The sequence below is a fragment of the Prinia subflava genome, chromosome 1 (assembly GCF_021018805.1).
Source record: "Prinia subflava isolate CZ2003 ecotype Zambia chromosome 1, Cam_Psub_1.2, whole genome shotgun sequence".
NCBI classification, from domain to species: Eukaryota; Metazoa; Chordata; class Aves; order Passeriformes; family Cisticolidae; genus Prinia; species Prinia subflava.
The window spans coordinates 60,747,212-60,889,786 of NC_086247.1; the positions used below are offsets into that span (position 1 = coordinate 60,747,212).

Below are 142,575 nucleotides of genomic sequence, written 5' to 3' on the forward strand. Positions count from 1 at the left end.
GGATGAAGAAGAGATTATGTCCAGTCCCAGCCAATTAGAGCTTCACAGTGCCTTTCCATACAGGAATTTGCCTCAGAGGTTCTGACAGAATCAGGTGATTTCAGCCTGGTACAGCTATGTTCAGTAAACATCAGATGGAGTTTGCTATGTGAATATGTGACCTTTCCCTCTAACCTTTTTTTTTTTGTTATAATTTTTGTCAGGAATGACATCTTCGAATCTATCTTTATCTTAACACTGCCGCTGGTCTAGCAGATCTGCCAAAGAAATTTTGCAAAGAGCAGCCTTAAAAAGTCAACTGACTTTTTTTTTAATCTGTCTTTTACTAAGAAGCTTTCAGCTGCAGCATATTACATTTTTTAGGAATTGTCTTGGTTTGAAAGACAGATATCTGCTAGGAAGGGGCAGGACCTCCCTAGAGATGGAGAATTCAAATCCCCTCCCTCCAAATTATTCAAACTAAAAGGAAAATTAAAGGAGCTTTCAGACAGAGGTATGGGGGTAGGAATAACAGTTCTTTACTAGCATATATGACAAAACGACAAACAAACAACAACTACAGCATCAATAATAAACAGAATCAAGAACCTTGAGGGCTTTCTTTTACAAAAGCCCAGAGCAGTTTGATCTGGGTGCCCCTGCAGGACTCCGAGAGGCCGAACTGGAAGGGAGGAAAGTCCCGGGCTGGTGGATGAGATCAGATGCACTGCGCTGGCAGCTGGAGCAGCAGGGGTGTCCCGGCAGGGCTGGGCAGTGCAGGGCTACAGAGCAGCAGGAGAGCCTCAAAGCTCCGAAGAAGCAGCGGCGGTGGGGGGAGAGGCTGGAGAAAGCGAGTTCAGGATTCCCGGGTACACAGCAGATGACGGTAGATTTCCCAGGACGAGACAGAGGCAGAGGGGGCAGCCTGACCGTCCTCCTCAGTGCTGAGAGCAAGAGTGCCTCCCCCTCCCCCAGATCTGTCTTTTTTGCCTTTCCCAAAGCTCATCATCTCTCCCCTCTGAGGGACACTCCCAGGGACTCAAAAACAATAGGTGTAGCCTCGTGCTGCTATATCCCTCAAGCACTCTTTTTGTTCTAACTAAGTAGTCATCAAGGCTTCTTGGAAACTTATGGGAAAAAATTCTGTGAGAAGAGAGAAAAAAAAAAACCAAATCTAACCCCCAACAGGAATTCAAGTCAGTAAGCAAACAGACAAGATTTGTTTATTGCATGACTCTCATGGCTAGGACAGTTTCTTATTATTTTCTTTATTAGCAGGTGAGACCACAAACCACCACTTCTGAAAGGGCTTGACTTGCTAGCTAGACATAGTGCCTTACAAGTTGCCTAAAGCTGCAATTCAGGAATATTGGGGGTTGTTTATTTAAGGTGACATTTAGTCACTTCCCAAGTGGAAGTTCTCACTAAATTATATTCTCATGAAGACTCTAGTTGCTCCTTGCAGTTAATTGGATTCCATGCAAAGCTAAAAACCTCTCTGTGCTCCTTGGTAAGGGAGTGAGCCAGTGGGGGCAAAATTCATACTCTCTTACCCTGTTACCAGACCCTAGACTTCAGCTGCCAGGAAATAAAGACAGTAGATGGCATTCAGATAAGTTCAATTGATCATTTCAGGCTAATGCCTGAAAGAGATTAAAGCCAGTTTGTGATTGAGAAGAATGGCAGAAAGGTTCCACAGGCAGGATTCTCTGTTCACTGAGTAAGTTAGATAAGCACTTCAAAGGAAGATGTGATTATATCTTCATGACAGCATTTTTCTCCAGAAGACATAAACCTCAAAAATTAACACTCATTTTCTTTCCAGATCTGGTCAGCTTAACTACTGCAAAAAAGTTACTCCAGTGTCATAGTGTGCTTCAGTATTCATAGTTCCACACAGAAAAAGTGCTTGGGAAGATAAAGATGACTCCATCTGCATAAATTATTTGATAGCATTGGACTAATTAGAAGATGTATGCTGCAATTGCCAACTTCCAATTATGCTTCAGTTTCCTGTAGAATTAGGACCAGCAACAATGGTAGAAGAGAACCAGGCAGACCCTTGCACACCCTAGGCCTGTGATCAGCAGTACTGCCTTTAAATGAAAATATTTTTAAAGTATTTGCAGTAATCATTCTAACATCATGAGTAGCTCCTATCTGCAGAGCAGCACATTGTAAACAAAGTTTTGAAGCTGTGTGGAAGCAGAAGGACCTACTTCTGGACACTGGGAGGGGATGATACGTGTTTCTCTGCTGCAATGAACGACACTTGGGAAATGTTATTGTTTTTCCTGTTTTTCTCCTTGGTAAAGAACAGAAAACCAAGAATCAAAGCAGTTGAAAGGGAGGTAAAGATCATTAAATTCAGCAGATTCATATAAAGAATAAATAAAGTTTAATATTTTTATATTTCATGGGAAATGTTGAATCCGGCGAGTCATGTAGTTAAAGCATACTTTGGATGCAGAATAAGGAGCATGATCCTCTCTCTTCCCTCCTTCCAATCCTAAACTCATCTCTGGCAACAAAACTCACCTTTCCCATCCTTGTAAAGCACTGCTGCTTTTAATCCCAAATGAGGTGTAATTTGGAAAAAGGACAAATGATCTCATAACCCACCTTACTCCCTCACTTGTGATGCTCAGAGTTTGGCTGCTGGGATTGTGGTATCCCAGCAGCTTTGGTTCCTGAAGTATTTTCACACTGATACATGTCAAAGCATAACTGGTTACATAATGTTCACCAGTAAAGCCAAATGGGATAATTTTCAGCTGACACAAGAGCACAGGTACTCTGAAGCCAGAGTACCTGTGTGCAGACAGCTCGGGGACCTCCAGCCACTCCCCCTGGCACACCTCTCTGGATAAGTAGTGGGAGCTGCAACAGCAAGTGCTCATCCTTATGCTTGCTTTTGAGCTCTGCATGTAGCTCTGCAGGTGCCATTCCCTCAACTACTGCTCTGGTCTCCCCTCTTCAAGTGTTTTGTAGTAAAGTCACACAAGCGATTTCCTCAAATCATCCTTGGTAGAAAAGAAGCATCAAGTTCCTCAGCCTTGAGAACAACTCTCCCCTTTCTCTGCTCTTTCTCCTCTTAAATGCACATACATCTCTTGTAGGCCGGAAGGCAAAAGCTCTTAAAAGGAAAGGAAAAGAAGATATTTCACTGCCACAAGGGATGAAACAATGGAAAACCATTGGAGCAGCTGGTCTCTGGTCCTGGAGCATCCATTACTGCTGTGGCTGGTGGCACTATTCTTCTCGTTCCCCTCTAGGTAGCTCCTGCACTAGGGCAATGGATGTTCCCTGGCATTGTTCTCTGAGTTTGATGAAGTAGAAACCGTCTTCGCTGTGGCAGGAACACTGCTTGCTACAAGCAAAACAATAGTTGTCACCCTCCCTCTTCCCCTCTTTGTGCTATGCTTCATTTTGGTTTACATTTAAAGAAACCAAAACCAGTCTGTCGTTTCAGCTGTTCCCCCAAGCCCTTCGGATGTGCTATTTGTAACTCTTGCAAGTTCAATTGAGGTTGTAGAGTTAGAAAAATAGCTCCTTGGATGTGAGTTTGGGGTATTTTTTCCTCTCAGAGCATGCAGATGACTTGTTAATACTGATGAGGCATGCAGCAAGACAGAGGGAAGCCCCTTGCAAGCTGAGAGCCAGCATTGCAGGAATGTGAGTCTGGCACATATGGCAGCAATTTTTATTGATCTGGTAAATAAAAAGCTGTGAAAAGAGGAAAATACGCATATTTTTTTAGAATCCCTACACTGTGCCTTCCCTGCCCAGTTTAGGACAAGAAACAAGAGTATTTGGTGAAGTGCTGCATGCAGGAAGGGGCTGGGTGACAGAAAATGTGCCCCCCACCCCATTCCACATGCATCTGGAAACAAGGCTGCAAGAAAGGGCTGAGAGATGGGCACGCAGGAAGAAACAGTGATTTAAAAGCTCTGCAGGTCAGCAACAGGGTAAAGTAACCACAGATTACTAAAACAGATGAAGATTTATAGAAATTGTCAGAGGAATGCTGTGCCCTTGGCAAGCGATGAGAAAAAAAAAAACAACCAACTCTGAAAGGTGGCTGAGCAAAAGCAGTTAAATTAAAACCATCTTTGTGACCGAGGCTGAGGAGGAAAACAGCTGGCAGGGGCTGCAGCGCCTCGTGCAAGCCGGGCTGGGGGGCCTGGGAGCACCCCCAGTGCTGCAGATCCTGCTGGTGCACGGAGCAGGAGTCACTGCTCGGTGCAGCACAGCACGGGCAGGGAAAGGGAGGCAAGAGAAAAAGGAATTCTCTCAAGCTGTCCCCGTCGTGCCTCAGCTCTGCTCTGGAGGAAAGGGACCAAAGCTGCAACCGATTTGGAAATGGGGAAAAGTGGATCTTAGAGAATTTACAAGAATGGACTGAATTGGATTTCAGGGAAGCTTGATTGAGAAGCATTCACTTTTAATAAATTATTATGTGCTGTTAAGAAATAATATTGATAAATCATCCATAATTTATAAATACTTATGTAATATTCTATTTTTCTACTAACAAAAGAATACAGCCAGTTTCTCATGCTGTGACTACCTATTTTAGCCTAACTAATAAGCTTTCCAGAAACCAATCATTTCTCAGATCAGAGTGGGTTAAAGGTGTCTACACTGACCTATGTAGGATGGATACAGGATGGATATTTAACTCAGACTGAGGAAAAAACAGCAGAAATCAGATTTTGCTGAAGTAATTTGAAAGGAACCTTTGCTAGCAGTAGCCTCTTTGGAGGTATAAAAAGCATATTTCCTCATATTAGTGTATTCACCTTGTTTCTATTGTAAGTGTTTCATGCAAGGTTGAAAAACTGGGAAGGAATGGAACAGCCAAAAAGCAGCTTTTCTTACAGGTGAATTTAAAAAAAAACAGAGGCAATAATCTACCATTTCTAAATTCTTGTAGGATAGAAGAAATAGAAAAAATATTAGCTCTGCTCCTCAAATAAAGTAATTTTTGTCCTCAATATACCTGTTAACTTCAAAGACAGGGTAGATGAGAAAAAGAGGATTGTCTATTCATGTGGTAGTGGAAATATGAACAGGATTTGCAATGGCTGGGGAAAGGAGAGTGGAAATCCCTTTAGCTCTGCTGGTAAATAAACCCCTGTGTTATGCTTTGAAATATATATCTTCATTCTTTATTACTTCATACAGCTTACCAGCTTTTATCTCACCCAAATATATATATATATATTTAACTCATTGTCATTGCATTCTCATTCTGGTTACACACAACTCAGAAGGCATTATTAGTTTGAAGAGTCTATTAATATAAAAGAGATGGTAATGAAACACTTGCGCTCGCTGAAGCATAAAGTAAATACAAGCAACTTTAATCTGTACTTCTCAAATGGGCATCACAAATACAAGTACCAAATTTAAGACTAAAATTGTTTGCTGGTTTCTGCCTATTGAGAACTTTGTTTCTTAAAAAAAAACCACAAAAGAACCCAACAAAAAACAAAACAAAACAGAAAAAACAACACCCAAACAAACAAAAAACCCCCAAAAACCCCAAACCCCAAAAGCAGATCAAAGAAATTGAAAAAAAAATTTCAAAAAACTGGACTGAAGACCAGTCCTTCAGCTACTGATTAACTTCATGCCAGTGAACAGGCCTTGTTGCTGCAGATGTGGAAGCAGTAAACCATACAGGTCCAGCTGCTGGATTTCAAGATCCATCTTTACATTGAAACAGCCCGACAGGGCTGTTCAGCCTCTGAGCACCCCGGGGATGCTGTATCTCCACAGCTTGGCCTTGGCCATCACAGCAGGAAAGCAAAGCTGCTGCATTGCTCACGCTAAGATGAAAAGAGGAAAAGATCAAGTTCATACAAACATTTCCTTTCTCAGCTCTCTAGACTTTATTTTTCCAGTTTAACTTACAGCAAGCCTTCCAAACACAGTGCAAGCCCAGAACATGTGGCAAATGTTCATTTCAGGTCCATTTTGCAATAAGATGGAGCTGGTTTGTATTTGGGGCATGTGCTTTGATCCTCTTACTTGGAGTCACGTGAAAAGTCAACTCAGTTCTTGTTTTTTGCCCCTAAATTCCTGGGTATTCCCATCCCTGCCATTGACACCTGCCCAGCAAGCCTGGAGAAGAGATGGGTGCCTGGTAATGTCTGCCAGGACTTTGTGCTGCTTGCTTAGATGGGCAGACGGTCCTAGGAGAAGTCGAGCAGCAGAGAACTGGCTGCACAGGTCTGTGCCGTGTCCTGAGCCTCTGTACGTCACGACTCGATGTTTTGGGCAGGATTGTGTAGGAAAAAAAGTACCACTTTCAAAGGCTCTCAGTGACTAAAAGATGCTGACTGAAGGAAAAAGGTCTGTTAAAATTAAAAAGATCCTTGGCAGAAGACGTAAAGAAGTGAAGTTCCTTCGAGATTCTCAAATTAATAACCTACCTAATTAGTAAGAGCTGCTAGCAGAGGGAGGCAGTGCACCGATTTATTTCAAGGAGGGCGTGGTGGAAACTCCCCTTCCAAACTTGCTGATCTGTGGTCTCAAATTAATGACTCGCAGCACTTTTCAGATCCCAACCCTCTCTCACGAACAATCAGCGCTGTCCGGAAAAGTTTGTGCGGGTCTCTTCGGTGGCGCACAAGGCGCTGGGGGCACCCGGGGAGCCGCGGGTGCGCTTCGTGCTCCGTGCGCGGCCGCAGCAGCGGGGCCCGCCGGCCGCCCGGGGCGCCGCTCCCCGCACCGGTCCCGGCCGCGCCGCAGCCCCGCCGGGAGCGCCGCTGCGCCGCGGCCGCCGAGGGGCGGGCCCGGCCTGTGTCGGGGGCATGTCCTGAGGGCGTGTCCCGGCCGTGTCGGGGGCGTGTCCCGGCTGTGTCGGGGGCGTGTCCTGAGGGAGTGTTCGGGCTTGCAGGGGCGTGTCCGGGGCGTGTCCCGGCGGCGCGAGGCGCCCGCCCGCCGCCGGAGCAGGCGGAGCGCGAGCCCCGCGCGGATCCCTGCGGCCGCCGCCGCTGCCGTTGGCGCGCGCGCGCCGGGAACAAAGTGGCCGCGGGAGCGGAGCGCGACGCGAGCGGGGCCGGCGGCTCGTGCGGGCGGCCCGGGGGCGCGCGGGAGGCGGCGGCGCGGGACGGGGAGAGGCAGCGGGGCCGGGAAGATGAACCGGAGTTTCAACAAATCTCAGACTCTGCGGTATCTGGAGTGCAGCGCGGTGGAAGTGAAGAGCAAGGTGAGCAGACCGCGGCGCGGCCTCGGCCGGGAGCGCCCCTGCCCCGCGGTGCTCCCGAAAATGAATGGAGCCCCCCGCGTCTTCCCTCCGCGCCCGGCGCGGCCGGAGCCGTGTCCCGGGCTCAGCCGCGGAGCGGTGACGGGCTGGCCGAGAGGCGGGATCACCGCTCCGGGCGCAGCTCCCGGCCAGCCGCCCCTGCCCGGCCGGAGGCGGCGGCGCGACCCTTCCCCGCCCGCCCCCGGCGCGGCGCCCGCCGCTCCTGCTCCTTCTTTTGTTCCGCCGCGGGGACTCCGGCGGTGACTTTGTGCGGCGGCTCGGGAAGCGCCGCCGGCCTCGCCCGCCGGCCGGGCTGGGGCTCGGCCCGAGGGCACCGGGAGGCGCGGCGGCGGTGCCGCTCCGCTCCAGCCCGGGACGCTTCAGCCCCCCCGGTGCTCTGACCGGCTCCCGGTGGGCGGGAAGGGTGCCCCGACGCGTTCTGCGGACCGGAGCGGAGCGGAGGACCGGGAGGGAGAAGAGCCGGGTCCCCCGCCGGTGCTGGCGGCGCCGCGGTCCTGCCGTAGGTCCGAGCCGAGGAGCCGGAGAGAGAGCTGCGGGAAGCTCTCCCTCCCGGGGCGGCTGTGCCGGGACACGGCATCGGCTTGTGCACGCTGCCGGTGCCGGGAAGGAGCCGAGACCGGCAGGGCTGCCGCAGCTGCCCGCCTCAAAGGACCGTGTCGGTGGCTGTGCCTGACGTGGGTCCTGCTCAGCTGTAATCAAGAGACTTTGGTCGCTCTTGGTTGAACCAGCGCATCAAAACCTTGCCTGTGTCTGTGAAGGCATAAATAAGTAGCATTTAAGCAAAACTGAGAAATCTCCCCGGAAGCCCGTGTGTTTTACACATATACCAGGCAAGGTGTAGGAAATGCATAAGTTGAAAAGAGTACGGATAACTTAAACCTTTGCGGGAGTCCCTGATCACATGCTGAGATGGTGTTGAAGGTGATGTCTTTGGGACTGTCTGCTTGGTGCTGCTCATTTTTGTCCTTTTTTGCTGTTAACATTTGCATTAAGATCAAATGGCCATGAGCAACACATAGAGCAGAGATGTCTTCAGTGGAACCTTGTGTTCAAGGGAGTCTCCAATCATTTCTAAACATGGCACCTGAAATGTGGGTTCAGCCCCGTATTTCCTAACCTCCTGTTGCCACTTGAAAGGGCTCAGCTGGCCTAGAAAGTTCCATTCTGCTTCCATAGCTGGAAAGTTTTGATTCGGCTTGTACTGGTTCTAAGATGTAACCCACCCACAACATTCCTTGTGGCTCCCAAACACTCCAGATCCTGTCTTCTGAATTATACCCCTTACATTCTATGTGTGTTAAGCTAAAGCCTTGACCACATACGAGAATTTTTAAGTTCATCCTCTCTCTTCTACTTCAATATTGCCATAGCTTGAGTTTGTTCTATTAACAATTAGAAAGCAACCTTATAGTAAAGAGCTCGTAGCTTCCCTTACAGCTGCAGGGATTCTGTGAATCCTGCCTGGCTCTATAGACACAGAGCAATGTATAGGGAGATTGTAGCCTAGGAATGATTGTGGATTTTTGGAGGGAAGGAAAATAAACTTGTGTGAGCGGGACGGGTTTATTGAAGGCCTTCTGTAGCTCAGGTTTGTCACTGCTCATGGCACAGAAGTTAGTATGGAGAACTCTACTGCATTGGAAGAAAACTTAGAAGAGAGGCTAAATTCAAAATACCCTGCTGAGGGTCTACACCCAGCGATGATCTGGGAACCTGCAGCATGTGTCAGTGGAAGCTGTGCTGTTGAATTTCCTGTTGCTGGTGAGCTTTACTGTTAGCATGACTTGGGCACAATAACAGCTGGGCTGTTGATGGAGCAGGCTGTTGGTGCTGACATTGCAAGATAGTTTTATTTTGCCTGCAAAGCTTATAGGTTTCTTCTCACTCTTTAGTGATCTGAAGGAGGTCCAGTGAAAAGCTCTGGCCAGTGGTACCTGGCAAAGTGCTGTGTAAAAACCTTATGCCTCCTACAAAAACACGGTGCTCTTGTAGGGGGGGTTGTGATGCTGGCAGCCTTGTCCCTGTGGGTCACGGTGTTGTTGTGATGTGATCATCTAGAAATGCAGAGTGTTGAGATTTTTTTTTCTTTGCGTGGACTGTGTGAGGCTGGGGAAACAAAAAGGTTCGGTAATGCTACTTTTGGTAGCCCTGTGTAGTCAAACTTTTAAACACTTAGTTGCTTGTGTTTTGTAAGTATGAGGCCTGTCTGGGCTCGCCTGAGAACTTGAAAGTTGAGTCTGAGAACTCATGATTTTGCAGCTATCGCCTGGGAGCGCAGGCTGCCAGGTGAGCGGAGGTGGGTGCAGCTCAGCCTCTGCGCCGGGGCATGCTGCTGGCCAGGGATCAAGGGATTCTTGGTGGCTTTTCAAAGGCTGGGGAAGTGGCAGTCCGTGGGCAGGTGGAATCCCTTTTAGCAGAGGAGCTGAGTGTGAGAGAGTGCTGCTTTTACACAATGGTGTGAAATAGCTTTTCTCATCTGAAGACTGAGTTTGATCAGTAGGAGCTCTGGAAAAAGTGGTGGTGGGGAGTTGGAAAGGAGATAGTTTGCAGATGCTGGGGTTTTGATATCCCTGTGTCTGTTATGATTACCAGGTGGTTCCTTCCTTAAGGATAAACCAGAATCCTGCTGGTGCCTTGCATTAGTCACAATTCAGAAATGGCTCCTGTGAAATCTGATTTTTCTGGATTTTCTGAATTTCTTTCCTTTACTCCAAAAAACAAATTATTGATAGTCAGTTTATGCCCTTGATTGGAGCAGGAGAGTTTGTCAGCACTAAGTACTACACTTCTCTGGAAATCCCCAAGTATCCTTTAGTTATAAGGTTTTTGATGTGTGCCAGAGGGTTGTTAAAAAAAAGAGTTTGTGTGTATCTATCTGTGTGTTGGAAGGGGGAGGAGGAGGAGAAGGAGGGAGCATCTTGATGGCTGAACTCATTCTAGTTTCCAACATCCTTCTTGTGCCAGAGGGCCAAAACCTGCAGGCGGTATTCCTCTTTTTTGTGCAGTAGACGTGTGAGGTTTGTGGATGATCGGATTTCAGTGGGTCTGAACCAGCCCGTACCTCTGCTGAACGTAGCCTGACCCATCACCCCTACTGGGAACATGCCTCAAAGCATGCTTGAGCTCATGATTCTTGTGTCTGTGCATTTGTCATGTCTGTGACAGTGGTGGGGACACTGGCAGTGATATATTCTCTGGCTATGCCATTACAGAAGGATGAGTTTTGTGGCACTGCGTTGTACCTTTTGGTGTATGTCAGGCCACTTTTTCTCTGGGTGACTATATGGTGCTACAAAAGCTTCCTGGATCTCTGTGCTGCAGCAAATAGGGAAGGGGAAAACCCTCTGCTATCTGTGCACACCTCTGTTTTCAGACAGGCAGTGGTGGAAATTGCTGCAGTCTTCTGCTTTAAGAAGTCCCCTTCTGTGCAGCCCCCTGCTTTCTCTCTTCCTCTGCCTCATCCTCATAGAGCTGGCCTTAAAGTCAAAACACTTGGAAGCTTATTGCTAGGTAGAAAAGAGGAAGGGTAAAGAAGTTGGCACATGTCATAAGAAAATATTAATTGAATTGTAATTACACCTCAGCCCTTCTCTCCTGTCTTTCATGACAAAATAGATTAACAGCTCAGTTCTTATCTAGGTGTTGTCTCTGTAGCTCAGGATTAATGTCTCAGCCCTTTTAGACAGGATCTGAAAACACATTATCTTGCTGCCTTAAAACAACTGTGTATTCTCACGTGTCTAGTACTCACTGGCTCCTTTCCTCTGTTGGGTGACAAGTGAAGGATCTGTCCCCTCTCAAGAAACTGCCTCTAATCTCTGAAAAAGGTTTCCAGATGACCCCTTTCTCTCTCCTTTTTTCCCTTTTGCCAAGAGCTCCAGTGCCTTCAATGCGTGGGGCTTTTTGTGTTTGTTTTGTTTGGGATCTTGTGGCCACAGGCAGAGTTCTTAACCTATTTTTCATTTTCCGTCTTTAGCTTTACAGAGAGGTTACAGGCTTCTTTGCCCATGAAGAACAAATTCTTTTAAAATACGAATTCCTGCATTTGTGATGGAACTTCTCCTGAATTATAACTCCATGCAGCCAATCTTCTTTTGTCTTGCTCTGAGTGAAAGGAGATTTAATTTTTTGTTCCCTTGAATATTATACACAGTTTTTTCAAACAGGAGAGTAACTATCAGCCCAAATGTGTATTTCTTTTCTAACTCTTAGATATTTTGGCATAGTAGAAGTATAAGATTGCCTCGGGACTTTAAATGATAGCACTTTGATTTGTTTGTGAAAGTGTGTGTTGGGTTTTTTTTTTTTCACTTTGATACTGACAGGACCGTGTTTCTGGCTTAAAAGCAGCAAAGTACTGTTTTTCTGTTACTACAATATGAACTCCTGTGAACTGTATGTACTAGTAAGAATTAATTTTCATGATTTCAAAGATGGCTAAATGTACTCATTGTTCCCTGATAAAAGTGCTTTGCAAAAGAACCCTTTGTTGCTGGTGAGCTCTCTCGGACAGTGGAACTTTGGATAGTGGCTGAGGATTGTACAAGCACAGCTACCTGACTCACGTGCTGACTGTCACATTTCTGCCTTATTAATAGTGTCGTGTTTTCTTGCATTGCAAACTGATTTACAAATTAACAAAAATGTGACTAACATCCTACTGCTATAAACAAACCCATTAAGATAAATAGAACCAGTTAATTATAACCATATCTTTTCCTACTCTCTTCTCCTATCCTGTTTTGACACTCATTAAATGTTGGTGTTTAGATGGGTGCTGCAAATGGATCGTTAATAAATTTTCAGTCATTTTCTGATGTGTCCTGAGTGGACATGATGCGGTGTTCAAAGACAAAAGGCGTGTTTGGGCTCAGCTGTGCTCCATGCTCCTACAAAGTCACTGGCAGCTGAAGGACTGTTTCGGTCTGAGGCACATGTAGCAGTCAGGGCTTTAGCAAGCCTGCCCAGCTGCCGTAGATGTAGCATTCAAACAGCTTGGGGGTGCTTTGTCCTGCTCACATGTTGCCCCCGCTTCTTAGAAGTGTGTCTGTGCTGTTACATAAAGATCAATGGTTTAAACCTTTTGCATCTTCTGCCCTGCCAAAGCTGCTGATATTGCATGTCTGCATGGCTGTTCAGCTGTGGCAGTGCATGTATACACACTGTATTTGAAAGTGCAACATCAAGCAGTGTTAAAAGTGCAGCAAGAGCAGTAAGAGCAAGCTTACTTTTAGGAGCCCCCTCTAAAGAGATTTTAAAGGAGTGGTTCTGCACCATCTGGTGTTAGCTGAGAGAGGTCTACAAATTGTGTTTTCCAGCCTTGTGTACTTCGATTTCACTCTAACCCTGAAGCTGTACAGGCCTTCTGAAGTTTTAAGAAAAGTTTTCCATGTGTAGCACACTTCAAAATAGATCAAAAAGCGGTGCTCTTTTTAAGCACTAGAGAATGTTAAAACAGACTTTAAGTCTGCTTAAAGTTTTTAAGCAGTACTTTAGGTTCTTCCAAGTTAAGGTCATACTTGTCATACCTGGCATAAAACTAAAATAAGTGCAGTAAAAAGCCCTGTAACCATCTGATTTAACTTCTGTTTTTGAGCTTGAAAACATATTTGATTATATGCAAACCAAATGTGGCACAGACTCAGAAAACCGCAGTGCTTCCCCCTCTCAAATGAAGACAGTGTGCCACAATAATAGCAACTTGAGACGGTCTGGATTGTTGCAAAACATGTCAAGAGAAAGAGACTGTAAACATTAATCTCTTCAGAGGTGTTGCCTCTGTTCCTTTCCCTCCCAGTTTGCTGGGCCTCTCACAGCAGGTATTGTGCTTATTCTGATGTGCTAAATATCACCTACTAAACTCCTGGTTCCTCTCTTATTACAAACAAATCTCTGTTTTTCATAGTAGAGTAGCTTTCTGAAGTGGTCATGCGTAGTAACCTTAAGCCTGTCTGCTAGGTGACATGAGAGAAAGTGACCACAGCTTTCAGCTGAGCCACAGCAGTGGGTCCTGTGCATGCCTGCTGCCCTCCACAGAAGAGAGGCCAAACCTTTCAGCTGCAAAGTGTGGCACAGACAAGTGTGTGAACAATTCCCTTCAGGTGACAGCGGCAATAAGCACCAGCACAGTGCAGCTCTCTTCTCTGACCTTGGCTCTGCCACTGTGGGAGCAGTGCTGCCTCTAGGAGATACAGGGAAGGCTGGAACATTGCTACCTGGTGTCACAGAGCATGGTGTGCTGGAGGATATGCTCTGGTGCTCAGGTTTGATGTAGTCTCAGGTCTGCCTTATCACAGAAAGATGGTAGTTCCTCCAGCAATGTTCCTGAAGCAACTATATGGGTATGGGCTTGGGTACCAGCTGTGCTAGCTGGAGGGTTGGCACTGACCAGAGGGCTGCTATCTTGTGTTCCAGTGTTCCCATGTATTCCCATTCTTGGTCCTGCCTCCAGCTTCTTTCTTGTTTGTTCTACTTCTTAGTCTAGTAACTTGGGAATTTCTGATTTGCTTAAAACTTCATCCAGCCAGTCTGTCTTATGTGAGCAGTCTTCTCAAATTTAGTCTCGCCACACTGAAACAGTCCTAAAGGACACTGAACAATGGACCTTTCAACTTTAAAGAGCACCTCAGAAAATTAAATATTGTTTACAGCCAAGTCAGAAAGGAATGTCTCCCGTGTGAGGTTAAAACACTTGTGGAGGCTCTGTGTAATAGGCTCCAGGACTAGCCACCTCCAAGGAGTTCTTGGGAGGTGCAGTTAATAGTGCCTTCCTCTGTAGTCCCTTATCATTCCCTTTGTGAGAGACTTTGTGTGCACCTAATCTGAGCTTTTAGGAACCAAGAAAGGTTTTCCAAGGATTCGCTGCTTGTCTCTAATTACCTTTACAATGGCAGGCCAGGAGTTAGAAGATGAAATGTACCTTGGGAGACATTGCCTCTCTCTAAGTGAAGGCAAAATCTCCCGGTACAGAGGTATTCCCGTTCCCATTGGAAATGCCTGAAGTTGGTTCAAGCAGAAATGTCTGGGGGGGCTGTGGTGCAGCAGCCCCTGGGCCACCCAGCCTTGTGCCATTCCTGCTGCTTCCGCCTGCACAGCTGCTCCCAGTCCCCCCTCAGGTCTGGCCAGGGGTGTGTGTGCATCTGCATCAAATTACTTCTCTGCAGCTGTTGCTGGCACTGAGCTCGTGGGGAAACCTCTGGCGGCAGCTAAAAGGGTCTTAAATAAGTTTGCAACCAGCCAGAGCCCTTACTGCTTACGGGTTTCTTGTATCCATGCAGATCCCTCTAAGTAAATGTTCCAAAAGGGGTTTGCTCTTGCTGGACACCTGCAGTAGGGCAGGGCTGCCTTTCTGCAGGAAGCTAGGCTCACGGGCTTGTCACAGTGTCGACCAGACCCGATTGCTTTGTCCCTCTGGGTGGCAAGGTGCTAAATCTTCTTTTTCTCCTTCGTGCTGATGACATGCCATGGATGTATGTATCCTGTGCTGTATTTGTGCTTAAGCTCTGTGGTCTGATAGTGTCTGTTGCATAAAAGTACAGGACCATCTCGGTGGACGCCATTTGGAAACAGACTTCGGTTTGTTCCCATAGATGCAGGGGTTTGGAATAAAGAAAGGAAGATATTTGCTTTTGGAAAGGTAGACTTGGCACTGAAATCACAGGTTTATTTTAAAAGCTTTGCTTTCCTGCAAAAAATTGTTTCTTGAAGGAGAACAACACTGGGTGTTTAAATATCAGGAGATGAGGCAGCACTGACAGAGATGGTAGGGAGAAAGCAGCTACATGGTGACATGATAGGAGAGGAGCTACTGGAGCAGGGCTGGCAAAGACAGGGGTGATGGTTCCAAACAAACAGGCTGATAAAACTGTTTTTGTAAATTACTATTTTCACAGACTGCCATGCGGTAGTGAGGCAGAATAAGCACTGTAGTGGTCTAGTTCCCAAAAATTGTGAAGTAAAGTAAATGAGGCAGGGGAAAGGCTGACCTTGGTTTAAGTTGCCCTTGAGCTGACAGCCAGGCTTCTGTGAAGAGATCTCTATGAGACTGAATGAGAGGTGCATCTCATGAGCAGAAGGTTATCTGAGAGTGATGGGAACAGAGAAAGAAGGATTCCTCTTCCAAGTAGGTGCAGAAGAGAGAAAAGTGTTGTCCAGAGCTGAGCCTTACAGATCCCTGGAGAGGGTTGAAGGAGTTAAAAAGGTTGTTCTTCAAAGGAAAAGCAGAGATGTGAAACATTGTGTCAAAGAAGAAGAAAAAGAAGGGCAACCACTGATTTTCTTTGGTAAGAGAAACTATTCCAAGCATTTAAGCTACTAAAGCATGGCTGTGTTTTCCTGGGAGAGTTAAAAGGAGCAACTAGAAGGAAGAAGGGTAGAAGCATGGCATGATGTCAATCGGGAAAAAAGTTTGCGGGACAAGGTAGTGAAATTGTGTCCCTGATGGGATTTCTATGAAGGGCAAATAGAAGAGAGGCTGTCTGCTCTTGTGACTCTCTCTCGGAAGAAATTGCAAGATGTGAGCAGGGGACTGAGCCGAACATGAAATCTCACACTCTCCACCAGCTCCATCATTTTAGTGAAGCAGAGCTGCTCTGGAGCAAGCCATTGAAGAGAGAACTTGTTGCAGAGAACACCTGCTTGCTTGGTGGCTTTTTGCCACTAGTGACAACCACTCTGAGACTGGGCACAGAGCCAGAGAATGCTGGGGAAGATGTAACTGAGGGAGAAAAAGGGAACAGAGAAACAGACATGAATGTGACAGCAGAGCGCTGAAGTCCCAGGTGAAGGCAGCAAGCACAAAATGTAAAAAAAATTTACATTGTCTTCCCTCTGCTCATTCTCACTGATAAAGCATCCCTGATTAGGTCTTCCCAGCTTTGAAAATCTCACATGTAAGCAGAAATTAAAGTCTATGCAAGGATGAAAGTGTTTAGTTTTCTTTCTGTGCTTGATTTTTTTTTACTTCATGAGAGAAGTAGGTGGCTAATGTAATTCATGTTTATTGCTAAATGTTGCTCTTTGGTGTCTTCTTATTACAATAGCCTGATTTCAAAGCCAGCAATAAACGAAAGAGATGGCACCTCATAAACATAGGGCTTAGTTTTTGGCCCTGTAAACATCTTGAAACTTAAAATTTAAAGAAAAAAAAAAAGAATTGCTCTCTTGTGCTTGCAAAGAGCTCCTTCATTTCACAAAATAACAGCTCTCTAAGTAAACAAACTTCAAAATCCTGCTCCCTCATCTCCTCTGACCTCTTATATCCTCTAGCCAGAAAAAAAAGCCACAGAAAGCAGTTGATTGCTCTTGATCAGCCTGTGTAAGTTTTGATCAACTAGCTGCGTCTTCCTTCTTCTTTAACACAACTTTTATCAGAGCAGTTTTCTGGTGATCTGTTTTTGTTCGGGATTCCTGCCTGATGTGTTGCATTTTGTTGTGTGCTTTTTGTCATCAAACCACAGGCAACATTACAGTGATTGGCTGACACTTTGAGGATCTTGGGATGGAGGTTTTTTTGTGAAACAAAATGTACAGTTCTTTCTAAGGCTTTTTTTTTTTTTAGTCATAATAAGCTCTGTCAGACACAATCCTTTTTTAAGTTCCCTGTGTTCCTCCTGTCCTCTGACTTCTGCAATACTGGATGCAGTATTTGCATTGGTTAAATAAGCCTGAGTAATTTACTTCATTATGGAAAACTAATCTGCTTGTTAAAACTGCTAGTTTATCCAACAGTGTAATACAGTATTGTTCCGGCAGAAACTTTGCTGGCAGACACCAGTCCTTGTGTGTCTTTCTGTGAAGGGATATGATAAGATGAACTTTGTGACTTAGAGAAGCAGATCAGTCATTTTGGCTATCGGAATTTGTAGTTTCTGTTGGTGGGTGTTATCTTTAACTCCTGGCTGAATACAATGCAGAGCCCCAGTCTCTAAGCTGAGTGGTACTGCAAACCCCATTATTACTGTGATACTCTCTATCAGCCTCATTAGGGATGATCAATGAGCTGAAGCAGTCTTTTCCCCTCTTCTGAAAAGACCTGCTGACAATGGTTCCTGCCTGTGTATATGCACAGCGTGAATAAATTAGCTAAACTATTACTACAGTAATACTAACCTTTGAACAAAAAGAAAGTCATTCTCATTATCTGCTTAAATCTCTTGACTCTTCCCTTCTCCTCTGCAGAATCACCTTCCAGCTCCCTTGCCTTAAAAAGCTGGGTCATGCAGAAAGCACAAGTGAAATCTTTTGCATTTGTTTACTGTTGTGCTGTTCCCAGGCGAATGAAATTGTCTCTTGGGCTTTCCTAAGGCTGAACATGTGAACAAGTCAATTTGCCTGTACAGCATTCCTGTCAGAGCTCAGCGCCCCAAGCCTGCAGTGGCATTCCCACATGTCAGGCTCCGCTGATCCAGTCGTTTCCAGTGCACCTGCAGGGGCTAGGGCAGCCTTGGCCCTTGTGCCAGCTCTCTTCTCATGTGGCAGCTTGAGCTGAGCTTTGGGTCATACCAGCCAAGTGCAAGTCACCATCCTTAGCTCTCTCCCCCTCCTTTTCCACGTCCCTCTCCTTCCTGCTGGGTGCACTGTCCCCGCACAGGACCTGAGCTCTGCCTCAGGTGTTGGGCAGAGCAGGCAGGGTGGGTGCCCTCAGCAGTCCAGGGGGGCCGGGGCCGTGTGGGGTGGGCATTGCCCTGCCTGGGTATGGCTGCACAGCAGCTGCTTCCCCCAAAGTACCACGGTGCTAATGCTCCTCAACAAGCTGTCCAGAGAACAAATGGGATTGGCCCAGAGTGCCCTGGCATTTTGGCTAAGGGTATCCCAAGGAATCCTATTCCTGTTCAGGTGTGCAGAGCAGTAGATGCAGCTCTAAGCAAAGACCTTGTTCCCGTGCCCCTTTGGTTTTGTCATGTAGATAGGTGTTAAACTTGACACTTGAAGATGGCTTTTTCTAGCTTGAATCTAAGAAAAAGAAAACTTTAGGATACTTTTAAATTAAAAAGACTCAAGCTTTTTCTTTTCGGTTTGAAGTGTGCCCACAGAAGTAAGTTGCCATTCGGATTTTTCTGGAGAGGAGCAGGGGGTAGAGGACAAAGGAGAAATGTTTTTCCTCCATTGGAACCAGCTGTGGTTTGTTTGCCTTTTGTGCATTTGGATGGGCACTCTGAAATCCAAACTGGAACTAGCAGTTAATATTGCAAACAAGCAGCATAATTTGACTAAACAAGCTTTCAGATGATCACAACTGGGCTTTGATGCTCAAGAGTGGGATTTTCATAACTGCGGAAGTAATTTGAGAACATGCTTGTGCCCAAAGCCAGTAGGGTTATGTTGGCTTCTTTTTATCCTTTTTGCTTGAAGATGATTATAGTGATGATTCATACTTTTAGTCTCAGCAAAAGAGTGGCTTGCATGTATAGTTGATTTAACAGCTGAGAACCTCTAAGCAAGTCATTCTCCATTTTGAGGAAGAATTTGTCTGGAGAAGATTCTCCCCCTTTTTTTTTCTTTTGTGTGCTTGTTAGTTTTGTGTCTTCAGTTTCTAGCCCTGGTACTGGCTGACTTTGCAAATAAGAACTTCCATGAGGTCCTAGTTACGGCCTTACTTGTTATTGGATCTGTAGTTCCATGTGTTCAAGAGTGAGTTAGGATAGTTTTAGACATTCAGTTGATGGACAGTAGTTTGCTCATACTATACAATCTGAAATATTTAATTAAATGTACCAGAAAGGTGATTAAAGCTGTTCAGTTTAATTAGATGCCTGTTTTCATTATTTTAATTTCCTGAAATAGAGGATCAAATTTTTCCCTCCTGTTCTTAACAGCATTTTTTTTTTCCAATATCAGAAATAAGGACCATTAAAATCTTCTCCTCAGTCACTTTGACTTACTTAAAACAGCTTCAGGGGTTTATAACATTTTCTATTGTCTTGTGCCAAATCACACCCTCCTACTCCTGCTTTTTTTTTTTTCTGGCAATCACTTAATGGTCTATAAAGTTTTAAAACTAAAAACTAGTGGAGTGACAGAAAAATTAAAGCCATGCAGACTAACTTTCCTTCTGCTGCGTGGATTGCCAGGAAATTCAGGGGTCATGTAGAGTGAGTGTGTTTTCTAATAACAAGCTGTGTGCTCACATGCCATGCTTCTTTAAAAGTCTTGTGGTTGGGATCCCAGTGGTATTGATGGTAAATGTGCAAAGAATTTTTATGAGGTTGTTTGAATAGCTGAGTGACTTCTTTTGAAAGCAGTAGAGTGAATGCTTCTGCTGTGGAGAAGAATGGTTCTATGGATACCTGAGATGATGATAATGAGTGATGGACCTTCAAAGTTAAGTCCTAGAAATGCAGTTATCCTCTAGAGGACTTAATGAAAGCTTAATATTTTGAAAATGTGATTTCTTTTAAGATGGAACACTTGAGTGTACCTGTGGTGTCTTGGTAGCCATGGTTATGTTCTGATGGGAGGACCTAAAAGGGGACATTAGTAGACTTGTAAGCACCAACATGTGACTGTATTCCCCACAGAATAGTTTGAATATAAGTTGGACTCGGTGGTCTCAGAAGTTTTTTCCAACCTGACTGATCCTGTAGCTCTCTAATTCTAGGAAATGAGAGGTGATGTATACCACGTTCAGGTGCCAAACTGGAGCATTGGCCTGTGGTGACATACCTGCTGATGCTCTGTTTGCTTTCTCTTGCAGTTTGGGGCAGAGTTCAGAAGGTTCTCTCTGGATCGCTACAAGCCAGGAAAGTTTGAAGACTTCTACAAACTAATTCTTCACATTCATCACATAGCCAACCTGGAAGTGATGATTGGATATGCTGATGTGCATGGAGACCTTCTCCCTATTAATAATGATGACAACTTCTTCAAGGCTGTTTCAAGTGCTCATCCTCTGCTCAGGGTTTTTATCCAAAGACAAGGTAAGATGCAGTTTCATTTCAGTGCCTCAAAGTGTGCTGTGGAAGAGTGGATTTATGGCACCCATTTAAAGGCTGAAATTATGTAAGAGGTGTCTAGGAGCCATCCTGCTCATCCTCACAGGCCCTTCATTGCAGCTGGCAGGAATGGAATGGCTTCATGGCAGGCAGAGGGACTGCACTACTGCCTGTAACATGTTTCAAGGATACCATGCCGAGAATCACCAGGAGCCCCTTTGTTGTCTGAGGCAAATGTACCTAGTGCTGCTGATACTGTGTCATCACCTGAGTGTGCCAAGTGCACCATTCCACTTGGTGGAGGGAGGGATCTTAGTACTACTGCTTCACATTTAGAAATCTTATCCATCCATCTTGACAGTGTCATACCCAAGTTATTCATGCCTGTGTGTGAATGCACACAGATGTGTAGTTCTGAAAGGAAAAAAAATTGTTGCAAATGACATCTTGTTTGACTATGTTAACCTGGCAAACAGGTAAATGATGATTTTTTTTCCCTCTGTTCTTATCCTGAGGAATGCTGATTCTTCCCATTTTGAACCATCAAGCGGACCTTGGGCAGAATTGCCTGAATGTCAAGATGAGATCAGTTTAAGAGGCTTGTGTGTTGTTCTCCTTAAGGACCATGTTTGGCATTTGCTTCAGAGGACAACTGGCTTTTATAACAAGGTGTCTTCTCATAGAGCTCCTTAAATCCCAGGGGAGCCTAATACTGTGTTAGCACTTCCTCCACAGGTTTTTTTTTTCCACCATGTAGTGATTTATAGCACAGGGCTTTTGGAATTAAAATCTCATCAGCAACAGATTCAGAAATAAGACTTGATGTGAGACTTGGAGCAGTCATGTAGCTTTTTTTGGCCTGGACTCTTGCTGTGTGCTGATAAGGATTTAGCAAGAGGCTCCAGCCTCCTCATTGGTGTGAGGTGGTGTAGTGCGTGGTTTGATTTGGTGCCATCAAATACACCCAGGGCTGTGTGGCTCCTGTCTGTTCAGAGCATATTGTCTGCCACCTTTAGATGTGATTTTAGATGCTCAAGGAGCCAACTGAGAGGGTTTGGAGCAGTTTTTTTAGTTGGTCTGTCTATTAGGTGAGTGGAAATGTCTGTGGGAGACAACTTGCTCCTCCTTCTTGTGCAGAAAGTGCAAATGTGGATCACAAATCCAATTAGGTCTTCTTGCAACGCCTGTTAGGGCTTGTGAATGTTCACGGTGGATCAAGTCATGAGAAATCCCTTGCATGACTTTGTCCTGCCTCCTTCAGTTTCAGTTTGTTCACATCTCTGGATCAGTCCTGTTCAGAACACCGTTGTCTGTGCTCTGGACAGATTGCTGAAACCACTGACATAACCCTGGCCTGGGAGGGATTTGCCACTGAAACGCTGATCACAGAAGTAGGCAAATCAGAGAACTGTTGCCTGTATATAGAAAAATTTCTCCCTCTTCTTCTAGAAGTGTGCTGGTTCTTAAGGTTTCTAACTTTTAACCTTAATGGAAAAGGGCATTATTTGCTTTTTAAAAAGCTTCTATTTGACCTGTTGCTCAGTGAGAAGAATCATGCTGACAAGTGAGGGAAGACAAGCGTGTTCTTCCTGATGTGTGGCAAAGCCTGAAATCTTTCCCAACTCACCTTCTCCCTCTGTAAAGCTGAAGGGAATAGCAAATTCTGGCCCATCCCTTTGCTTAGTGCTAACTTTCATAAGGGACTCCTGAGGTTAACATTTGAGATTCATACTTGTGGATGGTCCCTAACAGTCATGCTCATCTCCTTTGCTTAGACAAAGCCTTTAGAAATGTTTCCCTATAAGAATGAAGGTGAAATCTTCATCTCTTTTTCCTTTGCTCTGCTGGGGAAATAGAGCAGTGCTGATCCTCCTTCTGTTGGAGATCTGCACAAGACAACAAGGCGACTAGCACCAAGAAATCATTGTGCCATTCAGGGGAATGTGGTGTGCCTGCACCTGACATTCTGACTTCAGAGGCAGGAAATTAGCGTGACAGGGATGCTAGTAAAATATGTGAGCAGTGCTCTCTTGGGACTTTGAAGGAGACTGCAGAGCATGGGCTCTCTAGGCTGTTGGATCAGGGATCACTGCTTTTCAGTGGGAGTAGTCCTGGGAGCTGGCTGCCAGAGGTTGTTCCCGTGGTGCTGTAGAGTAGGGAGAGTTCCAGGGAACAGGGCAGAAGTATGCAGGCATAGAAGGACTGAAGAGTTGAAGGTCAGGTCTCTTTTTCTAACATAGCAAACTGTTTATCAACTGCATGATTAGTCATCCTGTCTGTTTTCCTAGTTTATAGCTGAGTTACCCTTTCTCTTGTCAGGTCAATTTCACAGTCATGTTAAAACATTTAAAACATTCTCAGAGTGGCAAAATAGGTAACTTAGTCTTTGAACAATAATCAAGCAACAATTTCCTAGTCTGATGTTTTTGTTTGCCTAGGTGTCTGAGCACAGTTTTGCGTTTTTTCAGTTCAAAAGCTTTTCTTTCACTTGTCCCCAGAGGCAAACATTGTGCTCATTGCTTGGACTCTTCATGCCAGGTTGGTGTCCAGATAGGGGATGGCTGTTTTATTCCCCTTTCTCGTCTTTTTTTCTTTTTTTTTTTTTGCTCAGATCTCCTGAACCCCAAATTTTTCAGGATCACGGTAATTCCACGCAGGGAATGTTAGTGCTTATTGGCCAGCCATTTTAATAAGGACTAGAACTGGTGTTCCCAGTGTGCTTGCAACAATTGCTGTTCATAGTTTTTGGGTCTTGAACTATCTGGGACATTTGCAGGTTATGTTTGAGTAAATTGAGCTATAGCAAGTTTTTATAGTTCATAGTGATTTGTCTGCTTAAAGTATATGGTGTTCTTTGTTTTGGTTTTTTTTTCTCCAATACCAAATTACAGTGTGGACAAAAATCCTAATTAGAGAACCAGGCTATAAAAAGAAAAAGCAGTTTTCCTTTGACTTGCTTTCCCAGGCAGCAAGTATGGGTCATGTCCTGTGTTATAAACTGACGTGGCTCTTTTGGCTTCGTTAGTACAGTAGTGATTTACATCCATTGACGCTTTGAGCAGGAGGATTTGTTCAGTCAGCTGTAACTGGTACCAGGCATACACAGAACTCCCTGTGGAAGGTGCCTGCTGCTGTGGAAGGGATAGATGTCTCAAAGACTTTAGAACAATGCAGGAACTTGAGGATATGTTTGACTTGCCCCATAATAACTTTTGCATTTTAGCCAAGACCTGCATCAAGGAAGAACTTATCTGATGATGCTGATCATGATTTTCAAGACTGTTTGGTCTGTGTCTGACTTTAACTAAGGAATTTGAAACAATCTCTTGTATACTGCAAAAATATTTAAGTGTAAGCTATGAATTCAAGCAGAAACATAAATCAGAAAAACTGAAAGGAGTTAGTATTACATACTGTGAATGCATTACATTATTACTTGTATGATTAAATGGAATGAAATTATTATCAAATCATTATCAAATCTTGCTTTAATGCCTGTCTCACACGGGCACAGTATGTGTTCAAACTGATCTGTATTGGAGCATCTTAAATAGAATGGAATATATAGCAGAATTTTAATGAATTCTTCATTGTAAACCTCCCTTAAATGAATCCTTTGTGGGTGTAAGGATGTAAGTGGAGGTCTACCAAGGGAAAGAGATTTGAGAATTTCTCCTCTTTTGCTCATGTTACCTGGTGGGGTGTGTTCAATCTAGAAAGTCCAGAAACTCAAGGAAATGTGGCAAAATGAACAAGCTGATCACCTGTAAGTACTCTGTGCAGTGCTATTTTTCCAAGGTTTCTTTTTTTCCTAGTGGTATGTCTAGGAGCAAGTACAGCAAGCAGAATGAACTGAGTGGTTAACTGAGCACACCACTGTAAATCCAGGCAAGGATTCTGATTCTGATACTGGGAGAACTGATGAAGGCTGCTGATGACCGACCAGACCTTCACTTCGTACCAGGGTCAGCAGGGTTTATGGTGTTTGCATGGGCAGTAACAGAAAATCTGCTCAAGTTGCAAAGGAGGTGGGAGAGGTGGTGCACAGCCTATCTGCTCTCATCCTGATGCCAGACTGAGGTCAAATGAACTCACCTGAGAAGCCTTTCTGTTTGGTCCACAACAGGAGGTATGTTCTGATTCTATAAAAATAACAACAAATTGATTAATGTAGAGGACTTTTGTCAATCCTAAAGCAATTTGTAGATCAAATTCACAATCTTTCCATCAGTAAAGTTAATTTTAAAGTTTTCTAAAGATTTAAATGGTTTCATCATAAGTGTCATGCAAGTAGGAGACAGATGAAGCACTGAAGTGTCAGGTGACAAATTTGTATTTCAGGTTAACTTTGTCAAGTGTTACTCTTCTTGCAGGAACATGAAGGGCAAAAAAAATCTGAACAAGCTGAAGAGCATTCTAATAGCCAATACACTAAACTACACTTCAGAGCAAAATGGAGCAGGGCCTTACATCATAAATTAGTAAATACCACAAATTAACTGCAGCTGTTAATTGACATGGATGGAAGTTAGAGAAGGCTGATGACTTCTGTTATCTGTGTTGTCTTGCATTTGGCAATCTGGAAAACTTGATAGGGTGTAAAAAGCCATCAAGCAAGTTACCTTCAGAAACTTGATGTGTCTTTTCTTTTGTAGTTATATTTTTAATAGTTACTGTTACAGTAAATCAGTACCGAACAGCAGTCATTGCTTTCCTCCTTGAGTGGTTAGAACTGCTGTCTACCGTCAGTTCTCACTTAAAGCTTGATCCAAAATCAACAGGGGAAAAATGTGCGTTTACCTGGTTGGGTTTTGGATTTGGCTTGTCTTAATGTAAAGGTTGGAAGATGCTGTTTTTCTCCAACTGCATACAGTGACTAAACTGCTGTGCCATGCAATATATTTGTGCATGTTCAGAAGCAGTTCGTAGCTCTGCAATTTGTTACTTACCTGGCAAAGTTTTGTGCAGCTGTAAGTACCAACATCTGTGCTTAGCTTTCTTTTATTATAAAATCAGAACAATCACACTCAGTTTTAAAATAAAAATGTGCTAATGGGAATCATGCCCAGGTCTGCCTGAAAAACCAGTGGTGGGTTGTTTTATTGTCTTTCATACTCTGAGCAGATAATCCCCAGGAATGGTTGTTGGCTGTCTAACCACATGTGTTAAACACAAAAACTGGCTTTGAGGCAGCAGCTATTTCCAGCTACCTAAAACTTTTAACTCTCTGCTCAGCCTTCTGGAGTGGGTACAGTTGCAAAAGTTTGGGTTCAATTCTTTCAAATCTTGTTTTTGGTTCTTCAGTAACTGTCCTGTTTGTTTTGCAGCACAGACATGACTGTGTTTTCTCAAAATATTGTATTTCTAAACAAGAACAATGTGATTTTACTGCTCTTGTCAAAAGTATTTGATATATAAAATAATACAGCAGGTTGCAGGACATATTAAGAGAAAATACTGAACTCCTTCTAGTCTTCCTTTTGGTTGAGCTGAGCAGATTTTCACAGTGGTCTTTTAGGAGTCTGAGGGAATAGAATCAATTTTATTAAAGTGCACAGAAGGGGATTTGAAGTCTTCAGTTTATCTGCTCCAAAGGACGTGGGAGGGTGAAGAGGAAACTGTGCTGACACTCGGTGTAGCTCACGGGTGCAGTGGAGGATGTGGCTCTGCTGTTGGCCTGACTGTGCCAAGGCTGCTTCCCTGTGTCCTGCCCTGCTCTGGCGCTAATGTGTCCCAGTGGCTGAGCTCCCTGGGCCAGCTCTTCAGCAGAAAACAGGAGCTAGCACGGGATAGGCTGATTTAAAGCAGCTGAACACTGCCATGAAGCCTCTGCTTCCTGGGTGGAAGAACTTGTCTGCTTCTAGCCTTTGGAAGTGTGCAATTCCACTGGATTTGGAAAGGAGGCAAAGCATCTTGTCTTAGCTTTGACAAGATTAGAGGATGGTGGTAAAATTTGTGCTAGTATATAGGAATTGCTGCTAGGCTTATATTAAATCCTTTCATGACTTTCTTCAGAAACATTTCTGGTTGTGAGCTGGAGGGGTCTTTGAAAGCTTGTGAAGCCAAGTAATCTTTGTCCTACTCAAGTACTTTGATATTTGAAGATAAGTAAAATGCAGCTGTTTGTTCCAGTGAGGTCTGGCAACAAATTACTGTAACTTCTCTGTTCCACCTTTCATGTGCAAATGATGAGACTGGGTAATCATTATCTTTCTACTGGTTTATTAAGCAACTTAAAAAAAAAAAGTTTTTAATCTGGCTTGTCAGACATAAACAAAAAATGGGCTTGGATTTTGTTGCTTGCATGGTTAGTGATACCTGGTGGCTGAGCAGAGCCAGTGTGAGGCTGCTTCTTTCCTCCTCCTCGAAAACGCCACTTCTAGAGTATGAGGATATTTGATTTTCATCATGAGTTAGTTCTGATTGCAGCCAGAACAGCTGCTAAGGAAGAATTTCAGTGAAAGAGGGATGGAAATAGCAGAGCCTGCAGCTAGGCTTTGTGGGGTCAGACGTTAGCTGATAGTGGGAACTGTTGCAGAAATATGTGCTGCATAAATATTTGTAGTTGCAGTGTACAGTGATCACAGAACAGAAGCCTGGCAAAACCAGCAAACAGTTATTGCACTTCCATGTTAAAGCTACGTGGCATTTGTTTTCAGCTTCAAAGTTTAATAACTTAATGATAACTACACATAACCAACTATATTAAGAATGAAAATAGACTTTCACAGTCTCAAAAATTGCATCAAGCTCATACCAGCACCACACACTGTGCTGAATTTAGGCTAAAGAAACTTGTTTACAGTGGGAACTCGTGCAGCCTTTAATAGGAACCTCTCCTCAACTCCATGCCTAGCTTCAGTTTCTAACCCACATAAGAATGAGAAAATAAACACTCTTCTGTCCTTCCAAACTTGTGTTTGTTGTCTTACAGTTGTGGATTGCTGCCCTAAAAAGTACTTAAAAAAAAAACAAGATACAAGAACTTCCCCATTATGTATACTGACAAATAATCTCAAGTAACACTATTTCTTGTTTCATTCCTTGGTTTGATGCTTTTTCTTTAAGATAATGAAGCTGCTCTGACAGGTGGCTTGGTAAGGAGGACTTGTGAAATGATCCACCTCTGTTATGGTCCCTGTATGAGGGGAATTTTCCACTATTTACCTTTTCTTACCTTAGTAGTCAAAACAAGAGATTCTGTTTCCTGCTCATGGCTCAGGTTTTTTCCTGTTGGGCCTAATTGTCATTTCCCTTCTGTGAGTGATGGAAACAAATATAATGTGCAGATAATAATGAGAGTGCACAGTCTCTTCTTTGACACTGGATTTTACCTGAGAAGACCTCACAAGCTTGAAGTAGCTTTCACATAGCACATGGAGGTAGATAGCACAGTGCAAATACAAACATTAACTTAAAATTCAGGCCTTCAGGAACAGGTTTTCTGCTGAAGTTCTGAAGTGTTCTAAACCCTTAAGTACATTGGATGTCTTAGGACAACTTAATTGGTAGACTCTTGCACTGAAAACTAGCATTCAGTGAAGGATATTTCTGCTAGGTGTTTGTAGTAGGCATTGAAAAATTAACTCCAAATATAGTTATGCAAATATAACTCTACTCAAATTACTTTTTAGAGTAATGAAACCTTCTCTTTTGTCTTCAATCTGCCTGTGTTGTTCCAAGTTTCAAATTAAAATGGGTCAGTATTAATACTGCGTTTGAACTCTGGGTATTTTTCAGCTCCAAGAGAGAAAGCAGTTTGGGGGAGGTTGAAAAAACCCTTTCTTGAACCTGCCCCGATGATGATCGCCTTGGATCTTATTTTTTCCTCTGCGCTATGTTTAGAGCAGTAAAGAATCCTGTGGGAATATTAAGGAAACTATTAACCTAGAAAACTTCACTGTTGTTCTTGCTCTTCAGGCCCCTGCTATATGCTGATATTAAGTAACCTCTACAAGCTCCACATGAATAACTTCCGTCCCACTTATCTCCCCTGCCACCCCCAACTTTCTTGTAGTTTTTCTCTTCTGCTTTTTCTCCCATGTTTTGCTTTTTCTTCCTCTCAGCTGTCAGCTTTCTACTCCTTGCCTCAGCTTTTTAATTGCTCTGCAATGCTTGTTACTCCTTGGGCAGCAAGGAGAATGTGTTAGGTAAAAGCACACAGGTGCTGGTGTTGCTTTATTCCCAGCACTAGAAAAGGCTTGGAGAGCAGTGACAGAAGTAGTATGGAAGTAACAGTGAGGAGAATTGGCATTTTGCTGTGTCTCTTAGACCAGTTAGTTTTCTTCTCTGATTATCCCTTTGCATTAGAAATAATAGATTACTTGAGAATTAAAAAAAATGAAGTTGTAAAGTTTTGAAGAAAAATAATTATGTAATTGGGATTGATACACAACTAAGAAATTCTGTACTGTCTGGTGTCTTTGGAAATCAGCTGGAATTCAGTAGAATGGTGGAAAAGCTTCTGCAAAAGTGTCTGCAAGGGCACTGCAAGGCTACCCAGCTGCTGGTAGTGGCGAGCTCTGAGCCGCCCTTCTGCCTCTTCAGCTGCTGTAGGTGAACACAACTGCTTCCTTTAAAGCTGGGTTACCAGCTGGGGTTTGAAAAGGGCTAAAGCTGTTTCCCTTAACCCTGGATGCCATGAAGGTGTCCTAAGAGGAGGCCTGTTTAATTATGGCCTCAGGATGGACACTGGTGGCAACCCATTTTTTTCACTTTATTAGCCTGGTTTATTTTATTGTGACTTTGTTTTCATTCTGCCAAGCAATTTGGTAGTTTTAGTAATATGATGCAGATATTTTGTATGCAAAATCATGTAATCTCTACATTTTTCCTTTTGTTTGCTTACTACGGTCTAGTTTGAAATGCAGCTATGTGATTAAAGGGGAGGAAAACCCATTGGATTAACAAAACACGTGTTAATCAGAAAACTGAAGTTTCTTGCAGTTTTCAGAAAAGGAGAAATTCTTTCTGTCTCTGAGTGAATAAATGAATGCTTTATAATAGAGCCCATAAATAACTCCTAGGATAGTGCCTTTGTGGCTAATAAAAATAAAAATGGAATTTCCTAAGCTTGTATTCCTTGAAGCAGCATGATTCTAACATGTCTTATCCTTTGCACGGGGGAAGAAGTATAAGACATTTGGAGTACAGTATGCAACAAGAAATGTTAAAAATTTTGTTTCAGAACAATTTTTAGCTGAGACAAAGAATCACAGTAGTGGGAGGAGTGTTTGTGTCTGCATTATTTTTCAGTCACTTAAAAGTGCACTGAACATTGGTTCGATGGACTCATTGCATTTTAAAATCCCTGCATGTTAGAGAGGAGAAGGTAGCATGTAGGGAATCAACATATTTGTGCATTAAATCTTGGTAAAGGTACTGCTTACAAAATGTGAGGTACTTGTTTCCAGAGTTAAATTGAACCTGGGTCATACAGTGCTATGGTTCAAAAGTTGCTTCTTCATCCATGAGCTTCTCTAATGAGGGAGTTACTTTTCTGTATGGCTAACCACACGATGTCTCCATTTATCAGCTTGTACCCAAAAGTATCCCAAATGTTTGCCCTGGGTAGAAAATAATAGAGGGCAAACAGTGCTGACAACGATCTGCCAGTGAGCTTAACGTGTGCATGGATGACTGAAAATGCTAATGCTGGTCGTGATTTTCGATAGATCTGGCTAACACTTCTTGTGTAAATACACCAAGCCCAGAGGCACATCAGATTACTTTTCTTTAGTTGATTTCAGTAGTTGTGTGGCTGGTGCCTTTCTGACCTCATCAAGGTATCTGTGCTTGTAATGGGCTGTAACTATGAAAAACAGGAAACTTTTTTATTTAACTTAGTCTCCTGTTCGGGTCTCTTTGCCTCTTGCAAAGGTGCTGTTTTTAGTATTACGGAATTTTCCCTTCCCTGTTTTTTGGCTGACTTCAAAAGCAATGTGACAGCATTACCTGGCAGCTTTTGTCACCCATGTGTAGGGTTAACATTTCTTGCCCTCAAAGAGGGGAATTGAATAGCTGTCTGCAGGCTGTCCTGAGGGTCCCAGCCTGTCCCCCAGAGGAACAGTAGTTCCCTGTGCTATATTTTGCTTAAAGTGGGATTTAACTTTTCCTTCCTTGATGTACTTGGCTACCATACCAAGTACCCCTGCAGTCATCCCCCCGCCACACGCAGTTTCCAGTGACCTGGTAGGTTATGATGAGTACCACAGGAGCGTGCTCCTGTGGGTGTCACAGAAGGTCTGTGTCAGAGGCTGCTCTTTGTACGCTGCTCTCTGTTGTACAGACTCTGCTGGGCACTCCGGGTGCAGGGAGGTTTTTAAGCTCATCTCACAGGCATACCATGCCATCCAGAAGGGATGGAGAGGAGAGGGGGAGCTCTGGGAGAAGCTGCAGACTGGATATCTGTTGTGATTTAACTTGTTGTGCTGTGGGCACAGTGGCTTGGCAGTACCTCAGAACCCTCTCCTGTCTCTGAAACATTCCCAGAAGCAGCTGGCCACAGGAGCCAGCTCGTGGGGTGCAGATCACAGGAAACAGCTTGCCACAACAAACTCGTCTTCCTTTGCTCAGATGACCCCTCAGCAAGGGTACGTGTCATCTGCATCAGCTCTGGCAAGTGCACAGGGCTGGTGAGCCAGAGAAAGGATATTGTTGGAGGTGTGTGCCAAGCCCTGTCTTACAGTGGACTTCACCAGTGTTGATCACCAGACCATGTGCAGAGCATCCCTGCAGCTAGTTTGTCCTGCCTCTGGATGCCTGGAATAATAGTTTCCCTGGGTGGATTTTTTTAGCACTGTACCTCATTCAGTCCCAGTTCAGCTGGTAAATGGCAGCAGTGTCCCACACCCTTCCTCTCACCAGTTGCATCCTGAGATCCCAGAGCTGTATTGCATCATGAGGAAGTACTGGAGCTGCAGAGTGTGGTCCAGGTGCCTTTGTACCATGATGGGTGTCATGCAGTGTGTGGGTAGCGCGCTCCTGAGTCCTGTTGGTCTGGTTTATGGGTGTGTGCTTATCTTGGAAAATAGGAGTCCCTAGCACCATCTGTCTTCAGAAGTGTTATTGCCTCTGTTTCAGACCCCTTCAGTTCCATGTAGATGTCCGAAGAGAGCTGAAAGAGATCAGTGTGAAGATGCTTATGTATGTGTATTGGCAGCAGCCATGAGAGGACCTGCTAGTGTAACCCAGGTTAGCCAGGCTGCTTGCCAGCATCTTGCTAAAGGGTACCTTGCCATGGTGGCTCTCACAACTGGTGTGAACAATTCCAGCAAACCAGGTCTGCCTTAGAGACCTCCTGGCACCAGGAGGTGCCAGGCACCTCAGTGTCAGTAACATAAATTGCTGGACAGCTGCTTGCACATGGAAGTAACAAGCAAGGTTGCATCCCTGCTCAGGAGGGAATGCTGCTGGAGGTATTTCAGGGTTTGTGCTGAGATCCAAAGATCTGAGAAGGTGGCTTGCTACAGTCCCATGTCTGTGAGGTGCACAAAGGCTGTGGCATGGCCCTGCTTCCCTCCGGCATGATAGGGCTGTGTCAACTCTGCCAGGCACTTATGGGGTCTCTGTCCCTGCTCACTGCAGGGGGGTTGGACCAGATGACCTTTAAAGCCACCTTCCAACCCAGACTCCTCTGTGATTACTCACATTTGGTTCCTGCTGTCTTGCTGAGACATTGTTCCCTGGCTCTTAGTGTTTGTACTGTTTCAAGGCAAACATAAGATTTGCTTATGTTATTAGCTTTCATGCAGCCTAAAATAAATCAGGAATGCTTGTTGTTATTGCATGCGGTGAACCCTGTCCTGTTGAACACGGTGTTTGGCTACAGCACACGTGGATGGGCTCTGGGAGCTGACCCAGAGGTTGGTGCACTTTGGTGCAGAGCATCAGGGCAGAGTTGAGGATCAAAGGGGAAGTCTTGTCCCTGTTCAGGTGCAGTTTGGGTCTCTTTGGGCTCACATGGCACCTAACTTCCAGCTGTGCACTTGGCTGCCTCATTAGCTTGCAGGAAGTCTGATGGTTCTGAGATTGCTGTCTTTATATCTCTGAGGTTTCCTCCAGAATCTACCTCCTACAAACACTAAGTTTTAGTAAAATTCAAAGTGCAGGGGAAGAGAGAATGCACAGGAGATAACTATGGGAAAGATGGGGGGAAGAAAACTGGAGGGAAAAAAAAGGCAAAACCCCATTGGTTTTAGAAAGAAAGACTTCAGTTCCAAAGTCACATATTTTATCTGCAAAACCTTGCTTCCTAGATCTTTTGCCTAAAGACTTTTTCTTAATGTAGTTAAAACATGAATAATTTTAAAACAAATAATCATCTTAACTCTACAGAACTTAGCATTCTCAACCAAGTGGCTTGAAACAGTAGCTGTTCTGAGCAGCAATTTGAGAGGCTTAAATAGCTGATATCCCACAATCTGGCTAGAATGGCTTTGGAGAAACCCTATCAGGGAGGACATCACAAGGAGGCTGGATGTGAATTTGGATAGTAAAGTACAATATACAGTTCAAGCGTTTTATCAGTGTCAGTGGCACTGGAAATATTGGCATTTGGAATGGACAGAGTGGTTGTAATATTTGTCTACACCTGTTGTTTTTTCTAAATCTCAACTCCATCTTTGGCAGCTTGAGTGTCAGTAAAATGAAGTTCTTTTGTAAGGAAGAGTAGAGCTCCTGAAACACAGCCCCTGAAGTTGCTTGCAGTGTAGAAGCTTCTGTAGAGAGCTTTGCTTTTCGCTCTTCAGAGTGGTGCTTCCTCTGGAAACCGAGGGTGGGCGACGGATGGTTGCCAGGCTGCCAGTTCACACGAGTGGTGTGTCTGCCAGGGTGGTGGCACAGTCACTGCCACCAGCCACTCCTGAATAATGTAATCATTTCCATGATAAAGCATATGAGCTTTTGCAACCTGCAGAATCCTCCTTTCCCAACAGCCGGAGGTGGGTATGCTTCTTTTTTTCCTCCTATGATGTGCAAGTTATATACCTCTTTGTCACCCCAGCAGGATCTGGATGAACAGCTTTTGCACTGGTTTGATAAAATTTTATTGAGGACAACAATCATCAGGTGTTTTTAAGACACTTAGGTCCCATGACACTTAGTTGTTTTTAATGATGGGGGAAAAAAACTAAGGAGTTTAGGTCTGTTGTTTAGTGCACCTTCAACTGGAAATCCACATCAGCTGGGAAGTAATTGCTAGCTAATAGTTTTAAAATGGTTATGATGAGCAATCTGCTCAGAACACATGTATACCTCGATTAAAAGAACTGTCAAATGCACAATTCCACAATTTCTAAAAAAGTTATTTCCTGACTCTCACTTTCTCAATGTCTCTCCAAAGACCAGCATGATACCACTGCTACACCCTGCTGCTCTTTATTTGTACTCTGATTCCCAGCCCTCCCAAGGGGCAATCTGAATTAACAATCTGAATAGGCAGCAGCCCAGGACCTTTGGAGGATGGTGAGGTTCAAAGCTGATGGGCCAGGTTCAATTAAAGCCCTATAAAGACTCCAAGGAGAAGAATTGTTCCTTCAGATTGGGTTAGAAGAGTCTGACTCTTCATATATGAAGGAGTACATATATTGTGTCTGACAGCTCAGAGGATCTGATGTGACCGATGCAAGACAAAATCTCTTATGTCTGTGGGAACTCTCTTGGCCAGCAGATGTGTAAATTGGGGGCTGTTAAACAGATTCTTCAGATGAGGCATGTTTATGTGTTTTCAAAGCAAAAGATGGAGTTTAAAGGGAACTCTACAACCACAGTCATCTTCCTCGTGGTCATCCCTGTGTGCATTCCTCTAGAAATGCTAAATATGGTATGATATGCCTGTAGTTTAAGTACATATTTACAGGAAGGAAGGGAGTTTTATTTCAACTGTTTTGAAACTGTGTGGTACAATCTTTTTTGTACTGAAATATCTTTACAAGAAGTTTTGGGCATATGTTACTCCCTGTGCTCTTCGTGTGGCAAAAATTGGAGAAAAGCATCACTTCATACATCCATTTTTCTGCCAGGCCCTCTTTGAAATGAGGAATTTTCATTATTTTCTGAAAAAACCAACCAAGCAAACCTAACAGTGGTTGGTTTTTTATTTTGTATGTTGAGTACCTTCTGCAAGTGCTGGGAGGTGTTACATGTCCAGTTTTATTATCTCTGCAGAAGTTGGGTAAACATCTCCTGTGCTAGCGTGACACATTTAAGGCAGTCAAAAGCTGCTTCAGAGCGTATCACTTCTGTAGGTAGAGAGAGGAGCTGTGCTGTGGGTGTGTTGTCTCGTGTACCTGTGTTATCTCTGAGAGGCAGGTGAGATACTGGCTCCTTAAATAACAACTCTGGTCTTAAGCAAGCATTTCATAATGAAGTTATTTGACTCATCAGCTACTGGGAATAGCCTAGGTCCGTTTTGCTCGTGGGGAAACAGGGCTCCATGGGAGAGGCTTTGTGAAGGCTTAGCACAATTCTCTGCCTGCAACTGCATTTAGTCTGTGTTTTCTCTTGTGGCTGGAATGCAGTGTGGTGGTAAATCGGTTAAGCTTGGGGCATCAGGTCCTCTCCTAGGCTGCTTGTGCAGCTCCATGGTTCTTTTGCAGAAAAAGGAGAAAGAGACCTTATTTTGGAGTGCTGCCACTGTGTCTGCTGAATCATGACCATGAAAACTGCTGAAGGGGGTCTGTGCTAAATAACAAGTGTTGTATGCCAATGGTTATTTTTGGTGGTTTCAATTACAATCCTCCTTTCTCCAAGAACCACACTGGTGTTTGTGTAAATGGATGCTGAACAGCAACAGCAAAGCCATTGAGTACCAGAGCCAAATCTGAAGAAGAGTGGACACGTTTGCAGCAATGTGCCTGCTCTTCTCAGCTGTTCCACCCTGTGACCCTCAGCCTCTTCCTTGTGTAAACATAGATGGAAACAGTCAGGGACATCTGTATCCAGGAGCAATATCAGGAGCTTAGCTGGGAAGAGGGAGCACAGAGGATGGAGCAGTTGTTAGGCTATTAAGGCCTTGTCTCAGTGGGAAAGTATGAATGCATTTAATACTGTATTTGCAGTCTTGGCTGGCTGGGACCCAGCACTGACCACGGTGCCTGCTGATGCTGCAGGGATTGCTTTGGATGGATGAAGGAAGAATACTTCAGGAGCTTATTAGTAGGTTGAGAAGAGCAACATTCTTTCTTTCCTTTCACTTTTCTCTTTTTGTTTTTCTTTCTTTTCCTGTTCTTTCAGCAAGACTCACTGTTTAGACATCTTATGAATAAATGGAGGAAACTTTTTGACTTCTGTTTTGAGGGGAAGCCAGGAGTGACTAACATTCCTTAATCTGATTTTATTGCACATTCTTGTCTTGGATATGTTTTCTCTTTTTTCCCTAACCAGAAGAAAAAAACAATCCCTGATGCAAGTGGCTTCTAAGCTCTGTCTTCCTGTAGCTCCACATGCAGCTCTCTGTATCCGTTTGGGAACTGACTTCACATATTGTTTTTCTTTTCATGCAAAAGATCTTTCTGCAAACTGTGGCTTGAATAAAAACAGGAGGGAGTTCAGATACTGGGAGTCCCTGGTGTCAGCTGAGGCAGGCAGCAGATAATCCCTGCACTGTGCTGTACATTCATTAGCATTCTAGAAATACCTGACGCGTCTGTTTCCTGATTAGGAGATCTCTAGTCAAATGCTTATTTTCTCACAGGAAACAAAGTATTCAGAATTTCTCTGGAAAAATTTAGGAATGCCTTTCCATGTACATAACTGGCTTTTTTTCATTTGCACGTGTTGCTGGCCCCTGCTTGTCAGGGACCTCTCTGCATCCTGGTAAAGTTTTTGACACACAAACAAGACACACCAACTTGCTCCCTGCACCCCCATTAATTTAAATTTCTGCTTCTTCCTTTAATTGGCAGATGTGGGAGATGGGCTTGACAGGAATTGAGAGAATTGAAAATGGTTTGAAGGGGAGGGTTATCTTAAAGAAACGTGATCAAAGCTGTTGCTATTGATGCTTGCTTACAGCTTAAGTCTTAGGTGTGTATACAGTTTCATTTTGTAGGCAGATGGCTTTTAAGTCAAATAACGAGTTCTCAGTGTGCTCTCCTAAAGTGAAACACTGTTTCCTTCCTTTCCATCTGCCTCCCCCCAATATGAAGTTTAGAGTCTTCAGCTTACCAGGAGTGCTCCATTCTACCAGAGACAAAATGTGTCCTGTTTGTTTAAAAAATAATCAGCTGGCTTTGATTTTTTTGGCTTAATTTAGTCCAAGTGCTTGGGGGTGGCTAGATGGGAATGTGGTGTAGGGGGTGGAGACTTCCAAGGAAAAATTCAAGTAGAAAATTAAAGTAGCAGACTATATCCTCCCTACAGACTGGGGAGGCAGCACTGCAGAGCATGCTGATGCTTGTAGTTTCAAAGAATGAAACAGTGACTTCCAAGAAAGTATGTTATAGTTAACATGCTCTTAGCTAGGTAAACTTCGGCTGCTTTATTTAGTTCTGACAGTACAGGGTGTTTTTATTTGCAAAGCCCTTACATTCTAGAGCCTGTGGTCAACTTCTGAGACACTTCTGAAAGTTGTCTATTTTTCATAGTTACCAAGGAAAAAAGAATTTGACCTGAAAACACAAGGACTACAAGTATCTAAGGGCATAGTGGTACAGGCAGCTGCATCTTGGCTGCTCTGCTTTCTTGGCTGGACATGACCTGGTTTTGCTCCAGAAGCCACATAGCTGGGTTAGTGTGGTGCCAAGCTCATACTGCTGTGCCTGGTGTCTGGAGTGGGCTGGGAGAGCAGCCATCCGCTGTGGACAGCAGAGCAATGCCCTTGGCCTCGGTCCTTTGTGGGTGAATTAACAGAACTATGGATATTTGTTTTATTTTTGCTGCACTGTGCACTCTTTCTGGGTGAGGAAGTGGAGGAGGGGAATTTACAATGTGTGGCTCACACTGGTTATTCCCTATACTATAAAGTGAGATTTTCTCTACTGCACCTCAATTTTTGTAGCGTAAGTGGTATGATCAGTTCTTTACCAGTGTTAAAGTCAGTACCTGTGCAGCCAAAAGGGTCACTGAATGACAGCAAACAAATGCATGCCCTCAGGGGCAGGTCTCTCCTGAAAAGTTTGTATGGTCTCTTATCACCATGCATTACAGGAAGAAAATTGGTGGTTTCCAGAGGCTAACCTCAGTCCTTTGATGGTGACTCACAGCAATGGGGACTAGAAGGAAAGGGGGCCTCAGTGAGGAGTGGCACTGAAGGAGGCTGCTGCTTGAGGGAAGAGAAGCAGACCCTCCTGAAAGCACAGGGGGTCTGGCTTTGCACTCACACTGGTTCCTAGCGTGATTTGAATCCCTCTTTGCCTGCACCGAGTCACCCTGGTCGTTGCTTTCTGAACCAGCTGGGGAGAGAGATGCAGACAAGCGCTGTCAGTCTGAGAGCATCAGTGAGTGCGGCGATGGAGGGAGGAATTAAATTCTCCAGTGTGTTGATGTAAAACTCCTTTGGAAGAGGAAGAAAACCTGATGCAGTTTTTCCACTTATACTCAGTTTTCTGCCATACAGCAGTTCTGGGCCTGGCAGTGTCTTTCAGATCGCTATTGCACAGAAGCTTGCAAGTCTTGGAATTATAGTATGCATACTAATAAGAATTTATTGGGGTTTTTCCCTTGAAATAAACAAAACCACTCCCACTTGGAGTGGTTTATCTCCTAGCTGGAGAAAAGCACACTGTTCCCCTTGTCCTCTTCCCTATCTCAAGCACTCTTTTGTGCTGTGAGAAGTTGCTGCAGATCTGCTGGATAGATCATGCAGCTTTGTTGCCTCAGCTGCCAGAAGTGTAACCCCATCCATCTTCATGCGGGCAACGGTGGATCTCTGGAAACGTGGGGAAGACATGCATGTGGTAAGAGGGAAAAGTGTATGGTCCTGTATTAAGCAATTAAGCTGAGACAGCAACTGGAAGTCTTGGGAGTGTTTTGAATATTGCTTGAAGCTCTTCAAGGCATGTAAGGGTGTGTGTATGCGTGTATTTGTGTGTAATTTGCCTCCTCTGCAAAAGCTTCCCACAAGTGACAGTCTCTTTTTAAAAGGGAGATTATTACATAGGACCAAGTTGTGCTTTCAGACTGCAGCCTAGCAAAGCATCCACCTTTTCTTGGCCCATGGCCCTGCACGGTGTTGCCCATAAGCCTGCTGCAGCTTGTGGCAATGCCCCTTTTCTGGGGAAGATTCCTCAGCCAAGGAGCTTTCAGCTTCACAGAGTGGCTGCTGCTACCCCTCCAACTCCACCAGTAGGTGCTTTCAGTTGGCCAGGGTCCTTGTCCTGGCTGCTGTTTCCCATCCCTTCCTGCTCCAGCAGCAGGCCTATGCAATGGACTTGTGAGTGCAGTGTCTTCTTCCTTCCTCACTGCTCCCAGCCTTGAGCCATTTTGTAAGCAATGCTGCAAGTGGTGGGAGAGCTCTTCAAAAACAGTTGTAAAAGCTGTTCCTTAAGTCAGTGGTTTCACCCAGCATTGTCAATGGCAGACATAAACAATGGTAGACATAGGGAACATGACATGAAAATGTGCTGCAAAGATTGCATTCATCAATAAAATCAGCACACTGGCAGCTGAGAAGCAATTTGGCATAGGGGGAACCTCTATTTAATATGCTTTGCCCTTTTTTACTATTAACCCTTCATCTTATGAAAGAAGGCTCCAGAGGTACGCAGCAAGAAGTCAAAGAGGCTTAGGAAACTTTTTTCCTTCTCTTGTTTCCCAAAGTGAGCAGATGAACTGCGATGGCAGAACAAGTGTATGATACTGGTATGGGGTAAAGGCATTGGAAGTTGGGTGTGCTTGCCTTTTATATTTTGATTTGGAAGAGGAAGGCACCTCTGAAATGAAGCTCTTGACTTCGCCCCTGTATTGCCCTGTGTGCTGGCTGGCATTGCTGAGTGGCATCAGGAGATGCAAGCTAGATTCCTTCTACCTAGAACAAAACCAGAGGCTGCATTCTCAAAGCCCACCTGGCTCTCCTGATGTGCTTGGGTGGGTGTTTGATCAGTGGCAGGAGACCTGGTATGAAATAAAAACCTCATAGACCTTTAATAATCAGGCTGTTGAGACCTTCTATATCATTGTTCTATAGGTTGCTTCAAGTGGGCTGAGCTATTTGGAACTGCAGCGCCAGCTCTAGTGTGGTGGTAAGGACAGACTGCCCAGAGGAGAGGCTAGAAATGGTGAATGTTGCTTGCTGTGGCTGCAGATTCCCTTATTCCACTGGAAATGCATGGCACACTTTTGTTCTTCCTTTCAATGGATTCGCATTTTTGGGTGGGTGGGTTTTTTTGTGTTTGTTTTTTTTTTGTTGTTGTATTGTTTTGTTTGGTTGTTTTTTTATAGCTGCCTTTCATGCTGTCATTGAAAGTTGTCAGAAGCCCTTTTTTTCATCATCTTGCTATTTTCCCCCTTGGGAAAGAATTGATTTTTGTCTTGCTGTAGAGAATTGCACTAAATGGGCTCTTGAGGAGCTTTCTCAGTCCCTGCATACCAAACAGGTGGTATGTGGTAGGAGTTTTCCTTGGCTGCTGTGTGCTCCTGCAGAGATGTTTAGAGATGCCTGTGTGCCTTTCACCACAAGCATATGATGTTGTTGCAGTATTAGCATATTTTGCCCACACTGAAATGATGGTCAGGAGATGAATAAGACAAAAATCAAACATAAAGCGGGGGAAGCAAACCCGTGCTTTTCCCCAGAACAGGGATACAAAAGGTGACATAAGAACGATTGGTCACACTAGAAGTGATGTGTCGACTTTCCTCAGAGGAAACACTGGAACAGATTGCTCAGAGAAGCTGGGGATGCCCCATCCCTGGAAGTATTTTAGGCCAAGTTGGATGGAGCTCTGAGCAACTTGTTCTAGTGCGAAGTGTCCCTGCCCATGGTATGGGGTTGGAACTGGATAATCCTTAAAGGTCTCTTCCAACCCAGGCCATTCTATGATTTTATGATTTTGCATCCTCTTCCTTCTTTCCCTCTCTTTTCCCCCCCCAGCATTTGAAGTTGCCTAAGATGGAAGAGGAGGGAACATTATTGACTGACATATATAGTAAATAAATAAAACCTAATCTGAATGAAGCATGCTGTGTCCTAAATGGCACACACCTTGCATAAGCTCATTCTGCTGCCTGTATAAATTTGGCCAGCTCAGGAAGCAATTCTAACCATTGACCATCATTAATTGCCCTGCAACTGGCTGGTTGGAACACACTCCTGACACAGCAGAGAGAGATGCATTAAAGGCTCTCCTGTTGTCTTGTTTTGAAGCTCCAAGGCAGGTATGTGTCAGTGTTCTTAAACCCTCATCAGTAACACGGAGCAGTTCCACAGCTTAGCAACTTGGTCCTTCACCAAGGAAGGGCTCTCCATTGCTGAATCTGTTGCTTGTGCTCTGTCTTGCCTCTTCTCAGGGAGCTTGCTGCTTGCTGTGACTTTTGGCCATGCTCTGCCCTGTTCAGGTGCACCAGATGCTTGCTGTAAGTAGCTGACTGTGAGAAAAGCCTCTGTCTTTGGTGGCTAGACTGGTTTTTGCCCTGACGATGACTTCATCTTTTGACTATGCAACTTGTCTCAGACTAGGTCTGCTGGAGACACACCTGAGTAACTTCAGTTGTGGAGATTATTAAAGAAAAATGTTCCCCCTCTAGTTATAATAAAACTTCTGCCATCCATTTCCTGAGTCTTAGTGCAAAGGCAGTCTCTGAGTGAACTATTATGTTAATTTTTTTTTTTAATAATTTCTCCCTTGTTGTTTGATCAGCATTCAATGCCAGCATTACTGGATCAAGTTAAGTTCAGAAGACCTAGTTTTGCTGCTTTTATATGAGGGAAGGAAATGGTATGCTACTATGTCCTAGAAAAGGAAATCCTCCCTGGATCAAGGCAGAAAAACTTAATTCCATTTAAACATGGCATGTTATAGCAGGAAAGGGCTGGAGTGTCTTGAACCTGCCTAGGTTTAGGCTTTTTACTGTCCAGCCCTGTTTCTGTTAACTTCTTAAAATGATCCCTGCTGGAATTCACATATGTTGGAAGCTGCTGTTCACCTCCTTGATCTTCCTATGTAAGCTGGCAATTGTAAGATGAAAGGAGTTCATAGCAGACTCTTGACTGCTTGGTCTTTTCTATTTAGTAAGTTGAAGAGACTTCAGTGATATACTATGAACCTCTGGACTCAGAATTCATTCAATCTATAATTAAGTTTGCATTACATTACAACCTTGTGGCCATCTGCACCGGCCTGTACCTAATTTATAGCATATGCTTCTGCTCCCATTTCTAAAGAAGCATTTCCTGCCTGCAGCCTCCATCTCAGGGCCTGTGAGATTTGCCATCAAACATTGTTTGTGTTCATTGGTGGGGATAGAAAAAAGGAAGGCGTGGAACTCCTCCTGCTTAACAGCATCTCTTTTTCTCCTCCTGAGCCAGAAGCTCTTACCTGTGGCCTTGGGTGCAAAGTCGTGTTCCAGCAGGTTGAATGGGAGGATTAGTAAGAGCCAGCTGTTGGCAGGAAGGCGTCTCACTGTCAGTGTCATGGCGTGAAATCGATTGGATCGCTACAGCTCCTGTGTCTTACTGGGGAACTTTGTAAAAATGCATTAATCACTGTGGGAAATCTGGAATCAAATACCAGACACTCCCCCCACCTCCTCCAGCCCTAAACTGAGGTGAAAACCCAGGAAATTCTTGATTTTGTTTTTGATGGCTACTGGATGGGATAAATAAGGACCTGGCCTTTATGCAGTGGGCTTCTGTCCTGCTGTGTCTTGACTAAAGCTTCCCAAAATTTCCTCTGTCAGACTCTGAAACAAAGTTGCAGGGTTAAAAGCAAGCACCTCATAAACGGCAAAATTTTGAAGAATCTGAGATGTCCCCAGGGAACTGCTTACAGTGAGAAAATTCACTCACTCCAAGTGTTGTGGGGTAGCTGCTGGCACATGTGGGGAGTTCTGCATTTCTCATGCCTGATAAAATCATATAGCATAGTGTTGCAGAACTCCTGACCTTAGCTAGTAGGCAACATGACTGCGATTCGTTTGGTACTGGCCAGTCTTCTCGAGATAAGAGATTAAAGGACTTTTAAGATAGTTCTTCAGATGCCATTTCAGTAGATGGTTGTTTAACCTGATGTTTTTAGACTATAAATTTGGCTTGGTGCCTTCCAGGGTAACTTGTTCTTAAGTCTGTGTGTGCTCTGTAAACCAAATATTTTTATATCTAGGTTTGAATAAGCTGATCAGTAAGATAGGAGTCTGGTGGAGGTAGTGGCTAAGGTGGAAAAGCAAAGGGTCATTAATGTGTGGGCTCTCTTTGAAAGAGTATATTGTTTTTCAGAGTTCTTCCATTGTGCACATCGGGTGTTTATCTTGGTGTGCAGTCATCAGTGATTTTCTCCTTAGATAAGTGACCAGTAGCTGAGCTGTCAGGCAAATGATTTCATGCCTGCACCACCCCGACTGGGCACCTAAATGAGAACCTAAAACGCAAACCTAGGGCTGCATATTGTGTGGCTGCTGCATTTCGTAACTGCTGTGAAACAATCACAGTGGGGCTTTTCCTTTCCAAAATGTCAAGACAATAGAGATATTTCTTCTAAAGAAAGAACAAATGGAGGAGGAAGGCTCTAATTGCCCTTTAAAAACAAAATCCCTATCTTGCTGTGCTGCTTCTGGTCTAAAATTAAAAAGTTAGATTAATCTTTGAAGCAATGCAAGAATCTCCAAGTGGTTTTCCTCTATCCAGCCAGCACATGCCTGGCTTTTCCATTTCATTTAGGAGCAGACCTCTCGTAGGGATGAGCTGAATTTTTTTTGTTGTTGCCATGAATAGTGAGATGGATTCAAAATTGAGGAGGCAAGAGGAGCAGCACACTGATCTCCCTTCTCATCCTCCAAAGCAAATAAGGGTTGGATTTTTATTAAAACCACAGTTAAGTTTTGTTTCTTAAATGAAAACACACGCTTTATTGACTTTTAAAATCAGGTCTAGCCCTTCCAGTCATGTTTTGTTATTAAATGTGCCCTTCTCTTAGTCTCTCTGAAATCACTTGCAAGTTGAGTTTAATAAAGAATATGTTTTGATGTTTCTTTAGTAAAGAGGGAGGAGATCAGGCTCTAGTTGATCTGCTAATGAGACTCTTCAAGGAAATCTATCTCCAGCGTTCATCTCTGTTTCTGTTACTTCTACAATGGCTGACCTTCCCCTGTGCCTTGCTTGAAGGGCATCTGCTTTGCCAGCAGGCAGGGGATGAGATGCTGAAGCTGTTCTCATGTTTGTCTTGCTGATTTTGGCAATACTGCTCCTTCCATCCTTTGCCTTCCTTCAGCAGCTGCCTCTGCTGAATGAGAAATGCGCTTTTCTCCTGTCCTGCTATGTCTGAAGGGAAAATTAATTTTTTTATCACCTTTCTTTCTTCACTGAAAATGCCATTGCTGTCTGACTGAGGAGAGGAAATGAACATGGTTTTGTGCTTGAAACATCCAAGATGAATGGTTTTCTACCCTTGCTGCAGGAGTTGGTTAAATCTTGTATATGGCTTTGAAAAACTGTTCTCTGAAACCTTGCTTGCTTGCAGGTCTGACTTAGAGCAGCAGGTGTTAACCACTGGTTCCCCTCCGACGCTAATGCCACTTTGCTGGTTTTGGCAACTGTTTCTGCTTGCCAGCATTCCACAGGTCTCCTCAGCATATGGAGCCAAGCTGTGACTTCACAAGATGCGTAGGTGGCCGTGCAGTGTGTTGCTAAAGCTGCTTTAATTTCTGCACAAATATGTCTGTGCTGGCAAGATTCAAGCTGACTGTCACAGTCACCATGGACGATTTCTTATCCCCTTGCTCCTGTGAAGAAAGGGACTTTTGCTGACTAGAAAGACCTCATTTGTTGGAATCTGGAGGAGGCGAGTAGCAGATATCAAGAAACGTCTTCTCCACACGACTTGCTGCAGAAGCAGCACTGCATTTTGCTGATGTGAAACTGGGACCTGGTTATTTTGTTTTTGTTTGTTTTTCTCTTTCATGCCTGGAAATATCAGGAGACCATCCGTGCTGGGAACCCACAGGAAGTGGGTGCCTGGAGGTGTCTCACTACCTTATGAAAACATGTCAGTTGTGTGATGTCTGCTCTTTCAGCAGGTGGTGCTTTTACAATGAATAGCCTTACATGGGGTGTGGGAGGGCACATTGAGTGAGGAGTTGTAATGCTGATTTGACATACTTGAAAATGCTCAAGCAATTTGTTGGAGTCTTTCTTGATCAGGTTTAGTGCCATACAGAATGTCAGGGGAGCCAAGGGGAGAGAAACAGATGTCAAAGTCTGGATTACACACATCCCCCCCCAAAAAAGGCAACATAACAAAGGACTTAATTATCTTCTGTTAACTCTGGTGAAAGTGAAGGATTAAGTTTAAATATAGGCAAAAACCATGAATATTTTCTCAAGAAATTTCTCATAAAACTCTGAGAATTGTGCTTTTTTTTTTTTTTTTCTCTTTCCTGGACATGCTCTCATGCTCCTATTTTCAAGCCCCAGCATGTCAAAACTAGCATGCCTATTCCTATTCTGTTCTTGTAAACTCTTGACTTTGTCATAGGTGAAATAATGGAGCAGCAGCTCTGAAATGCTTCTGCTTGCAGTCCAGGCCCTTGCAGGCAGATGTCTTCAGGTCATTCAGAGCCAGAAAGATAGAAACTGGGAGCCCATTAGATGGCAAAGACCTGGCTATACCAATCCAAAGGTCACTGCTCCTGGCCAGAGAATCATGTAAGGAGGAGTTTTATGGATGTCAACATATGATGCACTGATGGGTGAGACTGGGGAAGGGAAAGGAGGTGAAGAAGCTGAAGGCTTGTTTTGGCATGAGAATAAATGCTTGTGAACTGATAAAGTACACCTGTGCCACAGCTCAAATGGTCTCTAATCAATGGAGCATGTGATTTCAGAGAGCCTTCCTATGACACAAAATGAAAAAAGCATCTACCTGGCTTCAGGAGACCACTCTATGAAATTCAGTGTGATGGTGAGGGATTGGACACATGCTCTGTGAAATTCCTCCAGTCCTGAAAGCTCACAAATACCTTACTCTGTCCTTCTAGGGCTCTTGTTTCTTGGTTGAGGAGGAGCTGTATTTTGAGCGAGGCTTGTGCTGCTACTGAGTGTGCTGTGCTAGTCTGGAGAACTGTTAGAGAGCTAAATATTCAAACAGGAATGAACCATCAATGTAGTGATCCAGCAGCACTGGATACTGGCATACAGCTATAGCTGCATCGTGTTGGACTTAAAATCTATGTTAAAACCTGCTCTGATGAGGATGGAGCAATTTTGCCAGAAATTAGAGTTGGAGTGTCTACTCCTGGAGTAATGTGGCTGCACTGTACAGACACTTACTGCAGGAGAAGGGTCAGTCTGGTGGTGCTGGCTCAGGAAAGGCTTGGTGATAATCTTAAGTCATGACCATATTTATCATGTGACAAAGCTTTATAAATTGTGTGGCTTTTACAGTGAATTCTTTCAGCCTTTGGCTATGGCGACAGTGAGAGAGGAGTGAAATGGCTGGTTAATGCTAATCATCCAGCTGTTAAGGAGGTATATGCTCAGTTTTTCAAGTTATGCAGAAGAATTTTTAAGTGGGTTGAATCCAGTATCCAAACTTGAATGGGCATGTTTTCAGGCTAAGTGTTGGGTACAGTTGTACTGGAATCCTTATAGCAAAGGTAGGGTGGAAGACCTTTTGTTTTAATTACCTAAACAAGCTTAGGCTGGAATGTGTTTTCGCAAGGCGGTGTCATGTTTTGTGGGATTAAGTCTATAACCTGGTGTTATCCGGCTTGCTTTTTTTCCCCCCTAGGAAGCAAGCTGACCACCTCTTCTGGATTGCTAAAGTTGTGGACAAGCATGCTTAGTAAACTAATGGTGACAGTTCAGCATCTAATTCTCATCATCCTGTTCCACAGAATGATTCTGTGAATTATTATTCTCTTTTGACAGAGTTGCATGACTAGTAAGTCGACTGAAAACTCACTGCATCCTTCCTTCAGCAGTTGTTTGTTTCATAGGTTGCAGCATAGCAGTCACCACTCCTGAAAAAGAAAGGATGTTTTGGGAGAGTGTGATGTGAGTGGGAATATGAAGGAAGTCAGCGGTGTGACACTGATTATTTAAAGGAGGTGAGATAAGAAGGTATATGGCACAAGGGCATTTTGTATATCTTGGCTTTTCCCAAAGATAATGTTTGTGCTGCTTCTTATGCTCTCCCCTCTTCCCATATCTGCTCTTCTCCTTCTGCCAAGAGCCTGTTGGAGTCATCCTTCGATTCCCATCTTTTATTCCTCAGGAGTTCTGTAGAGCATATGCACACAAGTGATTGATAAGCCTTTAGTTGCAGAACTGCTTTTACTTCCACAACTCCTGAGAGACTGGTGTGGTTTTGGGCCAGCCCTGTTCTTGTTCAGACATCTCTTAACATGTCTGTCAGGTGTGCTTTCTTTCCTCTCCCTCTCTCCTGTTTTTCTTGATAGCTGTGTGAGATCATCTCTTACCACCACCTCCATCCACCACCCTTATCCCTCCTCCCAACACCTAGCAGTCATTACTCGAGAGAACAGAGTCGCAGCAGTGACAGATTTTTCTCTGTGGCCTCATCAGTTTAGGGAACAAGAATTCTCTGCTGAGTGCAGTGCAGCAGCTGGCTCAACCTTCTGTCTCCTCTGCCCTTCGTTCTGTTTCTGTGCTCTGCTGTCAGAGTGGAGCTGTACAACTCGATTGCTTCAGTGGCCGAGAGGAGAAGCATGGGGAATAGGCATGAAATGAGTTTAGGGTAGGGTCAAAATTTATTTTGCATGATGTGTTGCTGGGTTGGAAATGCCATGTCTTTTCCGAGTTTTAAGTAACGCTCCTGTCTTTCTGCAGCACCAAAGGGGAATGGTGTGGCTCCTGCCCACTTGCAAGTTAACCTTAGCCTTCATAGAGAATTCTCCAAGACATGGTATGATAGATCTATCCCTGTAGGCTAAAGAGCTTATGAAGCACTATTCATTGAACACCTGTACAGACTTTGGACAATGTAATCCACCTATCTGCATGTTGCCAAGAGTGAGTCTTCAGAGGACACCTCAACTCTGTTAGGCTACAAATAAATGTTGGTGCCAAGTTCTGAACAGTTGAGGCAGGCACTGGCTTTGATGGCCTCCAGAAGACTAGGCCCTGACCTTGAAAACTTGACAATAAACAGCAGTCAGGATTCACTGTCTTGGTAAAAAATATATAAATCTCTGAAAGAGAGATAATATTTTTTCATGCAACTTGACAGTACATCAGGCTGATGTTTAAACAGTGAAATTCATGAAGCAGATCCAGCTGCAGCTCCACTGACTTCAGTGGGGTGATAGTGATACATGACAGCTGATGATGCAGCCCTGTAAATCTAGTCACAGCACATGGAGGCCTTATAATGTAGAGTTCTTAATGTTTCATTTGACAATAAAAGCTATGGCTTTCTTTTTCTAGAGGTGAAAGTGAAAGATTTTGATATGAGTTTGGAATAGGGTTTTCTGCCTGTATACTATCTTCAGTGGAAAGAAAGGAGGATACAAATAAATCAGCACTTTGTATCTAGGTAGGGTGAATTGTAAACTTTTTCTTCATATGCCTCCTGGAATCTGCATTAAGAAAAGCATATCTCAGAGTGAAGTGAGGTGTTTGAGAAAGTGTATGTAGGTCTATTAACAGAAGTCCTTTCAGTCTTTAGCAGTGGTTATTGTTCCATCCTCTCCTTTCTCGGTGCTGACCACAGTGCTCTTTCTACTTCATGAGCTGATGCCTTACGCTGTAGTTTTCTTATCTTCTTTCCCTGTGGCCAGCCTTCTAAGACTGTACAGACTCTGACTCTTATAGATGCTCTCAGTGCTTCTTTTCCATGATATGTGCTCCTTGTAATGTAATCATTAGCTCAGCACTAACCCCCTCCACATTCCCTTTTCTTCCTCTCTCTGTTCCTGTTCATTTTTTATTGTTTCACTTTCTCCATTGTGCTCCTCTAAATATCTCTGTAACTGAGTGTCCGTGGCAGCCTTTGGCTCTCTCTGTGTACACTGGGCTACTGCCTTGTATGCCTCTGCTGAAAAATCCAGATTCTTAGAGTGGGTATCTATAGAGTTGACTGAAGAACAGGCTGTGCTTGCTGTTGTTTTTCTGGAAGTTAATTTCTTCGCTTAAGTAGCCACTGTTTCAGTGAGCTCAGCAGATGGTCAGATGCTTTTTGCTCCTGCCACAGTAGCACTTAACACTGCTTTTCTTCTGCTGGCATATCACCATAGCTCTGCTGGCCTTTGTTAGTGATGCTGACCAGACCCTAAATATTGCTTTAAGATCCTGTCAGAGCCTCCTAAGACAAACAACTCTGTTTTTTATCTGCTCTTACTCCAAGTCTCACTCAACATCAGATGCAAACCTTTCCTTTCTTTAGATGTTCCTTCAGAATTTAACCAGATTGTCAAAGTGAGCCATGGCACTGTCCCTTCTCCAAGTTCCTCTGCACATACTGAAGTAATTTGCTGTCAGATCTCTGCAGATTGGACTGGAAGGATGCCTGACATTTAGAACAGAATCTGGGTTGTAGCCCTGTGTTTAGAAACTAGGGGTGGCATTTGTGAGTGGTAAATCCACAGGTCAGCTTCTCTTTTGCACTGCAAGGCAATGAGCAGCCATTCAGACAGCAGTCATCCTTTTGGAGCAAGTTGTTGGCTGGTAACAGTAGGAGCAGCACATCCTGCAGTCAGCAATCTGACTTTAAAGGCCTTTTCTATGCAGATATATTCACACAGACTTTATCACCCCTCTGATGTTGGCCACATGGCCTGGCTCTGCAGAGCTTATCATCATCTGTGCTCCAGTGCATGTGTGCATGTATGTCTTTGTTCCAGAAGGAGCTTGATGAGGGCAGAGGTTCTTCACTGTCCTTTTGATCCTGGGCCTGCTCAAGGATTGGTAGACAAATCTCAAGGATTTATTCTGAAGCCAGGACAGATGAACAGCCAGTTACTAGCTTGCTATCTTTATGGGTTTTTTTTAATAGTCCTTCAAGTGTTTCCCTTATCTCCAAAGCAAAAGTCATGACTTTACTTCCTGCCTGCTTTCCTCAGTAGCTGCTTCAGAGGTGGTGTCTGTATAGTCAGGTGATAACATACATAAGATTGCTGATTATTGCTATAAAGGCATCCAGAAATAGCTGATACAGAACTATCATATGTATTTGACTTTATTTAACAGGTCTCTCTTGACTTGAAAAGATTCCTTTCCAAAGCAAAGTCTGCAAATCAAACTTAGAGCAGGCAAGGCTTAGGCTTTTGAGCTAAGACAACATGGGAAACATTTTTCTCTAAGGACCAATGTTTTCAATGTGTGATATAACTTACTGATCCTGAATTGATAGTCTCCTACTACAAACTTGCACATAAACAGCATTAAATAATTCTGTACTCCAAAGAAATGTATGTGATTTTTTTTTTGTCATCCTGGGAACTTCTTAGGAAAGGAGCAAGAGGACAATGAAGTGAAAACTTTCTAATTATGGTAGAAATTCTAGGAGAGAGCTGGGTGAGTTGACTTGGCCTGGAACATCTCATTTTTTAGCTAGGAGGACTCAGAAGAAGCAGTTAATGCAGCAGACATCCCACAGTCTTCAGAAGTAAGAATCGTCTTGTTAATACTGGTCTGTGAAACTGCTGGCAGCATTACTGCTACTTCATCAACCTGATGAATCCTAAACTTCTGGTTTCCCATGGGGAGAGACTAAAAGCCATAGTTGGTCATCTGTAGAAACTAGCAGCGAGTTCCTCTTGATGGCTTGGAGGCTGTCAGGAAGGAAACACTCTTACCTGGCCACAAAGCCCGCTGTCCTGGGAACGTGGAGAAAGATACAGCAGTGGCTTTGACTTGCTGTAGCAATCCTGAGATCAGGCTGTGGTCATACCATGGCACAACTTATGGCAGCTTGAGAAGATAGAGGCAGGGACCAATTGGATTAGCCACAAAAGCTAGATGGAAGTGTAGGCAAGTCAACCCAAAATCAAGATTGAGTACAGTGGCTATTTAATATTCTCAGTCTGAGACCTAGACCTGTAGCCTTGAACCATGAAGGCACGCTGGAATTGCTCATGGATTGAATCTGTCCTTTCTGCAAAACAGGCTGGATGTGGCCCTCGTTACTCAAATGTCTGTTCATAGCCCTTCTTCAGAACTTAACAGTACTGATACTTCTTTCCTACTGCCTCTCAAATGTGTTTTCCATATTGCTTTTTTACTTTTCATGGTGTAAACAGAGAAAAAATTTCACACTGAAAGTCCTTCTGTGACTGAAATGGAATGTAACGCTGACATGAGCATTCCCGTCTCTTAGGTTGCCTCTTCACAAGCAGAATTGCCAATAAAGTTCAATTGAGGTAAAATTGCTTTTTCTGTTGGATCCAGATTGTCTTCAGGCCTGTTCTGTCTAAACTTGGAAACTGTGGAATGTTCAATACCGTGTGGCTCTCTTCCAGAGAGCAATGGGCCAAAGCAAATGAAAATGTGTGATTGAAAATTGTCGAATGCTTGTTCATATGTATGTATGAACATAATTTTAATGTATATATATGAAAGACATTGCATCCTTTTCACAGGAAAATTTTGTAGATTGTTTACAAACCAGTGCTTTCTCTGCTTGCATTTTCTCTTCCACAAGCTTCAATGATCTCTGTATTGTGTTTAGAATTTGAAGACTCAGTGTACCAAAAATGTGGATCCAGTCCTTGCCCTGAAAGAAGTCTGTCAGGAGAGACAAGACAGAGCTGTTGCATGATCAGAGTGAAGCAGGCCAATGGCTGACAAATTATTTGCTTTTCCAAGTGGTTCATCTGTCAGTGGCTCTGTTTTTTATTGGTATGGTGATGGGGTTTTTGTCTCCTCAAGCTTTCTGTTGTGTAGAGTCAGCTGCCTAGAGTGTTGCCTGTATTAGTATAACCAGCAGTAATCAAAAGGAGTTTGCTTATCTGCCAGGAGCATCCTGGACTACCTAGTCTGTCAGGATGGAAGAGCTGAGGGTGGAGTTTAGTTAGCAAAGATCAGGTTTGTCCATGGGAAGCTGGCAGCATTGAAGGTTTCAGACGGGGCCTGTTGGGTGGGTTTGGCAGAGCTGCACTGTTGGTACAAATCAGCCACCCGTGAATGGGCAGAAATGAGATTTGTCTTTAATTAACACACTACTGAGCGTACAGCTCAGTAGTGACTGAGCGTACAGCTCAGTAGTGAGCCAGCTTCTGAGGGCCTCAGTGCCCTTACTCAGGAGAGATGTGGTGATATCCTGAGCAGGTGTGTTCTTTGCCAACATGGGGCAGGAATCTGACTTTTATTTGGGTTGGGAGCTCCAAAAAATTTTGGATTGGTGGAGAGTTCCCCTCTCCCCATTTTGCAATGATTAATTGAGTAAGAGCAGGAGAGAGCTGTGCTCAGCCCTGGCTGGAGCAGGTGGCATCCACTTGTGCATGCTGCAGGATGTTAGGTATATTCTCCTTGCACTGGCAGTCCCAGCTTTGCCAGCTTTTTCTCTCACACTTGGATATTAGTGACTCTTTGCCTGCATTTTGTGGTCAGGTTTGAGTTTCAAGTCTAAAGTACTTTTTAGTGAGCCAACTCCAGCTAACAGCTCATGGCTTAACTTCTAAGGGACTTGAAAAAGTAATACAGCATCTAAAACATGAAACAAAGTCAAGCCTGTCCTAAAATGAAATGACAGGTCTTAGCTTTTGGAAGCTGAACTGTGTGCATGCCTGGCAGCTCAGTGTCAGAATCCATGTAGCAGTCTGAGCCCTGACAATGACATTTGGGAGTGCAATAGCATGACACAGAGTACACCTTCTTTTGCACAGTTGTCCTCTGAGAGAACAGGGCCACGTCTCTCCTGGTATCACTTTCTACCCTAACAGGCAATGAGCAATGTATTTCTGCATGTCCCATTCCTCTCATGTTAGCTGCTGGTCACCCTTCTGCAATGATTCTTCATCCACGAACATTAGGTTGGTCTTCTAGATAAACATCTGTGCTAATGACACCCAAATTGGTGTGGTGTTTCAGGTATTAGCTTGTAATTGGAAGTCCTTTCCCCAGTAAATTTTCAAGTCTAACAGTAAACAGGAATTCCTCCACTTTCTGCACCCCACTGACAGCATGACTTCTTCTGATGAAAATTGTTTGAAGGATGTGATCTGGCATATTTTTTTAATATTAGTGGTGCCAACAGGTTATAATACAGTCTGTAAGTTTTAAAGCTAGAATCTCTTGGCTGCATTGCTGGCAGAGGGACACAGCAGAGGGGACAGAGCAACAGCTTTCATGCTTCATTAGACATATGAAGGGGGGGGAGCAAAAATGTTGGAGGAGGGAAGAAGTCTGATACAGTAGTCTGTCTTTTTTTTTTCCATGTGGCTTTCCCTCCCAGAGTAATAGGAGAAATTTATCAGTATTGATCTTGTGTAAATTCCTAGAAACTAAAGAACTTCTCCCTCATTCTGAGTCAAGCTCCATAGTGTAGGAATTTTCTTGCCATGCTTGGCTGCCTTACCTTGCTCCTAGGCTCCTGAAAGCTTGATACTGAAGTTGAATTTGGAAGCAGTTTTGTCAGGTGGTGGTGCCGGCTGCTGCTGAGCTGATGAAAACTGGCAGTAGGCAGCAGAGCTGGCAAAGCCCCCTGTGAGAGGAATTGTGGTTCAGAGTTTCAGCCACTTTCAATGACAGCTTAGTCATCTAAAGAGAACTTGCTGTGCAAACATTCTGCCTAAACCAAATTCTCAAACTTCAGCCAGCAATGCAGCCAAGAGATTCTAGCTTTAAAACTCACAGACTGTATTATAACCTGTTGGCACCTCTAATATAAAAAAAAAGCTTTATCAAGATGGTCACTTTCATTTGTTTACCTCCGTTGTAATGTGAGTGGTTTCTTGAAATGAGTGTAGTGAGAACACTATTACAGAAAGGCAGGCTTTCTCTTGGAGAGTCTGCAAATAATTATAGTTGGTGATAAGTGTGTGCCGACAATTAATATCTGCATGAGCAATTAATTCAACCTGCAATAACTGCAAATGCCAGTTAGGGACACTTCGAGTGCTGCTGCCCATGTGCTGATACCTCAAAAATGGGAATATGACAGTGAATTTCAGAAAACTGTTTCCTCATAAGAAGAAATTAACATGGGTCTTGTAAGGCTGCCTTCCTTGAGTTTGCTAAGACACAGTTTCTGTTGGCTTAGAAAATAAGGATGTTTGAGGTACCCTCATAAGTGGGCAGCAGAAACTTAGTATTTTATTAAAAGAAAATGAGGCTCTTGCAAGGCTTTATTTTGTGGGTTTGGGGTTACAGTGTTAAAAGCCTATGACACCTTTGTTTCTGCCTCTTAGCCATTGGCAGCTGATAAGGCACAGAGTATACACTGTGAAGGCGATAAAACCTGGGGATTTAAGCGTTTTGGTCAAACTGTTGTGCCTTACTTTAAGTCTTACTTGAGGCATCTATAAATTCCAGAGAGGAATAGGGAAGAGTTTGTACTCTTTACTTTCTTCCATTTGTGGCCTTAAGGAAAGCATCCTAGAGACATACAATAATACACACAAATAAATAGGCTTGAAAGGATGTGTATGTAGTCTGTAGTCAGACAGTTTTAAAACTTCTTAGGGAGGGGCAAAGATGACAAGATGTCTCCTGATTTCTGAATCAATGTAGTGGAAAGGGTTTGCATCCTCATTTTTTGCAGACCATTTTGAAAACATGCAATTGTTGCATGTGGTACTTGCTCATACAACTGCTCAGCTTTTTATAAAGCATTTCAGGTAATGAAGGCAGTTGGCATGCCTTGGAAAGAATAAATCTTCTGAGGGTAATAGATCTGTTAGAAGTAGACAAAAACCAGCTTAAGTGTCTTGCTTCATTAATACACTTTCTCTCAAGTGGCTGCTTAGTGGTATTCTCACAAATTCCTAGCCAGCCTTTGGTGTGACGTTCATCCTAACTCTACCGTGCCATAAACTTGGCTCTGTGCTGCTCCCTCACCGTCTGCTTCAAAGGTGCAGTCAATGCACCTCCATTAGCCCTTTTCAAAAGGAAACTTTTAGCTCAAGGTGTGAGTTAAGTCGTGTGTTCACCATGAAGTAAGAAAGACTGCCTTAAGTGCACTGCTGAGTGTTTTAGCACTGCTCATCAGGTAGCATGGGTGTAAATTGCTAGAGCTTATGGAGTAAACTGATGTGTTGAGAGCCCTTAATTCCTCAGTTCATTCCTAGCCTTAGCTAGTAAATAAGTGCCACCTTATAGAGTATTAACCATCTCATTTGACACATAAGCAGTCCTCGTAATTATTCAGTGCCTTTTTTATTGATATCTTCCTCAAAACTCAGTTTGACCAGTACAAAATAGCTTGGGGTGGGGACTTTGTTTGTTTGTTTTTTCCTAACTAGCTTGGTCACACCTTGCAAATTCTTGATGATGTTCAACTGTAGCTGCTGAAATGCCTAAACCTTCCTCAGGTTGTCAAAATCAATCATTGGGAGGTTGACATCTCCCTACCTCGCTCCTGTCTGTGCTGAGCTGCTGTGGTTGCTGGTCTGTGGGTGCCCTATGCCACCACGCCTGGCTCCTCTTGGTGAAGGCTTCCTCCTGCTTCCCAGAGATAGGACAAGGTGGCAGCCGCTCTGACATTCTGCATTTCCAGTGTCCAAACCTCCTGCTTTGCTAAAGACCTTGCAGAGATCAGGCAAGGACAGACAATATGGTATTCAAAAGAATTCACCACTTGGTGTGATTCTAATATCTAGTATTCTTCAGTCATTGGGATAAGTTTTGAAGATCTCTAATTTTCAGACATATTAAATTGTAAATTACTTCTGAACTGGAAATTTTATGACCTGTGAATTGGAGATGTGCTGTTGGCCACACATAACTGAAAGTATTGAGACACGAGCTTGTTCAGGCTGGTAAACATAGCTGCTGCCTCACCAACTGGTGACATTATTTCCTTCTGGATATTCCCTGTTGGCCTGCAAGTCACTGCCAAGGTATATAGAGTGACTCACTCCTTGTAGTGCTTCCAAGATGGAAATTCTAAAGTCTAAGCTTAGAGGTGACAATAGTAATATTTGTTACTTGTTAGGCTAGGGATGAGCCCAAAGCGGCACATCCATATCCAGTAACTCTCCAGCTAGCAACTACCTTTTGCTTACCGAGTGGATTTTTGTGAGGCTGGCTTTCTGTTTGGGAAATTTACTCAGACAGGCTTGTAGTTTTAGGGAGGATTTTTTGTTGCTCTTTGGCAGAAAGCTCCCATTGTGAAGGAGCTGGGGCTGACGCTGCACAACGTGAGGAGTCTCCTACGCAGCATCCTCCCACAGCCCACCAGCCCGAGAGCACGGCGCTGGTGCTGTGCGGAGCAGCGGGGAGAGCGCTGGGAGCTAATGGCTAACGTGCTGATGGATTAGGAATCTCCTCCTCACTTCCTGTGGGCTGTGTAACACGAGAGCGAGACTTTTTAATTAACACAACAGTCTGGAGTGAGCAAAAGAGCAGAGCTCAGCTAAAACAGTTTCCCAGCTGTTTGGGCAATGTGAAGTCTGGCATGTTAACTTTACATTGGCCTTTGACTGATCTGACATGAGAGGCATAAAACCAAACAGGACAGTGGTGCTTTCCCAGGAGAAATATGTGTTACAAATGAGATTCTCCCTTCTGTTGACTGGCTTTTTGATCTCTATGATGCCTAGCTGGTCTTGAATGCCTCGCCACTCTTTCACTATACTTTAGGTAGTCTTAGTATCAGGATTTTCCAGATTTTTTTTTCTGCAGGCAAACAGGTGGTTCATAACCATAGCCCTTTTCCCAATTTTCTTTCTTAAACTTTCAGTACTGTATCTGTGTATTAAAAAGTGAAGACTAAGAGTTCAAGTGGATTCCTTTCAACTAACATATCATTTGATTTGCCATGGTTGAAGGCCTGACTTGTGCGGAATGAGCTGATAAAGACAACGGCAAGATGAGCTGCCTTGTGTAGAATTTTAGCGTAGTGCTGTGGTTGTTAAATTGCATCCACGCAGAAGGAAATACTGGAGCTGAGCAGATAAATACAATCTGCCTGGGTAAGGAAAAGAAGGCCAGAAAAAAAAAATTCTACTTCTCTGGGGTTTTTTGGGGTTTTTTTTGTTTTTTTTTTCCACTGCAGCTCCCTGAATTAATGTGGTGTTAGCTGCTAAGCTAAGGACAGGTGTTGTTAACTTTGGAACTTGTTTAACCTGTCTCTTTGACACTCTCTATCTGTCCTTCAGCATGGGAGGAAGCTCTGGGATCTTCCCAGTTTCTGCAGGGGGTGCCCTGCACTGATGCTTGTACAGAACAAAAAAAGGTGCTGCACTTTGGTTCTTGGCCACCTTTAAACATGTCCATAACATTTAACTTAAGCAGAAAGAAAACTTTCTTAACCCTGAGAGTGAGTTTTTGGTTCTTAATGATGATCTCTACATTGCAGCTGCAAAACTCTGTCAAACTGGTAGACTGTAAATAAGATGTTCCATTAGCTAGTGTGCTAATGAGCACGTTAAAATACAGTACAACTTAGTGCTGAGTGTTTGTATCCCCCCAAGAGCATCTTAGCAAGAAGGTATTTTAATTACATCAACTTCTGAGCCATTGTTTTGTTTTATACAGCTATTTGTCTCCACTTTTCATGTCCCTGGAATGTTTTTCTTCTGAAGATGGAACACATCATTGAATAAAAATTCTTGTCTTGGTCACCATTTGGCTCCTGTTGTGGGAATTTAGTATGGATTTAGTAATACTGCCTGATCTTATTATTAAAGATCTTGCCAATTCCTGATGCTGTCTAGCAATTTAAGTGAGGTGAGGAAAGACAGAAAAGGGACACTGGGCTTTTGTCTAAAGAAAGCAGAAGGTGTTTTTAATTCATTCTTGTTTCATATGGGAGGTGAAGATGTGATCTGGCTGCTCACAGTAGAGCCCCCGAGGGACTGAAGGTGGAGAAAGGTCTCAGAAGCAGCCACAAGAAGTGGTGAGCCAGGGTTACTGGTAGCAGTTCACTGTCTCTGGGCTGGGACACAGCTTGTGTCGAAGCTTGTCAGCTTAACAAGCACTTGCCTTTTGTATGGAGAGGATGCTTCTGTTGAAAGCATTCTTGGAAACAAACTATGCAGTGTAATGAAAATAAGTCATAACATACCTCATCTGTTCTTTCCTGCCTTTGAACCCTGCAAATCCCTCCTCTCTCCTTTAAAGCTGCTGGGCTTTGCGTAACCTCTGATGTATTCTCCAGGTTTTTAGTTTAACCATTTTAATGGGAGCTTAGTCTCCCATGAACAGTAAACTTTTATTTTTAGCACTTCAGGATTCACAGACGAAAAGGACTTTATGTAATTAGTTCTCTTGTGTGGGATGCTTTTCTTTAAGGTGTCTTTTCTGGAACTTGAAATGGTAGTAAATCAGGAGGAGCAATTCCACACTAAGGAGTTGCACAGCAGTAGTCTGGCCACAACTTAATTTTCCAGCTACAGTAAAATTCATGTCCTAACATAGTTTGTGCACTTAGAGCAGGGATCAGGCTGTGAAGGCTGTATGTTCTGTCAGGTAGATGTCTGCCCCTACCCCCCAACAATTAACAGGCAAATGTGGTGATGACTCAGTGTTGTTATCTCTTGTGTAACAGGAAAACTGAGATCATTAAGGGAATTCCCAGTGGCACAAATGCTGGGTGTACCCGTGGCATTGGGGACCTCCATTCTTTGTGGCAGGAGATTGTTAGCAACAGAAATGAGGGCTGAACTTGAGCACTGTCTGTGTTTAGCATATCTGGAGCAGGAGTGCCAGTCAAACCATGAGCAGGAGTGCCATCACTTGCTGCTGCTACCGGCAGAGTTATGCTTTCATTCAAAAAAACTTGTTTGGGTAGAAGCTGTGGGTCTGTATGTCTGAGTTAGGTGTAACTGCTGGTGAAATACATGGAGTAACTGGTGCTCCCAGGAGACATGTCAATGCTCACAGCTGCCAACACTGATACTCATTAAGGAGGCAAAATGCTTGCATGAGGCCTGAATTATATTTAGTAAGTAAAGTTTTCTTACATTTGAGCCAGTAAATGTCAGCTCTATTTGCCATGTGTCATGTTTTGTTCTGATATCGTGGAACCTGATCTAATTCTTTAATTTCTGAATAATCACTTCCTGCCTGCCACTCCCTTGTTTGTATCATGTGCTCATAGGAAGAAGCACTTTTTTTAAAGGAAAAAGTGCACCAGCCACGAGCTTACGACACTGACATAATGATGGAGCATCTCAAGAATTGGAAGAAAGAAGCCAGGTTTTAAGCAGTGTAAACATACGTGTGTAGTTGGGGTTTTTTTTCTCCTGTTTGTTTTTTCAGTGTTGCAGATCAGTGCTTAATGTTCTAGGAGAAGAGAAACTTCACAGTCCAGTTAGTGGTCATCTGTGAGATATGCCCCTCAAGTATGCAGGTGCTGTGAGTGTCAGCAGATCTTGGGGAGTCTCCTCAGGTGCAAAGTTTGGCCAAGCTGCAGCCTTTAATTACTTTGTGTGCATAATTGGGTATGGAGCTGTAGCCAGTGATGGAGAAAGGAATACAGCATTATAAAAATGTCATGGAAATCACTTAGCCAGTAACTCTACACAGCTGATCCTTCTGCCTGAATCACCATGATCCTTTAAGCTGCTTCTAAGTAAAACATGCAGTTTTTACTGACAGAATTGGGGATGAGAGTTAAGGGCCTCTTGCTTTCTGATGATGGCCAGGAAAGGTTGTTGCTAATCTAACATTAAAAGTAAAAGTTGATTTTGTTTTAAGCAGTGGAAGCCATGACTCCTGTATATTAGGCAAGGCTTCATTTCTGTTTTGAGGAAGAGGGGTGGGGGCATTGCTCTAACCCTCTTTCTTCATGGTGTTAAGGCAGCAAAGGAAACGAGGAGGTGGTGTGCTGCTGTAGCCCAGGTAAGGGCCACCACTGCAGCAGGGGTTATGGGAGCCACATAGTAATGTGCCATATGTGTGTATGAGTGTAAAGACCACAGGCATTATGATAAATATCACACTGAGGACCTGTGAGATAAAGCTTTTTTCTTTAACTATCTACCATTGTACCAGAAAACAAAAATGTATTGTGCAGCCTCTCCCCTCACCAAGATGGCCAGCGTGTCCTTGGCTCTGCAGGGAGGCTGTACATGGGGCAAGACCAGGCAGCCCTCCTCGGAGTGACTTTTTTCATCCCTTCCTTAGCTCGTGGGCAGAGGCTCAGGGTACACCAGTAGTTCAGCTGGGGGCAGCTGTGCATTGGGGTGGGGTTGGCATTTTGTTCCCAAGCGCGGAGTTCTTCCCAGGCTCTCTCTGTAGAGCAGATCGGCTCTGCACTGCTGGCACACGGCTGGGCCTCGGCAGGAGCGACTGAGCTCTAGAGAAAAGTCTCCTTTGCTTCTGCACTCATGATCATTCAGGAAAATTCTGACTTTGCACTCTGCAGCCAGCTTTTACTGCTTTGCAACCTGTCCTCAGGAAAGAGGGCTTCCTGGCTGTTGCTTTGTTTATAACCGGGAAGAAGATGATTTCCATTTGTGAGGTGAGCAGCCATTGTCCACTGAAGGGGGAAGAGTGCTGGCAACTTGGGGAAGTGTTACAGATGCAGTTTGAATTGCAACAGACTGGGCTCTTGACCTTGCTTTCTGCATTAGAAAACCGAACATTAAATATAGTTATATGGTAAGCATTTGCAACTTTTCTGCTTTGCACCACCGGCACTTTGAACTTGCTCCTCCCTTGTCCCCCACCACCTGAGGAGCCCAGGATTTTGCTTCACTCGCTGATGCTCCTTTTCAGTGCCATGGTCTCTGTGTGGGACGCGCGGGTTGCACTGGCTGCACTCCTTGGTGTGGATGGTGGCTGGCTCAGACCTGCTTCTGCCGGGGCTCCGTGCCGCTCCTCCTCCTCCTCCTGCCCGCGGGCTCGCTCCTGCCTGCCCCGGCCTGCTCCAGCCTGGGGAACAGGGGGCTGGAAAACGTGTCTGTGCAGGGGCAGTGCCTGCTCCTGCCCCAGCAGAACACGGGAGATAAGCAGGTTGGGATTCCCACAGTCCCACCGGGCAGGAGGGCATCCCGGTGCATCCGGGAGGCCACAGGTGGAGGCAGGAGCCTGCCAGCGCCCCAGGGCCCGGGGCATCCGGGCCAGCGGCTCGGCAGCGCTGCAGCTGTCGGGGCTGGCCACCAGCGTGTTTATCTTGTGACTAACCTGACTCCAGCCAGCAAAGTTTGGGAGACTCCCAGAGGTCATGACTTGAAAGACAAGTGTTGTAATTAATTTCTTATGCCACGCTTGTTTTGAAGCCTTTTTAATTCCATGATAAGAGGCAGAATCTGGACTTCATTTACAATCCGCTGGGTTGGAAGCAGAAACCAGAAAAGTGCTTTGTGAAGCACTGCAAACGTTTTTCTCTCCCTCTCCCCCGCCTTTGCAGGATGTATGTGGTATTATCACACCACAACAGTGAAGCTATAAAAACATTATTGTGTCCTTTTTTTTTTAAGAGAGAAAACACAAAAAAAAATTTAACTGCATAGAACCACGTCTTTCTCTGAGAAAATCTGGTAGCAACTTCAGAACACTCCAGGACAAAGAGAGCAGAAGAGATTGCCATTTATTTCTTTGAGACTTATATTTTCATTAAATATGAACTTCTCCACAGTTCAGTGACTTTTTCAAAAATCATTTTTTACTGAGAATTCAGAAGAATAGGTGAAAAGGCACTTCCTAGCTTGCCTGTCTGAACTAGCTTGGGATGAATACGGTGTTACTCAGCAAAAGAATGTGTGAGAAAGAATTACTTCAGAACAGAAAACAGTCTTTGTAGTAGTATCCTTAGTAGTATGTCACAGGTTTAATATCTGCAGCAATTGAATGTCTCTACTGCCACCTTTGAATAAGTGCTCCCAGTTCTGGGATATCTTTTCCCTCCAAAAAGAAAAACTGCATGCATGCTAGAGAAACATGATTAGCAGCAGTTAGCTGAGCACGGGGTAATAAAAGAATCTTGATCACTATCAGTTTCTTTTAGCTACAGAGGGAGGATCACCCTAGAGTGGAGAGGAGAAGAGCACCTGGCAGAGAAGGCATGCATAAGTGGCAGACAGTAGCAGAAGGGAGTGTGAAGTACCACACTGGATTCAGGTTCCCTCGAGTGAGCCACAAGCTGTGTTAGCTGGCTAATAGAGGTCCTGCCTTCCTGGCATGGCTCACCTCTGTTGGCTGTTGAAATGATCTTTGATGCTGATCAAGTTACCTCTGAAAAGAGGAAAAGGCTGTGTTTTAATATTTTTGTTTGCAGGATGATGCTTCTGATCAGGTTCAGTATTGCAGCCCTTAAAATATTTTCCTTTCACCTATGGCTGTGTAAATAGTCTTGTCCTGCAAATACACCACATCTATTTTGTGCTGCCTGATGTTGTGCTGCCTTTCCAAGCTACATTTGAAGCTTCTCCTGAGACTGGAATGAGACAAAAATTTTGTTTCTTTTCAGAGGTATATTATTTGTATTCTGAATTCATGTGATCCTGAAGTGATTTTTTTTATTACTTGTGGTTTTTCCAAATATTGCAGGTATGAAAAATGGAATAATATTCTTCTGAATTTGCTCTTTGGCTCAATCTGTAAATATTTCATGCCTTCTACACTTTAGACTTGTGTAAGAAGTAATATTTTCTACTACCAGTTGGGAAACTGTTATATTCAACATTCACTTGATAAAATTTACCACTTTTTGTGTCATTAATGAGATTTTTATTGTATCTGCACTGGGTAATAAGAGTTATTGCAGTTTTGGCTCTCATTTTGTTTTGCATAACACATACATATTTTCTGTTGGAAAAAGTGATTCCTTTAGTGCTTGTTTGAGGGAGCAAATAGTGCTCCCCTCAACTGCCTGATCTGCATGAATAGGACAGTGTTTGCAGGTGAAAAATGGAGTGGTTGAAATAGAATAATTAAAGGTTGCTTTTTAATAACTATAAATCTCAAAGTTTATAATGCTGAATAGATTGTATGGAATTATCGGTTGGAGAGGGTGGTTTTGAGGGTATTTTTTTTGTCTCCCCAAACACCTTTGAATAGGATTGATAGCCCTCCCATTCTGATACCTTGAGCAGAGTGAACACAGTTGTTGATGGTTGCACGGAGTTGTTTGGTATATGGTGATTGGCCTCCTCTGCCAGGCCGGCAGGAGAGCTGTTTGCAGGTGATGCTGTCGCTCTCTGCGTGCATCTCGGATCGAGCACTGCAGCTGGGTGTCCTCACTGCTGACTGTCCCGGGAAGCCATCTCACCATCAGAACCGCCCAGGCAGCACCTGTGACCTGGGGTGAACGTAACAATGAATGATATCTGAGAAGTGCACCAGAAACACTACTCCTCCCAACTTCCGACTGCCCTCCTGCAGGAAGTGGAAAAGATTAACTAATACTTTAAAAAAACCCAACAATGAAGCCAAAGCTCAAACCCCATGATTTTCTAGTGCTGCAATAATGTAATCTTGGCATAATGTGGTTTGTGGAAAGCAGCAAGGGAAGAAAGACTGTTGTTTCTGGCATGTTTTAGGATAGAAGAGAAGTCACATATCAAACTTAGAGAAAGAAAATCCTGACAATCCTAATAATCACTGTCTGCACTTTCACTGTAAAATTTGGAGTCCTATAATTGGCTTATGGGACAGTTTGGAGGGCTGGGTTTTGATATTTCTGAGGACAAGGATAACTTAGGGAGGTACATGCCTGGGTGCTTAATTATATTTGGTAGCACCTGTCTCTTCCAAAGACCTCACTTCTTTCCTGGGGCGAACTTCTGCAGGTCGTGCTTCTGCTCCATTGGAGCAGGGCTGGGAGTCAAAAACGAGGGCCTTCTGCTGGGAAGGGAAGAGATTCAGCAAGGGAACAGTGGCCTCTGATGACAAGCAGTGAGAACTGCAGGAGGCCACACCAGTAGCGCAGGCTGAAGTCTTAAGGAATTGTCTCCATCCTCAAGGCAATTAGCCTAGAAATGTTTTTTATACGTTTGACACTTGTAAAGAGACTGAGATTAATGCAATTCTAGTTTTGACTGCTAAACGAAAGAGCAAAATAACTACCTTCTTGAAAGAATGTAGGATATTACAAGTTTATAAACATGTTGGAAGTAGAGATACATTTGTATTATACATCTGTGTTAGATTTTAATCCTAACCTACTAATGAACACTTCCTAAGTAGGCAGGCAAATGTATCTCTCTAGTACTGACTGAATCACTGGAGAAAGAAGGTTGCCTTTTGCAAAACTGCAGTTTATTAGTCCCTGCTTCATAGTTCCTGTTGAATGTTAATGATAAATTATAACATTTAGGTGGTCTTCTAAATGTTGATGAGATGGTGTCCAGTTTCTTCTGATACAGTGATATGAGGGGAGAGAGAGGAGTGAGTATTTGTGTGTGGGTCTGTGCATGTGTGGGATTCATTACTTGATTTCTGACAGAATAGCAGCCACAGCTACTTTACCTACAGTGTGGTTTTTTGTTTGCTTCACCCAGAGGTTGCTGGCAGCAGTATGGCTGGATTTTTTTTTAATATTCCTGCAACACATACAATGCAATGTTAGCATTCAGATAACCTTCTTTTTCCTGCCATTAAATACTCCTTGATGAGCAGTATTGGCACTGGTCCTCCCCCCAAGTCATAGTTCATTTTATATCTGTTTCCTCTTAAATCCCTTTGCATGCAGTCAGCCTTACAGGTAATAAATGAGAGACTGCCAGCTTATTTGCTGTCTGATTGCTTTCACAAATGCTTCTGGTGTTGATTTTTCTGAGAAAACAGAAAGTGATTGCAGTTTCTGTCAAACATGGACAGTGTTTTGTAGCCAGGATACAGAAAGGTAGAAGGGTTAAACATGATACATTCCCTTGAAGTGACTTTATGACTGCTGCTAATCTGAATGCTCAGTAATAGAGATCTGTTGGATGGAGGGGTTACCCTTCACTATTAATGACTTATTGGCCTCCTTCCCAAGCTGCCTGAAGTGCCGCTCTCCCTAGTGGAAGTACTTTTGTCTTTGAAGTACTTTCCAGAGCTGTCAACTAATGTTCCACAGTTCCCAGAGGAAATAATAAGCCATGAGTGCATGTACACTGAAAATGTAGAGTCTGAAATGAACTGTTCTTATAGGAGCCTGGCAGTCTGCTTCTCTGTGGAATTCAGCTTGTTTATACAATCTTATCTGGCTAAGCTTTGGTATTTTATCTGGCAGGCAGTTCCTATGAAAAGCAGCTGTCCAAGCAGTGGGAGTGGTGCTCCTGGTGGTTTTTTCAGAAAGTCTATAATTTCTTGTTTCATGTAAATTACAGAAATACAATACTCTCTTGGCTACAACCAAATGCTCTAAGCAGTTTTCTTAGCCTTATAAATAGCCCTTTAGTATGCTCTGCTGTTATGTCCTGTGTGACTTAGTGATAGGATTCATGATACCCACTGGAAAGGTGTTTGGTGTTTTGTAAAGCCACAGGCTGACTACAGAATTGTTAGAAGAGCACCTCAAAGTTACAGACTTTACAGGTATGTTTTTAACCACCACCATCACTGTTGTCAAGAAGTGAGCACAGTCTCCAAGTCTGCATGAAGAGATCTGTACATGTATCTACTCTAACAGAAAGATCCCTACGGGTAAGTAGATAGTGACAATGCTATTAGAAAAACCCCCCAAACCAAAAACACCCCACCAACCAAACACATAGTAACGGAAAAGACTCAGCCAAAATACTTCAGATTTTGTGTAACTCATTAATAGAGAAAATGTTTCTTCAAACTGAAAGCTGAAGCTTTTGAGGGAAAGGGTGGCTATTTAGTGCCTACAGAAGAGTTTGAGGTATTTTTTGTGTAGCTTTGGGTTGCAGATTCAAGTAAGAGAAAATTGAAAAGGTCAGGAATTTTTCTCCAACTGTGGTAAATTACGTTCCTCATCTCTTTTTACAGGAACAGTATTTTCAGTCAGAAGCAAATTATGGGCACAAGTAAAATTCAGTCCAAGTCTTTTAAAGTTTAGTTGTTATCCAGGATTATCCATCCAGTTTGTAGTACATCTCATCTGAAAGCATTGCATCTTGCAGATTAAAATGATCCATATAATCTGGTTTATTATGAGAAATGAGGGACGTATTCAAGACCTAAAAGACTAGTTCTCCCTCTCTCATCTGTATATAAGTAACATTTAACTCTGGCCTCCTTTGGGACATAAGAAAATTTGACACCCTGTAAGATTTAGTGCTTTAAGCATTGTTCAGATGTGCCATTTGATGACACGTCTCATGCTAGTGTGCATGCAGAGTTCTATATACCCTTTTTGCAGAGTAAAAGGAGAATTTGATATTGCAACAAATAAAAAATGAAAAATGAGCTCTGTCTGGTTCCATATGGTACATTCTGCTCTTGCCTGAGACCTGGCATCAAGCACAGTCCATTTCTTTAGCTGAAGTGGCATTCCTGCTTGAAATCCTGTATGGTGAGAAATTCAAAACCTAACAAGCTGCTGACCTTCATTAAAAGTGTGTCATCATAAATTATGCACTGATACAGTTACATTTCAGCCTGACACACGCCCCCTGAGCAGTTTAGTACTGGAAAGGGGTAGTGCACCATTGTGTGACCACCCCGCAGTTGATAAAAGTGAATGATGCTGGCCAACTTCTCCCAGTTCCCTTGTGAAGAAGGAAATTTTATTTTCATTGGGGTAGTGATTGATGACTCTCTGCTGCCACAGCAGCAGCTGATATTAAACTTGAGTTGAGATACTTTGCTTTATTCCTGCAGCGGGAGTAATGGTTCTAAATAACATTGAGGGTGTAGGTGTTTCGTTCCACAGGATTTTTGATGTTTTGGTTTGTTTTACTGTTTTTATTTTAAAGTGCTGTCTCAAGCAAATGTAACCACTAGAGAGCAGGTTATCTTGAATTCAAGCAATATAGTAATCCTTGTATTGTCAAAGAGCATGTATTCTGAACTTCAAATCTTTTCTAGAAAATAAAGTTAGTATTTTTTCTTAAAAACTCTTCAAATTAGCTCTCATTTCTCCAACCTGTAATAGCTTGTAACAGTTTTTACCTGTTACAATTAGACTTCATCTTCCTTGTATAGAATCCCATTTATAGTCAGAGTTGGGAACTGCTGCTTGTCACTGTTTTAAAAACAAAAGCTCCAGTCATCAGCAGGACACAGACTTCATTTTTTAACATGGTCCAGCCCTGTAATACTAAATCCTAGAACAGTCAGTGGTCCCATGCTGAAGGTAACCTGCAGCACTTGTAATCCCTGCTCATGCCTGGTTTGTGTTTGGAGGAAAAAGGTATCATTTTTGTGGCGAGATGGGCTTTTTGTTATTAAAGGAGGTGGTTGTTTTGAACCTGTTCAGAGGTTAGGAATGCTGGCAATCATCTAGGGAGACTGGTTAGTGGTCTGAACACAGGTGAGGAGGTCACAGGCACAAAACAACCACTTCTTTTGTGCCAATGCCCTGATGGTGATTCAGCTCAAGGGAGGTGCTCCAGAAATTACTTGGATTTGTTAGGAGGGCCATCATACTTCTGTGACTTTGCAACTTTATCATCACAAATTTGTATCTTGTGAGAATTAACTCTCTAGGTTGTTAATTTGAGGGACAAAAAACATTTTAAGGGAAAATATTGTTTTGTCAACAAATATTCACAGATCAATTATTTGGTAAAGCTTTTGCAAGTTTGCCCTAAAGTAAATAAGTATTAATATACTAACAGAGAGAGGGAGAAAGAAACAGCTACCTGTGTGCTTCCAGGGGATAGATGGCTAACCAGGGCATGCGTTTCATTTAACCTGCAGTGCAGTGATCTGTACTGACCTGCCTAATTTTCTGAGTCTTTCAGGAATTCAGGTTTTGTTTTAAGCTTTTTTGCCAGTACTCCTGGAGACAGTCTTTAATGCATAAACCTATGTGTAATTTTAATTGGCATCTTAAACTTAAAATTTGTGATAAAGGTTCTCTTGGACCTTAAGGCACAGCACTACTATTCTGCAGAACTGTATTTCAAGTAAGGAAGAATTTGGATTCTAGATCTGAAGCCCCAGGTTGTTTCCATAGGACTGTCACAGAAATTGATTCGTGAATTGTGGGGGTGAGCTGGGCAGAGTGTTGGAGATTGTGGTGATGAAAGATATCTCTTGTTCATCCATATTTTACAAGGAAAAGTATTTGTTGTGAACCTTTGGAATCATCCATCAGAAGTAGCTGAATGTTGCTGGTGATCCTGTTGATGGAAGAAGAGAAATAATACCTGGCTTTGGCTGCAGTAATTGGCTATTGTACTCACAAGAGTGGTCACTGCACTGATTGTTCACCCAGTGGACTTGAGGAGGTGCCATCTCTCCACAGTCACTGTTTTGGCTGTGAATGCCCTCCTAGAAACCAGCTGGGAGCTTCTTGTTTTGGGGTGATTTTAAGGACTCCCAATCCTGTGCCTCATGGGTATAAATAGCTCAATAGGGCCTGTGCTGCTGGTACAGCTCTAAACATCCTGGAAGGAGAGAGAAGAGGTGAATGTGAGGTTAAACAACAGATTTGTCCAAGGAATATCTTGATTTTACAGAAACTTTAATATATGTTTTCAGCCTAGGCTTCAGGATGACTTTCCAGATGCCTTGTGATCTCCTCAGGGTTACTGTAGCCAGTATAAGTAAGTTATAGGAGAATGCAGAAATAATCTTTCTGAGGTCTTTAAATGATTTTCTTCCAGCCCAAAGGACTATGTAGGATCATTGTATAACTTAGATTGAGTGGGACCACCTCTGGAGCCCAGCTAATCTAACACCCTGCTCCAAGGAGGCTCAGTTAGGTCAGGTTGCTACTGACCACTTTTTCAGTGTTCTTTAATTAGTGTAACTTAATCTTATTTAATTGAAGTGTGTCAATAATACGTCTTGAAAGTGGGCTTGAAAATGAAACCTTGCAAGACATGAAAATGTGATTATAACCTTGTTTTTACTAACACCCTTTTTCCCCTTCCAGCCTTTATCAGGCAGAGGTATTGTCTCACTCCCTCAAACATTGCTATGCAAGGTTAATTGGTCAGAGAAACAATTTTCTTAGTGGCAGTTCTGTAATTGTACTTTGTATGGTACTGCTGGTCTTCAACAGGAGAATAAACTGAAAGTCTGTTAGTTTATCTGAAAAGCATGCTTAAACTCCTGGTGAAACAGCTTTCCAGCTAGTGCATGGTTCATGATTAAAATATGCACAGTATTTTTATTGTGAGATGCAGTGACACAATCTGTACACTAAAACTTCATGACTTAGGTATTCTTTATGCAAAGCACAACATGAACTTCTTATGTGGAATAACTTAGTTTACTTGGATGAATTTAAGGTGATCACTTTTCACATGCCCTTAAGATAACTGCTACAGAGACTGAAATATTTAAGCAATTCCTAAAACTGCAGATCCCAGAAGGGCATTTTCCTGTGAATCTTGCTCTCAAAGACAGGAGTGTGTGTGTGTGTGTGAATCCATGTCCATTCCGTGATCCTTAGCATACAAACTAAGCAGAGGAGTTTCCTTCTACCTGCTTCTCTTTCTGCCAGGCTGCTTGCTTACACAGTACGTTCTGTTATCTGGTAGTTTTAGCACTTTTTATTGCTGTCAAGTTCAACTGACCTGAAGTAAAATCCTCCAGAGAGAAAAGTGATGTACCAAGAGATGCTTATTAACAAGACTCCCTTTCTAGAAAAGCCTAGACTGAAAACATATGGGTATTAAAATATTCCCCAATTCAGACTTTTAGGTTAGGAATGTGTATAAGCTCCTTGCCTACTTGAGAGGTATGTGTAAAATTACAATCCAGCTCTGAAAATACAGTCTCACGTCCAAGATGGTGTATCAGGCTTGCAGCAAGAAATTGCCTTCTGCACAGCTGACAAGAGTTGAGAATCAGAAGTATCTTTTCTCCAAAACATTGAAGAAGTATGGGGAGTCATTGTAAACAATTAATTCATTCTGAGTATTGTGCTGATGGACATAAAGTGAAGCAAAGATTGGTGTAAATGGAAGAATTAATTTGATTTTTTCCAGTATTAGTATTATTTTCTTCATATTATTACCTTTTCCATATTACTTTTAGTGCTTTCACTGAAGCAATTGGAGGAGGAAAATGCCCTGCAGATTGAATTATTCTGTTTGATACACTGGTACTGTTTCTCTTTCAGATGAAGTGGACTACAGCAATTTCGGGACCAATACGCTGTCAAGGAAGAAGAAGGCTCTGGTGACACTGCGCAATGACAACCTCCGCCGGCGTCCCCACATCAACATTAGCATGCCTCATGATTTCAGACCAGTGTCTTCCATAATCGATGTGGACATCCTCCCCGAAACACACCGGAGAGTGAGGCTGTATCGACACGGGTGCGAGAAACCCTTGGGATTTTACATCCGCGATGGCACCAGTGTAAGGGTGACTCCTCACGGACTGGAAAAAGTACCCGGTATCTTCATCTCCCGTATGGTTCCTGGGGGCTTGGCAGAGAGCACAGGCTTGCTGGCTGTGAATGATGAAGTCCTGGAAGTTAATGGCATTGAAGTAGCAGGAAAGACTCTTGACCAAGTCACAGACATGATGATTGCCAACAGCCATAACCTCATTATCACGGTCAAGCCAGCAAACCAGAGGAACAATATTATTCGGAGCAGTAGGATGTCTGGTAGCTCAGGCCAGTCTACAGACAGCACTGCGAGTCACCATAGCTTGCCTACATCCCACATGCTGCAGAACTTCCATCCTGATGAAATGGAGAGTGATGAAGAGGCTGACATTGTCATCGAGGGTGGTCTGGAGCCACAACACATTCCTAAACTGCACAGCCTTACTTCCAGTAGCCTCTCTCGAATCAATGGCAGCAGCCTTAGCCACAGACTTCAAAGGGACCTGGTGCTCAACAACAACTCTGGCCGAGAAAGCAACGGCAACATCCACAAATTACTCAGTTCCTTAAAAACTGATCCCCGCCACAGTCTGGTTATCCCCAGAGGAGGTATCGAGGAGGACGGAACAGTCATTACACTTTAGTAGCAATTTCTGCAATTCTCCTTACAGTCTTAAGTGCCAATTGGGACAATTGACTCGTGCAACATGTGCACAACACAGGAAGCTGATATGTCACAGATCTCACGGGTGCAGAAAATTGTTGCTTTCTAGGAAATGTGGCATCTGGAATTAGACATAAAACTGTCATGTACTGCAAAATTTGTCAGGAGAAAGCCAGACTGCAAAACCTGGTTTATGTCCCAGCCCTGGAGTGAGAACATAAATTTGTTTTAGTTGGTATAAACCTAAGCAGTCTTACGGCTACCCATGGCAGTGTTGTATACTCGGGTTTGAAAGCATGGGTAGATGTATTTATACCTGCATGTATATGAATTAGATTTTAATAGTAACAGACGTGTCTATTTGAAGTGGAACCTGGTTTTCTTCTAATACCTGCTAAGGAGAGAGTGCTTTTTAATAGCCATCCTGTCTTCCTCTGTTACATACAGCCCTTCCGCCGACTTGTTTACACCATCTTCTCAGCGTTATGTCTAATCCAGACGAGCTCTGTAAAAGCAGCCGTTTCCTATTCCGGTCGTGGCAGCGTTCGGGAGACGCTGCAGACACATTTTCCAAAGGAAACCATGGAAATCTGGATCCATGTAAACCCGCGTGTTTCCCGCGGCCGCCGGGCCTTGGGCGCCACCTGCCGGCCGGCGGGGGCACCGCAGCGGGGGCAGCGCCGCTGCCTTCTCGTATTCTCTTACCATATTTATTAGATAATACCTCTTTGTTGTTGTTGTTGTTGGTTGTGTTTTTTTTCCTCTCTCCACATCATCTCTGTTTTTTCAAAATCATGGTTCGTGTGAGTTTTTAGGCGTGGAAGCCTCAGAGCTGACGCAGGTCCTTGCTGTACTTTCGGGGCAACGCAAATGCACAAGGTCTTTCCTTGGCAAGACATTGCCCTACAGAGGGGAGGCGTGCTGACTGACTCTCAAGCCTAACTTAGAATAGTTCTGTTATTTTTGGAATCCTCCAGTAATAAAGCTTAATGTCTACACAGGACTTCTAGAAAGTTAAAATATACTGGATATTTGTGAAGGTCAGACACCTTGGCTGGGTGGCCAGTGAGTGCCCAGTGACTGAGTCAGTACCTGTCTGCTTCTGGAAACACCATGGGTTTTATGAAAGTGGTCTAATCTAAAATATTTTGTTATATCTTGATCAGTGTAAGGAACAAAATATAAATGTTTTAAAATGTATTTTTCTACTTTTAGCTTGCGTAATTTGCTCTTTGTTTTTAACTTTGTAGAACATTAAAGCTTTTTTATATGGTGGAATAGACATTTCTTAAATATTTTATGAATATGAAAATTCAGGAGTCTTGGTTTGGAAAAATTACATTCCGTTTTGGAATCTGTAATGGCTGGAAAAAGAATGTGAGGACTAATTCATTGTCGCTAATTTAGAATACCTGTGGAACAACCAGTCTTCTGCTCATGGTTAAATATCTTTGGGACATTGAACTTAGTTTATTTCTTTTAGATTTGCTTTAAGAGTTTATTTTAAAAGTCTTTCACTTACTCTAATTAAAACTTTTCTAGGTATCAAAGCAGCTATAGAGCTGTACTTACTTTTCCCAGGACAGTAAGAATAGAACATGGATCCTGTTCGTCTTAAAACTGTGTTTGTACTTTACCAAAGGTTTTCATTTAAAAAAAAAATCTGATTATTGGTGCAGTAAAATGAATGAATAGCTGGATATGCTTCAGTCAATCAGACCACCTTATCTGGAAAAATTTGTTACACCTTAAATAAGACTACTTTTATGAATAAGTGGATTTGTCTGGCTGAAGTTACTTATTTTACCTTCGTTAACCGATGAAAATGTGACCTTGTCTGCAATAAAATGTTCACTGTCTTACTTCTACTCTGTGTTTCTTCCCGGTGCCTCAAGCATTTTATGTGGAAGTATCTCCCCTCCCTATGAAAACAAAGTATCCAGTTTGGGTGGCTCTTCACCTATGCAACCATTTTAGCGCAGTGTTTTTCCTCGGTGCTGCGTTTACTGTTCCTGTTATTTTAAAGGTTCCTGTTATTCTGATTTCCATGGGAACCAAGTAGCTTCCTACCCTCCTCACAGCACGGCCTGCTGCAGACCTCGTGAGGAAAATAAACACACACAACCCAGTTTCTATTTGGAGTGCCCCATAGCCATGAGTGAAGCTATGTCGCACAGTGTCCACTCACTGTGAGCTCCCTTCCCAACCCAGGCCGTGACGGGAGGAATCTGCGTGGAAACGCGGCTGAGCCGCTCGGCTTTCACACGCCGGGGCCCCTTCGGGTGTGGGATTAAATTGTGGAATTAAATTAAGGGCGTATGGCTGAGGGGGCAGCGCCACGCCAGCCCTGCTGAGGCCACATCCTCCACAAACGCAGACGGAGCCGCCTTCTGTCCCACCGCGCGGCAGGCGCGGCTCGGAGCCCGCGTTTCCTCCAGCCAGGCGCGATTCCCGGTCCGGGCACCGGCGATGCCGGCGCTCCGCCCGCTGCCGGGCCCGGGCCCTCCCGCCCCGCCTGCCGGGACGGAGCGCGGCTGCGCCGCCCGCCGGTCATGTGAGGGGCGGCGCATCCCGGCGGAGCGGGCCGCGCCATGGCGGCCGCCGCCGCTGCGGGCGAGCGCGCTGGAGCCGAGCTGCCGGACGCCTGCCCCGGCGCGGACAGCGGGAACGTGTCCCAGAGCCAAAGCAGAGCCTCCGGCCTCGGGGAGGCGGAGGACGAGGACGCCTCGGAGGCGTCGCTCAGCGCCACCGCCGCCGCTTACTCCGCGTACCTGCTCGCCGACCGCAGCCTCTTCAGCGAGCAGGTGGGCGAGGGGCCGCGCCGGGGGCTCCCGCACGGCTCCCGGGCGCAGCGAAGCGGGGCCGCGGGAGCGCAGCCCCTGGAGCCCGACACGCTGCCGGGCTGGGGCGGGGCAGCACAGGCGCACCGGGGGTCGCGTCCCTTGCGCTGAACGACGCCGAGAGAAGGCAAAGCCGCGGGATTCCTGTGGGACTGGCTGTAGTCTGACCCGTGTCAGTGCTCGGTGGTCTTGTTTGTGAGGTTGGCCGGGGTTTTGTGAATGTACGTGTGTGTTTTCAAGCACTTAAAGTGACCTCTGTTTTGCAGATAGAAAGCTTAGACAAGAATCTAGAAGACTTACTGACCAGGGTGGATGAATTTGTGGGAATGCTGGACATGGTACGTGTAACTTGTATGTGGCTGTGTTTTTGAAGTCAGATTAAACACACTCTTTGTAAGTAAGATGCAGCGAGAAAGAAGCCTTTAGTCTAGGCATGTATGAAAATGTCTACGTATGAAAACACATTTGATAATTAGATGACTTATTTTAGTAATCAGGTAACTCATGGATGAAAACTATCAAGCTTTCATGTCATTCCAAAATGTGTCCATATAGCTATAGAACCATATAGAACTTACTAGGTTGGAAAAGACCTCCAAGATCATCAAATCCGACCATTAACCCAGCACTGCCATAGTCACCCCTAAACCATGTTTCAAAGCGCCACATCTTCTAAATACCCCCAGGAATGGAGACTCAACGCTTCCCTGGGCAGCCTACTTCAATGCTTGTCAACCCTTTCAGTGAAGAATTTTTTCCTAACTGCATATTTATGTAGTTGGATTTGTATTCTTGTCTATATATATGCACAAAATCCCATTTTGAATGGTACAGGGACAGAGGTTTTAAAGAACAGTATGATATTCTACTTATCCTTTAAAATACATAAAGACATCCTTTGTTGATTTTATAGTGAAAGTATCTAATCAGAGTTGCCAAACCACCAAAGCTAGATTTGTCTTTAAGGGATCCTCCTTTCAGAAGGGCAGCTTTCACTTTTTTCTGTTTTCACTTTTCTCATAGGGTTAGATGGGGGAACTTAATGGAAAGCTCCTGTTAGCTGACGTTGGTAGATAGGCTGTCTTTTAAAATGTAGCACAATTCTATTATAGTTTTGGGATATTTTTTTAACACCAGTAAACTAAGGTTTTTGTGGCCTGACTTTTTCAACAAACCTGAAGAAAAGTACAGGTAGTAAAACTTAAGACAAAATTTTAGCTTAATATATTTAATTCTTTAGTTTGTCTTAGCAAATGTTCCACCTCAGTTTAGAAAAGATTGTATTAGCCTATTTTTAATTTAATTATAAATGTAAATATTAGTCTTTGCAAAATACATTTTCTTCAAAGTTGCTTAGAAACTATACAAACCAGCTATGGTGTATTTATTTTAATTTAGTGTTTTTATACTAATTTATTGCAGTATTTTTAAACTGTAGATTTTAGTCTGTTCATTGGAACACATTTCTAGTATCCAGAATAAAATCTACTAAACATTTTGTTTCATTCATTGATTTTTGTATTATTTCCTTACATTGTCTTTAGATTCGAAGTGATTCCTCTCAAGTTGTCAATGAAAGCATACCTCAAATATACACAAAAGCTACAGAAATGAGGCAGATATATAGGAAGATTGACAAACTAGAGGTATGTATTTGCTGTCTTCTAGATGCATTTTGTTTCCTAACAGAGGGGAAAATCAATGTCTGCATATTTGCGTGTATATGTGTACACACGTGGAGTGAGCTCAGGTGAGTTGTGCTCTCCATGTCCATGCTGGGTTCAACACTTCAGGGTTAATAAAGAGGACTGCATTTATGAACAATTTCTGGGGACTGTGGGAATTCCAGGTGTGTTTTAGATTTTTTTGTAACATATTAAAAAAATTGTTCACTGACTGTTTGAAGCAAGGCACTTTTTTGTGTTAGCTCTCAAAGTTTCAGAAACAAATAGCATGAGAGATCTCTTGATCCCTAATAAAGCTTCAAACCCGTGGTTCAGATCCTTGGTTTTTCTTTTGGTAGTAGAAAGGCAGGTAGAAGTCTAGATTCTGAAAACTCCAAATTAATTATTTGAAAGGTCAGTTGGAAAAGGAAGATTATTTTATTAGATTTAACCTGGTTTTCAGCCTTTTAAGTATTTCAGGTAATTTCTAGCATTAAAATGGACTTGTAGGTGGAAGGGAAATAGAGCACAAAGTTTTTGACTCTTCATTTAAGCAATGGATCTTTCATCTGTTTGCAGTACATAATCCTGTTTTATTTTGTTAGTGAAAATGTCATATATATTTTGTTGGGTTTTTTTTCTTTTTCACACGAGGCTTTTGTGAAAATGATTGGGAATAGCGTGGCTGGGCTGGAAGAACGGGTCACTAAGGCAGAAACAGACCTGGGAGCTTTTCCAAGCACTTTCAAGAAAATCTTGCACACAATCAGCATGCCATCCTTCCTTAATGTAAGTAAAGTTTTGGTGCCATGTGACCAGCTTAGTTGCTCTGCATACTAGAGCAGATGATTAAAATAGTAGTAAGTTTGTTACAGATGTATCTCAATGCAGCTGTACATTTTTATATACATTTTTTAGGATTTTTACAGAGTTCTCAGGCTTCTTTAAAACAAAAAAAAGGGAACAATGAAACTTAAAAATTTCATTTCTTGCAAGGACTTGTGTAACATTGCAAAAGAAGGCTGAGCACACAAAGAAATGAATTTGAAGGACACAAACAAGCACATAATGCACAAGGCTTTATACCAAAGCACCCTCGATCTCTGGTGGTATGCAGAGCAAGTAGGAAGAGCCTGTACAGGCAACACTGTTAAAGGACCCTTCTACAGTGATAACATCACTGCACAAATATTACTGAAAAAGAAAATGACAGCTAATCTGCACTGTATTTGTAAAATAAAGGACATGTTTATATTCAATTCACACAGTTTGATAATCATGTTACCACCTTGGTAAACTTTCTAAGGATGCAGTTTTCTCTGTCTTTCCTTGTGGACTGTTCCTTTACAAAAGACTTGAAGTGTCTGGTATATTTCAGAGATGCCTTACCTAACACTGAACTGTCATTATGCCTTGGGTTTAAAATAATCTTTTGATTAAAAAAAAACCAAACAGCTGAATACCTAATGCTTCTTGACATCACCTGGCAGTACACACCATTTATAAGTTCTACTCTTTTGCATCTTGTCAGCTCACAGGTTGTTTTATTTTTTCATATATTCATCCTGTATTAACTGAGTTTTCTGTATTCCAGTAAGAATGAAATAAAAAATAGCTTTGTAGAGGGGGAGAGGAAGAAGGCTGTGGCTCTTTGAGATGTCTTTGTTCCTACATCTTCCAAGCATGTATGGCAGCAGAGGAAAATACATATGGAAAGAACATGTGTTGTCTTGTTAAGGCTCACTTCAAGGAATTTGTTCTTCACTGCTCTTTACTGTGCAGTCTTTAAGTTATTTAATTTCTCATCTCATTCTTTCGTTTTCCTTGGTGTTTAAGTTTAGAGTTCTGTCGTTTTTTCTTTTAAAAAACCTAAAAACAACACAAAGCTGCACTTTATGGGCTAGTTACAAAACCAAAAAACAGCACAAGTTGCCTTGATCAACAGTGTTTTCCATTTTTTTTCTATAAACAGTTATCAACCAAGGAATTACAATTTTCACTTGAAAAGTTTGATAGTTCTAAGAAAGTTTTTTTTTTAGTGCTGTATGAGAACCCTTTGTCAAATTAGCACTTTTTCCACAATTTAGAAAGGTAGAAAATCTTTGAAAGGGTCATGAAAATGAACCTGGTATCTCCAGTGGTTTCTTAGTTTGATTATGGATAGCAATAAAATAACACTCAGAGCTTACTTGCATTATTTGATTCACTAAAAGGCAGGTTACAGTTCCACTGTGGTTCTAGGTATTGCATAGAAAAATACCTACTTTCAGTAGTAAGCACAAGCATATGTGAATGAAAATGCCTGTAGAGACTTCTCCACATGCCTGATATTTAATTAGCTCAATACATCATTGGTTAAAATACATGGTTTGGAAAAGAAGGTTATTCTGATGTCATGATCTTCACTGTAGCTGTAGTTCACATTTTACTGCTAGTTTTAATTTACTCATTCTCTTCCCATTTAAATGTATTCGTTTCTTTACACAAAGGCTGTATTTTCTATTTCTCAAGGTGTATATTTATTATCTCCTTTTCAGATTTTGCCCAAAATTCTTCCCTTGTGAGTATCAGGCAGTGTAAAGAACAGTACTGTAAGACTTGCAGTATCACTAGGAATGTAGACTGCCAAATTTTGCTAAGCAGCTGCAAAAATAATTAACCATAAATGTGTGCCTAGGCAATTGTGGCATCTGTGCCTGCCTATAAATTTCCTCACTGGACTGAAATTACCCCCTTCTTGCACAGAGGCAAATGCAACTCCTCTTAAATCTGTGTCAGGAGTTGCAGAAAACCTGTGACCTTAGTTTCCCATGCTTGCAGGTTGTTATCTGATAGGATAGTACAGGGTTGGAAATGATTTTAAAAACCAGAACTTTGATCTTGAAGGTTGCTTTTACATTTGGCAAAATTAGTGATACAGAGAACACTGATGATATAAACTGTTTATAGATCAGATCTTTGTTTATATTTTTTAATTTCATTGCAACTTGAATGGCAAAACAAACTTGGAGAAATTAATGGTATTGTAAAGTTAAATATATAAATTAATATATCAGCAATTTTGTATATAGCAGGAAAATATGTACTTACTTCATATGGAATACAAGTATACAGCTCAACTGAATATTGAGAAATTTCCACTTTGTTTTGTAGGTGCTATACTTTTAACTTTATTATTGGTGAGGGCTGTTTTCCTCATTCCAAACTGACAGGGCTCTACGAAATAGTTCATCAAAATCTTTTTATTAGTTGAAAAGAACTTTTAATGAATGAAATCTTGATTTCAGGTATTCTGTTTAATGCCAGGCATTGAAAACATGCCCTGTGTCTGTGTTGTGTTGCAGCATTATTTACACACAGCAAGGCTGACACAGTAGTCACTAATGGTCCTTGATGTTGTCTCTTTCAATGAGCCATTTGATATAGCAAAACAATGTACAGTCAATATTTAAAAGAAACATGTACACCTTTCATGAAAAACAGTGTAACAGCTCTTTTCCAGTCCAGAATCAGATTATTTTTAACAATGTGGCATATGAAGAAGCTCAGCAGGAGCAGCAACCTTCTTGAAAGATTATTTTTGCTAGGTGTATTTCCATAGGAAGATTTTTTGAGTAACTAAATGAGAACCCAGGCCCAGAGTTGACTTAGAAGAAGCAGCTGGGGTGAATTTGTAGGCTGGAGCAGGAAGGGTGAAGGTTACAGTGACTCTTCCATCAGCTGGGTGGTACAGTTTGTCTCCTGTGGTGCTGGCATATCATACCTGGTCCAGGACTGGGTCTATTCAGGTGCTGGAATGGCAAAGGTCAAAGGCTGCGTTTCTTCACTAACATTAAGAATATGCCAGACTCACCTGAACTGTGATTAGGAATTTATTTAGCTAAGGAGACAGGCCTTAGAAACTTTCCTTATTTTGCATTTTAGCTCTGCAGGCTTTGTTTTAAAATGCTTTATGAAATATGCAAATAATAAACTTGCCTAATTTGCAGAAATCATCTTCGTCACGACAACAGCAGACCCTCTATGAACCTCCAGTCCTCTTCAAGACTGAAGACTATTTTCCATGTCTTAATGAAGCACCTTATTAATGATTTTTGCTTTGGGATTGATATGAATCAGCTGGAATAGAGAGAGCCAAATGAACAAAAGGAATGCCAACCTCAGAACAGCTGCATTTTCTAAGCACTACTGATGGCATATTGCCATTGTGATTCTCATTGTCTTCCTTCAGGCAATATTTTCAGGTAATTTTTGTTTGTGCACATTATTTCAAAAGCCTTCCTAAAACACCATGGATGTTTTCAGATTATATTGGGGAAGGAATTTAAAAATATTTTTGCATTACATTTTTTTTAATATGGAAATAATAGGAAACATACTATTGTATATAAGTTTTTTAACACGTAAATATCTGTGCTGCTGCAAGTGTAAGCAGCTATACCACAAGGATGGGGGTTTATTTGTCTTTTTTCATAATGTGCTGATTGAGGTGAAAGCAAAACTATGCATAAAATCAACTATTCCAAGGTTGTAGGCCTGATCCCTGCAGTTTGTACAGAGAAATGCACCACACTGGGATGTACTTGTTGCAGGGGCAGGACGTGGAAGATCATCAAGGAATCAAGGACATGGCTCAATGGATGTGATGTAGTCCCAGTTCAGAAAGCAAACATCCTGCCCCCACTGATGATCCTCAGGTCACAATGACCCAAGCTTTTAATTATTGCATTATTGTATTGTTTGATGTGTAACCAGGTGGGCATGAAATAGATTTATCTGTAGAGATATACAGATGTATAAAACCTGCTGTCAAAAAGAACAAGTGTCTTAAGTTGAGGGAGGGATGACCCTGGACTGAACCTTGATCAGGTACCTGACCAGATTGCTTTTCCTTCACAACTTTCTGTGGTTACTGAGGCTTCCCGTGCTGTTTGCGATTTATATTATAAATAAACTACTAGTTGGCTAATGCCTGTTGTGGTCTTGCATTTCCCTGGACAGTACTGACCCACCTAGCAGGTGTTAATCATTAATTGATGTATTCCTCTGAACAAGTTTTACCTTTGCTGCTCCATTGCCAATGTAAGTCATTAGAGATACTCAGTATTCAAGTCTGGGAGAAATGCTTGAGAGAAACAGTATTTCTCTAGATTTTATGTTGCATGCACAAGATAGGTATGGAGCTGCAGAGCAGAGATTATATATTAATAGATCCTGTCTCCAAAGACCAGCAGGGATTGGGTTTTAAACATCTTCAGTATCTGAAGCAACATTTATTAAAAACCAAAGATTTTCAAGTCAAAGTTAGTGGGCTGCACAAGCAGTTATGAATGTAAAACTTACCTGAATTTTAACACCAAGACTCTAGAAAAATAGTCACATATAAACATGCAGAAAGAAGCAGAAGTGACTTTGAAGAAGGGCTTCCCTCCCATTCTCATTGTTCTCATAAATAATTCATTATTCAGGTGTCCCACTGGAGCAACAGTTACATGTCTAAAAAGCATGGTGCCCTTCAGTGTATGCATGAATCATGCTTGAAGGTTTATCCCTCAGTGAGATCTAATAAACTTACATACTTAGTGTAGCAACATAAGGCTACTGTCAAATACACTTAAACATACTAACACTGGTATGAAAAAGAAGTTACCTGTAGAAGAACGTTCTAATTAAATATATCACCTTCTCAAATAACTTTGCCCTCTGCTGCGTGGAGTCAAAATGCAGTTTCTTTTAAACAGGTGATGTTTGAAATATTAATAAAGATTTTCGCAGGTTTATACAGCTGAGTATTTTGCATACAACATTGTTCATATTAATAAGAGTGGAAGTTCATATATTCTGGAGTGAGCATTTTTGTTGAACTGTTGTATGGAAAAAAAAGAGCTGTATCTTCAAGGCACACCACAAACAAAAATCAGACAGTTCCTATAATTAGGATATTTCCATGTTGGAAATTCTCTAAAATATTTTTATTGCTGAAAATAATGGACAATACATGGGAATTTTTTTTAAGGAGATGCTATAAAAGTACAGATGATAAATAAATTATGTCATTTAAAAATACATGGTACAAAATACGAAGGTCACAGTTCATCTGGTTTGAAATTAAGCTTATGGTTATGAAATTAGGGCATTCTCATAGTACTGACAAAGTGCACTCTGCTGTTGGTTTGTTTGCACCTTGGCTGTCTCCTTATTCGTGGTCAGTTTCACGACACAGAAATAGCATAAAAAACATCCCAAGTTTTCACACTCGGTAAAGAAAGATTCTAAATATTCTTTTATTCTGTCTGCTGTTACCTTGGATTAGTGTCAAACCAGTAATAACTATATTATGAATTAGGTTCAATATTTGCTAGGTTTTCTAACTGTAAACAAAATCTGAGTCTCAGAATCCACTGAAACCAATATTGACAGCCCTAGAAAGCTGTACTTGCATTTTTCCCTACACAATGTTTGTCCTCTTGCCTGATTTCCAAGATACAAGCCAGTAACTATGGGGCTACATCACCTGTTTTTAACATGAAGAGCTCTTCGTCTAGAGCTGGTGTAAAGCAAGATGTGGTTACTGTGCTGAGCTGCTAAAGGCTGAGTATCAGGTACATGAAATGAGCTAATATTTAATATCAACAGTGGAGTCTGCATACAAATCTTTCTTTTGTCATTAAGCAAACATTTTAAAGCAATCCTAGCAAAAGTAATGCTAAGAGTTTTTATATTCTTATAGTTACGTACATTTTGGGCCAATGTTAATTAGCATTAGCCTAATGCTAATTGAAAGTAATGCTGCAGCTTTCTAAAAATTATCTGTTTGCTGTACAATGTATGTCAATATGTCACAGAAGCTGCATTCACAAGATATTCACAGTGAGGTTATATCACAGTCAGGTTGGACTGAATGTTAGAAGTCTACACTTTTCATAGCTCCTGGACAAAAATCAGCATGATCTGTCTTACATAGATATTTAGTTATATGATAAACTATGCCTGAAGTTGGCACATAAAGATTGATATTTGTATTTAATTATTTTTGGACTGGCAGATTTTGTTCCAATCAAGCAGCGCTGCTGCAACTGCAGTAAAGCACCCAAAAATTACAGAAGGATTCAGATGACTGAAATAAAAAGATACAGGTTTGATGATTTATCTGATCAAATACGATAAATGACTTCAAGATGCACCGGATTACCTTGACATCAAAACCTGTGGCATTTCATTACTTATGCTGACAATAAACCTTCGAGATTAAGTAGTTTTACCTGCAATACTAAGAATTAAGTCGCAAGCTTAAGCTGTAAAGAGTGATCCTGAGTGAAAGACCTCCCAGAATGAGAAGGAAGAGCAAAATAGTTTGCACCTTCATCTGTGAAAAGAACTTTATATTTGAAATTGGTTAATAATGTTCCTGTAAAAAAAAGAAAAGAAAAAAAGAAAAAATTTTAAGTGATTACTTTTTTAAACTCCCTCACATTTCATAGAAAAGAAATCTAGTCTTGGACCAGCTACCAAGAAAATCCTTGAAAAGCCAGAATCCCTGTCAGACATAGCTATGGTCAAAGAGGACCATAGCAGGAGTCAGTACCTTTCTGGCACTGCAGCTAAATCCACCAGGGATGAGGAGTTTGCAGCCGCTGGGATTCACGTTCCTGTGGGAGCTGAGCTGCTGCAGGCTGTGCTGCAGCGGCAGCGCAGAGGCTTTGTCCTCTCAGCTGCTTTTGCTGATTCTGCTTCAAGCCGATGGGTGGTGGTAGAACCTAAAGATGGCAGTACTGACTCCAGCTGATCTCACAGACTTCAGGAGTTCTCTTGACTTTCATGCTTGATGTTATCTACTCACAAACTCTTTCAATGCTAGCTTTTTTAAATGATTTTGAAAAACTGGAAGGGGTATGTGAATGGTGCATGATGTCTTAAAAGTGTTAAGGAACAAGGAAAACAGAAAAAAAAGGGGACAGAAGGTGTTGCTCATGGGCTGTACAGTACAATGCCAGGGAGACAGAATGCAGTCACCTGCAGATACTGAGTGTGAAAAGGAAAAATTGAAATAATGCCTTTGGAATTACGTCAGACTAAAGGATGTGGTAGGAGAAGTGACATACTCTGTCTAAAATCTACATGGAAGACCCAAAATTGTATTTCATTTTTGTCAACTTTAATATTAGCTATATATTCTCTGGTGGAATATTGAAGTAATAAAAATACATTAAAATTGCATTAATAATAATTCCAATGTGCTATCTATATGGGATTTTAAATAGCATATTTTAAAAGTATATTGAAAATACAGATATATAAATGTGCTGACAGACATAAGAAAATTAACTGAGTATTAGCCAGGATTTTATCAGAGAGTTCTGAGTGAAAAGATAAAGGGACAGAATTCATGTGGGAAAGTGCACTCACTGAGAAAAGAAGGATAAGTATCCAATTCAATTTCTTATCTCCCACTGTTTCAGAAGCTGTAGGTTTCATGAGAATAGCTCAATGCCTACATTATTTTAAAATAAATTAATTGCCATCTGTTCCTTACAGGTGACACTGTCAGAAGTTTCTTTACAAGCAAGAGGCCTAAAAAGCAACCTTTAAGAAAAAACAAAAGCAGAAGTTTCCACAATCCTAGGACATTAAAACTGAGGGCTGGCACTGAGTATGACAGAAGCACCTGAGAACTGCAGACTGGCAATAAAGCAGGTTCTGATTGATTCATTAAAAAGAAGGGGGGGAAAGGAATGTTAAGAGCCTTATGCAGGAGTAGAAGAGGCAGGAAATAGCATCACCAGGAGATAAGCCAGGGCACGTGCCAAGGTATGACCTCGTGGTGACAGGGCTGTGAGCAGCATCAACAGACAAGGGCAAGATCCCTGAACTGGGAGGTGTGAATGGAGATCCACAACAGACATGACATATATGTGTGATGTTGCTATTTTTTCACAGTTTAGGAGTGTTTTTGTTCTTTCTCTCCAGTGTGCACTGTTCCCAAGTAAATAGTTTTAGGAGGGGCTATAACTGTACTGGAACTGTGGACCAGTTCTAGTGTGTGTGTCTGGACCAGGCTGCTGTTACTGCCTCTGGTTACTGCCTCTTTCTCAGAAGCAGTAGGACCTGCAGGTAGTTAGCCAGGTCATTGGACAGGTCTGGCTAAAAATCAGTCCTGCCAAGCCAAACAGTCCAGGCCCAGCACTGATGTCCTGGCACACGGGTGAGGAGTGACACTCCTCTGCTCCCAGCCATCCCCCTGAGAAGGCAAGCAAAGCACTTACCCTGCCTGTGTCTCCCCATGTACATCTGGGGAGATGCCTGCCATGGAATTAACAGCTGTTTCCCTCCTGTTTCTTTGATTAGCCCTTTTCTCTACAGGGATAGCTTTGCAATTTGATTGGAAACACAGAGGGAAAGAAGAACAGGAAAGAAACAAGGAATAACCTTCTTGTTGTCCGTACAGAGATGTCTGTGTGTCCTGCTCAGATGCCTGCTTCCAGCACAGTTTTATCAACTAAAATGTGATAATTCATCTGCTAGTGATAAGCAGTGTCCTTATTCTTGGTGTCAGAGGTTGCTGGGAACTTTTTTTGGAAGTGTGCCTGTTGCATCTGAAATCCAGTGTATTATTAAGAAAAAAAAAAAAAAAAGGAAAAATACTTAACAATATAATTGAACAAAAATCGTATTTTCTTATTTTCTTTCTGGATTTATTAGCCTGACTTCTGAATTTAATTGTGTTTCTGTAGTTGAAGGACAACACGAAGCAGTAATGCCAGAGGAATCTTGCCTAAGGAAAATCAAGTGTGATGTTGTTAGCTAACAAGGTAAATGAGCAGTGCCACTGCAAACTCATTACATGTACCAATGGGATAAGTCAGGATTCTGCAAAGTGAGTTGGATGAAATTATGAGGACACAGAGTCAATAACAGAGGTCAGCAGAAGCAGGGTTATACAAGATACCACTGCCCATCTTGAATAGCTTTCTGGCTCTCACTCATTTGCATGGTGGGACTGCCTCTGGGTGTAAAATGGATTCTTTAGGGATTGAATACAGCCTGAGACTTGCTTAGGAGTTTGGCTGACTTGCTGCAACTGCTGTTGGGTATTCATTCCATGCTGCTGGCCATGCACTAGTTTTAGGCCAAGATGAAACTCAATGAAACATTAAGCTGCAAATCTGCCTGAACTGCTGTACTGAAGTACTTGCTAACTCAATCATAGGCAGCCCCAGGGTGGCAAAGAGCACTCTGCAAGGGTAAAGACTGAACCAAAGTTCAGTTGTGATGGTGCTTGAGTATGGACTTTGTGAGAATTGTGACAAGCCTGATGTAAATCAGGTACGAAGGCTGCTGCTGGACAGGAGATGATGGAGGGATAGATACAGATCTTCTAACTGGAGTAAGCTCAGTTCAGGTGCACAAAGACAATTAAGGGACTGGAACATGTCCTGTGAGGAATGTCTGAGAGAACTGGGATGGTTCATCCTGAAGAAGACTCAGGGTTGTTATCATCAATCTATATAAATACCTGAAGGGAGGGAGTGGAGGAGAGGGAGACAAGCACTTCTCAGCAGTGCCCACTGGTAGGACAAGAGGCAGTGTGCACAAAAATAAAATCTCCTTGCCAAAGCACCTTCTCTGTTGCATCCCACATTCATATTTTTGAACCCTGTTCCCACAAACTTCTTTTAATATCCTCTAATTCTTGTATTGGAGGACACAATCAACAGTTGTGAGCCATCTGTGTTGCTCATCCTCTTGTAGTAATGTCTGTTATTTCCTTTTCTATTATCTCTTCTGTGGGCTGAAGAATCATAGAATGGCCTGGGTTTGAAGAGACCTTAAAGATCATCTGGTTTCATCCTTCACCGTGGGCAGGGATACCTTCCTCTAGAACAGGTTGCTTAAAGCCCTGTTATTTTGTGTATGAAGCTTCTGTGTCCTTGCTGCCTTTCTCTGATCCTTTCCAATTTCTGCTGTATCCTATTTGAGATCAGAAAACTAGGACTACCCATGTAATTTAAGGGAGAAGCCAATCAGAGGTTTAAACAGTATCACAACCTACCTTTTTCTTGTTTCTTCTCTAGTTATTTCCCTGTATCAGATGTGCTCTCTTGTCTTTTCTGAATGTTTAAACTGATGGTTTCCAGGACCTATCAGAGTTGTGTGATCTCATTTATGAGTAACTGCTCAAATTTACTTTCTGACTCACAATGTGGTTCAAGTACAAGGATATTTTAATGTAATAGCTAAATCTGTGGCTGTCAAGCAGGAGCTACTTCCAATCAGTAGGATGAGGTTTTGCTAAAACAAAGGGTGTGTGGATCAGATATAATAAGTAGTAGATTGTGAGGCAATGCAGAAGGTGGTAAAATACAGGTGCTGCATTTGTCAGCATGTTTGTGCGGATACACCACTACTGGTTGTCAGCAACTAGACTAATTGTCTGACCCCTCTCTGTATTTGTGCTCACCTGGGCTGTCATTTACCTTTTCTTATCATAGCTGCAGAGCAGTGGTCCTGGTAAATGGTCCTGAGGTACTGTGCTGAAGCAGAGAGCCCATGAAGCATGCTCCAGATACTGCTCAGCCCACTGCAGCCTTGGAGGAGACAGGTTAACACCTTGAGGAAACAACTGAACTCTCTTTCTCCTCAGTGCTCCCAATTCCTTCTTTGTGTCACAAGTCTGTCCAGGGTACCTTCTGCTGCTCTGCCTCTTACAGAGCCCCTTTTCTCCCTGGTAGGGTGGAGGGGAAGCACTCTGAGCATCTGGACAGGTGGGAAGTGGCATTTCCTATGGAGGCTCCTGCTTTGAGCTAGTTGAGAGCAGCTAGAGTTTGACTCTGATTCTTCTGTGAAGCGAGAACCCCTGTAGTTCAAGCCATGTTGAGGAGCATCCCAAGTCCAGAGTGGGCCTTTCACTGCCCTGCTCTGGTGAGATTGCTGTATTGTGACTCTCAGACGTTTAAATGATCCTGAAGAATGTCAGCTGGGCCTCTTGAGAGGACGGCAGTGCTTGTGCTTAACTCCTTTGGACAACAATACTCACACATTTTGTTCCCCAAACCTTTGCTTGGAACCGAGTCCTTGAGACAGTTGCTAGTTCTAACCCCCACCGTGGCAGGGGGATTGGAACTCGATGATCTTTAAGGTCCCTTCCAACCCAAAGTGTTCTGTAATTCTATGATGATGATTAATCACGCGCTACTTTTATCTTGCAGTGTGTAGGAAGAAGTTGAAATCAATGACTATTCTGCAATCACAGTCTGCTGTTTTCTGTATGAGGGTTTTCTGGATGTGGCCATGTGATAACAGCACAGTGCTGACAAAAGAGGTATAGCCTTGCTTTTGCACTCTTCCTCTTTTCAGCTCAGTTCTTTTCATTTTCTTCAGCAACTGAGCATTATGGTCAAACTAAAAAGCAGTATCTTGTCTTGCAAGGAAAATTAGTATCTCCAACTGTGTTCAAGTTGACTTTTTGTGATCTGCTACACAACCTGGCTTAATTCACAGGTGAAATGGCAATACCAATATAGAGCCCAGAAGCAAAGCCTGGCATAACTGTAAGAGAAGGAATAGTCTCAAATATTGTACCATCATTTTTTTGCCCCATTTTCCTTTTACATTTTTAAAAATAAGCAGTTTTCTTGTTGCCTGGTACAGCTTTGTGCATAATTTTACAGTTTACTCATGGTTCTTGTAACTATATGTGATGTTATTTCTGTGTGATGATTTTGTAGTCATATAAATACTGTTGGTCCTTAGTGTCACTTGTTAAGGCTGTCTGGGGAAAACAGATTTGTCACATTTAGAATTGCTTACAAACTTTTTGTGTGCATGGTTTGACTTGTGGACAACACTTGCTCAGTGTTGTATTTAAAAGCAGGACGGGATGCATCCACACCTCCCTGGCAGGGCCTGCATGTGACAGTGTTGCCATATGTCTGTCCCAGTCTGTGTAGACACCTAATTGTTCCTGATAGATGCTGACTGATGGGATGAAATAATGACTCAAAACATTGATGATGACAGGCATTTGCATCAGCTGGACCCACCAGAGTGCACATGTGGAAAGGTTCATCTCAGGCTTCCCTATATGTGTGTAAACCTGCCTGCCAGCAGCTGGGGATCTGCACAGGCAGCAGCTGGCTGGCTGTCACTTCCCCACTTGCACTGCTGCTGGGACAGAAATGTGAAATGTGCAGGCTGAAATCCATGGTGGTCCCGGGGCCCTCACAGCAGGCACACAGCTGCTGGGGAGCCCTGCTTGGGGGGTGCCCTTGCCAGATGGAAGGGCAGACCTCTGGGAAGGCAACAGGTAACCTGGGATCTGCCTGGGGCTCCTTGCTCTATCAAAAGACATCTGTCTAATCCTGAGTTTCTACAGATTTGGCCATATATGGCTGGCTGGGGGAGGGTCCTGGAGGAATATCGAAGGCTGTTGGCACACGGCTGTGAAGACCGAGCTGGATGAGACAGCAGGCAGCAGCAGAATCCCAGCTGAGCCCAGAAATCCACACTGCCACTTCCACCACTGGCCTTGCCAGGTCCACAGCCCTGGGGCAACCTGTGGGGCAGCGCAGGGGTGCCTGTGGCTACCCAGGGCTGGTCACAATGCAAGCAGCAGGTCAATGGGGCAGGCTGGGGAACAGGAGAAAGGATGGGAGATGCAGGAAGCTTCCAGAAGAGACAGGAAAGCAAAGAAGGGAAGTATCTGGTGGCACCACAGGAGGTTATGAGACTGTGCATAAAGTCACATCAAGATAAAGAGAAGTGGCTGATGAGGGCAGGTGAAATGAATTTGCTTTGTTAGGAGAAAAGCGGACACAGGATAGAAGGAGGAATGTTTTGTCATCTGAATGGCCTGGTCAGTCTGACACTAAAATTTTGGCCACAGATTTTCAGGATGCAGATGAAATAGCTCTACTGTAGATGATTTATCACTAACTCCCTGATTGTAATGATTCATGCACTTCCTTTCAAAATCCATTTTTCCTTCTCATGTGCTTATAGCCTATTTCCAGAAAGAATATTTATTACATCAGTCTTTACTAGGTAAGTATTACTTTTCTTAGTCAGCTTTTTCTGCTCTGCTTTCCTTTTAACAGGAAGATGAAACAATTAAAAATTGGTCAGTCTACATTGTACTTTTTTTTTCCCAGAAACATTTAGTAGATGTGGTCATAGGAGGCAGAATACTGAACAGTTCTGACTGCACAGGGCATTTCTGTAGCTGTAATGTAGTTTCCAATGTCCACTATTAGATAATACCAATGTCATCCTAATATTTTTCTCGGTGTAATGGAGTCATGCTTTTGGAGGTGCTTTGACACATCATAAAGCAAATGGAAAATCCTGTTTGTTACCATTAACATTTGTTTGATACTGCTTGAAGCTGGTAAAAGGATATTAATGACTTACAGCTTGAAAATTATTACTAGCACTGGCTTTTATTTAATCACTCTTATTTTTTTCAAATCACTTATATTATTCTGTTTGCATTCTTAATTAGTGTACATACCTCCTCTAAATTTCCATCTGATAATATTCTTCAGTAATACTCTTTAGTGTGGAACTTTCAGTGGGTGATGTTAAAATAATAAAAAAGCCCAGCCCCCTCCTTCCTCTTTGCTTTTGTATGTCTCAGCTTACACTGCTTTCCTGTCCTTGATGAGTCATTGCATTTAGTTTGTACTGATTCTTCTACTTTTCAGGCCACTTTTGAAAATGCTTGGTGCTCTTTCCTACTAGTAGTCCAGGTTACGGAGGGATGTTGCTTTATAATTCAGCTGAATATTATAAAGATCTAAAACATAAACAGTATAAATATAACAATCAAGTATGAGAATATAAATGACCATTTCAAATACCAGAGACTCCCAACTGTACAAATATAAAATCCCTATTCCTCCTTGTCACGGCCATAGGGTGGCACTGGCTCTTTCCGAGCACGGATGTATGTCCTAGGAGCAGTGCAGCCCAGCATTTCAAGTTTAGCAGAGCATTTCCAGAGACTAGGGAGCTGGTTGATTCAGGCTGGTCCATGGTCTGTTCACTCCTGCAAGCAAGTGAAACAGCAGCATTTTCCTGATAGGGCTTTGATAGCAGCAACTCCAGCTCTCCACCCTCCTGCTCAGCCAGCTACTGCCACTGGCAGCAGAGAGACTGGGAAGAGATTTCCTTCTGCACCTTCTCTGACTTCCTTCTCCTGTTCTGCTGTCTGCCTTGCTGCCAACAAACGAAAAAGGCAGCTGTGAAGATAAATGTGGTCTCACACCCTGTGGTTTTCTCCTCTGGGTGGTGATCAGCTGCCCTCATGCCTCTTCTCAGTGAGCCCATCAGCTGTCAGTGACACTCCCTCAACCTGTGGTTCATTCAGCCGTGCCAGTGAAACAACCACAGGAGGAGCAGTGTGTTGGTGAAGGGATATTGCCTTTCCCCACCTGCTGCTGCTTACTTGCATAAGAAGAAAAAACCCCAACCCTTGCATCTTTTGGGGTTTTTTTCCCTTTTCTTACCATGGAGCCAAGCCTACAAAGGTGGACAAAGGAGAATTAAATCCTGCTGAGCCAGCAGACTTGGCACAAAACCAAGAAGACTCTTGAAATATTGAAAGGCAATGTAAAAAACTGGGAAGCATTAACCTCAGATGATTTTTGTGATGATGAGAAGATGAAAGTTGGAAACACGTAACTGAATTATTGTTTGTAGATATGCAGCACTTCTGAAGTTAAATCAAAGTATCATGTTTGCTGTAGTTAAAGTAGTTAATATTTGCCAGATTAGCTTGAGGCATTTCGATGTTAAGTGAAGATAACAGTGGCACAGCGTGCTTACACAGATAAAATGAGACATACTCACATCCAGTGCTTTTCACAGAAACACACCATCAGCACAGTTCCTCTTTAACCTGCAAAATCTTATTTTACTAATACCTTCTACAGATTATGTTGTAACAGAGCAGGAAGTGAATCATATTAGACATACAAATGTAGTTATATTTCAAAGTGCTTTATCACTTTTCTGTTTCAACTTTATGTACAGCAAGTGGGTAAAACTTCAACAGCAGTTAGCTGTATGAATTAGCCCCTGGGCTATACCACTGTGGCAGCAGAACTATTTGTCAGCAGAATTTTTTCTCACAGCCTACTCTTATCAGAAGACAGATGCGATTACTAAGCTAAAATGGTATGTGAAAACATATGGTGTTTTGGAGCTGCTTGGTTACTGTGGAGGATAAATAGCTCCTGACCCTAACCAGGATCTTTTCATGAAAAAAGAGCAGTGCCCATATGCCTTATAAAGGCATGGGCAGGCTTATCCCAGCGCTCAAGAAGGGGCGGTCGGTAGCGGGTTCGTGCTGCTGAGTTTTTTTCCTGCAGCGGTCGCAGGCGAATGAAGAAGTTGAGCTGAAACTGCGAACACTTCATCCGGCGCTCGGCGGCAAAACTCAAGCAAGAGAGGAGGAAGCAGGTGAAATTAAAAAAAAAGAAAAAAGAAAAAAAAAAAAAGAAACCCACTTGGTCATGGGGAAATCAGGTGAGCAAATGCCTTCGTGCAGTTGGCTGTGTGTCCGCACAAAGTCCATGCCTGGTTTTGTGCTTGGGAAGCGTTGCTAAAGCGTTCAGTGGCTTCCCTCGGAGGAGGCTGCTTTCATTCGTGCATGGCACAGCCTGGGAGGAGCTTTCTCTCTGACAAAGGGTTGGATTCAAAAAAAAAAGAAAAGAAAAGCGACCCCCCTCCTCAGCCTGCACGGTGCAGAGGTAGTTGTATTTCATATTTGTATTTTGTAACCTAAAGTACTTTTGCTTTGCTGTAAAAATGACTATGAAACCTGTAGCTTTAAAGTTATTATTGCTGTCTGACAAAACTTACTAGCTTTGCAGATAAGCAGCAGGATGCTTAGAGGGGGGTAAGTTTTATCACCCTTCCTGTTGGAAGGATTTAAATGTAAAATTTGGTTACCATTTAACTGAGGACAGCCCTGCTCAGCTCCTAAGTCTCTCCCCAGCTGTGCAAATATTCTTTAACCTTTCCCCGCTGCTGCTGCATGTGCTGTCATTTCTTTCCTCACTGCTGCTGGCTGTCTGTGTGCCCTGCTCAGTTTGGACTGGGAGACTGGGAGAGACTTCTCCAAAGTTTCTCCAAAGCTGCCAAGGAGCAGAGACCTTTAGAAGGGCTCGGTGCCCCGGGTTTTCTCCACCTTTGTCCTGTTAAGGCCATGAGTGAAAAACTGTCCTGAATTTCTGAAACAGCTGCAAAACTGGATGGGACTTTTTATTCTTGTTCTTAGAGCATTGTTTCTGGGGTAAATCAGAGCCTGGTGGCATGTTGTCTGTCTGTCCTATGTGTCAACAGCACATATGGGGACATGCTCAGCAAAACCTAGTACTTAAAACTATAGGCCTCTTCAGGGAAACTTAAGGAAAATCTTTGTGTGAGTAACACTTTAAAGGGCCTCAGCATGGGTGTATTGAGGTTTTTTTCTTTATTTTTAAAGGTCAGCTTGCTAGATGAGATCAGAGCTTTCTGCAAAAGTGACTGTAGAGGGCTTACTGGTGTGACACCCAGTCCAGACAAACCACCTGCTTTTTTTTGGCAAGTCCAGCTGCTAGTGTCTGAGTTTGGACTCATATCCTGGCAGCTAGATTGGGATAAATAACCATATAACAATTTAAATAAGTGTAGTTGCTGTGAAGTATCAAGTTCAGCACTTCCCATGGTAACATAATAAGAAGCACAAATACCAAATCACTGTAGTGCCTGTACATTACATTAGCAAAGCACATTGGGCAAAAGCAGTAGAGATACTCCACTGTGCACCTCCCAATCCCCAAAGAAATAAAAATCTCCTTTTGTTCTAATACATGCAAATTGCTGAATCAGTCATAAGGCAATTACCATCATGTGGGGGTTTTTTCCTGCACATTTATTGCTGTACATTAGTTGATTTTTACAAACTTAGGAGCAATGACAGACCAGAAACTCCCTTTGCCAAGGCTTGGGTAATGTTTGCATCCTTAAGTGGTTATACAAATAGAACTTGAGATCTAGGTTCATGTTAAAAATGTTTTGTCAGTTGTGTCACATTTTTCAAGCCAATGTTAGACTGGGTCCAGGTTATTGTCCTTGAGCTGTGTGCAATATTTTTAGATGAATCATAAAACTGTCCTGACAATTGGTTTATTGACTAAATCCCATCTGCCCTTTCTAGTTCACTGAAGTCTTCAAATTCCTGTCTGAGATCATTCAGTGTGGCTTGCCTTTGAATGGGGAGAGCAGCTGTTTTACAGAGTACTGCTTCCTCTGTGTTTTTCATGAAATACAGAGTGGGTTTCCACTCTAGTACTCTGAAGGTGTGGTGCAGACAAATTTCTCTGTACTAGGGTACATGAACATGTAACAGGTTGCATGACAGATCTGTCTGACCTCAAAAGAGATTCCTTGCTCCTCTCCTGGGTCAGAAAGATTAAGGGAGAGATTACCTGAAGGTTCAATTTAAGGATGCTCTAATTCATGACAAGTGGGGCCTCTACTTTAATATAAATAAGCAGTTTCTTTAACTTTTTGGTTTTGGTAGATCTATCTTGAGGTCTAAGTATCCCCACGCAAAGAAAACTTGGTATTGGAAATCTCAGTTCTTCGATAAAAACTCTGCAATTATGTTGTATTACTGGTTGTTAGATTATATTTGAAGCAATGTTCATTCCAAGTGTCAGAGCTGGAGACTTAGCACCGCTGAGTTTCATTGGCTAGAGCTGAGTTTTGAAAGCATCGGCACCTCTGACTCAGCTTTCTTCCCTGGAAGCTGCATGCTGATGAAACCAAATTCATACCGAAACTTCCTTGTCAGGGTTAGAAAAATGCCTCCCGTGGTTATAACTCCTGCAAATACTTAAGCCAAACACAGAGACCCCCTCTGCTCTCCCCCAGCTCTTCTCTTTTCAGACACCATTTGGATTAGTGGGGGATGCAGGCAGCCGTCCCCGCAGACCCCAGAGAGCTGTAACCAAGAAGACAGGGATGAGCATTTCTGCAGGAAAGGAGGGGATGGTGAGCTGGCAGCTCCTCCTTGCCCTGTTGCTCAGACGCCCGGCCTGGCAGGGCTCTGACCCCGCTGCAGCTGTGCCCGAGGCCGGGGCTCTGCGGGCAGCCCCCACCGCACCGGGGCCATCCCTCCCTCCATCCATCCATCCATCCATCCATCCATCCATCCATTCATCCATCCATCCCTCCATCCCTCCCTGCCGGCAGCTGCAGGCCAGGCTCGGAAAGCAGCTGGCTGCGAGCTCCACTCCTCCGCTCCGGAGCACGTGGATGTCTGCTGAGCAGTGGGAGGCTCTGAAGAGGCTGGGATGGCGGTAGGAAAGGCTGCTAAAAGTCTCATTTCTCCCACTTGCCCCCGGGTTCAACCTGGTGGGTGAAGGAAGCTTGCCTCACTTGCTCCCCACGGGGGAATAGCCCTCTTTATTCTGGCAAGTGGGTGCAGACAGTGTCAAAGTCGAGGTCAGGCTCAGTAAATACTTCTGTCATTTTATAGAGTTTGGTTTTCTTTTTATAGTTTGGTTTAAATTTTTTGCCGTTTTTCCTTTTTATTCCCTCTTCTGCAAATGTGGGTGGGACTCCAGAGAAAGTGCTGGGAGTTAGACTGCTCTGCGTGTTGAGTCAGTACGAAAAAACAAAGAGGGGCTGAGAAAGAGTTTTGACAAAAGGAAAAGAGACAGGAACCAGACTCAGCACAGTTTTCCATGCTGGTTTCAATCTCATTTAGAAGCATGTGCTAGATTTTAACTCTTAAGATGCCTCTTCAGAGAACAGTAAAAAGGACTGTGTTTTCTGCAGAACGAGCTATATCTTCAGCTGAAATGCTGACTTGTACTTCAGCATACTGGTAAGAGACAGCTGTGGCAGGTCATGACAAAAGTACAGGCATAGTAGACAAGTGACCTGTTTGCTTTCTAAGAAATTATATTCTCCCAAGCTGCCAAAATGACAAAGAGTTGTGCTGTCTGGTTTTACAGGACTGGTGGGAATAGGGAAGATGGATTGTTCTGAACTGCTGGAAACAGAGCTTTTGCATTTGGTAATATTGGGACATTTGCAGAACTTGCCAACATAAGTTACTGTCTTTTTCTTGACACCAGAACTGAACTGGAGGTGTGGTGGGGAAATGATGTTTCAAAACCAAAGTTAATTCAGTTCATAACCCTGCATCTCCAGTTTTTGTCTGCAAAAGACATTGATCGCTGGGTTCAAGTTCAGTAAGTAGCAGATAAAAAAAGTCTTCCCGGAATGTGTCAGGCTTTGGCAGTGTTTTCTGGGCCCAATTTTTACCTGTCTGTTGAGCCATCAGGGTTTTGGTGGGGGAGCAGAATGCAGCAGCCATGCCCTGCAACAGTGGTTGCTCCTGTCCACTGCTAGATTATACCCTTAGCTCCTCATGTTCAAGGCAGATAAATACCAAAACAAGAGAGGAGGGCTCAAGAATAAGATAGAATGTCATGGTCTGCAGTAACTGAGATACCAACCAAGGTTTCCCATGCTATTGTGTTGACAAAACAAACAAACAAACAAAAAGTTGACCATGAAGAAAGATCTTATTACTGGAAACATGCAAACCCTGCATTTTCTATCAGTACAGTTGGTAGTGTCTGTCTTGCCTGGGTTTGAATTTGCTTCTGTTGCTGCTCTGTGTGCAGGAAAAAACTATGAGAAAACAAATATTTTGATGTTAACTATTTTGTTGTTTATTATTTATCTCAACAGGCCAGAAGGCTATGTCAGATCTCTGTTTCTGTAGAGGCTGTACTGTTCTCTGAAAGATAAGTTGGAGGCTGTCTCTACATCTACATGTAGAGGCATGTCTCTACAGGCAGATGTAGGCAAGTTCTGCCCAGTCTGTGAGGGTCTGAAGACCAGCCAGGGCTGGGCTGAGTGGCCCTGCAGAGGGGGATGAGGTGAGGCTGTGTGGGTGCCCAATCTCCCTGGTGCAGAACTGGCTCCTGTGCAAGTAGATGTGAGGAGGTGATAGGAGTCTGGAGTGTTGTGTAGGAAGATAATATGGGCCTGTTTAGGTCGCTGTAAACATCATTTAATGTATCCCTGGAAACATCCAAGGTCAGGTCAGATGAGGCTCTGAGCAACCTGGTATAGTTGAAGGTGTCCCTGCTCATTGCAGAAGGATTGGACTAGATGACATTCAAAGGTCCCTTTCAATCCAAACCATTCTATTAATCTGTGATTTTATGAAATTAATACCTTTAAAAAAGATTTTGAATTGTGACAACTGGAATTTAACCTGTTGAGCAGAGGGATGAAAAACATGTGATATAATTGGTAGTAAATGTGAGTAAGGAAAACTTTCTGTCCCTCCCTGCCTGACTTTGGCTACTGGATAGGTGAGTTCACACACATCAGTGGTCAGAAGAAATGTGCATGGCCGTATTTCCATGCCTCAGGGAGGTGCATAAGTAAACATACTTTGAGCATTGCCACAGCTGTCTTGGACGTCCTTGGCAGAAAAGCAAGGTGGGAGGATATTGGAGCTAGTTCAGGTATGCCTGCCCCAAACCATGATAGAACATGAATGGTAGAGGTGTAAAATGAAGGAGCATATCCCAGGGGACATGAGATAGTTCTTCTATCTCTTTTTGGTTCTTGTTTGCAAAATTCTTCACTTGCCAAAGACTTTGGCTGGCGTCACAGAGCTAGCAGTGCTATGTAAAATGAACTTGGCACTGAGTAAAAACCAAGTTTTGTCTGTTACTGTCCATCCACAGAGCATAAGGACATGCAGCACCCAAAATATGAATAGGTGACCAGAAAAAAGTAGCTCCATTTCAATTACTTGTTTTCAATTACTCATAACAACTGATTTCTGACTCAAAAAACTGATTGTTATTCATTAATGAATATAGTTGTGCCTCATTTTCTTCAATAAATTTCTGTAATTATAAACTCTAAGCAGATACAGTGTTGGGGAAAGAAGAGATGGAGAAGATTACATGAATTACTTCTGTGTAGTGTGATTATAACACAAGAAGGTCACTTGTGGCTTTGTATTTGGAAGTGCACATGCCCTAGGAATTCTGTGGCAGCTGGACTTAAGAACAGAAGGTCTTTCTTATGGGAGGGTCTCAGTCTTTTTAAAAGAGACAGCAGCATACACATTAGCTGCCTACAAATGTTGTCTCTGTGGATGTGTGGCATGATTACAATATTCAGGTGTCCTTCCTGGCAGAATAGTAATAATAACACCACATTTGATTGTCTTTCATGCAAAGCCAGGAATGGCTGCTCTGGAGAGGATGAGCAGTGAGTTCCAACCATATGTAAGATGAACACTCCATGGAGGTGACTGCTTGCTGTTCTGACTGTTGGTCAGTTTGGAGGAGTCAGGGGCAACAAACCAAGAACTTCTTCTCACAGCCCTGCCTCCAGTGAAAGTGAAAACTTGCTTCTGTGGGTGCTCAAGGCCTCAAGACTGCTGATTAGTGCTGCTTGTTTTTTAAATGCCTGTATCACTGAAGGCTCTGCTGCCTCTCAGAGCTGTGCAGTCTCCAGTTTCCCAGGTGTTCCTTTTTAATCAGGGCAGTCAATTGCCTTAGTGTTTATTAAAGGCCTTAAGTGAGGAAATAATCAGCACTCTCTATTATAGCAAGAATAGGATTTGCAATCAAATAGTGACATGACTAACGTCACCAAAACATCCTTGCATTGGCAGCTTCATATTCTCAGGCCACGTGCCCCAAATTGGGTATGTGGGAAAAGAGTGTTTTACATCACATGGCACAGGTAATGCAAGGTTAAGTTGCCTGTTCGCTGTAGAGCAAGCCCAGATACTAAAATAAGCAGGATCCTTGTCCATCAGATCCAGATAACTCAGACATCTCACTGTTGTCCTGAAGCTCACTGCAGTGATAAGCAGGTGTGTGAGAAAAGTTCAGGCAAAACTGGATCCTGAAAAACATCACAGAAACTCCTCCCTGAAGAAAGATCTCCTGAGCTGAAGGGAAAGCTATTTTGAGCAGCAAACATAAGAATGTAGTTCCAGGAAACTACTCCCATTTAAACTAGTATCTAATTATAACTCCCAATTCCTTTCACTTCCATAAGCAATACTTTCTCTTCTAGCTTTTAGTAAAGTTACTGGGTAATTCAGCTTGGAAGGGAAATCATGTACCAACAATTATGATACCTCTCATAAATCCCTATTGTATAGGATGGAGACCTTGCCCCTTTATTGAATTCTTGATTGTGTAAAAGGAGACAAGGAAACCCCACCCAGGATACAATACTTTCTAAACACAGTATGATTTTATCTTTCCTTTCCCCTGGGATTTATACGTGGCTTCATTTCTTCTGTATATTTCTAAGCAACCAGCCAGTTATGGTAGAGAAAAAGGGAGTTTAACACTGAGGGAGATCAGTTTTTATGGCTGGAAATGATTCATGAGCTGGAATGTCAGATCCATTTTCCCAAATGATATATAGCATTAAGGGCCAGTCTTGGAAGATGTTATATTCCCAGATGGGGGGCAAGAAAGTGCAGTTAAATACGTGGAGAAAGAAGTGTGGAACATTCACTCCCTGTGTTGCTGCAGACACCAGCCAGCATGAGACCACCCTGAAGCATTTGTGGCTTCAAACTAAAGAGCTGAGCCAAAGTGCAGTAGAACATGCCTGTCTTCTTAACATTTCTCATATCAGTTTGACATCCATCACTTCTCCATAAAAGGAGAACGCTATTCTGAGAGTGAAAGATTCAGCTAGGGATGATTTCCAGACAGTTACATTTCAAGTGTGGATAAAGATTAATAATAAATGACTATTAGAAGAATCTAGATGCAAATGTGGTCTTTAGAAGCTGGGATCTGTTTTACTTAAGAATTTTGTTTGTTTCCATTGGTTATATACTTTGAGAAGTTTGTCACAATAGAAGTATCAGTTACCTGGGACAGTAACAAAGGACTTTTTGATGTAATTACTTTACAGTTCCCTAAAGCTTCTAATTATTTTTTTCCACAAACCTGTTGGGCATACTAAAAGCTGTATTTGCTGCATTCTTATTCCATAACCCACTTCTACTTCTATAGAGTAGAGCAATGCTGCAGAATCAAGGGAGACTGAAGGGATTTCAGTTTTAAAGCAGAGCTTTAAACTCAGTGTTTAAACAGTTACTTGATTACCTTTTACGTGTTTTCTCTCTACTTTGCCTGTGTCTTCTCCATGTATTCTGGCACTTGGCTTCTGTTGCAGTTTAGGAATGGTATTCTCCAAATTAGTGTTCCCACTGAACCCACCCCAACTGATGCACTGCTCTCTCAGTCCCTTCTCTCCCTACCCATGGGTGGCTGGAGAGGAGAACTGGAGAAACAAGAAGTAAAGTCGTGTTGAGATAAGAACAATTTACTGGAAACAGGAAGAAAACAAAGAGTAACAGCAACAATATTAATAGAAAAATGTACAAGACGTGAGCGATTCATATGCAAAGGCTCACTACCACTCAGAGCCTGAAATACCTGATCATGCCTCGCTACCTTGACATGGAAGAGACCCCTTCCCCCATCCCTGTAAATGATGAGAGGTGGTACAGAATAATTTCCAGGTCCTAGCTGTGCTCCCTCCTGGCTACTGCAAAATTAGCCCTGGCCTGGCTAGAAGCAGGACAGTTCCTTTCTGCCTGGGTTCTGGGCCTGAAAGAGTAACATAGAAGTAACACGCAGTGTCCTGTTATGAGCACATTTCTAGTTATTTACTTTTGGGGGAAGATTGAAAGGTGGAGTCATGATCTCAATTTACCCCTAATGCACCCATTGGGTGGAGAGTTTGAGGCCTCTGTCATGGTTCAGAGAGACTGAGACACTCATAATGGTGCCGTTCTGTGTAGGATTCTGAATGAGGTTTGTTTCATAGTAACATAGGACAATTTGGGTTGGAAGAGACTGTTGAAGGTCCTCTAATACAACCCCCAGAGCAGGTATATCTTCAACTACATCAGGTTGCTCAGGGCCCCATCCAACCTGGTCTTAAATGTTTCCAGGGATGGGTTCTTCACCACCTCTCTGGGCAGCCTGTGCCAGTGCTTCATCACCCTCATCATAAAAAAATTCTTTCTACATGTGGTCTGAATCGACTTTATTTTATTTTAACCTGTTACGGCTTGTCCTGTCACTACAGGCCCTAATAAATTGTCTGCCTCTATCTTTCTTTTAAGCCCCCTTTAAGCAGAGGGCACAATAAGTTCTCCCCAAAGCTTTGTCTTCTCTAGACTGAGTAGTCCCAATTCTCTCTTGTTCCTAGCATTATATATTAATTATTTGAAGGCTAAATAGAAAAATTTAGTAGTTTTGGAAAGTAAAACATTACCATTGAAGGTTAATCCATAAACAACAGGACAAAAAGCACTGAGAAGAAACAATACCTCTAGAGATTGGTGCAGGGCTCATTTTTGAGTCACTGGTGTGGATACTTAGGCATAAAAATGTATGCCTGCTTTGCTAGTCATGTGTGTGCCTGCTATAATGTGCCTCCTGAGTGCTGAGGTAAAGGCTACCCACAGCATTTCTGCAGTGTAGGGATTTGGTGCTTTGTGGAACAATTCACTGTTACCAACTTGCGGCTCCACAAGACAAGTGGAGGAGGTGCAGATGACAGCTGCAAAGGTGATGCAGGGCAGCTCGTGTTGTGGAACACGTTTGGGTAACTCACCACTGTTTTGATGCCCAAACTAAGGCAGAAATGGCAGGACAAGATGGCTCTAAAAAGAGGCTGTATGGATTCAGGCATGAAGAGCTCTTCATGCAAGAAAGACTGAGTAGATTGGCACTGTTTAGAGACAGTGAGAACAGAGAAATAGAATTCTCTGAAAAACAAATATGATGGGAAAAGACAACTTAGATTCCTCTGCTTATTTTTCCCTGTCACACAAAGTTGATCAATGAAACTGGAAGTCCAAGAGCATAACAGCTCAAAGGTATGCTCTGTACCACATCATAGCCTAGAAATTCATCGTCACATGCTGCCATTATCTTAGTCAGTGTTCCAGAAGAAATAGAGGCAAATAATTGAATATTGAGAAGCAAGCAACTGTATCTAATACCTTCAGTTGTTTTACTTATTAAACTGTGTAATGATTCATGACCAAACTTAACTCTCTGGCAGTAGAAAATGATCTTTTTCAAGAAGCTTACATGAAAGGAAAGAAGTATGTCTCCACAGCTGTTCCCATTTGGGTGGGAGCCTGAAAACTCCCATTAACTCTCACTTTTAATGCCTGGCTTCTCAGTGTATGGAACACTGGTGAAATGGAAAAACTTAACATGCACTCTGAAGCAAATCTGAAATATATCTGGCACTTGGGCGTCCCTCTGCTCACATCATCAGGCACGGGAGAAGCCGTACAGAGGGAGGTGGTTAGCACATGAGCCTGAGTCACAGAAGATAAGCATTTCTGTAGCAGCCACCTTTGAGGGAAGGGGAGGATGGAGGTTCTCCAGGGACAGCACAGAAGTGCCTGCTGTAGCTAGAAGCAACTCGGTTTTGTCCATGACCCTTTGTAAGTCAAAAAGTTAGTACAGAGTTACATTATTATACAGAGCAGTATTTCTGTTAATGTAGGGACTGAGCACTGACAAAATCTGTATTTCATTTGACTTTTTTTTTTAATTAGAATTTCAATTTGATGTTGTCATTGAGAGCAAACGATTTGGATATAATCTTCCATACTTGCAGGTCAGATTGTTTATTTACTATTCAGTGCTGAGTGGGTTGGATATTAATTCTGGGTGATAACAGCCACAAGTTTAGCATGGTCTAAAGCAAAAAAAAGTAGTCTGGAGTATGTGATGCAACTTTCAAAGCAGTGTTTTTCAGTGTCTTAAATTTGTAGGCTTTATTAACATTGTTGGAAACTTGGAGCACCTGCATCAGGAAAGGGGGTGAATTGGATGTAGGCTTGCTTTCCTCAGTGACTTCTGATAGATGCTGCAGAAATTGACTGCCTCTGTAGCAGAGCAGATGAGAGGCTTGGGACTTTGGCCTGACAGAATCAGTGAGCTGTGGGCAATGGTAACAAGAGTGAAGGGACAGGCTCATTAGCAAAAAGGAGTTTGTGTGCTTGAATACCAGAATGGAGGTACCTGTTTTTTTGATGATGTGCAACTTGTGATACACAAAATTGAGGGAGGAAGGTGGTGAGCAGATGTCACCTTGTTGCTGTGTTATACCAACAAACTGATACCAAAAAAGTGAGCCTGGAAGCATGTTATGGAGAATGTATTAATATATGTCCACAATGACACTTTGGTCAGGAAAGAGTCAACCCAACTTCAGGCTGTGTTCAAAAGATTTAAAGTACTGCATGAAACTGTAAGGGCTTTCTTATGTGCATTGGATACTGAGATTATTTTAGACTGCTGTATTATCCCAGCACTACTGAGGAAACTGGAGAGAACTCCAAGAACAGCCTAAAGCATGAGAGTGAGCTGGGTAATCACCTTGGGAAAATGTTCTGAGAGCAGTGTGTGCAAACTGACAGCTCTGTTGTGGGAAAGTGCATCATTACAAACAGCAGAAGAGAATAATGCTAATGCAGCAGAGAATGATTGATTGATTTTACTTGTTAGGATCAAGTAGTGAGAGGAAGTTGAGAAATCTAAGGTTAACAACAGGAAACACTTTCTAGTCATAGGTTCTGTTTGGGTTTCTGAAGGGTCTTACAAGGAAAATGATGGTAGTCATGCTAATTGGGATATTCAGAAATGAAGCTGATGAATCATTAATAAATATAAAAACTCATGCCACAGTAGTTGTTTCTTTCCTTACCACTTGCTGTTTGTGAACATTTATTTGTCATGAGCTAAATAAACGTGCATATTGAGACTTCTATGAATTTGTACAATAAAATGATTTAGAATAATAGAGCATGTTTCAATATACTTGCAAAGATCTAAACATTTTAGTATCTTCATTCTCTTTAGGTGGTGCCCCGACTAATACAGACAATTCTGGCATAGAGGGACAATAATTTGCAGTTTTAATGCATCTCCATGAAGGATTTATTTGTTGCTTACTCTCAGATTGAATTGGTGATGCAGTGCCCTGATAGCTTAAAATGAAAGTCAGTCACACTGATTTCTGTTTTAAATTGACAAACTGACTGACTACCTTAAATCACCTTGCTATTGAGGAAAGCAGTAAGGATCATAGTTTTCCTCAATCTTTGGTGAGTCTGTAGCTTTCCAGAGGGAGTGCCTGTTAGAGTTTGTTTCTGGATGAAGTCTTCAGTGGTTCATTTCATCCTGCTGCCAGGTAATGAGGGTGGTACTCTTGTGTTCTCCTGTCCAGCCTGCACCAGTGGCTTAAGTACATGATATGCTTTTTGTGTCTTCACAAATGTCTGTATTTGACAGACCTTTCCAATTTTTTTAATTTCAGCTTCCAAACAATTTGCTGAAGAAGTCTTGAAAGTACACAATGACTACAGGAAGAAACATGGAGTCCCCCCATTAAAACTCTGCAAGAAGTTAAACAGAGGAGCCCAACAGTGAGTTCAGTCCTTTCCTCTCTCTAATGAGATTTGTGACACTTTTGTCTGTTAAGTTTGACTGTGTTTACTGCAAAGATATTTGCCTTTTGACATGCTGATAACCAGAGAAGACTTACTGAGTAGAAAGTGAGGGACTCTACTCTTCCATCCCCTCATTTTTGATCACATAGCAGTAGCTGATCACATGGAGACTTCTGTAGTCACAACTGTGTAAGTCTTTCTTGGAGCCTTTTGCAGCTGTGGGCTACATCTGTCTGCACTGGTAGGCATCCTCTGCAGAGGGCAGTTGTTTAAAACCTGCTTCACCACCTCTTCTCTCAGGTCAAGAATTGTCATCTGCTGGAGAATACCTACTCCTGCAGAAATAGTGAGAAAAGAACTTTTTCACGGTAAGAAGTGATGACTGGTCTAAGATCAGTAGAATCAGGAGGAAATAATTTCAGATTAATTTATCTATCTCCCAGCCCCGAAAGTAAAAACATTGTATGTTCTTTGTTCTGTCAGGAAGGAAACATCTTGCCTCTTCCCCAGTGTTGAAGTCTGCACAATTTCTTCTCAATCTGACATACAGTGGATCCATCTTCCTGCTCTCTGACTTGAGTCTTCCTTACAGAAATTTGAGTCCAATACTGCTTGTCCTCTTTGCTGTAGTTAAAATAACCAGATTAATTCCCTTCTCTTTACAGCAATCTTTTTCAAAAAGGTAGATTCAGAAATCCTCAATTTTTTTTTTCATGTGATCCTCCCAGTACCAAGGAGATAACTGAAGGAGTAAATGCTGATAAACTATTCAGAAGATAAATTATACTACATGGTGGGCAGATTGATCCCTACTCTAGACATAAGATCTCCTCCCATTAGCTTTCTACCACAATCTTGCAGACTTCTCTGTGCTGGGTGATTGGGAGACAGAGATGCTGTAGTCTTTCCAGGACCTGATTTATTGTCCCAGCATGATGGGACACAGATGTCACACAGATGAACAGGTTCCTGGCTCCTAGATTTCTCCCAGGTGCTGTGCTGTACAACACACCATGTAAATAGTATGTGGATATGACCTCTGACAGTAAGAAAAATCTTGGTGTTTTCCCTTTTTCCTCCTTCTTTTTCTTTTTTCTTGAGACACCATTATAACTGGATACAGTATTCCTAGGACATGGAATGCCAGTGACTCATTCACCAACCTTGTAATCTACAGGGGCTTTCCTTCTGTTCTTATAAGGTTGTTTTGTTTCTGTTTTTCATGCTCACAGTGAGGAGGAGATTTCATTGACTTGTCAATAGCACTTGTTGGGTCTCAAAAGTGCAACACTTGGTTTGAACAAGTCGGCTTGTATGAATAGTTCAGATTATTCTATCAAATTTGCATTGCTCCACATTTATCTCCAAGTGTGCTGTTGCCTTTGCTGGGTATTTTTAGATCCTTCAGAAATTCCTCACAGCCATCTTTGGTCTCAGCTGATGCCCTGCTGTGATGAACAGCAATAGGAAACCTCTCTTTGATTGAGGTCTATAACTTAACTTGTAAGAATTAAAAGACATGTTCAGAGAGAGGTAAAACTGATTGATAACAAGAACAATAAATGTTTTGGTCTGAATAAAAAACATGAAATTTAAGAAATCTCATATTTGTCAAGACAGATTTTGCATATTCTTGAATTAAAAGAACTTCACCTTTTCTTTGGGTATATCCTATATATACAGACCTTTGTAGGTCTGTATTTGATGTATCTCTGGGTGCTTTTCTGTGCTTCTGTACCTGTGTTGAAAATGGTATGTTTCCTACTATTTTCAGGTCCAGTTATTGTGACAGGTGAACTGACTATTGGATCCCTGCTTTAACACAAGATGACTCAGCCTCAGCAGGTGTCTGTCTCTGACTGTAATGAAGCATAGGGTGATGATCTCAGATGAAAATCTCATGCTTTCAACTGCCTGAGCTGAGTGAATTAATCATCCTTTGTCTCAAATCCCTGGTAGCTTCATCCATCTCCAATATGTACTTTGTACCAGTCCTACCTCTAACTTGGGATATGAGGATCCTGAGAAAAATTACAGGACTGTAGAGATAACATCTAAAGATCCTCTAGTCCAGGATCTGGCAAACTGACAACTGACAAGTTTTCATTATTTCTAAATTAATGGATGTAGCTAAATACTGTTTTTTGTTTGTTTGTTTGTTTTGGTGGGAGGATTAGAGCAGAAAGGAAATAGAATCTTTTATGACTGAAGTACTAGCCTGGGTCAAAATGTTCAGCTGGACAAAATTAATTTCTCTGGCAGATGCAGTAACTTATCACCGTGGAGGCCCAACCAGGAACACAGACTGGGGACACAGATCTGGGTGCAACAGAGCAGCAGGGCAGAAGACCCTGCCCTTAGTTTATTTTTCCATTTTATATCTGTGTCAAGGTGACCATGGATTGGAGAAGGGTATTGCCACCTCTCCTGTCACATTGGTCCAGGAGGCTGTCATTCAGCCTCCCCTTCTCTTGGAGAAAGTATTCATAACATTGCCAATATTTACAAAACATGGTCCTGTGTTTACAATTCACCAGCGTGAGAAACTGCACGTTTCTCCTTTAATATGAACGCTTAGCAAACCAGGAAAATTCATGGCAACATCTCACCCTTTTAAGTATATTAAAAAGAAAACAGAAAAAGAAAAATGAACAATTCTATGACAGGAAAAAAGAAAGAAAAAAAAACCTGTATAAAGTTCACCGACCTTCATTTAGGTGACGGTGTGAGGGCTACATGTTGGTCTGATTCTGCCTTTGCTACCCAGGGTTTCACCCTGAACCCCTTGCAATAACTTGCTCAAAATATCTCGAGCATAGTCTAACATAATTCAACCAACACCCTCATATTTTTAAATTTTTATAAGATACAAGGGAATATACGGTGCAAAAGGCAGGAGCATTCCAAGAAAAATCTAACCACTCAATTGAAAATTCTGAACCCCAAAAGTTCTGTCCCAAAACCACAACCCCCAAACAACGTGCCCTTTCCCCACAGAGGTCACAATGGCTACCATACATAAAACTGAGCCATAGCAAACAATTCCTCTGAGTCCATGATTAACAGTCCGCTGGCTCTCAGCATCACACTGCTTCAGTCAGTCCTTGTCCAGCAGCTCCACAGGATCCAAAGTCTCTATGGAGGCCATATAGGAAAAGAGAGGATGCCAGTCCGTGTCCATGTCAATCAGATCTCGAAGAGGCTTCTCTGATGGGTGGCACTAGGGTGGCACAGGATGCACAAGGTTTCAGGATCAAACAGGATCAGTCCAATGCACCTGAGGCAGCTCAGCAGACTTTCAGCGGCCACCTCCATGGCAAAGATCCCAGAACCTGAGGATAGAGAACTTAAAAAACACAAATTGAGCAATTGACTTTTTCTCAAAGAATGCATGCAACATAGGATGTGGACGTAGAAACCCACTGCAAGGTCCAAGGAAAACTGACCGTAGCTATGTGGCAACATCAACACTTCCTACACTTGAGATGATGGCTGTACACCAGCCAGAGAATTTTGCTCTTGTTCTAGAGCTTGGGAAACTGTTTCGTCCCCCTGACGTCTTCGTCTTTTTCTTCGCCTCCGAATTTTCGGGCTTGGCGTGGGCTCAGCATGACCCACTGCTTTACAAGTTTCTGCAGTATGGTCTGGACCCACACCTTGTGCGCAGAAAAACAAGGGAGTCACTTTCTGTGCCTCCTTTTCCTGTTCTCCACTAGGCTGAATATCTGCCTCTGTCTCATGTCCAGCATTCTGCCTCTGTTCTGCCGGCTGTGAAGCAGCTGTTGGGGTAATCACCATAGAATCACAGGTGTTTAGAACTGCACAGGTCTGGACCATCTCCAGGACAGTAGAAGTCTCTGGAATGGTTTCCAGGAGCCTCTGGCAAGCAGAATTAGCATGGCTTCTTGCTAATTGCTCCAAAATTATCATTCTTATAGTGCTATCCTGGACTCTCATCTCTAAAAAATCCATCAGACGCACTATAAATTTAGGAAAAGCTTCCTCTGGCTTCTGTGCTATGTCTAAGAAGTCTTCCTTTGGGGAGAAGGATAACTTGGTTTTTATCAATGCAGATATCCCTATGTATCTGCACGAATCTAAAACCATGAAAGAAAGGCCAGCTTGCACATGAGGGCAAGCATATTGACTCCTCCCCATAAGTAGGTCAACTCCGACCCCAAACAAGGGATCGTCTCGAGGCAGGTGGCTATTTTCGACAGCCATTTGTCCAGCTAGGAATTTCCAATTTCTTTCAAAGGTAAAAACCTGTTGAGGTTCAAGCATCATTGTTGCAAGACCTCTTATTACATAAGGAAAGATCAGATTCTCAAATTCTGCACTGATCCATTGAATTGCCTCAGTGAAGCTTATATTATCTTCTGCCACGTCCCTTGATAAGGGAAGCGGGACTGCCCATGATGGGTCATCATGGCTATGATGCTGCGGACCCACGTCCACAGGTCCCTGAACTGGCTCGGGCAAAGCTGCATCTTCAGGCAGCAGCTCTCTTAGGTCAGCAGCCTGGTTTGGCTGGAATGCAGGACTAAAATTCTCATCCGATTTCACGACAGGGAAAGCGTGCACATCAGACAACGCTTTTGCCCCGTTATCATCTCCCACAGCCGACCCGGCCCCGTAGGGGGGGTGGGCGGGGGACAGTGACTCGCTCAGACTCCTCTCTGAGCGGGGGGGCGATTGTCGCGCTGGGCAGGGAGGCGTGGCCGACCGGCCACAGCCTTCAGCTCCTGTTCCATCAGCCGATGGGTCGGTGGCCGGGGCCAGAGCCGGCAGCAGCTCTGCGGCTCCAGCGCTCGGCCCCGTCCCCTCTGAACGGAGGGGGCATGCGGCGGGGCCGCGCGGCGGCGCGGGGGGGCTGTCCATCGCGGGTGGCCCTGCAGCAGCGGGCAGCGTTGCGCCCAGCCCTCCCCCCGCGGCGCCGGACCGGCACCGGACGCGTGGGGCGGGGCGCGGCGCGGTGGGCGGCGGCGGCGGCGCCGCTGCGGGCGCCGCACGGACCGCCGGCGGCGGCGACCCCGCGCACAGCATTTGGCGCGGCGGGGGGACGGGGCAAGGAGGGGCCGTCCCCGCCGGGCTCGCCTGCCGAATCCATCGCGGAGCAGGTCGCGGCGGGGCGGGGCGGGCCGGGGAGGCGGCGGCAGGGGGCGGCGCCGGCAGCGCCGGGTGTGGCGCGCACGGCGGCCCCCCCGGCTCCCCGCAGGGGGCCCGAGGCGGCGCGGCTCCGCGCGGCAGCTGCAGGGCGGACCCCGCAGCGGTGGCGGGCAGCGGGGGGGTTGCCGCGGCACGGCGGCCCGGGGCGGCGCGGGCGATCCCCCGCGCTCGGCGTGGGACCCGATGCCGAGCGCTCCGCCCCCTCGGCACCCCAGCTCCCCGCCCGGCAAACCGCGCGGGGAGCGGACCGAAAAAAGCTTCCCAGCCCTTCCAAAAACCCCGCTGGGCGCGCCCAACCCCCGACATGGGGGTGGGGGTCTCCTGCATCGGCTCTAACCCTGCATCAGAGCAATCCTCGTCAGAAGCGACGGAGCTCACAGGGGAGCCAGTCCTGCTTCCTGTCGAAAGCCCAGAATCAACTTCAAAGTCCTCCCCAGCCTCTTTTAAAAGTGGGAAGACTGTTGTCCATGCCCGTAAAAGAGTGCCTGCCTTAGAGTTTCCGTCAAGGACGGCAGAGAAAAGGCTTTTTCCCAGGGTTCTCCATGGGCCAATATAAAGTGCCTTTTCAGCAGTATAAAAAATTCCAAGTTTCTTTCCCCAGCTAAGCAGTTCTCTCACGTGTTTCCTGGTTAAGTCAGCGTCACAGGACAACAAAAAGGAGTGGAGCAGTTCCATCATCAATCGTTCCTCTGAGAACATCGTGGGTTTCTTCTTCTTGCAGCTGTAGAAGGCAGAATTTTTTTTTTTTTTTTTTCTTCTTTTTTCTTTCCTCACTAGCTTGCAACTTGACCACGTATAGGCGCCAGTTATCACCGTGGAGGCCCAACCAGGAACACAGACTGGGGACACAGATCTGGGTGCAACAGAGCAGCAGGGCAGAAGACCCTGCCCTTAGTTTATTTTTCCATTTTATATCTGTGTCAAGGTGACCATGGATTGGAGAAGGGTATTGCCACCTCTCCTGTCACATTGGTCCAGGAGGCTGTCATTCAGCCTCCCCTTCTCTTGGAGAAAGTATTCATAACATTGCCAATATTTACAAAACATGGTCCTGTGTTTACAATTCACCAGCGTGAGAAACTGCACGTTTCTCCTTTAATATGAACGCTTAGCAAACCAGGAAAATTCATGGCAACAGTAACTCATGATTAGGGAAGGAGTAGAACAAAACAAATGTGATGCTTCTCCCACTATCTTCTGGAAATTACAGATTTATCCTGGAAATTATGGTTTTTCTAAGCAGTGAGTTGTATCCTCATTTATTTGTTGCTGTTGTTTAATATGCTGTGAAGATTCCTCTCCACATCCATAAACTGTGAATTTGCCTCTCTCTTTTTCAAACTCACGTGTGCTTTGGTGTCTGCATTGTTCTGTGGCAATGGCTTCTGCTGCACAGTGTGGAAGCAGTGCTTTGTCTCACTTGAATTTTAAATCTACAACCTTATGACTCTTTGTGTTGCCACTATAAGAAGTAACAAATGGTCTTTCCAATTTTCCTGTCTCTGTACTGAAGCCTTTCCAATGCTGAATAAAGAGAGAGTAATCGTTTTACCCATTATGTTCTTCTTAACCCTATTGTTCTGAGAAAATAAAATACATCCCACACTTGCAGACATGTCAAATTCTGTAGAAACAGTGCTGCTTATCCCTATGTTGGTTTACACAGTTGCTGCCTCAGAGTCTCCATGTGATCCTCTTCTCTTCCATCCTGTTGCCTGATATGTTTCTCTTTTTTGCATTTGGCATTTTTTTCTTTCATTTGTAATTGTAGGGGGTTTACACTTGCTTTGATTGAATCCCCACTTCTGGTTTTTTCCCAGTCTCACTGAAAACATTTAATTTACTCCGGTGAGAGACCTAGAAACACCAGGAGGTGATTCCTGTAGCAATTGCTGTAGGTACTTCCCTTTCCACCAGCAGCTGTGGCTAAGGATGGCCGGTGGATTTCCAGGTGCTGGTTAATATGTGGTGCAAGGGGATCTGCCTTTTGATTTCTTCTAGACCCTCCTCAGAATTTATATAGATGCTCATGAAGGACAGGGAAGATGTTTTTCCTTTGTCTAACTCATAGATCTGTGTAACCTTAAAGCATCTCTGGCTTCAGGGCTTTGCAACCTGACTTAAACCCGTCATCTTCCAGCACAATTCCTTGCTTGCCTATCCTTCTCTTCCTCCTGTTCCTCCTCCTTTCTGCTCATTGCAGCTGTGGTCCCTGACCCAATGTGTGTATTCCTGTGCTAGGTATGCAGAAGAACTGGCTACCACGAGGGTCCTCAAGCACAGCTCCGAGTCTGCTAACGGGAATTGTGGAGAAAACCTAGCATGGGCATCCTATGACCAATCAGGTGAGCTCTCTTCTCTTCTTGTCTCACATGGTAAGTGACTTGTCTCAAATACTTTGGGCTCAGAGCATCTGGTTGCAAAAGTGCTGATGTTTCCTCAGCAAAAAAAAAAAAAAAAAAAAAAAAAAAAATCAAAATCAAATCAAATCAAATCAAATAAAAAATCTATCCAGCATAGCCCAGCCCAGGCTCCCTGGGGACAGGCTGGTGGTTTGCAGTCACCCATGTGTGCTGAGAGCAGGAAGCATATGTGGGCACAGAGGGAGTAAAGGACTGTGGTGGTGTGTGCTGTCCCTTTGGAGGCAGGACTTGGCACTGGGCTGCTCCCTGTGTCCCTGCTGTGGAGCTGTCTTTAGTGGTACTTGTGGGTCTGTGGCAGGAGAGAAGGAAGCTGACAATGCCCTCTGCTTCACCTTTATCCTTAGTTTGTCCCACCCAAAGAGAGGTCTGCCCACAGCCCAGCTGTGGTGAGGGAAGTGGAAAAATGCCATTTGCACTCTGCACAGCAGTTCCTCTTTGTGGGGGCAAAAGCAGGGGGCTGGACACCAAAGGGATGGTGGCTGATGTACTTCCACTAATATCTCCCACTCTGTCAGCAAACAGGCTTTCAACCCTTTTCCATTATTACATTTTTGAAGACTATTTTACTCCATATATTTTCTGATTGTAAGTGTAGTATGTAACTGAGAGCCTTTGGTTTGGGTGCCCCAGGAGCTGAATTTTGGTCAGGCTGACAGCCTGTAGTGAGCCCTCAGCTGGAGAGAGATTCAGCAGGCTCTTCCCTCCTGCCTCCTTCCAGTGAGCAGGGCTCATGCCTCAGCCTGCTGGGACAGCAGGTGGGATGTATTAAAAGTGACCACTTGTTTTCTTTATTCCAATCTAGCCCTGGAATTCCCACAGAAGCTCATTTCTGCAGGCTGGAGGCTCTGTTTGAAGGACCTGGAAATTTTAGTGAATAATTTTAGTCCCAGGGATGCTGTTTGGTTCCTCTTCAAGTGCCAACTCTAGTCCCAAGTGGGTACAATTTCATGTAGAAAAAGAAACCCATGGTGGAAAAACACAATTTGATCTGCTCATATTTGGCATCCTGTCCTTTGCAAGGGTATGAGGAAAGGATTTGGAGCAGCATGGGAAAACACAGATGTATGGCAGAGTTTGCATAGTGGCTATGACTCACTGAGCTTAGTTCTTTCTTCTTATTTGTGTTAATGGCCTGTGCTCCTTCCCTCGAGGTTAAAGCCACAGAATTCCCATTCAGAGAGCTGGAAACATAACACACAAATCCTTCTACATTTTGTCTGCCTTTTCTGTGGATCTGGTGTGTTTTCTTCAGTGCAGTTTCCATACGTAACTTTCCATTTTGAGAAGTTTTGCTGTTTTTTATCCACAGGATTAAATGCCATGTTGAGAAAATTAGGCTACATCCTCTTTTGTTCTGAGAAACATTTCTATATTTCCATTGCAGCAGGATCACTCATAGTGCCAGAATGAGAAAGCTAGTTCTTCAAAGGAAGTTATTTTCTCATCTAGGCTTAGGAGTTGGTTCATTCTTCCTCTTTTTCTCATATAGTTCCCTCTGGATAGTTAATTTGTACTCTGCTCAGTGAGGCTGAAATTTGGATTAAGACATCCATTCAGGGGCTTAACAAAGGCAGGCAGTGTCTTCTGGTTTCTTTCCCAGATAAAGCAAGACTCAGTAAACTCTAGAATACTCTGTATTCTCTCTCAAAAAGTGATGCTGTTGTTTATTTTGGCTCTTGCTGAGTTCTGTAATAATACCAGAAGATGCATTTCTTGTTTCAGGGAAGATTTAAGCTTTCAACTGTAAAGCCTTCTAATATCACTCCTCTCCTGGTACAAGAATACCTCAAATTCTATTCAGGATTTTAGAGTTACATAGCCTAAAGCTGTTGCTAGAAATATGTTTATCCCTGTAATCCAAGAAATAGTTGACAGCTGTTTCCTCCTTCCAGTCCTGCAGGAACTTTCCTTTGTCTGTGTTCAAATAAGTGAGCTGTCATCTGCCACTAATGGGAGAGCCCGCAGCCTGCCTTGGCAGCTGTGCTGTGTCAGGCTTCTCGGGATGCCTCCTCTCACTTCTCGTGTGTCAGGAGGCTGGAGGCAGCACTGCATGTGTGGATTCTGGTTGGGATGGCTGGAGTGGCTGAGGAGAACATGCCCTGCTGCTGCTGGGAACACTGCGGCTTATGAACTCTCCAGAGAGTTCCTAAGAGAAATCAGCTATCCCCCAAATCTGTCATGGGAGGAGTCTGGGTCTCCTAGTGCTGGGACTAGAGTGCAGAACAGCACAAGCACTATCTGTCCAAATCCTGCCTTGATGTATCTCTTGCTGTGTAACACCAGGCTCATACAATACTGTTAAATAAACTGAAAATAAAATAAGGACTGCATGAGGGATGTTGGAAGTAGAGAATTACTTCCAAAAGCTCTTGGTATGACTTTAGTCTAGGTAGATATTTTATTTTGAAGGCAATGTTAAATCTACCCTCTTTTGCCTCAGACTGGTGGAAGGAATGTTGTGAAAACTTAGTTTTTAAGTAGGTCACCAAGGTGCTGCCCATTTGCAGAGAAATATGTTCTATGGGAGTTTATTAGAATGATTTTATCAACTTAGTGGGATTACTTGAGGATTTAAGTGTTCTTTGGTATGAGGAGAAACAGTAAGGCTGGGCCCAGAGAAATTACCTGGTCCCAGCTGAGGGGAGCTGAATACAGGAATAGGGCTGCCAAGGCATTGTGTTCCCAATGGTGAGGCTGGGAATATGTTTCCAGCCTTGCACACACAAACACACATATAGCATGGAAATGTGTTATGTGCAGAGCAGCACAAACAGATGCAGTCAATATTCAATTGAGCAGCACCAGTGGCCTCTTCCTTTTCCCTTTTCCTGCTGATTCCAATATATGTTCCAATATATGTTGCTGGGGTATATATAAGTATATTAATGTGGTGTAAATATAAGTAAATTAATGTAGTATATAAAATACAAATATCTATTTCTCAGTAAAAGATTTAAAAGCAGATTTAATGTATATTTTATAGTGTTAAGTTACATATCTATCTATCTATAGATACAGAGTCACAGTGGCACAGTCAGTGTGGCCACGTTGCAAGCATGTAGCTTGTGTAAATAAAATCAAATCACTGTGCTGATTCTGATCCTAGTCTTGGGTAAAACTATACTTGGACACTACTTCAAGTGTTATTGCACCAAGTTTTCACATGAGGAAGATTTTCCATCACGCCTGAAACCCATTAGAGTGAGATTCAGCCTGTTCTGAAATGAGCATCTAGTAAGCCTAGCTGAGCAGGTCATCAGTGAACTCTCACTGGGAGAAGAGTGGAGTCAAACTGTGTTTCCATAGTGAAGGTGTTGAAACTCTGAGTGTGGTTTACAGCAGTGCAAAGAGGAAAGGTCATAAAAAAGACAGCAGAATATTTATGAATTAGTTCCACAAGCAGAGCAACAGAAGAGAAGCTGCAGCTCTGACTGCAGGGCAGATCCATGTGCTTCTTGAAAGGAGAAAACTTGATCATTTCTTCTCTGATCAGGAATGAGGGATGTGAGCAATTTTTTTTCTGTGGGTTTTTTTTCCTTCTGACTGAAAAGCATTTTGAACAGCAACCAACTTCCTCTGTTTTGGGGGAACTTTGGGAGCAGGGGAGGCTGTTTTCAACAAAACATTGAAGAGCAATGAAAACAGACCCTAACTATGACTGCATAATTTATTCCATAATACATTTAAATGGAAATATTGTGGTCAGTTTTCTGAACCATTAAGTCTGAGGATGCAAGTTGCTGCTAAAGCAGGTAGGCTCAGTGCACTCCTGCCCCTTGTGCTGTTTTCTCTCTGGAATCTGGGTGTCACTTAGTTCAAAACAGGGGTTTTCCTTAGACCCCTGTGTGCCAGCTGCCACTTTCAACACTGGTTTGGCTTGTGTCCCACCAGGGCATTGTTTACTGTTCCACAGAGGGCAAAGAATCTGAAGAAAAGTATTTCAGAGGAAAGAGAGACTGTTTAATCACTGGGTACCTATCTGTCTTCTCACGTGGTAATAAATTCCACATTGGACTCCCCCTCATGTCCTGTGCCATGTGACAGATACAACTCATTCTCTTCATTTACAGGACACTTCTTTGACATGATTTCAAGACAGAGTTTGTCCAAAGTTGCCTAGTCCTTTAGTGACCTTCTCTTTTGCAGAAAAAAAGTCAGGTTTTATTTTCTCACAGCTTGTGAGGCCATGACTCTTTTCATTCAAGGATGATGACAGCAATGCTATGTAATGAAAACTGGATCCTGCATGTGAAAAATGGAGAATAGGATCAGCTGCTCAGCTTTAACTGCCTGGCCTCAGTCAGTTGAAAGCTTTCATCCTTGAAATCTGGGAATTAACACATGATAGCCCAACTATGCTCTTTTTCTTTTAGGTACAGCATTGAGGGAGTCTTACCTGATTCTGTTGCTATCTCCCTTGAATTAAAAAGCAAACAATTTTTCAAATTCTAGTATTCTTTAAATTAAAAGCAAATTAATTATGAAGAGATAGTATTTGTCAAAACTTCCATGGTGCCCTGCAATATTTGAATTATGGAGATTTTAAGTTCTGTCACGTGCAGCCTAGGCACACTTCTCAGAGCTACAGAGTGGGGGTGACTTTCTCTTTAAACACTGTTTATACTATATCACACTGATACATTAACAAGGGGAATAAAAAGCTGGCAGCAGTGAGAGTGCAGTCCTACATCTGCTAAAATCCTACTTATGTACTATAGTCACTTCAGGACTTGTACACATAAAATACATGGGCTTCATAAGGCCTGATACATCAGCAGTCACATTTTGTACTTCTGTTAGACCCAGCTTGCCACACACCCATCTAAATTCTTCATAGCCATGAAATCTAGAGTGGGACAGGATGATCTGGGTGGTTTGTTGTGTGGTTTTTTACTATGTGCTTTTTCTTTTCCCCTTGTACTGCATAAAGGTCACTATTTCCACTTTCTTTTAATCTTCATTTTAGCTTTAGTGTGACAAAGCTTCATTTTAGCTTTAGTGTAAGAAATGAACAAATAAGTATGTGTAACATACTTCAGCCATTATACAGGTCTGCTGGGATTGTTTTCTTGGTGCAAGGAGAGCAGGAAAAGAAGAAACCAATTGTTATTCCTGAAACTTTTACTTTGGGAGGCAAGAGATGTTTTGTTATCTTTTTACGTAGAAAAAATAATTTACTCTACTAAGCACTATTCCTGACAAGCAGTGTGGCATATAAGTTCATAGTACTTCCAGTTCCTGAGCTTCTCTAGAGATGGCATCTCATTGAATATTTGCATATCAGCTAGGGCTCTGGCAACCAGCTTGCCAGGCTAACAGCATCATCCTTTTAGCTGACTTCAGTCATAACAAACTGAAGTTTAAAGAAGTTAACGCAGTGTCTGACTCCTAGAAGTGCGCAAGTTTAAGACTTTTTGTGGCAAAACAGCAAAACATGAGTCATTGCTCTTCTGCAGCCAACAGTCCACCAGGGACCAGCATTCTTCAGGATAGCAGGCTTAACAGCTTTGGCAGCTTGCTTTGAAATCTCCTGGCCTTGCATTGATGATACATCCTGGAATGCTAAGCAGAAATTTCATTATTGAGGCTGCTCAGGGAAAAATCTGACCACTCTCATCCCCCCAGTGTTTGACACAAAATTTTCCTAACAACCAGTAATGGAAAACAAGTAACATTTGGCATTTGTCTGCACAGCATCTGCAGATTTTGTCTGAGCTACACCCCTGGCCCTAGTCATAGCCCTTATACAGCTGTTTTCAGGGAAAGCCTTGGATGGGATGAGACAGTGCTGAACACACAGACTTCCACACAGAAGCAGCTCCCAAGAATGAATATTTGAGGTTTCTGTAGTACCTCAGATTATAATGCCTCAAAATGGACCTAGGTAGAAACCACTAAAAATAAATGGACTCAGAAATCTGAAATATTCAATACTGGTGAGAACATGGGAAACTAAAAGACATCAGAAATTTAATTTTTCTTTGGTTTACCTGGAGCTGGAAGGGATAAACATTTACAGGTATGGCCTTTTGCTTAGAAAACGTGGCACACTGGCATTTTCAAACACATTTCAAGAGGAAAAAGCTGGTGAAAGGTGTATGTATAAGCCTGATGACAGGAGCACTTATCCAAGATGGGGCAGATGTGTCTTCATTATCTTCCAAGCTGAAAGTTGCAGAAGATCTTACTGGCCAGGCTGTAAATGAACTACACTTTTGTGTTTATGCCATGATTCTGCAGCACATTTCTTTTGTCTTTCAGGAAAAGATGTGGCTGACAGATGGTACAGTGAAATAAAAAATTACAGCTTTCAAAACCCAGGATTTTCTTCTAGGACAGGTAAGTTCAGACTGGGAACTGTCTCTTCAAAAACAGAACTTCTACTATGATGCTAAAAACTGACAGAAGTAAAAAAAAACCTTGAGAAATTAGAAACTAAGCAAAATTTGTAGGGTTTTTTTAGTGCTGCATTTTTCCTCCAACTTCAAAGTTTTGAACAGGCAATTTATTTTTAAGGCAAATTAATTTTTAAGAAATACTAAATTGGAAACATAGAGGATCTTTATTTAATATACTGTGTTGTTGTTTACATTGACATGTGACTTCTGATGAATTCTATCATTCCACTCACAGCGATCATTTCAGCTAAAATTTGGAGATTGAGAATGAGTCATTGGCTGCATATTGACAATCTAGTACAAAATTAATTTGAGAACATTGTTCCTCAAATAATGCTCAAGCAGGAGAGAGACCTGACCTTGTTTCAGATTAAGAAAATCATGTTTTTCTCCCCGTTTTTGGGATTTGCCTAGGCATAGTGGGAGCAACAATGTAGGGGTGGTTATTAAACTAGGCAGAAGAAGCCACAGAAACAGTGTGGTTTTTGAAGAGCTGCACATGCAAACACATGAGGGAGTATGAGGTGGTTAAAGCAAATGAATAATAGTCACTCTCAGAACTGCTGTTCATGCTGCAGGGAGTCATGACTGTGATGTCTTTGTCAAATTTTAGATCAGAAACTTACAAAACTCCTTCTATCATGATTCTCCTGCTACATATTCTCATTTGGATATAGGACATGGAATTGGAAATAGATCAGATTAGTGGTTTTCAAGACAATGCTAGAGGTAGGGTTCCTTTTCATGTCCTTAGCTTGTTCACATGTTAGACAAAGAAGCAGCTGCATATTTTTCTCCCAGCACCTCATGTATTAAAGGGAATGTTACAGATTTAGTGTCTAAAGGGAATGTTTATGTTTCTCTCTCTTTGTGCAGGCCACTTTACAGCAATGGTGTGGAAGAACACAAAAAAGATGGGAGTTGGAAAGGCATCTGCTAGTGATGGCTCAACCTTTGTGGTGGCCAGATATGATCCAGCTGGAAATGTAGTAAATCCAGGCTACTATGAAGAAAATGTTCTTCCTCCAAGAAAATAACTTTATTGTTTTTTAAAGGTAGTCTTATTGCTTAATGACAAGTGAACGTGAATTTGGACCTAACAGTGTTTGAAATGAATCCCCATTCAATGAAATCTCCTGTTTGATACTGCTGTTCACATCTCAGTGTGGAGGAAGCAATTACATGTTGCTTGAGTCAATCTCCACATCAGGCCCCTGTTGTTTCTGAGGGGAGCCTCAATTTATTTGAGGATGAACTATATGCAGCATTTCTGAAGGGTAAAATGGGTAAGACTCTTTTTTAATTGTTTGTGTGAACTCTGTGTCAGCATGTGAATAAGCACATGTTGGATGTCTATTTTTTTTTTTAACAAACAAATGTATCGCTTTCAGTAAACTGAAGATGCCAGCTTGTAATTATATTATGTACTCCCAGCTGTCCAGTACTTTTTAATAACTGTACCTTTGTTGCTCTGTCTTTACCTCCTGCTGTTATGGGACCTACTCTCTGCAGATGGAACACATGCAAAACTTCCAGTATGAAAGGTACATGTGTAAAACGTAGTGGAGTTCAGACCTGTGGGTTTTTATTAAGAGGATCTCGCAGAACACTAAAAGGCTGCTGGCAAAACTGCAATCATCGAGCAAGCTGTAACTAATGCATGATCTAAAAAAAAAAAAAAACCCTAAAATTTTTTAATCCCATTTTAGATGCTGATATATAAAATATGTTTGAGATGAGTGTATTTTAAGTTCAAAGTACATCCTACGGTTTACAGTATTTACCTTGTATTATAATCAAATTGTTTAATTCTGTTACAGAAAAATAAGGTTCTACTTTTTTGATATTTATGCACGAAAAAGTTCTTTGATGGTGCACTTTGGATTTTATTTCTCAGTAACTTATTCTTATTTCCTAGGGAATATCTTTTAAAGCTATCATGCTAAACAGGTGATAACATTCCCAAATCATCTCATCTCCTTTAATAATGTAACAGTAGGGGTATTCACATTGTCATACTTAAGGGATGTTGGCTCTTTAATCATATTATTCAATAATAATACTATTTCACATTTCTTCATTGAAAACAATGAAGATTTAATTTCCTTAAGAGCAAGCCAAACAAAAAATCTGGGGACACCATTTTCTCTGATTAAATGTGGATTGGGACCTGGTTCATATACTGTTTAGGGGTTTGTTTTCCTTGTAAAGTTTTCTCTTAACTTTTGCTGAGATTCTCTGTGCCATAATCAGGTTCATGGACAGTGCCATTACAGAAAAACTACTTTTTGTTTACACAGTTGTAATGAACTGCACTCTTATGGCTTGATTATATGTCACTGTGATGCTGTTTGTTACAATTTTTTTGCTGTAACCAAGAATTTGACACATATCATGAACAACTGAAAAATAAATATTTTTGAATATGAACTACTCATGCCTTTGCAGTTACCTGATTCTTCATTGAATAATCCTCAGATTTTGTTTCCAGGATGCTAACATATGACATTATTACTTTTGCAACAGGAGGGGAAATAAAAGCAGCAACTATTCTAGTCCAGGGAAAAAAGAAGAGACCTTCTAAGGGAGGGCTAAATCATACAGCAGACCATAAATGTGATGCTGAAGAGGCCTTCCTCTTTTTCTCCTCTTTGTCTCCCGAGCTCCTGCTCTGTACCTTGTTTCATTCTGCTGCTCCCTCTCTCGGCTGACGTGTTGTCAGTAAAGAAAACCCTCTGGACTCCCACTCCAGGGGTGTGTGTGTTTCAGGAACTGCAGCCTTGGGGCCTTCCTCCCCTCAGCCCTCAGCTGACAAGAGAGATGGTAATGAAATCAGGACTTTCTAAAAGAAATAACAGGCTTGCAGCAACTGATGTAAAATTAAAAGCTGATGTTAAAGAAATTGCCAGAGTTAAAATACTGGTTTTTTCCTAATGACTTTCATGCTATTGGCCCTTTGATTCCTTGAATGATTGATGCAAAAACTGTACATACTGTACATAGTGAGTTAAGTCAGAATATTTCTCTGCTGCCACCTAGGTTTAAGTTCAGAGAGAACTGGGAAGGTAGGTAAAGAGAGGACAAACAAAAACAAAGCTTTGCTTATCTTTATTTTAATTGATAACATCAAGTGAACTTCTGGAGGTTTTTAGACCATTTTGAGGGGGCATCAGAAGTAACTGGACATGGAAGCAGCACAGAAACACTCAGATCGCCGCAGTGCTTGCTTCATGCACTCCACAAAGACTTCATGTAAGTATGACTGTAACAATTAAAAACCCCAAACTGTTAATTTAATTTTTCATGACCCAAGATTATGATGCTGATACCTTCTGCAAATGAACCCTGGCTGTGCAGCAAACCATGGTGTATGTAGGAGTCCAAATGCAAAGGGAAGGGTAACATTGCTGATGTGACTCACTCAAAAGCCACATGATTTTTGGGAATTATACACTGAACCTTGACTTGCCAGTATTAAAAGACGCTGTGTTGGTGTATTGCCCCACTCTCTACCACATCTTGGAGAGTTGTGGAGATTGGGAGGTGGCAAAGAAAGGTTATGTCCTGTCAGGTTAGGGCAGAACAAGGTGCTCCTCAGACAGAGTTTTAGAGGTAGAAGTAACATTTGCCCTGGGAACAAAGAATAGGCCAAACTGAGAAAAATACCTATTTTTAGAGGCCTGCTGATGATTTCTAAGGTCTTTTTACAGCAGGAGAAGGAGAAAGAGGAGGAGGAGGTGGAAGAGGAGTAATACATGTTGGTCTGAGGCTTAATTTCTTGTCTTCTGGCTTAAATAATAACAGAGCATTTGGGGAAGAACTGGGATTGATCTTTAAAAGGTGCTGCTTTAAAAAGAAGTCTGCATTAAGCATTTTCAATTGCCAACTTCCCTCCTTTACCTTCCCAACAGGACAAAACCTCTTCCTGAGGAGACTTGAGGCTGTTGGTTGAAAAGGAGTTCATCATGACCTGACAATGTGCACTTGCAGTCCAGCAAACCAGCTCTGTCCTGGGCTGCATCGAAAGCAGCGTGGCCAGCAGCGCAAGGGAGGGGACTCTGCCCCTCTGCTCTGCCCTGCCCTGGCGGGACCCTCTCCCTGCTCCCAGAGTGCTGCATCCCTGCAGCATCTGGGGGCCCTGGTGTCAAAAGGGTGTGGGCCTGTGGGACTGAGCCCAGAGGAGGCCATGGAGATGATCAGGGGGCTGAAGCACCTCTCCTACAAAGGCAGGCTGAGAGAGATGAGGCTGATCAGCCCGGTAAAGAGCAGGTTCCTGGAAGACTTTGTAGCATTCTTCCAAAGTGTAAAAGGGACCTGCACCAGAGCTGGAGAGGGACTTTGTACAAGGGCATGTAGTGATGTGGGGAATGGCTTTAAACTGCCTTTAAAGAAGGCAGGTTTAGATTAGATATTAGGAAGAGATTCTTCACTGTGGTGCTGGTGGGGCACTGGAACAGGTTGTCCAGAAAAACTGTGGATACCCCCATCCTTGGAAGCGTTCAAAGCCTGGCTGGATGGGGCTGGCCAGGAGGGTTGTAACCAGATGAGCTTTAAGGTTCCTCCCAGCCCGAACCTTTCCGTGGTTCTATGGTCGGATATCCCCTCAGTCTCGTTCGTAGCTTGCCGCTTTGGTCCGCTTGCCTTCCCCACCGCTGCACTCCCCTCCACGCCGGTCCCGCTGGAGCACAGCCTCGCCCGGTGTCCCGCCGTGTCCCGCCGTGTTCCTGCGGTGTCCCCGCGGTGTTCCTGCCATGTCCCCGCCGTGTCCCGCCGTGTCCCGCCGTGTCCCGCCGTGTCCCGCCGTGTCCCGCCGTGTCCCGCCGTGTCCCGCCGTGTCCCGGAGCGCCGTTCCCGGCGCGGCCCGCAGGGGGAAGCCGAGCCCCGCGCATCCCGCCCGGCCCCGCCCGGCTCGGCGCTCCCGCCGGCTGCGCTCCAGCCTCCTCCCAGTATTCTTAATCCCACTGCACCCGGTGGAATCGGTCAGGCTGGGGATTGGGGCTCTGCCGCACGGATTCGACTGAAAATGCGATTTGGAAGCGGTTTGACTGAGCCTGCCCAAATACGCAGTGAGATAAAGTGATGAGAACAGGGAGAGTGGATTCATATTCTGTCCTTTTTTTGGTGAGCCCAGTGTCTGCACCCAGTGTCTGCATAATGTAGCTATGGCTCGGGGGCTGCAGGTCCACCCACACCTGCCTCCAAAATTCACATTAAGCTGCCAGAAAACAAAGTAATAATGTAGAAAATCACAAAAAGCTTGAGTTTATTAAAGTGTCCTGGCTGACACCGTTCTCAGTGTTGCTTTGTAGTCCTGACTCAATATCTAAACATTGTCTCTGGCCTTAGGCACAGGGTGGTGCTGGGTACCTGTCCGTGTACTGATGGGTGTCTGTCCATGCATTGGCAGTGGCAGAACACAGGGGAGGGAATCACTGCCTGGAACTCTGCTTCAGAGCAGCTTGGTTGGACCTGTAATGCTTCCTCCCATCGGAGGGAAAGCAATGTCATTCCAGGCTGCAACAGGCGATGCAGATGGCTTCCCCAGTCCTCCTGCCTCCACTTTTCTTCATTTCTCCCCATTTTGTTAGGCTTTCTGCAAAACAGAGAGGAAACCCCCTGCAACAGAGAGTTGGCCTTTTGTGGGATTGCCAAGAAGGGTTCATTTGCCTTATGACAGTGGCAAACTCCTGCACAAAATTACCTATCCTGTGTGTTTCTTACCCAAAGCAAATAGCTGGGAGTGCCTGGCATGCTTTGTGTCCAAGCTGTGCACCAGCTGAGCATCCTCTTGGAAGCTCAATATGAAAGCTATGCCAAGCGCAAGGAGCAGGAAGGGATTCCCCCTGCCCTTCCATCCCAGATGCCTTACCCAATGCCTTGATCCTGACAGAGTTAAACTGTGGGAAAGGTGAGTCACCGTCCCTAGAGATATTTAAAAGATTCCGAATTTCAGGACATGGTTTAATGCTGGAATTGGCAGTGCTGGATTCATGGCTGGATTTGATAATCTAAAGGTCTTTTCCATGGTAAAAGATGCTATGTTTCTCTGTTTCTATGAATTGTTTCTCCAACAGGCCAGCTATTTCTCTCCTGTATTTGATAATAACTTTTGGCTGCTTGCCCACTTCCCTTGACAAGTGCAGAGCTTGCATGTAAAGCTCAAAGAGTCTTATGCAATTATTTTGGTTTGTGTTGTCTCTCTTTTCCTTGGTTGGGAATTGCTAGTGAACACAGTGCCTTCAGGCTGTAATTTCCTGTTGCATATTTTCTGAAACCATGTGAGGGATTGTTCCTGATGAGCTTTCCAGGAGCCTGCTACAATTGAACTTGTCTAATTATCAGCCAGTTATAGCCTTCAGCTTCTTGCCACCCTTTTTCTCTTGTCGTTCAGAATTGTTTTATTTTCCCCTCCTGGGATTTGAGTGCTAATATGGATCATGGAGTCTCTGACAGTAGGTGTCACAAGTTTGTCTGGGTTAGCACAGAAAAATGTCAGGAACAGAGGGCTCTGAGCAGCAGGGATGCTTCATTAAAGGGTTTATATGGTGCCTGTATCCTACATCAGGGCTTACCAAAGGACAGTCCAGGAGACAGCAATGACTGTTCATGAGAGTGCATCACCCTTACACTACTCTTCAGTAAAGACTTGATCTGGTGGGCAGAGGTCATTGGGAAATTCCTGGGGCTGAAGGTGCAGGTGGCCCAAAGAATCTGGGAGGATTGACAGAAAGGTCTGCAGGACTCCAGAGGATCGTCCTGTGCACGTCTGGCTCATGCAGCAGAGCAGACGGAGGGGATGCCCCAGCTGTGCCTGAAATGAGTCGAGGACTCTTAGGCCTAGAAAGATCATTCAGCAGCACAGGCCTGGCTTTGACAGACCTGTGTACAAATGCATCCTGCCTACCACACTGTCAGCTGAAAGGTACATCATTTCAAGGAACCTGATCATAATTTCTGGAGGCTGCTTTATTCCTGAGCAAAGCAGTATTGTGTGTTTCTGTGAGCTTTCTTCCTAGCTGTCTGTTTTCCCAGCCTCCTGCATGCAGTGCTTCAGGTCCTTGTGGAGCCAGGCTCTAGCCTGCAGAAACCTCTCTAGGAAGACTCAGCCTGAAGGTGATGTTTCCTTGTTTTCTGAGGACTTAGGTAGAAAAAGGCAATTTATGACTGTGTTTGTGGAGCAGCATCCAAAGGAGGATGCTGGCATCCTTGCCCCGGTTTTATGTGGTGTAAATGGCCAGGAGTGGTCTGTAAGATCTTTGAATTCCCCTCTTCTAATCGTGGAGAGATTTTCTCCCCAAAACTTCAGTTGGCACTGTGGCACCCTCAGGGTCTGCAGCCACTCTGGGTAAGGAGAGGTATTGTGATGAATTCCCAAAAGGATCACAGTCTCCTGGAGGCAGTGGTATTCAGAGCTTTCAAAGATCAGAGGCAGCTTGAAAGATCATCATTCTTTTCCTCAGCCCCTGGACAGCCAGCTTTGTGCTGTCACAAGGCTCCACTTAATATTGCTGTGCCTTCACAAGCAAAAACAGGGTCTGCTTGCTGGCATGGTGCCTTTCACACAGCATCTCTGTCCCTCTCCTCCTTCAAATAATAGGATCTAATGAGCAGAACTGAGTATTTGTGTTTATGTATAAAACCTCCCATGCATTTATCAAGGAAGTGTCCAAAAGCTTTGGAAAAACAAGAAAAAAAAATCTTTTCTTTCTCTGTCTTGTAAACTTCTATAAAACTGATTTCAATAACAACTAAGTGATTGTTTTTCCCTTGCTATAACTGGTTTCAGTGTGCCACTGTACTCAGAAAAAATGTATTATATGTGTTAGCAATTGTTTCTCTATGCCCATCACAATAGCTGAGGAGTTAAAATTGCTAATGATCCTTCCAGCAGCCCAGCTATTTTTCAGCTGCTCACTGAGGCTATTAATCAACATACCCAGGACTGCTTGAGCAACATTTGCTAGCAATTAACCTATGGTATGGGATTTTTTTTTCTTTTTGCTATTACATTTCTGTTCTAGGCTGCACATCAAATAAAAGATGTATCCTAACACTGCTTTTGTTAATTATAAAGTCTAGGAAACAAAAGTTCTCAGGCGTACATGGACCAGATGGATATGAGAAAAGAGGGCATCAAACATGCTGGGAAAATGTTACATGAGTACTTTCTCAGATTGCTGAACATTACCTGATCTCTTGTTTTCTGTTTGTTCTTCCTAATATTATATAGGTGATAGAATTGACATCCAAGATGTGTTGTTTTTATTTACTATGTATTTTAAAACACTTTTTGAAATACTCCCTTGGGGAGAAAAGGAACTGTGTATGTACTCCCCCGACCTTTACATTGCTTTTACACTCAGTGATGCCACTGAGTAGCGATCACCTCATTTTTCACTAGCAAGATGCAGCACCAAAATATTTCTAGTATTACTTAAGTGGTGTCAGCAAAGCTACACCTGGGGAAATCTCCCCCTCTAAAATATTCTACTCTCTGCAAAATGTATTTGACTGGAAAGTGTCACTGTGTGACTTTGCAGAGTTTCTTTATGTCATAGGAGAAAGGAAATGAGAAAGTTAGTGAGAAATTGAAGAAAGAGTTTGCCTCCAAAATTATTGCAGGGGACTTTTTGTGGATTGCAGGGCTTTGTGAGATGGCAAATTAAAGATACCCAAAGGAACAAACACACACGGTAAGCAGAGCTGGTGCAGCACCCTATCTGTGTTGATATGGCTGCAGAGAACCAGTATCTCCCATCCTAGCATCCACTGGCAGTTCCCTGTGGAGATGCTCTAGAAGCCTGAACTTTGCCGAAGGCTGGAGTAACCTCAAGTCCTGGAACTGTGATCAGGAGCAGCTTAGCTAAAGCAGCACATGCCCCAATGGCCAGGTTGCACCAGACTCACTTCTGCTAGCCCTGGTGATCAGTGAAGGGAGGCTTTTCTACCTGGAAAGGAGTGCTTCTCATGTGTGCATCCTTCTGCTGGTGATATTTCAGAAGTGCAAGAGGAAATTGTGCAGTCCTCCAGCACAGCCAGTAGTAGCTTTGGATCCTGGCAGCAGAGGAAGGGCTAGTAAAAGAATTGAATTACCTGCCATGCTTCAGAGCCTGTTTGCATCACCAACATATACTTTTTGGTTAATAATAAAGACAGGAGGGTAATAATAAACTTATTACTACAGTACCCACATCAGAATTACTTAATTTTCTTGTCAACCCAAAGTTTCATGTTTGCCAATCATTTTCCTTCACCCCAGACCTTGCAGGGAATGTGTTCATGCTCCATCTTAGGTTAGACTGAAATCCAGCATCACCAATTTTGGCAACATTTGTCATCCAGCCATGCAATTCTAACACAAAGGACTCTAAGAGAAGCCTAAATATAGTGATTCTTTTGGCCCTTATTTATGTCAGAGACAATGCCAGTTTCTAGCCCACATCGTTGTGGGGGAAGGAGGCTCCAACATGTGACACAAAAGCAAACAAAAAAAAAAGTCTCCCAACACACTTAACATAACGCTTTTGCTTTCTTTTGGAGTATGACTCATGTGTTTTAAATGATTAGTGGAGCCTCAGCCTCAATCCCCACTCAAAATAGCCCTGTTACCTCTGATAAAACAGGAGGATGTCACTGAATGTGGCAGCCCTTCTTATCTGCACTGGAATGAAAAAGCAGGCAAAAAGTGGGCAGGCCACATGCCTGAAAAAGAAACAGTTTCGTTCCCCTGAGCTCATTTAATATCTTCAGCTCTGGCAAGTGTGAGGTTTTGGGCTCAGGGACAGACCTTTCCAAGGGAGCAGTACAAGCTGAGTTAAAAAAAACAGGAGCTGACACCAGGTCTGAGTGTAATGCAACCTAATTAAAATTAAGAGTGGTTGGAAATGTGTTTGGTTATATTCTGCAGGCAATGAAAGGCCATTTTCCTAAAAATGCTGTCTTAATGATTTGCCCAATTTATATTCTTGTCTTTTCATTTATTAGTTACCTAAACCTTATAAAGCAGAGCTTTCTCCAGCCTCATGAGGCAGGTGTGTATACAAATGGCAGGTACTGATGAAATGTTTACTGAAAAGATTAGCTTGTCAATGAGGCAAAGGATGGATATTGATCCCCCTTCTATGTTTGTCAACCTGTAACCTGTTTAAGAAATGGCCTACAGCAATGAAATCCAATCAAGCACTCTCTGCAGCTCCAGTTTTCTTGTAATATAGGGAGGGGATTCAATCACAATAAAGGAAATGAACCACTTATCATATAAATGAGGGTAAGGCAATTAACAGGTTACAGGTTCCAAGTGAGGAGAGTTCCGACTGCAACATAGGATTAAACAATGGCTAGTCTGTGCACCTGAGCTTTCCTGTCCTTCTAAGGGGAAGAGTTGTTATCTAGCAAAATATTTTGCAATGGTGAGTTAACAGGTTTAATAGAAGAGAGCACATTGCTTGCCTCTCCTACCTAGATCACTTCTTGATAACTTTGTAATGGAAATGTTTTCAGAGGTGGCCAAAGCAGCCTTCTAAGTAATTAATGCCACTTGTCAATCCATAGGGCCATCTGAAAAACAGTGTTTTTAGCTCTGTGACACTTGTGAGAGTTCTCAGAACTTTTATTTTATTCAACATCAGAAGAAAATTTTCTAATATGATCCTCCTACCCTCAATAATATGTCCCACGATGAAGTTGTGTTTACGACAAATGTTGGAACCACAAGGCTGCAGGCAGAGCCTTCAACAGCTTGTCTTTATTTATATGCATGAATGAGTAAGAGGGCAGCAGGATCTACAGATAGGCTGATGTGGACCTTCTCTTCCCTCCAGCAGAGTGGGTTCCCATGCACAACACCTAATTTGTAGGTTCAGATCCCTGCCCTTAAACAGAGAACAGCAGCTGATGTTGAAGCATTGCCATTTGGGACAAGCAATCAGTCCATTTGAGCTCTTGGAGTTTCCTTCTCCAGGAATACCATCCCAGACTTTGTTGGGAAAAGATGAGATCAAGTAATCTTTCCATTAGAAGTTTGGTACTCGTGGTGGGTGGAGTTTGGCTGGATATCAGGTGCCCACCAAGCTGCTCTCTATTCTGTGTCCTCAGCAAGACCAGGGTCTTGCTGAGGAAGGGGACTGAGGGGAAAATAGGACAAAAAGAGGGAAAAATAGGACAAACAGCTTATAGGTCAGGGTAAGGACAGGACTATTCTATCCAGAACCTTGACATGTAAATCCAATACAGTGCTCCAGCCTTTTCCAGCGAAAAATGGGTGTCACTGCAAGCATCTGATCAGTGCTTAACCTAGAGAAAGGTTTCTTTCTAATCTTCTATCTCTATCTCTTCTTTTTTCTTTTCTAAATAATATTCCTCCTGATGGATATCTTTATTGCTTCAAATGTGCACTGAAATAGACTTTAGATAAGCAGCCTTCAGAGAGGAGATCAGTGAAAGATTATCCATGGCAGTCAGCAAAATGTGGGAATTCAGTGGACTTGTGGACTTGGGGAAGGCGAGGAGGTACACAGTCCTCAACCCCAGCTCCCTGTGTCAGCCAGACCATGGCAGCCTGTCCAGTCTGACCCCACAGCCCCTGAGTTCAACCAACTCAGCTGCAAGTGCAGAGAAACCACAGCTGATCTAAAAGCCTTTCTGAAGAAGCAGCTTGCATTGGCCTGCTGGTGGTACCTCTGGCCAGGGAGAGGAACAAGCTCCTGTGGCAGTCTGCCAGCAGTGGAGGGTTAGCTTCAATTTTCCAGCAATTTACCTTGCTGTGGTAAATTGTGCTTTAAGTGTTAGGAGTTGCTGCAGGTGAACAGTTACTGTGTTTCTTAGGCAAATCCATCCATCCAGTGATGACTACTGCCATGTTTAACCCCTTCCAGTTCCATCCTTTAAAAAGTCTTTCCAGTGGTGTAGAGAGTCCATTAACATTGTCTCTTCTTTTGCAGAATCATGGAATCACGGAATGGCTTGGGTTGGAAGGAACCTCAGAGATGTCCCTGCCATGGGCAGGACCATATTCAACTAGACCAGCTTGCTCAAAGCCCCATCCAGCCTGGACCTGAACACTTCCAGGGATGGGGCATCCACAGCTTCTCTGAGCAACCTGTTCCAGTGTTTCACCACCCTAATACTTAATCTAAACCCACCCTCTTTCAGTTTAAAGTCATTCTCCCACGTCCTATCACTAGATGCCCTTTTAAAAAACCACTATTAAAAACAAAATAATAATTTAATTATTAGAATTAGTTAAATCAATGACTGGAGCTATCTCTCATGAGCCTGAAACCTTAGTTTTGTGACTTGGACTGACTCAGACAGCAGGAATAAGATCTCACTTTAAAGGAAATTTTAAAAGTTAGAAATAAAGGGCTAAATCTTTCATACACAAGGATGCTAAATTTTTCATAAGTAAGCAGTCTCATTGAAATAAAATGCTGAAATGAAGCTGTGACATGGTGGTTCATCTTCCTAAGTACAATAAGGATGCCCAGAAATCAGTGTAGATGTTGGAATAGCCAGGACAGAGGTGAAGCCTTTAAGATTCTCATGTGTTATCTCACCATGCAGACACCTCGCTGGTACCGGGACCATCTGGTGCAGTGTTCCCAGGTGGAGGTGTCTGCCACTCACTCGCAGCAGAGAGCAGAATCCTACATCTGGTTCCCTCACTTCTCCTGATACCACGTCCCCCAGAGATTTTCTGTCTGCTTTGTTAATGATTAAGAGCTAACTACAGAAGGGCACGTATCAAGTGTGGACATATTACATTGTGCCAGAATCGAGGAGGGAGCCTCAGGCTTGTGTCCCATGTGCCTCTCTCCAGTATTAATCTTCTCGGTACATGAAATATTTTTCACCAATACATAACCTCACTTATTACTTCCTGCCATTAAGTGCAGCAAATACTCAGACACTCTTCTGGAACATCTCCAAATGAAATCTCAGAGTCATTACATTAACCTTTTCCATTATGGAGCAGAAGGAAATTAGCTATTGGCACACAGAGAAATACTTAGAAAGTGGTACGATATTTCGCATAATTGTATTTTTATACTTTCCAACAATGCAAAGAGTTAAACAAAAGCATTAAAAATCCTGCATGCTTCATTAAAAACTCTCAATTTCTCTATTTTCAGCAAAATAAGCCATCAGAGTTAGATTCTATAATTGACACCATTGCTTAGGGAACAACCTATGAATCTTATTAGAGACAAATTCATTACTTTAAGTCCACCCTTAGGATGCAGAGCTCATAAAAGAAACCTCTGGAGGGTTCAGCTTAGGGGATGAGATGATTTCAGGCTGCAAATCTACAGATTTGCTGTAATTAACCTGAACTAATTATTGTCAGGCGATGGGTCAGACATCCTGGATAAAAGCCTCTGACTGGTTTTGTGGTCTACTGGGCTTTCAGCAAGAGAGCTGCTTGTTAAACAAAGAAAAAGTACTGAAAGCACAGCCCTATATATTCTTAAAGTAAAATAAATCTTTCCACTAGGAGAGAATACCAGAGTCTATTTAAAATGCACAGTCAATTGGCACACTGAAATGTATCAATGTTTAATACTTTTGTTAGCTATCTCACTGCAGGCAACCATCGCTAGCTCTGGTCAAAAACAACTCCTGGGTGGGCTATGCTGTTCTCCCTCCACATGAAGAGAATGTCTGCCTGCCTGCTTTTGCAAATATCATGAGAAGAGATGCATTAAACAGTTCTTTGTGCACTGCAGTGTTCCAGTCCTGTCATGGATGCTGCCCTGTCCCTGCTCTGCTGCTGCTTTCAAAGGGTAAGAAAGATGCACAAGTGCAGCTACAGAATCTTCTATGGCTGGCATAGGGCAGAAGGAGCTGGCTGGCCTCTATGAGATATGCTGATAATCCTGTAATACAGGTTACCCTGATTTACTTATCACAGCCTCAAAAAGCAGTGACTATTTTTACCAATGGTGGAAGAACTGTTTAGTCTTATTGTTTCAAACACAGATTTTTGAATGCATCTAAATTTCTAAATTCTGTTGAAATCAGTGGCCATGACATGAAAATATCTCAAGGTCTCTTTGTCCTTTGAAGTTTTCAAGACTTGGCTGGGCAAAGCTGACATGATCAACTTCCACCTTGAGTGGGACACGACCTTCAGAAGTCCCTTCTGGCCAGCATTTCTGTGGCCCAGTGTGGTTAAGACATGGTTACAAGGAGAACTCTGTGCCCAGGTGCTCTACCTTCTCAGAAGGGGATGCTTACTGACTGCCCCTTGCTGAGTTCTTTTCTCTTCAGTCCAAAGGTGCAGTGCCATTGCTTTTTGTCTCATAAATACACATCTTACCTTCCCTCTCCCCTCTGACGGTGTTTCCTGGCAGATGGTCACATTTTTTACTGAATGCTTCACTGATATTGGGCAATTTGTTTTCCATTTACTCTGGGTGTCTCTGATGCTGTGGGACTGAGTTTCTAACAAAGGACTCTGAACAAGGGAAACTTGTGTATGAGTGCAGCACAGCTCGAGCTGGTTTTGGCAGCGATCACCTGCAGATCCTGGGACACACCAATGAGGGAGCACAGGGTCGAGCAGTGGGGATAGTCAGTGGCTCCTGTCACATGAGCAACTTAAAAAATGTTGGTGACATTTTAACTCACTTGAATGTGACTTAAATGACTTTAAATTTTGAGCCTCTGTGAAAAACATTCTGTGTCAGTGCCACCTGATAAACCCCAGGTCCCTCCTCTGCTGAATAGCCGTGGAGTTCCTTCAGGTTCCTCATGCACTCAGGTGCTCCCAAATAAAACCTTCTGCCTCACAGGAGTTTTGTGAGTGTAAGGTAGGCTCATATCTGCTAACCTAATGGGATCCATCGAGCTTCAGAGGTCTTGAAATTGAAAGAAATTATGACTAGTGCCTTTTTTTTTTTCCATCCTCGGTGTATTACATTGATGGGCTTGTTATTTGCCTTCACTATTCATATTTCTTATGTTTTTCCCAACATTAACGGTTTTCCTACTGGTATAAAGACATTTCCTAGCAAACAGAGGAATAAAATTTACTGGTAAAACAGCTGGAAATCTAAACAATTGAACTGAAGGAACGTATGGGAGGGATTGATACTGAGCATAACACTACTTTTATGTGGTGACAGCAGCAAATGAGCTACTCTGTAGATTTGAATGTCCTAGGTGAATGGATGCTTGTAATCAAAGTCAGAATCAAATCAAAGTCAGTTATTCCATACCTGAAACAGATTTTAAAATGCACAAGTAGCAGCATTTAAACTCTACTAATATTCTGCAGGAGACAGCACTTGAAGTGTATGACATTCTCAAGTATTATGTTTTGTGAGGACATTGTGCAAACTAAGATCATTAAAATATCTCCCCTCAAATGATTATCAGGGTTTTTAGTGGTGGTGGGTTTTTTCTCCTTTTTTGTTTGTTTGCTTGCTTGCTTGCTTGTTTTGGTTTGGTTTTTTGATTTTTGTTTGTTTGTTTGTTTGTTTGTTTGTCTTTTGCTAGCCTACTTTTCTAACTCAGGTGTTTTCATTTTGCTACCAAGCATACGAAGCTCTCCTAGATTTTGCTCGCTCAGGCCTGCAGAGGAGCAGTGGGATGCACATGTCCTCCCAGTGTGGGCACAGGTCCCTGTGTGACCTGGAGGACGAGGGGCTCAGGCTGCAGTGTCCTCACTGCATGTCAGGGCCTGGCAGGGCCTGGGTGTTGTGAAGGGCTTTGTTGAATGGGTCTATCTGAGCTCCTAAGGATTAGTGCTTAGTGTAAGATAACCTTTTGCTGCTGAGCATTTCTTGTTTAACCCTCTGACCCTGTAAATGTCAAGTGTTAGTTCACTATGCATTGTTTCTCTTTCCTGATTTGGGCATCCCATAATAATGATGTATCTTCCTGTTGGGAGAGCAGGGAGAGGGATGCCAGGTAAAAAGTGCCTTTTTGCCATGCTTCCATGCAGCTCCTCAGCTATACTCCAGGCTTTCTCAAGCATCAGACCTCTGATCTTGATGTAAACAACGCCTTCTCCAATGTCAACAAGCTTGCCCACCTGTTCACAGACAAAACCTGCTCCTCTAGCAACAGGAGGAAAGCCTCCAAACCCCTCACCTCACTGCCCTGCTCAGCTGCAGCTGGTGCCTCAGGTGGGACTTTTGAGAACTGGTCTCTCCCTAATCAGCATCAGCTTAGGGCAAAAGCATTGCAAGCTTGCTCTGTGCCCGTTTATGAAGATATTGCAAATTAAAACCGTTGGCCGGTGGATGGAAAATCCGAAGTGTGGCAGGAAAAGCTGCAGTTATCATGCATCACCACTGTATGCCACTGCAGACTAATTACTCTGGTGCATCCCAGAGACGAGGCACCGCTACAGCAGACCCTCAAGAAACACTTAGTTAATATTAAATTGTAATCCTATTACCTTTAGGTGTTCTCAGTGCTATTAATCTCACAGTTTCCAAGTCAGTAGTTTAAAAACAGATTATCTGAAAATCACAACGGCATTAACCTCTTTGTGCATATACCATTTTTAGGCACAGGAGCCAAGAGGAGTATAAATAATAATAAAGTTACATTTTCAATATCTTTCTACCTAAGAATATTCCACATATAATTTCAAATTCATCAAAAAAGCACCAGCCATTGAAACAATTATTTTCATAATCTATTTTTGCTAAAGACAAAATAAATACGAATAATCAGAAATAATTATCTCATCCACTGTCTTTGATAAGTCCTCTATTGTACTGGTACAAAATTACCCTCAGATTTATATCCTAGCACTAAAAAGTGTAAATAAAATGTACTACAGAAGAATTATTGGTTTGATATCTTGAAACAGATTTCTAGAGTTAATTTACACCCTAATAATTTTTTTGTTGAAAATTCACTGATGCTTTTGCAAAAAAGTCTGTGCACCACAGACTACTGTGCCAAAGTAAAAATTAACTTCTTGCTGACAGAACATGAAGGACTTCTTAAGCATTTGTGTATAAATGCTTAAGGTTATAAGTACATAACTTAGCACTTACATGCTTTTTGAATCATATCCTAAATTTGGTCTCTGATTCTATTGCTTTCTCTTACAGGGTTGATATCTTAAAAAATATTTTCCTTTTTGGTCTCTTCTGTTTTCTGATCATTATCATTTGCTGTTGCTGTACCTGGTTATTAATAGACTTAAGCAACTTCTTGTTTCTGTAAACTTCTATTCTTATGCTTTCCTCAGTTTTTATTCTGTCTGTAGTTTAAATTATTTTTTGCTCTAGAAAAATCCCTGTAAGATGGGTAGGAGGGGGAGAACCAGGGCAAGGAAATTCATAATTATAAAAATTGTCACTTTGACAAAATAAACTATTCCTCGAATTTTTAGTATTTCTTACAGAAATTATAGGGAATGTCTCCTTCACCTTGAGCACAAAAGCCAAATAATGTGAAATTGTGGTCTGACCAAGAGTGGGATGTTTAAATTCAAAACTTCACAACAGATTAATGTGGTATGGGCTGCATATCTCAGGGAAGTTACAGACCCTCTTGGGCTGCATCTTTCCATGCCCTGGTCAGTGGGGAGGACGGGTGGTGCAAAGCTTGGGGAGTGTTTCCTTTTATGGCTGGGATATTTGCTCACCTTTGAGCAACTCAGAGGTGTCTTTTTTCTGACCCGTTCAAAGGAGTTGTGTGACCTGTTTACAAAATGGATTAATATGAAAAACTGCACGAAAGAGATTAAATGGCAGGGGAAAAAATAAAACAAGAAAACGAAATCTCCCTTGAAAGTGTACTCTTAGAAGGCTGAGAGGTGCACTTGGTGGCTAAAGTAACAGCCGTGAATTGTTTCAGTGCTGAAGATCTTTTCAGCTGATTTCACAAGAGCTCCTGCTAGAGCCTGGTGATGCTACTTCTGCTGCAATGCCACAGCAGCTTCATGGAGATGGTACAAATTGATGTATTATTTCTAAAAACCTTTCCTTGTCCTCTGGGGTTTCTCTGGGAATTGTGACCCGTGATTGCTACCGGGAAACTGGATCCAATCCAAATATTTAAATCTAGATGTGACTTCAATCATCTGCTGAGTTTTGTCTGCCCAATAATTAATAACTACTTGTATATTTGACACTGTAGTTTGCAGTCCTGTAACCACTCCTTTTTCTGGCTGCAGTAGGATATTTGAGCTCTGAAAGGGGTTATTCCAATCCCAGAAGTGAATTAATCCCTTCCACAAGTGCTAGCCTCTTAAAACAATTATTGGGAAAAATGAAAGTGTAATCATTAGCCTAATAATGGTTCTAGTGGAAGAAAACATAAATTAAGCCATATTGGATCTCTGAAACACTAAATTAGGAAAATTAGGGATCTGATTTTTCTTTAAAAGCCTAAATCTAAAGTAGTATTACAAGAGGCCAGTGCTGGATGTGAGAGGAAAATAACTATCAGTTGTGAAATATCTTTGGACTGTTTAGCAACATTACCATTCACAGCCACGGAATACATTACATTTTATTGTAAACTTTGTTCCTAGGAGAAGTATAAATCTTGAAAGTGTGTCAATACTTGGCAAAGTAAGCAGTCTCTGGAGGCAAAAAATGTTTAAGACCATCTATCAAGTATAAGAAGTTGATAGCAATTAAAATCAGAGCTGTTTATGTACAAACATAAATTGCAGAGGTAGCTTAAAACTGGCCAGTAAAAATCTTGGCTGGGTGAAAATTCCAGTAGCAAAAGACTGCAAAAAGCAACAACTGAATTTTAAGAACTGTCTTTGTGGCATACATAATTTCTTTGGCAACATATTTTCTATGAAATTTTATTATATTGAGGAAAATGCATGTGTTTATTTATTTTCACATCCAGGTATTCTTTAAAAAACACCACAAACAACAAAACCGAAGCCCCACTGAACAATGGATAAAAAGAAGATATCTTGGATAAAATATTACTTATATTAGGTAAGCACTAAACCAGGTTATATTTCAATGCTTGCTATTACCCCAAAGAGATACAGAGAAGGATGGGCAATGATTTAATGTTAATTACTATAATAATAATGATGATTTTTAAAAGATGATTGTGTATTAAAAGGGAATTATTAGTTGTGTCTCTTTAATGTGTGGGGTTCTCAGGAAATGGACCACTGTGGGCAGTGAGCACAATTTTATTGCTTTTCACAACAGTTACAACACTAAAAGCTTCAGTGGAATGAGAGCCCACAGAAAGAGCATTGGAGGCTTTTCCTCTCCTGAGGAGGAACGGGACTGACCTGTGTAACCCAGCCTCTGGGTACCCAGTGGCTGGTTTGAAAAAAATGTGTTGGTCTTGTTCCAGGTTTCTGGTCTGTCTTGGATCTCTGTGTTTGGGTCAGTCCTTGAGGAGATGCAAGGGGCACAGCCAGAGCACCAATAATGCAGTGCTGGAGGGATGTGCTGGGCTGTAGGTGGACCCTGCCTCTTCCGCCATGGCTTCCAAGAATTCAGAGAAGGTAAATAAAGTCCGAGAGGCTGTTTTCTTCCCTAAAACATGGGGAGGTGTGAAGAAGACACCAATTTCAAATGTGACAGTCCTGAGGAATCTTGAAGAGCAGGGGTGCTGTGCCCACAGTGGCCTCCCAGCCCATGCCAGGGATGTGGGGAAACTTGCTGGCAGCAGGAACTGTGCCAGGCTGCTGGGTGGAAGGGAGAGACCATGGCTACAAGAAGTGGGATTGAATGCTGTTAAACAGAGCATAATGTACAATGTTTATTTGAAATTAATGAGGCTTGCCTGTCTTGAAAATGCATTTTAATATTTAAATTGCTGCAAAAGTAAATTATTAAAATAAAGTGTCCATGAATTATCACCCTTGATCTCCCAAGCTGCAGTCCTAGAAAATGAGAAACAAAGAGTGCCTAGGTCAGTGAGGTAAAGGAAAGGCTGTCCCCTTTTCATCTTGAATTTTTTACACTGTCAGATCACCTCTTTTCCTTTCTGTTCAGCTGTGGCAAAGATGACTCAGGAAGGAAGTCTTAAAATGGGACCCAAATCAGTACCTAGTATGCAATTGAGAGATTTTGGTTTTCCAGACACCAATATCTACCACTGAGGAAACAGAGCAAATCCACCCACATAAGTGGATTAATTCTGGCATTAGACAGAGAAGAAACAGCTATGTCAGGACCTTCCTCTCATCTTCCTTACCTCCAGCAGAAGATCAGTCTAGCAACTACTTCTACATCTCCTCCAGAACAGTGCAAGAGAAGAGGGTTTTGTTAGGTGCTCCCGGCTTTCTAGGGGAAAAGAGTGTCTGAGCTTCTTCCCAGATTTGCAGGGCTCCTGCTCTATGCACACACAGTGAAGAAAACCAGAACAAGTGAGCTGGTGAGAGAGCATTTCATTGCAGAGGGCTACTAGACCTTGGATCTCTCCCCTCGTTTGTTGGAAGAGTCTTTGGACAAGGGAGTAGTCTTCTTTCTTTTACTTACAAGAGCAGGGCTCCAGATGGATGCCTATTAACACAAGGAGTAAAGGGATGCCCCTAGGAAATAACAAAAGGTTTTTTTGGTATTTTTAAACTTAGGCTTTGTCTTACACCATCTCTGCCAAGAATTTGTGAAAATTTCATAGAACAAGACATAAACAAATCAATAGAGGAAGCAGCATCTGAACCACAATGCAGGCATTTAATGTCTCCTTGTGTAATTACCCAATTAATGTTTCCTGTTGCCTTAGCCTGTTCTAATAAGGCTTGACTGTCGCTTATCAGCCTCTAATCTTTTAAATGATGAGCAAGAACTGCAGCTGGATTTACAAGAGCCTTTGGGGCACAATACCAAACTCCCAGAGTGCCAAAGATCCATCCTTGGAATTATGCTTATTAGGGTTTCTCATTCATTATCGTTTACTTCACACAGATATCCACTAATAAGATCAGATTGACTTTATTATTTATTATTTATTAAGTACTATTAAAATAGATACACTGGACAATCAATTTCTGTGTATAAATAATTCCTCAAAAAATAAGAATTTTGTTGTATAAAAATGTCATTTTAGATACCAATACTCCTTTGAGTTAACTGAGTTTCCCTGCTATGTGGGCTTATCTTTTCTGAAAGGCTGATATATAGTTTAGAATGTTTGGGGGTATGAAAAATTTTTCCAGAGTAACTGAAGGTAATTTTCATGATCTGTGTCCATGAGTTAGCTAATTAGAATAAAGATGTTGGGGAAGAGTGGTAGATAATTAGTAACTAACAGGGATAAATTATTTTTAATAAACAATGACAGTGTCTTCAGGATGATAAATATTTTCCCATTGTATTATAAAAATAAATAAATCTCTTTTACTAAGAGAGACTTCTTATGAACTGTGGAGCCAGTTGGGGGGAGGAATAGATTCATTTAGATAAAACGCTATTAAATTGCCTGCATAGTGTCCTGTCAGGTGACTATTGATCCCATCCCATGGGAGAAATTGATTTCTGTGCAGAGAGCTATGTGCTCTCTGCAGTGCCTTGCTCCAGCTCTATAGCTCGGGTAATCACATGCTGCTGCCTCTTTTCCTTCCTCTCTCTTTCCATCTGTTTGTTGTGCAAAGATTGATTGAGAGACATGAAGGACTCAAATTGCAGTATTTGTTGTTATCTGACCTTTCCAATTATATTCTGTTAAATATGTAAATAGTTCATTTGTAGTTCAGTACATATGAATTTGCTGAGGCAGTCTGCGAGGAGGGCTGCCAGGGGGATGCTTGTACCTTTGTTCTCCTGTAGACCTCTTAGGGCTGACTCAGTGAAGGGATTTCAAATGCAGCTGAGAATTCTCCCTGCTGCAGCAAAGCCAGCTAGGGTAGTTCTAAAAACAAGATCTAAACGGGAAAGTTAAGACATCAGCTCTAGCCTATGAAATGCTGCCCTTGTTTTTCAATTGCCTTTTAATGCTTTGTATAGCATAGCAAATGAAGATACATTTCTTCTCCTCTTCATTAGTCTCTCCTCCATGCTAGCATTTCTCCACTTAACGTATAATTCAACTCTGCTTCAACTGGAGGCAAACGCTGACTTCTCGTGTGCATTCTGGAAGGTGCCCAGGCAGCAGGGAGAAGACCATATCTGACAGCATGAGGTGCATGGAAGCAAACACATTTCCCAGCTGTGGAGAAATGCAGCTGAGATGGGAATGCTCAAGCAGGGTGACAGGAATCATTGGAGGAGATCACTGACTGCAGCTCCCCAAATCCAGCACCTCTTAACTTCTGGCCCTGAAGGTGTGAGATTCTCTCCCTCCATCTTGGAGTGGAGAAAGGGAAAAGGGAGCTGAGCTGTGTGGTTTTGTTTGAAATACAGAGAGAGGGAGGTGATAGACTAGGGTGGGTGAGGAGCCAGACAGACAAAAGGAAGATGAAAGTGTGGGGTAGCTTTTCTGTGGGAATTCGCATAGGGAATGCACAATGTTATGTAGATTTGGGGAAATGTCACTGTATGAGCACAAATGAAGGAGTCAAGTGTGAGGAACAGCAAAAAGCCTCAAGAGTGAGAGCAGTATCAGAGAAAATGGGCTCTCTTCCTTACCTACTCACACCTATCATAAGTTAGTAGGGGACGTTTCAGTCTGATTGGGTCAAAGCTGACATCTTGCTGCAAGTAAACAGGGACTAGAAATTACTGTGAAAGAGACCTTAAAGATTCTAGAGGTATACAAAATTCAGTCCTGGGACCTGTTTTTATTGTCTTATGTGTCTCATTTATTAAGTAGAATTTAATTTGATAGCCTATTAGAAGTACATTTAGAAGGAGGTGCTGGCTGCCCCTTACTGAGTGTTTCTGTGCTTCTCTCTCACAACAGGGTGACTTCTGCACTGTAATTACTTTTTGTACAACAAACAAAGCAAGCTACTTGCAATTGAAGAGCCTGGTGTTGCTAAACCCAGAATTTTCCTAAGACAGCCTTGCAGTCCAAGTCCTAAACTTCCCATTGGTTTATGTTTGTCCGTGCTTCAGGGAATATTCAATCAAGGAAAGAACTACCCTTTACCCCTCATCTCTGTCCCCATTAATTTAACACAAGAATCCACAGTTTTAACAGAAGCTTTATTTCTACATGTAGAAGGATTTGCCTCTCATAACAAGGAGATTATAGGGGGGAGAAATTGTCAAAGCCAATGGTGATCATAGAAGGTGAGAAATTGTCAAAGCCAATGGTGAAGGATGAACTGCTTGCAGAGCTTATTTCTAGACTGATGTTTTTCTTCTATTCAGCGTCTTCCTCCTTTTCCACCCATGGCTAAGGAGAAATACAGAGAAATTGTGAGGACAATATAGGCAGATTTGCAGTACAGGAAAATATACAGACTGTACAAGCATTGGCTACAAACCTTCCCAGGTCAGAAATCAAAGGTCCCTGTTGTTATTTGAAAGACACTGTTTGAAATTAAGAACTTCAATCCTGTCTCCTGATGCTCTTCCTAACCCCACAGGATCCTACTAACACATTTAGCATCCTTACTGATGCATTCAGGTATAGACTAGGCTCTTTCATAATTTGGTTTGTTTTATCTGGGTGTGCGCTGCATTAACCTGGCAGAGTAATGAGAGAGATTTCTGTTGTTCTTTGTCTTGAGCTGGTAAGTTCGAGCAGATTCCTGTGGTTTTGACCCAATGAATTTCCTTTAAAGGAAAGAAAGATAAGTTGTTCTGAAAGGCCCCTAGGAGTAAAGTAATGATTCCTGTCTGTCGGTCTGATAACTCCATTCTCATGTTTCACTGTTTTTTCCCACTATATCTGCTTTGTATGTTCAAGAGTGGAGCTCTTGGTTTAATCCTAAATTTGTGATTGAAAAAGAACTATTGAACTGCCACTGTGGTGCTGATGAAAGCATAATTTAAAAGTCCATTGGGCCTTTTTTTCTGTCACTGTGTTTCTGATTTCTGTCTCTTCTGTCCACTCATAGCTTTGCAAAGTTGTGCAAACAAAACTATGTTTTGCATAGTTATTTTCACTAACTCCCCAGTTTCATCTTCCCACCAAGTTTGAAGAAACAAGCAGTAGAAATATTGCTTCAAGTACAAAGCAGCCACTTCTGTCACTTGCATCCCTTCATCTAGTGCATGTACAGTAAATGAGCTGAAATACTGCTGACTGCACAGAAGTCGTTTGTTAATTCATCTTTATGGAGAGGACTCTCACTTACAGATGGACTGGACAGTGGAAGTGGTGCCGCCTCTGGGCACTCCTCCCCCGTGAGCTGTGGCCTCCTGGGACATGGTGCTGGAGGCCCTGGATCCACCAGAGATCCCACTGCTGGTGTAACCTGACGAGTGGGTTGTGCCTCTGGCACCTAGAACAGTCACAAAGGGTATGTTACTGACAAAAAAAGGGAAGGATCCTTACAGGACAATTATAAACTACTGTGTTTTAAAACAATTCAAGGCTAGAAAATGTATCAAAAGACAAGGTGACTGATGGTTATTTGACTTGCTCTTGCACTGCTTTTTAGCTGCCACCTTGGGGAAAGGATATTATCAGTGCTGTTGTGGTGTTCCCAGGACAAAAAGAAAATCCATGGCTTTTGCACAGACTGTTTTTGATAAACCTGGATCTCCAAAATAGTTTCAGTACAATTTGCCTCTGCTGAACTGGCACATTTCTGTGGAGCTGCCTAAAGACTGTGGAACAAACTTCTGTAGAAACTAGCAATTGCTGCACTTTCTGTCCCAGGTGATGAACATGTTCCTCTCATTTCGCTTTCCCTCACATAAACCTGTAACAGATACCTGTAAAATTCAAGTGCCACAAGTTGTAATAGCCATTGACAAATTTATATGTATATCTTTGTCTCAGTCTAAATAAGCCCCAAGCAAAACATTCCTTTGCAAACTCTTCTTCTCCTGGGAGAGGAGTAAAGCATTAGTGACGACAAATGTTAGTGATAATGCTTAGAGCATTCCTGGAGGATGCTCAAATATTTTGGTGATGAGCTTGTTATAACATCTTCTGTAAAGTGATCCTGAACAATACTCATGCCCCACTGCAGAATCAGCCGCTCCTTGGAGCATGTTTGTTCTGGGGGGAGGAAGGGTTACAGTCTGAATGAAAAGGTTAAGAAGATGTGTTTGGAGAGACTTCAGCGAGCACCTGCGGAAATGAAATCAGGCC

General features: G+C 42.9%; 4 protein-coding genes across 8 annotated transcripts in view; 3 read left to right on the top strand and 1 right to left on the bottom strand.

The window, feature by feature from the left end:
* The first annotated feature begins 5,032 nt into the window (after positions 1–5,032).
* Positions 5,033–72,294, top strand: PARD6G (par-6 family cell polarity regulator gamma). Its single transcript, XM_063397857.1, has 3 exons — positions 5,033–7,198; positions 19,950–20,172; positions 69,537–72,294. The coding sequence occupies exons 1-3, from the start codon at positions 6,527–6,529 to the stop codon at positions 70,394–70,396; spliced, it is 1,755 nt and encodes a 584-aa protein (XP_063253927.1). The 5' UTR covers positions 5,033–6,526; the 3' UTR covers positions 70,397–72,294.
* A 657-nt stretch (positions 72,295–72,951) lies between these two features.
* Positions 72,952–79,889, top strand: BLOC1S4 (biogenesis of lysosomal organelles complex 1 subunit 4). The gene is made up of 5 exons (XM_063397869.1): positions 72,952–73,220; positions 73,523–73,594; positions 74,801–74,902; positions 75,575–75,709; positions 78,910–79,889. The coding sequence occupies exons 1-5, from the start codon at positions 73,008–73,010 to the stop codon at positions 79,006–79,008; spliced, it is 621 nt and encodes a 206-aa protein (XP_063253939.1). The 5' UTR covers positions 72,952–73,007; the 3' UTR covers positions 79,009–79,889.
* A 10,957-nt stretch (positions 79,890–90,846) lies between these two features.
* On the top strand, positions 90,847–119,898 carry GLIPR2 (GLI pathogenesis related 2). 4 transcript variants are annotated; one of them, XM_063397891.1, is made up of 5 exons: positions 90,847–91,444; positions 103,343–103,451; positions 110,886–111,019; positions 117,329–117,406; positions 118,342–119,898. In XM_063397891.1, exons 1-5 carry the CDS (start codon positions 91,432–91,434, stop codon positions 118,500–118,502), a joined length of 495 nt encoding a protein of 164 aa, XP_063253961.1. In that variant the 5' UTR covers positions 90,847–91,431; the 3' UTR covers positions 118,503–119,898. The 4 variants fall into 4 exon arrangements, with proteins under 4 accessions (XP_063253961.1, XP_063253949.1, XP_063253954.1 ...); XM_063397879.1 differs by lacking the exon at positions 90,847–91,444 and adding an exon at positions 91,454–91,668; XM_063397884.1 differs by lacking the exon at positions 90,847–91,444 and adding an exon at positions 91,462–91,668 and having other exon boundaries at positions 110,886–110,989.
* Positions 119,899–140,491: 20,593 nt separating this feature from the next.
* LOC134550949 (interferon alpha-inducible protein 27-like protein 2B) overlaps positions 140,492–142,575 on the bottom strand; it is a 4,294-nt gene continuing 2,210 nt past the window's right edge. The window contains exons 2-4 of one of the 2 annotated variants that reach the window (XR_010080491.1): positions 141,611–141,757; positions 140,600–140,703; positions 140,492–140,563 (exon numbers count right to left, since the gene is read on the bottom strand). Coding sequence is in view for 1 of the 2 variants with exons in the window: in XM_063397915.1 (XP_063253985.1) it covers positions 140,675–140,703; positions 141,611–141,757 (176 nt within the window). In the remaining variant the exon portion in view is untranslated. Of the gene's footprint in view, positions 140,704–141,610; positions 141,758–142,575 lie in introns of both variants that reach the window. The other variant, XM_063397915.1, reaches the window with a different exon arrangement.

What these genes read in the sequence shown, in the direction of transcription:
- GLIPR2 (XM_063397879.1), top strand. Translation starts at nt 91,569, where the DNA reads ATGGCACAGCCTGGGAGGAGCTTTCTCTCTGACAAAGGGTTGGATTCA. An exon ending in TTAAACAGAGGAGCCCAACA is followed by an intron (nt 103,452 to 110,885) that starts GTGAGTTCAGTC and finishes TTCCTGTGCTAG; the next exon opens with GTATGCAGAAGAACTGGCTA. An exon ending in AGGATTTTCTTCTAGGACAG is followed by an intron (nt 117,407 to 118,341) that starts GTAAGTTCAGAC and finishes CTCTTTGTGCAG; the next exon opens with GCCACTTTACAGCAATGGTG.
- PARD6G (XM_063397857.1), top strand. Translation starts at nt 6,527, where the DNA reads ATGACTCGCAGCACTTTTCAGATCCCAACCCTCTCTCACGAACAATCA. An exon ending in CGGTGGAAGTGAAGAGCAAG is followed by an intron (nt 7,199 to 19,949) that starts GTGAGCAGACCG and finishes TTTCTCTTGCAG; the next exon opens with TTTGGGGCAGAGTTCAGAAG. An exon ending in GGTTTTTATCCAAAGACAAG is followed by an intron (nt 20,173 to 69,536) that starts GTAAGATGCAGT and finishes TTTCTCTTTCAG; the next exon opens with ATGAAGTGGACTACAGCAAT.
- BLOC1S4 (XM_063397869.1), top strand. Translation starts at nt 73,008, where the DNA reads ATGGCGGCCGCCGCCGCTGCGGGCGAGCGCGCTGGAGCCGAGCTGCCG. An exon ending in GCAGCCTCTTCAGCGAGCAG is followed by an intron (nt 73,221 to 73,522) that starts GTGGGCGAGGGG and finishes TCTGTTTTGCAG; the next exon opens with ATAGAAAGCTTAGACAAGAA. An exon ending in GGAAGATTGACAAACTAGAG is followed by an intron (nt 74,903 to 75,574) that starts GTATGTATTTGC and finishes TTTTCACACGAG; the next exon opens with GCTTTTGTGAAAATGATTGG.